This window comes from Coffea eugenioides, chromosome 8 (assembly GCF_003713205.1).
Source record: "Coffea eugenioides isolate CCC68of chromosome 8, Ceug_1.0, whole genome shotgun sequence".
Taxonomy (NCBI): Eukaryota; Viridiplantae; Streptophyta; class Magnoliopsida; order Gentianales; family Rubiaceae; genus Coffea; species Coffea eugenioides.
Genome location: NC_040042.1, coordinates 39726796 through 39833797, shown reverse-complemented (window position 1 = coordinate 39833797; position 107002 = coordinate 39726796). Strand labels below are relative to the sequence as shown.

General features: G+C 34.7%; 6 protein-coding genes across 6 annotated transcripts; 3 read left to right on the top strand and 3 right to left on the bottom strand.

Annotated features, from left to right (window-relative positions):
* The first annotated feature begins 2812 nt into the window (after positions 1–2812).
* On the top strand, positions 2813–7383 carry LOC113779873 (protein NRT1/ PTR FAMILY 1.2-like). Its single transcript, XM_027325638.1, has 4 exons — positions 2813–3040; positions 3139–3356; positions 5341–5891; positions 6257–7383. Exons 1-4 carry the CDS (start codon positions 2935–2937, stop codon positions 7146–7148), a joined length of 1767 nt encoding a protein of 588 aa, XP_027181439.1. The 5' UTR covers positions 2813–2934; the 3' UTR covers positions 7149–7383.
* A 9325-nt stretch (positions 7384–16708) lies between these two features.
* LOC113781116 (bark storage protein A-like) lies at positions 16709–19972 on the bottom strand. The gene is made up of 5 exons (XM_027326967.1): positions 19652–19972; positions 19473–19540; positions 19220–19375; positions 18120–18377; positions 16709–17307 (listed from the first exon to the last, which is right to left on the bottom strand). The coding sequence occupies exons 1-5, from the start codon at positions 19866–19868 to the stop codon at positions 16936–16938; spliced, it is 1071 nt and encodes a 356-aa protein (XP_027182768.1). The 5' UTR covers positions 19869–19972; the 3' UTR covers positions 16709–16935.
* Positions 19973–32489: 12517 nt separating this feature from the next.
* Positions 32490–43607, bottom strand: LOC113779327 (probable tocopherol cyclase, chloroplastic). Its single transcript, XM_027324880.1, has 10 exons — positions 43131–43607; positions 41811–42055; positions 41113–41192; positions 40080–40156; positions 38564–38733; positions 37590–37687; positions 36965–37072; positions 34856–34972; positions 34502–34651; positions 32490–32912 (listed from the first exon to the last, which is right to left on the bottom strand). The coding sequence occupies exons 1-10, from the start codon at positions 43436–43438 to the stop codon at positions 32736–32738; spliced, it is 1530 nt and encodes a 509-aa protein (XP_027180681.1). The 5' UTR covers positions 43439–43607; the 3' UTR covers positions 32490–32735.
* A 16531-nt stretch (positions 43608–60138) lies between these two features.
* Positions 60139–62825, bottom strand: LOC113780735 (probable beta-1,4-xylosyltransferase IRX9H). The gene is made up of 3 exons (XM_027326513.1): positions 61900–62825; positions 60991–61243; positions 60139–60342 (listed from the first exon to the last, which is right to left on the bottom strand). The coding sequence occupies exons 1-3, from the start codon at positions 62823–62825 to the stop codon at positions 60139–60141; spliced, it is 1383 nt and encodes a 460-aa protein (XP_027182314.1).
* Positions 62826–64201: 1376 nt separating this feature from the next.
* Positions 64202–65844, top strand: LOC113781388 (U-box domain-containing protein 25). Its single transcript, XM_027327306.1, has one exon. It carries the CDS (start codon positions 64463–64465, stop codon positions 65549–65551), a length of 1089 nt encoding a protein of 362 aa, XP_027183107.1. The 5' UTR covers positions 64202–64462; the 3' UTR covers positions 65552–65844.
* A 4674-nt stretch (positions 65845–70518) lies between these two features.
* LOC113781346 (L-gulonolactone oxidase 3) lies at positions 70519–74652 on the top strand. The gene is made up of 3 exons (XM_027327264.1): positions 70519–71189; positions 72508–72763; positions 73513–74652. Exons 1-3 carry the CDS (start codon positions 70554–70556, stop codon positions 74325–74327), a joined length of 1707 nt encoding a protein of 568 aa, XP_027183065.1. The 5' UTR covers positions 70519–70553; the 3' UTR covers positions 74328–74652.
* The last annotated feature ends 32350 nt before the right edge of the window (positions 74653–107002 follow it).

Here is a 107002-nt window from a genome sequence, read left to right as displayed (position 1 = left end):
TTTCATATAAAAATCTAAAGTAGTTGACCATTATTAACAATAGGATGGCTATGCACAGTGTCCTTCAAGGATGGTAGTTGAGAACAGGAATTAAACAATGGAAAAAGTATCTTTGAATTCTGACAAATAACGCTGGGCTAGATCAGCCCTTGGCTGAAGGTGGCTGTCAATATCATTGTCGTCTTAAATGTTTCAATTCAGTAGGTGATGGACGTCAATGCTGGAGAAAGTAGGCAGGACTGAAGGAGCATAATTTTTAAAGGTTAAGGTTAATAATCTAATTAAATACTTCTGGATTATGTATAACAATAATGATACACTAATGCCATTGAATTAATCGTACTGCAAAGGAAGATTAATAAAATTGGACTAGGTCTGAAAGGGTTACACGTGTGTAAATAAAGTTGGATAAGTTCCTAATGCAAAAAAAAGAAAAGAAAAGAAAAAGTAGTTGGGTAAGTTTGATTATGGTATCTCTAAATTCCGTAAATACCGATCAGATAACAATTTGTACCAATACAAGTTGGCTCGATTGATAAGAACAGACTATTTTCTTACAAAAGGTTGCGTGTTCAAATCCCACCACCAATGTGAGAGTTCTGTTGTTGGGTGATCTCACTGTCTTATGAGTTGAGTTACAACTTCTAAATTTATAATGCTGTTGTACAACCTTTGGCAACTATTATTGATTTATGCTCCATTCTTTGTATGACAAATACCTAATTTTCGATATATACCACTTAATCAAGTTCATCTTCTAATATTTAATTAAGTAAATAGGTTTCATTTTAGTCACTTATTATATGTCGACTCATGTAAGTAATAAGCCACATAATGAATAGGTCTCATTTTATTCAATTTATTATATGTTGTAAGTCACACATCACATAATTAATAGGTCTTTTTTTAATCATTTATTATATACCGTCTCATGTAAGTTATACACCACATCATCAACAAGATATGTAGTGTAAGGTCAAGATTGGCCAAAAGTGATAGATCATCTCCTAATATTTAGTTAAGTAATAGGTCTTATTTTAGTCATTTATTATATGTCATCTCATGTAAGTAACAAGCCACATATTGAATAGGTCTTATATGTTTTATTTAATTTATTATATGTTGTAAGTTATACATCATATATGATTAATAGGTCTTATTTTAATCATTTATTGTATGTGGTCTCATATAAGTTATATACCACATCATCAAGAAGATAGGATCAAGATTGACCAAAGTGATTTTTGTTTTTTGTGCAATAATAAGATTGTGATTCCAAATTATAAGTTGGGTTTTAAGTGTGGCCAAAAGTGAATACATATATATATATATATATATATATGTATAATCAATATTAGTAGCTTCAAAGGCGTGAATTATTTCAATAAATTATACTAAACAATCCCGGCTTATAATCGTTTGAGCCTTTTCAATATCTAAATTCCTTGTTGCTCATATTTTGCTCCCTATGTATTCGTTAGAGTTTTTTGTTCATTTCTCATAGACTTTCCATTTTAATTAACTTGTACACCACTGCCAAAACGTATAAATTGAAATTACCACTCCTAAAAGAAAGAGATTTTATCAGTATGAGATAATTTTATACATTTATTTCACCAATGTATCTTATATTTAACTAGTTGAGAGCATTAGGTAATTGAGATGTGGAATTTAAATTTCCAAAAATTTAAACACAATGAAATCAGATCTCTTGCAAAATGGAGCAGGGATTCGACCGTGGCAGTGCTGCCAATCCAAGAACAAGGTGCAAGAAATATTGCACGTTAAAATTTGGCCATTTCTGGCTCGAAAATTAATTTGTAAAGATGAATTGGTTATCAACTTATAAAATGTATTTACACAATATCACCTATGTTTCGACAGCAGATTATTTGTAGAAAATTTTTAAAATAATATTGTAGTAGTTTTCATGATTTGATGTACGTAAAATACAAATTTGATTAAAAATAAAAAATAATTAAAAAATGTCAATAATGCAATCAAAAAATATTTTTAAAATAATGAAGTTCAAGTTTGTTTGGATTGTGAATTATTTTCAAAAATTTATTTGTTTGCATCATTAACACATTTTTTAGTCATCATTTTATCTTACATGCATCACATTAAAAAAGTGTTAAAGTATTTTTTTAAAAAAAAATTATCCCAAATAATCTGTTATCCAAACACATTTGGATACCTTTTTCCTTGTAAAAAATTTTGATTATTGTTCATTGTCCATTTATTTCTTTAGTGTGTATTCTGTTGTATTTGTTTGCATTAAACTGACCTTTTCGCATAATTGCAAGTGTTTCAATAATTTGATTTCAGTCACAATAATTGCATAGCCTCTGATTTAAGCCATTCCAGCAAATTTTTTTTTTTTCACCCAAGGCCAAATTGATGACAAAATTTGATTGATTGCGATCACATATGCTCATTTCTGCGCTGCATATACTAGAGACAATTTCACACAGCTCCCCTTATATTCAACGTAATTGCAGAAAATTCCCCTCTAATTATTTTAATAACATATAGACCCCCAAATTCTCATTCAATTTTTTTGGACTTAAAAGAAGTTTTAGAATTAGAAGAGCACAAACATGCCTCTCAGCAGATTTTCCATCTTAAATTTACTTTAGAAAACTGCTACAGTAACAAAGAAAACCAATCCCCGCTTCCCCCACGGGCCCCACCCCCAAGGCCCCAACACCAAAAAAAAAAAAGGAAGAAAAAGTCAAACTTGTTGCTGCATTTAAAATTCTGTCATTTTCACACCTGTTTCTTGCTTTCTGACCATGGAAGAGACAAGCTAAAAGTCCTTCTTTGAGAAGTATCTTGTTTGATGAAAGTCTTTACTTCAACTAGCACAGTATACTTGACACCAAAAAGAAAACTAACACAATAGTCTAGTTCTACTCTTCAAAGAAACTGTTGATGGAAGCAGAGGAGATGGATATCAATCCAGAAGAAGAGAGTTTACTTGGTCATTCTCCACCAAGAAGGACAAAGGGAGGTCTCAAAACCATGCCTTTTATCATAGGTAAGCAAGCCCATGTTATCTTGGAGTTGCATTTATCTTTATTGGACTGAAGTTTTGATCTTTTTCTTTTACCCTTTTTGGGTTTATCTATTTTGCAGTGAATGAAGCATTTGAGAGGTTAGCAAGCCAGGGGCTAATGCCAAACATGATACTCTACTTGACAAGAATCTATCATTTTCAAACTGTCACTGCTTCAAGTATACTCTTTATCTGGTCTGCTCTGTCCAATGGTTTGGCCCTCTTTGGTGCTTTTCTGTCAGATTCTTATTTGGGTCGGTTCCGGGTCATTTTTCTTGGATCCATCTCCAGCCTTCTTGTGAGTCCCTTGTAACTTTTTCTTTGTTTGGTGATCAATTTAGTCTATTATGTTTGTTTGTTTTTAAGTAAAATTTGCGTCTTTGAAATGGCCCAAGTTTTGTTATTATGTTAAATTGTTGTGGAATTACTCATCTGTGCATAATTTTGAGCCAACATTTGCAAGTTTTGTGTATAAAAATAAAGGGTTAATTCCACTTTGTCCCCCTAAACTTTGGATGATTATCCACTTAAGTCCCTAAACTTCAAAATGGGACACTTAAGTCCCTAAACTTATAAATACCTCCCACTTAAGTCCCTGAACTTATAAAATGGGACACTTAAATCCCTAAATCCTTATAAAATGGGACACTTTGACCACCAATGGCATTCAAGATTTGTTAGCAATTTTCCTTAAGTGGGAGGTATTTATAAGTTTAGGGACTTAAGTGTCCCATTTTGAAGTTTAGGGACTTAAGTGGGTAATCATCCAAAGTTTGGGGGGACAAAGTGGAATTAACCCAAAAATAAACAATGAAGCGATTCTGTTGCTGTTTCTTGATAACATCTTTCTTTAGGGAATTGGGAATTTGATGACTGAGGAATATAATTAATGTGGTCCAAATCAAAAGTTCTTCCTATCATTGTTGTCAATGTTAAATTTTCTTGGAGTTAACTATTATAGTAAAGAAGAATCAGGGTCAATTCCACTGCAAATTGAACCTATTCAACCAATTAGCACCAGATGCTACTACTTATTCACCCTTAAATTACAAAAATTTAGGGGCAGTTTTCTTGATGTTGAAGAAGATGAAACAAACCTTGGTAAATTAACTGATGGATGGAAAATGTAGAATACCTGCACTGTGATTCTGCTATACGCATAAATCAGTATAATGTCTTATTAAGGTAAATGAAGGCGAAGAAAGGAGTGAAATTCAGATTTGAGTTGCTTGAGAGGCGAATTTTGAGTGGCTACTTTGAGGTATGTCCACTAACTGATAGTAATCTTAAAGAGGGTTTCAAAGTTCATCAGCGTGTAGTCCTGTGTATGGAGTCAGTGTCTTTGGTTCCCCGTTCGGTAGCTTATCTAAGCTTTATTTTGAAGATGATAGATTACTATATTAACACTATAATATATTTTCAATACAGAATTTCTGAAGAAAAGTAGAGTCTGTAGAGCTAGCCTGTAAGAAGAAGTTAACCAAAAGATCAAACAAAGTCTCTAGAAGGTTGCTTTACTTTTTGTCTTAGCCACAGTTACAGAGAGCTCAAAGCCAAATAATTTCTCTTGAATATGTTGCTTTATGAGCATGTGCAACTCCAAGTCATCAGAATTTGCACAAATTTGTGACTAATCAATTGCCCAAATTGTTTGTATGGATGTGCCTCCTAAGGGGCTGCATTAAAAGGTTCCTCCTCTCAATATCCTGCAAAAGGAAAGCTATCTTGAAGATTAGCTGATAGGATTGATAAAGTAAAATAGACAGGAAATATTAGTTGGATACCAGGTTAACTTTGGCTGAGAACTTTTCAACCTTTTGTTGAATTAGAGACAGATTTATCATAGATGAAATGCTTGTAATGTATCCTTTGTGAAGCAATTAGGCTGCTTGTTTGCCGAAGTAGAAATGTTGATTATGTACTTGTGCTGTCACATATGCATGCAGACAATCTGTTTGACTGTGCAATGACATGATATGATTTGGTAACATACAACTATCAACATATAAGCTTCTAAGCATCATTAGGAAAGGTGGAATAGAAATATGACAAGAATAGTTGCTTTTGGATCCATATGTAAAAGAGAATCTGTAAAGGAAGATCATCTCAATGCTGTCATATCTAGTACTGGTATGCATGTAGTTATTGGTATGCCCGATAGGGCATTTGTCTTTTTTATGGTGTTGATATGTCATAAATATTTGGTATTAGGGTAAGATTGTGGGGATTGAAATCTCTGTCCGCTTTTTGGTTGAAAATCAATATATTGTCTGTTTGTGCAGGGAATGATTCTTCTGTGGCTGACTGCTGTGGTTCCACAATTGCAGCCTTTATCTTGTGACCAGTTGAAGCACAAGTGCAGTGCTCCAAATGGAGCTCAAATCATTCCCTTGTTGTCTTCATTTTTGCTAATGTCTGTTGGAGCTGGTTGTATTAGGCCTTGTTCTATTGCTTTTGGTGCGGACCAATTTGACAACAAACAAAATCCCAATAATGAGAGGGTTCTAGAAACTTATTTCAACTGGTATTATGCTTCTACAGGAATCTCAACTGTTCTTGCCATGACTGTTATTGTTTACATCCAGGATCATTTGGGTTGGTCAGTTGGATTTGGAATCCCTGCCATTCTCATGGTTTTCTCTGCTCTGATGTTCTTAATTGGCTCCTCTCTTTACATCAAAGCAAAACCTAGTGAGAGCTTGTTTACTGGATTTTTTCAAGTCCTTGTGGCAGCCTTTAGAAAGAGAGAGATTCAATACCCTTTGGACGAAGAATACAAGTGTTACCATAGAACCCGGCAGTCGAAGCTTCTATCACCCACTGAGGAGTTCAGGTACAGCTGCTACATTTTTAGATGCCATTACATTAGTAAAGTTTCTCAAACTCTTGAGACTTTTAGATATGTTGATATTGACAGCCTCTGACACAGACTGCCAGTCAGTTTTTTAGAGAATACACTGCAGTTAGTATGATTGTTTACAATAATTGGATGTTAATTGGATAATCAAAACATTTGTATCAATCTGGATCTTGCTCGGAAACGTAGTTATCAGACAGAGGAGTTGCTTTCTCCTTTGTGAGAGCAAGATAATAAAAATACTTTTTGCTTGATCAGTATAGCCTACAATAAAATCACTTTGACATTTTTTCAAGTAGGATCCTTGGTTGTTTTACTTGATGCTTTAAGCACTGGTACAGGTGTTTAAATAAGGCTTGTGTTGTTCAAGACCCCGACACAGAGTTAACTTCAGATGGATTAGCTTCAAATCCATGGAGACTCTGCAGTGTGGAACAACTTGAATCACTTAAGGCTCTTCTCAAAGTCATACCCATGTGGTCCACAGGCCTTGTACTTATATTGACCATGGACCAAGGTTTTCTAACACTTCAAGCAAATTCCATGGATAGGCACTTGTTCTCAAATTTTGAAATTCCTGCAGGATCCTTTAGTCTGTTCATGATAATTACTTTAACAATTTGGGTCGCATTTTATGATCGTGTACTAGCACCGCTATTGGCGAGATATACTGGTAATCCGCAAGGACTAAGTCCCATAGTACGGATGGGCATGGGGCTGATTATGTCATTTACCGCAATGGTATTGGCAGGTGTAGTCGAGAGCATAAGGCTGAAAAAAGCAGTTGAGGAGGGGGTTGAGGATGATCCTGATGCTGTCCTAGACATGTCTGCTATGTGGTTAGTGCCACAGACGGTATGCATTGGATTGGCTGAAGCTTTAAACGCAATTGGACAGATACAGTTCTTTTACATGCTGTTCCCCAAGAGCATGTCCAGTGTTGGAGTGGCTATGTACACATTTGGGATGGCTCTGGCTAGCCTGATTGGAAGTCTTCTGGTGAATATTATCAATAGCATTACTAGTCATGGTGGTAAAGCAAGCTGGTTGGCCAACAACCTGAATGAAGGTCATCTTGACTACTATTATTGGCTGCTCGGCTTCTTAAACTTAATCAACTTTTTCTATTTTCTCTTTTGCTGCCGCTTCTATAAATCTCATCACAACAGCAATATGCTATCTAAAAAGGTACCAGAAAAAGAATCTGGTTATGCTCCTTTACCTTCAGCTTGATGAATATGTAATACTAATGTTGTCCCTCTGCTACAATTTATGTATCTGCAGTGATTACAACAATTCTAGCAATAAATATGATGAATGTAGGAAATAATCTTTATCACTATTTTTGCTTACTTCTGCTCCTTATGCTGTTACTCTGAGAAAAGAGTTGTACCTAAAACTCTGCACGTACATTCCTTATTTGGATAATTTTTGGATGCGGGCCTTTGAGTTTGATTTGCCCAATTTACCTATTAGAGCAGATTTGGACGCGACGGTTTTGTGCCTGCATTGCACATCATTTTGGATACAACGTATTCAATTTTTTCCTGTGTTTGTTAAGTCCACTTTTCACAATTTGCACAAACTTTATGCTGGATGGTAGTATTGCTTTACGCTAAGGTGATGTTTAAGCTGCTTCAAATTTTTTCTTTTATCTGTTCTATTGTATTGGGTTTTGACAAGTCCACATTCACAATTGGCACCACCTTTATGTTGAATGGTACTACTCTTTTACCTAAGGTGATGTTTAATTTGCTAATTCCTTGTGTCACCAACACTACAGACTAATATTTTCCATTCAAGAGATTTTACATGGGCATTGAGCCTTTTGCATTCCAATATATTGGCACATTCTCTGTAATCTGAAATTTTCCCTAGAAAAGGAATGATCAGAATTTTCTAAAATGACTTTACACCCATACACTATATGCTTTTGCATTTTGAGGAAAAGCCTTAAATTTGCTCGTTCCATGATGCCTACAATGTGAGATGCTCATTTCTTCGTAATCCAACTTAACTAGTAGTACATCAGCCAGTTACCCTAAGGTCTCTGGTTCAAATTTCAAATCTTCCTCTGTCTCTTTTATAAGGCTTAGAGTCTCGCCTTGAACAAAGTAATAATAATAAAATGATAAATAAATAAAGGTCTATTTAACGTGTGTGCATTGGACACTGGTTAAGATGAATTTTTGGCGTTAGGTTTTTGCAAAAGGTAAGATTAATTAAGAAAAGTATATAAATGCAACGGAAGATAATAATTATTAGTGTGTGTATATGTATGTTAGGTTAAATGAATTTTAACCTAATAATCAACCCCAAGTTAAACAAGTTGGCCTTGCTTAATGACTATGGGTTCGGCAGCTGTGGACTCCATGACCTCCGGAATGTCTGGCTGAAGAAATGCCCCCCTAACCGTAGATGGACCGATAAAATTTATTTTGAAGGTGCTAATTTTAACATATTTACACGGAATAAAATAGAACATTTTCAATTTTTAGCAAGGACAAAATTTAAATTTATGAAAAATACTTTTAAAACTTTTAAACTTTTGAGAGCGCCTTTATCACCAGTTATTCCTAGGGCTGCAACCGAGTCGAGTCGAGTCGAGTTTTTTGGCCTAATCGAGCCGAATCTTGACTTAGTTTTATCAAGCTCGAACTCGATGAGCTGCCAATTTAAAACTCGAGCTCGAGCTCGACTCAAATTCGAATAATTATTATATTTTTAAAAAATAAATAAAATAGTATTTTTTCTTAATAGATAATAAAATATTAAGGACATATATATAATTTCACTATTAAAATAAAAAATTATGTATATATATACACTTGAGCTAACGAACTTAATATTTTTGAGTTCGAATTCGATTTGGCCAGTTCGAGCTTGACCCGAGCTCAAGTTGAGCTTTGACTCGACCCCTCGCGAGCGGCTCGATTCGTTTGCAACCCTAGTTATTCCTTTCTTTTTCTCTCTTTCTTTTTTTTTTTTTGTGTGCTATAGTTTTTTGACCTTTCATTTATTCAATTCCTACCATTTTATTAATTGAGCATAAATATCCTGTGCCTTTCAAGGCTCGTAGTAATATATTGTAAACACCCATGTGGAGATATTTTATTAGGTGGCTGCTGGAGTCTCGACACATATCTTAGTTCAAGATTTTAGGTTCATCTTTATAAGATTTTGGACATCTGAATAACTTCAACATTTTTAAATAATTCATCGTAGCTATAAAAGCCTTCTAGTCATGACCCTTAGCTCGTGGATAATTTTCTTTATAATCTGCTATGAAGCTTAGCAAGTATGTAAAGAGCTTCATACAGGTTTTTGGCAGAGTTGGTCCTCTTCGTTTTCTGGATCTTAAAATATGCTGAAGGCGAAGCAATTGACAAGTAATCTGGAGTTCTTGATGTACCTGTTTCTTGTTTTTGCTTGTACTTGACTTTCATTCTCATTTTTTCTTTTCCCTTTTATTTTTCAGTAAACACCATTCAAAAGAGTACGATTTTCCTATAGCTTTAGTTTTTTTTTTAAAACTAAATTCCGAGTTTCACATAGGAGCTTAAGGTCTTTAGAGAAAAGTTGTATAGGTCAAAAGGGACAAAGGACATTTGGGAGGTCTTAAGATTCAAGATCAGTAACTGGATCTTAAGTGCTGAATTTCGTAATTGATTTGGAAATTAAAAAAAATTCACGTAGAAATGCAGGCAAATTTTATTCATCGAGTACAAATATTTTTTCCTCGTGAAAAGAGGAAAAAGGTAAGGGATGAGATTCAGCTAGCTTTACATGTATCTAAATTCCTTTGCTGACATAAATCTATTCAAAAATTTGTCACTCCTGATCATTTTTCAACTTCTGAAAGAGGCCACGGAAAAACTGTAAAATCTTGATGAATTCCACCACAACTTTGAAAGCATTATTAGCAGCAAGAGAAGTGTAAGTAGCAGCCTCATTAGATCGAGCAGTGCCACCCCCGGCCAAGTCCGAAAGTGCCCTAATAACTATGAAAGGCACCCTTGAAATTGGTTTCAATCATATTTATTTCAGACAAACTTGGTCTACTATAAAGGTCCAAAAACGAGTAAAATTAATAAAGATATGTATTAGAGTTTAGCTAACTGGCTAATTGCATAAGTTACATTTGTTTCCCCTAGTTGATAAAAGTTTCAATTAACTAATGGAGGAAACGATAAAAAGAATTGAGATTCTCATAAAAAATAACTTAAAAAAAAATCTCCATTTGAGTTTCATTAGTACCTTTGGGAGAAAAAGAAGTCTACCTTTATGGATCTACATGTGACTTATTATTTAGAAATTTGCACTTTGTATGTGCTGCTCTTTCCTGTGTTTTCAAACTCGGATCGGACAGGCCGGTCCAACCGGTCAAACCGAAAATCGGCCTAGTGTCCAGTCTGAGTTACTCTAAAAAATCGGATGTAAAAAACTCGGTCAAACCCAATTTTGGCCTAGTGTCCAGTCTGAGTTACTCTAAAAAATCGGATGTATAAAAACTCGGTCAAACTCGGTCAAAAATCGGGTTTGACCGGCAAACCGGATGAATTTGATCGGGTTTGACCGGCAAACCGGATGAACCAATTTGATGTCAATCTTTTTTTTTTTTGAAAAGGTCAAAGCATTTTCAATATTATTTTTTGGCCCCTAGGTTGCTAAAAATTAGTAATATATCTCAAATATTTCATACTTTATAAATGTTGTTCTAAAGTTTGGTGTTATTTTTCAATCAAATCCATAATTTTAATTCTAAACTTGTTAATGTTCATTTAATAATATAAATTGCTACTTTATCATTCTAATTTCTTTGTATTTTCTTATTAAATATATTTAAAATACCAACTATATATGAATATATATTTATTAATATTAACATACTCTTAAGTAGGGCTGATGCTAAACCGAGTAGCTTGACTCGAGCTCGCAAGCTACTCGGTCAGCAGCTCGGCTGGAGCTCGTTTTGACCGAGTTCGAACTCGAGTTCGAGCTGCTTGATAGAAGCAGCAAGTCGAGCTCGAGCTTCAATATTTGGCACTCGAAGGCTCGACGAGCTTAATCGAGTTTTTTATAATATATATTTTAAATTTTATTATTGTGAAATGTTAATAATATCTTTTATTTAAGATTATATATAAAATATTAATTTTTATTACGTGAGATTGATTAGGCTTGATTGAGCTCGAATAGGCTCGATTGAGATTAATTTGAATTGATTAGATTTAATTAAATTCGAACTCGAGTAACGTAAATTGACGTCGAGTTCAAGCTCGAGCTCAAATTTTAAAAGCTCGACGAGTTTGAACTTATCTCGAGCTTAGTTATTTTAGACTCGAACGCACCCCTAACTCTTAAGTATTTTACGTATAATATTTTTAATTTTTAAATAATTTTTATTTATGATGTCATTCTGTTCAACCCCGATTGAACCCATTGACCCTGACCCCTAAACTTGACTGAGTCAATGTCCGGTCCGAGTCTGAAAACCCAGGCTCTTTCTTTTCTTAATTTTGGGGTAAAGAAAAACTTCGCATTATTCCCGAAGTTATGGTTCGTGTGAAGACCATAACTTTAGCATTATTAAGCTTGTCGTTTGCAGTCGAGTCAATAGTCAATACTGCATGCTAAATAGTGTCTGGGTTGACGAGGGATGATTAGACAATATATGTAGGCTCAAGGTTTAGTAATATAATAAATAATATAGGAGGAAGATTATTACTCCATATTCCCATTTCATATCCTATTTGACCATTTCCTGTTTACATCTCAAATCATGCACTGCACACTCTATTCGATTGTGTTAGCACACACTTAATTTCCTTTAGGATAAGATTGAAAATAAAAATTAATTATCAACTTATTGTTTGAGTAAATCTTCATGAAAGTTGCCCAGAATGCTTCTGAATTCTGATTTGTCTGAATTTTTTTGGCTGGAATTTTACTTGCATGACGATGGCATATAATGTGCTCACTAAGAATGAAACTTGGATGTTTATGTACGTAGTGGATCCGTTTCAAGTAGATTTAGAATTACCAAACCTCAATAAGGTCCTAATTTGTTAGCTCAATTGATCAATTCTTGTGTCTTTGCGTGCAATGTACTATCTGCTTCTTCCGGGATTAGGGCAAAGATGATAACAACAGAAAGAAGCAAAATTTTCATCATGGCCGCCATCTTCACTATGCACTCATGTTTTTGAATAGTTTTGGGAGCAAGTGTGAGAGAAAAAGCAGGAGAATTACTAATCACTATATAGGAAAATGGATTTTTAATTTTTAATTATATATTTTTGTTGTACAAAATAATACAAACTAATCATAAAAGTCTTTCATGGAACTTACAATATAATTGTGAACAAATTTAACGATAATGTTTGGTTTCTTGTACACCTCTATTTTCCTACTATTAATGCTTGTCATTTGGCTAGTAGATATTCATGGGGTGTGTAAGTATCGTCACCCCATATTTAACTTACATGAATAAGTTGAATCTGTTCCCTTCAGGCTATCTATTTGAGATATAAATCTTTAGGTTTTACGTTACTTGTACTTTTACAACGTATCAAATTATAATAATTCATAGTTTGTGAAAGTATAAAATCAAAACCCACAAGTTACCTTAGCATATGAAGAAATCGGAATGCAAATTTAATATACAGAAAAGTGATTCATCTGCGCAAGACAAAAAGTTACATAAGATTCGCAAGTGTTTTTCCAACGTCGGATCATTTTGTCCTTGAAAGAAAGTGAAGCGACAAAGAAGAAGAAAGACGCAGACAAGAAGTGACTTGCGAGCATTTGAATATGTAAGCGAGTGACAAGTTGCTAGGAAATTGGTTTTATCTCTCTAGACAAGTTTCTTATTTTGCGTGTAAGTAACTAGCTTTTTAATTATTTTCTTATTTATATGAATTTAGGAATTAGGAGTTATTTTTTATTTCATATAAGATTAAGAATTAGTAATTATTTCCTATTATTACTTAGGTATTAGTCAAGTAATGTAACTTATAAATAGGTAGAGGTATTCATGCTTGTGCTTGTTTCTCGTTAAATTATTGTATTCTTGATTTCTCAATAATCTTGTATTCTGCGCTTAGATCCCAACACAAGTAACATCAAGATTAAATTGCCTAATTGGTCGTTAAACTATTATTTTTGTACACTTTTGACTCTTAAACTATATTGTGTATTGTTTAAACCTTTGAACAAATTAATATATAAACTTTTGGCCCTTCTATTAATTTCTCCTATTTGACCTTATAAACTTTTGGCCCTTCAAACAATTTTTGCTTTTTGACCTAATAGAATGGAGGGAAAAAATTGTCCTTCTATGAAAAAGAAATGACAAGAAGATGAGTAAAAAGATCAGATCACTATAATTCTATTATTATTGAATCTTACAAAAATTAGGACTAAAGGATGAAATAACCTGCAAAGAAGAAGAGGAAAAAGAGCCAAAAGTTCGTCATTTTTTTATTTTTTTTTGGAGGGACAAAATTGATTCTCCATTCCGTCAGGTCAAATAGTAGAAACAAAAGGGCCAAAACCTTGTATGTTAACTTGTTTAAGCCCTTAAGCGATATATAGTATAGTTTAGGGGCAAAAGTGTATAAAAGTGATAGTTTAGGAGCTGGTTGGAAAATTTACTCTAACATAAAATATTATTTGCAGAAAACTTTCGAAAGTGCCTCGGGAAATATGCAACATTCACATAACTCATTGAAAAAATCAAAGATCACTGCAAACCTTTTACTTAAGAGAAGTGAATATAAGTTATAGTGCAATTGAGCAAAATACCTTTATACAGATTTTCATCTTAAGTTTGCTGTTGCCATCTGAGCTACACAGAAAAGTATTGCTGAAGGTACGTCATAATTCCCTCGTGTCTCTCTGATTGTTTTACTTCCTATTTTTTTTTTTTTTTTTTTTTTTTTTTTTTTTTCTAAGACTGTAATGAGAGCAAATTATTGCTTCTATGTTTTGTGGACCCCTTTCTTTTGTCTTTTATCAATGATTTACGTTTAGGTCTACCTCGTTTATCACGTGGTTTGGTCATTTCTAAATAAATTTGTCAATCCTCATGTCACGTCTTTGTTGTTGCAATAAACTTCCAAACTCGTGATTTTTTTAAGGTAAAATATAAAAAAAAAACTCCGTATGATTTGTCAAATATATAATTTAATTCCCGCAGATTTGAAAATCTATACTACAACTCTAAGTGATTTCAACTAAATTGAAAATTGGATGGATCTAATCTAATGGGTGTATGTGAAATGTCAATATTGCCCCTATTATATGTGAAATGATTTTTGTTTAATTTTTAATTTAGTCAAAATCACAGAAAACTATAGTATAATTTTTTAAATCAGAGGAAATTAAATTGAATATTTGAAAAATCACAAGTTTATATATACAGAAGCATTATTGACATTTCACGTACAACCGTTAGATTGGATGCTTCCATCCAATTTTTAATTTAGTTGAAACCATAGGGAGTTATAGTGTAGGTTTCTAAATCAGAGAGTTAATTATACATTTGACAAACCTAGGGAGTTTTTTTTTTTTTTTTTTTTTTTTTTACCCCTTTTTTAAGCTACATGCTTTCTTTTATCTTTATACACTAGATTTTCCTCAATTGCGTAAAAATTAAAAAGGAGTACTTAAATATGTTAATGACCACATACTCTAGGTTGAAACGAAAAATTAGTTAATAAATAGGTTATAGGAGCAATGTCACGAAAATGAGTCCTTTCATTTAGAATTAAATTATTTATACCTATAACCAATTTAACATTAAAACCTTTTCTTTCTTTTATTTATTTTTCAAACTATCACAAAAAGTTTCAAATTCCTGACTAAGGTTTCTTGAACTACATTTGTTATGCTGAATTGACCCCCAAACACATGCATTAATAAGTACAAATCTATCTTTTTAAGTGTTAATGTTATTGTTCGTCAAAGTATCTTAACCTAAAGGGTAAAATATATATAACTTCCTTGTGGTTTCATTTATTGCCATATGATCCCCTAACATTTTAAAATGTCCATTTTACTCCTCTATAGTTTTATGTGAAGTGAATAGCTTTATGTAATGTCCTTAGTTGAAATACTAATAGTATTCTTTCTTAAATGGTAAATCAATTGACCACTTAACCATCTTATATAAAAGAATAGAAAGAGTACATGAATAAATATAAAAATCATAGGGGGGTAAAATGGATATTTATATAAATTATAAGGGAATTATATGAATATTAAGATTTTATCACAAGCGCTTTTAAAGTGTGTTTAGTGTAAATGCTATAATTGATTATGCATTCTGTCTATTTTTCACTTTATATAAAATCACGGAAAATTATGTAGCTATCTTAAACCTTACGGGTGGTCATTTAGCATTATATAAAATTGCATAGGGTAATAAACAATTTACACTTCCTTCGTCCCAATTTTTGGGACGTTTTTCGAGAGTAGCACTTGTTATTCACAGTCAAATGGTGGGCTGCACTTTTCATATTCTTCCTGTCTTACCCATTGTTTGAACGCGGAAATAGCCAGCTAAAAACAAAAGGTCAGAGGACTTGTGAAAGTGTGCACGTGTTATGGTGGGTCATATGTAATTGTTTGTTATTAATTGATGAAATCTTATCCTTATTATTAAGGGTATCAAAGCAAAATAGTATTGAAAGTTGTTTGATTTTTACAATGAGACTTTTATTTTGGGACAATAAAAAAGTGAAAATATGACATTAACAATGAGACGGAGGGAGTATTATTTTATAGAGCTAGGGTTTTTTTTCTTCCCAATTATTTTCTACGTAACTCTCTAATCTTGGTGTCAATGCCCATAGCTTTTTACCCCAAAAAAGAAAAGTTGATGACTGATTTGTTGGGAATATGGTGATTGCCTGGAGATGTGGTTCAGATTACAACTTTCATGTTTGATACAAATAAAAAATTTCAGTAGTGGTAGTGGGTGCAATAATGTAAAAGTATTCAATGACTACTAGCAGTCTTTGATTTTTGAGAATCCAGTAGTTTAACCAATCAAATTTGTTCACATATGCTTAATCTAAACAGGGAGAGTTACATCTACTTGTGGTTTATGGTCCCCTATGCTTTTCAGGGATTTTTCTTGAATAAATATTTTTGCTTTTTTTTAATAAGTCATTGGTATTACCATCTTATTAGTTGAAAACAAATATCGTCTACCTAATATTCAATTGGAAAGGATGAAACTGAGGCAACCCAACATGTTCAGCAGAACATTATTATCCTTTGTTGATATTAATTTTATTCAAGAATTTGTCACTCCTGATCATTTTTCCAACTCTAGAAGGACTAAACCAATTAGGCTCTAAGGTTGCTCAATTCACTGCATCGATAGCTCAAGATTCTCAGAGATATTTTGTTTGGTGGATGCTCAAAACATCTCTTAGTGTCTGGTTTTATGAATCTTTAGAAAATTTTGCACATCAGTAATATCAAGATTTAAATAACTCTTTCTTTTGTTTTTTAAAGATTTAAACAACTCAGCTTTCTGTTGTTTTGCAGAAGATTTGTCAACATACAGCGTTTGTCGGTAGCCAACTAGCCATAAGGCATGGAGGCCTGTCATTATGACCTTCGCCTAAAGTCATGTGGAATGTCTAAAGAATCAAGATTAGCAGGGTTGACAAAATCTTGGAGATAAAAATTTTATGCCCACTATATATAATTTGTTTCCTAAAAACTGGCGTGAGTCTACCAGAACCCTTCACCATCTCAAGGTGGAATTTGGAGAAATATGCAGAAAAAAAACAACACAGATCTGATATATGATATACTCGTACTGGAAATGAAAAAGCTTCAGTACAACGACATGAAGTTTTAATGATCCAAACTACAGTTTATTCCGCTCGTGGAAAGAGAGAAGAAAAGGGATAGATTAAGCCAGCCAGCATGTTCTGCAGAACAATTATTCTCCTTTGCTGACATTTAACTTATTCAAGCATTTGTCATTCCTGATGATCTTTCAGCTTCTGCCTTCTGGAAGGAGCCAGGGAAAAGACCGTAAAATCTTGATGAATTCCACCACAACTTTGACAGAATTATCAGCTGCAAGAGCAGTGAAAGTAGCAGCCTCATTGGATTCAGCGGTGCCACCGCCGGCCAAGTCGGAAAGTGCCCTAATGACAATGAAAGGAACCCTTTGCTGATGGCAAACGAGAGCCACTGCAGCACTTTCCATCTCCACAGGGCTCACATTAAACTTGTTGTATATGAAGCTCCTATAAGCTGCATTGTCTAAGTAAATGCTGGCACTTGTTCCTCTTTGAACCCTTGTCACCTTTGGGGTTGTGTCCAAACATGTTGTTGAATTCACACAACCTTCTAATTCCAAGCTCTGAAAGTTAAAGTAACAAAAGATACATTAGTTTAATTTGATACATTAGTGAAAATTTTTTCCCCATGTTTTAATTAATAAACGGATGTCAAGAAGATAAAACGTAGGATTTTCTCTAGTGAAAATATAAGAAGAATTTAATCTCTGAGAAAATATATGTTTATTTGAGTTTCATAATTACTATTTTGTGGGGGTTGGCGAGGTGAATAAGTACAATGGATTAACTCTCTGTAATGTAACTTTAGTTTTACTATTCATTGCATGCTAAATAATTGTTTGTCTGATGAGATGGAATTATTAGACCAGAAATATACGTAGATTTCAGTATCACAATATAGGAAGAGAAATACTATATTCATCTAAAATCCTAGTATGAAATGATATATTAAGAACTCAATTACATAAAAATTGTTTTCACTTTCTTGGTACCTCAAACTTAACTAGGAAAAGAGAGAATTGCTTATAGGCCAAATTGAAATTTATTCGGCTGCTTGAACTAGTGTTTGGTGCACTCTGTCCATGTGTGCTCAAAAGGAGGGAAAAGGGTTAGAAATTCCAGCTACAAAACTACCATTAAATTACTACTTATTTGATTCTGCATTATAGTACAATGGATTGTGCTTTATATATTTATACAATGGGTTTTGCAGATGATGAGACACGAAATTGATGGGATATAGTTCTGAGTCATATCAGGCTTAGCCCACCACCACCACCAGCACCCGACCCCACTAAACCCCAAACAAAGAATTATACAAAAAGGAAAAAAGTGACCAGACATGAATAAATGACTGGGAGATGGCTTAAATTACCTCAAGCAATCTTGAGATCTTGAAGTAATGGGAATCAACGGGGACCCAAAATGCATGTTGTCTTTCTTCAGGAACTCCATCTATTGGAAAAACTTCTTCAGGCTGGTACCAAACGTTATTTAGAAGATTATCAAACGGGCTGCTGCAGCTTGTTACATTACTAGTTGTATAATCTGCAAATTTTATGTACCCAATATCCCTTGTGTAGTCTCCATTCTCTTCAAGTGGGAGTTCGTTGCTAGGCCCGTCTCCATATCTCTGCAGCATTGCCATTATTACAGGAATTTAACGATCATAGATGTGAAATTATACATGGTTAATATGACCCCAAAATCCATATTACTCCATAAGGAATTTTATTTCTCAGTGTCACCATGCAGCTTGGCTGTTTAATATGCTTTCTAAGGTTCACATTTGAAACAGTGTGGGGATGGAAAACAATGCAAGTTCCAGAGGCTGTAACCATCCAAACGGTCCCTTTACTACATCAGGACCCTTTTTGGACGTTGCATAAAAGTGTCATTACTTTACATTCAGCTAGCACTAAAAAGGTTACTTCTAGTATAGTAGAAGTGGTAGAATTATTCCAAGTATTTTAGCCTGGTCGACCCAATCATGATATTGAAGGATACAGTATGTAGACTATTAGAATTGCAAAATCGTAAACCCAAAATTCATAACATACACCAGCATTGAACTGTGGAAAATGCTGAATTTTACATCCTCTATGATTTAAATTCTCAAATTGTACAAACTTTACTACGAATAATACAACTTGTTAGAGAGTGCAAATCTTACATAAGTATCAAACAATTAATATAGGTCATGAATATCTATACGACGAATGCATAGAGGTGTAAATTTAGAATGGAGAAGTGTCGATTTAGCCTAATCTGTTGATGTTGGTCTCATACACAACCCACCGCAGCACCCTTGAGATGTTGGGTTAGGAAACATAGAAGTGTACTCTTTGACCTCCAATATTGGTATTTAGATTAAGAAAAAGAATAAGAGATTTGATATAGTAGCTACGTGTTAATACTACTTAATCATTTTTCTAATGGTGCTACGCATACAAAAGTAAATCTGCCAAGTTATACCTGCCAATTCCACAGAGCAGAGTGAGACCAAAACTGAGGAATAGTTACATCTCCAATATGAAGAGAAGGGTTTGCATTCCCAGCAATTCCATAATGCACAACACCCTCTATTTCGAACAAGCTCAGCAAAAGCTGCGTAGTTACACCTGCATTTAGCTAATAAAGAGTAGGAGAATTAATATGTGCATATTCCTCTCTATTTTTCTAGTATGGCCTAAAAAGAACATAGATGAAATCCTAAAAATCTGCATACCATTCCAAGTCCCGTCATCACCAATATAACTCGCTTTTTCTCAATTGTTCCAAATCGAAATCTCCTACCTTTGGAACAAGTTTCGAAAATACAAAAGAAGATGTTATTTGTGTAAATCTCGAAGGACAAAAGTTGCTGAAAATGTTTCTGATTTCATGGTGTTTTTGCTGGAATAATACCTGCAAAATCTATAACGAGCTCACTAGGAACGAAACTTGGATGTTGGAGTAGTGGATTCATTTCGAATAGATTTGGAATTACCAATCCTAAATAAGGCCCAAATTTGTTAGCTCGGTTGATTAATGCTTGCGTCTTTCCATGCAACGCACCGTTCGTTTCTTCTGGGGCTAGGGCAAAGAACACAAAAGCACTTAGAAACAGAAGAACTTTCTTCATGGCTGCCTGTTTCTTCCTTAAATACGTATTTGATGGATTAAATTGTAGGAGGAGCAAAGCATAAGAGAAAGAGAAAGAGAACTAGAGTTTCAGGGATGAGACTAACGATTTAGAGTGAACGTTTATATAGGAAAATGGATTCTTAACTTTCCTTTTTTTTTTTGGTTCGATTTTACTTTCTTGTGCCAATGATACAAACTAATGTGCCATTCATTGGGCCTTATCATATAATAATGGGGGACCGCATTTCAACACACACACTTTTAAATGTTTGAAAGATGCATTACGATCATTACCTCAAATTTACTTCACATATACTAGTTGAAGTTGGCTTATAGGTTATGAACGTATGTATTAAATCTTTATGTTTGTGTTACTTAGTATTTTAGACCTTCATGTGTACTTATCAAATTGTGAGATTATGAATTATATAGCCCATATATCACAAGTGACCTAAGTATATTAGCCAAAGATAATCGAAAATTTAAGCTAAAATATGACTCTTCTGTGTAAGGCAAAAAGTTGCATGCAATCATGTTAAAGCAGGTGCTCTCAATAATTGAATCACTTTTTCCAAACTAATACTATCATATAGAAAATGATTGAGGGTGCCTGCATAATTTATTGGTAAAATCAAAGATGTGATAAAGAAAAAAAACCCCTTTCTTTTGTCTTTTTCCAATCATACTTGTTTAGGTTAACCCTACTTATCATGTGGTTAGGTTTAGATTACAATTGTTAATCTTCACACTACCGATTTTTTTTTTTTTATATTTACAATAATCATATACAAAGGAAAAATATACTTAAAGAACTCCTAGGCTAGGACGCGTGCGGAGTAGCTTTCCCTCGTTTGACCAACCTGTAATGAGCCATTGGCTCTCCTTAGCACCAAAAAAAAAAAGAGAAAAATATACTTAAATATGCCATCTCATGACATTCAGGAGTATCGACTGGCCATGTAAATCTTGGTTTCAGTTTCTTGATTAAGTTTTGTTTAACAACATTTGTAACTTATTAACAGTTGCATTTATAGCTTTTAAAGAGAAATGCTATTGTTGGTCCAGTCTCTTAAATCAACAGCCACCTTAACAATTTTTATTATAACTGATCTAAAGACTTGACATTAATTTTTATTTTTGTCCATCTGTTACCATTATTAAATTACAATAGCAAAAAGAAAAAGAAAATAGCCAGCTAGTTTTCTTTTGAGCTTTGCTATTTAAAAAAAGAAAAATTAATGTCCGCAGAATGTGTCATTTCTGTTCTCCTCACGTGCTTATATGTTCTCTTGTTTTATATATTCACGTGCGTAATCCTCTAAGCTTGGTAAGATTGTGGATTGTTTTCTATCACAGAAAAGGGATAAGGTAATCTGTGATTGCCTGAATTTGGATAAGGTAACTCTGATTTCACTTGTGATATTGCTCTTCCTAATAAAGTTAAGGGTACCAGATTCACTAGCTGTTGCAATAATCCACTTTACATCCTTTAGTCATACTCGCATCCTCACTTTAATCCCTAAAATATAAAATTTATATTACTTAAGTAAAATCATTCGCAGAAATGGGACAATTTTATATTTAAGTCAGATAAATTTTTATACTTTAGAGTTAGACAGATGTTGTACTTTAGGGATTAAAGTGAAACGCATTTTATATTTTATGAACGAAATATTCCATCCTAAAATTTAGAGATCAAAGTAAAAATCTAAATACAGTTGAAGGGTGCAAAGTGAAATTAACCATACTCTCAATCTTTGACCATCTGGAAACTCCTTTTACAAGCTATCACAATTTGGGAATTAATTGCATTTCCACAACTTGCATATATTTACTGGGCTGTAGGCCCTCTAAAGAACCCTAAAAAACAAAGTATGCATTTTAAAGAATAACAACAAAAATAACGGTTCAAGTTTTAATTTGATTGAAGATTATATTACCCATCTAATTTGATTGAAGTTTTATATAGCACTCAATTGATATAGAGGTTCTGGGAAGAGAACCAAATCTAGAGGTCCCTCCACATCAACAGGAGCATTATTTTTTTTTTTTTTTTTTTTTTTTTTTTCCAAACGATACATCAACAGGAGCATTAGCTAACAGTTTCTAGTGTATTTGTTTCAGCTTTCCTCGGGTTGAATCAGAGTCCTCTTATCCAACAACCCATTTTCTTTTTCTTTTTTTTTTTAACTTTTTTTTTTTTAAAAGGCTTTACAGCTCCCATACTACTTGTGAGTTCCAAAATAATCTATGAACATAACAAGAAAATCATATTAACAGTTGGTTTTGAAACACAGAACGTACAAGATGTAAAATAATCATTTCTGCAACACTTGAAACAACATGTCATCTTTGAATATTGGCAGTTGGTTCTGTTTTTAAATTTATGCCGAAAGGAAAGGAACGGAAAATGAAAATGTGAATTTTTATAGATGAGTTTCTGTTTCTTGTTTTTCTCGTATTCTTCTTCTGTAAACAACAATCACAAGAATACGATTTTCCTAGTGTTTTGGTATTTCCATTTTTTCACTAAGAAGTAAGAGCAAGATCAACGCCATCAAGAGCCGCTAGTTCCATGCTATCTACATCCATGCCTTATTTGCCTACCTGTGTTTGTGGGATGACAGTAATGATAACATCATGAACAAAATCCAAGAAGTCATTTGAAGCTGAAATTTGCAAATGCAAGTCAGCCAATGAGAGACTTATTCGATGTGCATTGTAGCCTTGGCTGATGGTTTGTCTTAGCAATGTTTGTTAGAGGCATGGATAAATCTGTTGGCATGTGCTACAAATTGCTGGTGTCATTGGAAATCATTGGAGAATGATGACGTGTTGGATATAGTGGCAGCATATTGATAGGACATATTGTGACGCACCCACTTCTCTCAAGGGCGAACCCAAGGGTATCCGCGGGACGCCTGCCCAACTCTCGCCAGGACTCGAGACAATTCCAATTCAAACTCAAAGTCTAATACCAACAATGTAAGTCGGAATAAAGGTACAAAGTCATTTCCATACATAAATATTCAGTCTTACTTCACAAATTCGAGATACAATCACTTTCCCCAAAAATATATAACATCCAAAAGTGTCTAGTCGATTACAGTCAAGACACTAATACAAAAGTGCCTCAGGTCGGCATTTCTTAACTTCTTCCATTCCGGTTCCTGTTAAGGAAAACAAACTAATAGGATGAACCAATACTCAGTGAGGCCAAGAAAGTTATGCAAGCACGTAGTTCAAGTATCAATAACACTTATACCATAAATAAAGCGATAAATTCAGGTAATTCACGTTAACAAATTTAAGCACACTTAGATAGGATACAGGAGCTCTCAGGAGCTAATTTCCACATGCTTTGTCAATGCTCGATCCGCGACCTCCACGAGTTGACACTCCGTCAATCGGGTAGGTTTTGAAATCCGTAGAAGCTCCACTTACAACCTCCAGCCAACATTCCACCCTCTCGGATCCGTAACCAAACACGCACGAAAAGGGTGATACTCGCCGAGTATGCCGAACAAGATCTCAAAAGATCAAGTTTGTTTTGTTATTCTCTTAGTTCATCAAGCTTCTCGACCAAGCCCATGCCGGCTCGAGTCACAAGATTAGCCAAAGAGAATTGGGCGTCCCTCTAAGTCGAGGAGGAAGTTCACTCCACCCGACAACACGACACGCACGACATGCACGACATGCACTACAACACGACATGTGCACGAAAACGAGTATATTTTAGTCGACGAGATTCACTCAAATCGACTTTGAAACCAAGTTTAATGCAAATAAAGTTCTAATAAAGGAGATCGAGTGCGATAAAGTACACACTCGTCTCATCAAGTGATATTCAAGTATATAAGCAGGATAAATCAAGTAAACACATCAAGTCATGCACTTGACACTCACCGATTCAAAATAAGTGAGCAAACAACTTTAGGTGTCCGCACCGAGATTCCCTTAGAAATCTCCTTGAGCGCTCGGACAATTAACAAATATTTCTCACTCACAATCGCGTATTATTCAAGAAAGAAAGCACACTTGATTTGACTAGTTAATACCTCAAACACGAACCTTAACCACTCAAAATAATGGTTCAAAAGTGAGGATTTAATTAATACAAGAAAACTAATTTTCTTCACGAACTCGAGTTCAAAACGATTAATCATTATCAAAGGGTAGAGAAAAGTTTCCAAAAACTCGTTTCTCATCAGGTTCCAGAATTTCAGTTTTAAGGGGCTATCTTTGAAAAATTGTATCTCACTCTCTGTGATTCCAAAATTAGAAAACTTGGTACCGTTGGAAACTTCTTCTAAAGTACTAAAAATTCCTAGAATACACTTTTCCATGATTCCAAACGGAAGGTATTCAAAAATTGTCTCAAAGTTGCTATTTTGGGGTACTTAAGATAGGTTTAGGTTGATTTTTGGCCAATTTTGAAAATTTGGCAAAATTAACTTGATTTGAACTAACCTCTAAAATTTGGAACTCTATTAGAGTTGCAATCTAGGTTTAAAACAAAACAAGCGGAACAAGAATCGGAGTTTTGAGCACCAAGATATGGTAGCTCAAAGTTACTAAGATTTCCTTGTTAATCAAGGGTTTTCCAAACTCAAATCATGAACTTTGGAAGTTTAGTTGAGCAGCGAAACGGACTCGAAATGGTACCAAATTTAGCAGTATAATACTACCATATAGGGACTATTTCTCTGTAAAATTTCGTAGAAAAATACGTATGGAAAGATGGTTAACAAAACCACTAAAGTTCCAAGGAGTTCCAAGGCAAATCTGCCTTGGACTTCCGTTTTTCCGTTTTCAAGCATTTGGCCAAGGAAAATTCCTCAAACATGGTTCATTGGTGTAGAAAAGATCTAATAATCATCCAAGATGTGTTTGGTAGGTGATTTACACCAAAACTTTCAAATAGCAAGGCCCAAATCAATATTGGTTACAATCTGTCCAAAATGAGGGTTTTCGCCTACAGAGTCGGTTTCGAAATCTGGTCATAAATTACTCATTTCAACTCGAAATTGAGCATAGTTTGCGGCATTGAAAAATAGATCCCTAAGGCTACAATTTCATAGAAGAAATCGTTTCCAAAATCTCTCCAAAACTAACTCATTTTTGAGCATTAACTCGCTGTTCAAAACAGGGTTCCGGTGTACACGAGAAACAGGACAGTCATGTTTAAATGATTGGCACGGACTGCTCAAGTGGAATCAGAATGTGCATTTTATACCATTGGAAATATGGGAATGTCTAGTTTCTAGTGCCACAAACGGCACTCGATTTCGACATCGGAGTAAAATGTTATAGTAGAAAGAAAAAGACTGCCTGGGCAGTTACGGGAACCATTTTCCAATTTTCTAAGCTTTCGAAATCAACACATTTGGGTGACCAAATCATGTTATTTTTCAATGAAACTTTTCACACACTCAATATAACATGTATACATCATAAACAAGCCATTAGAACCTCAAAATTTTGCATCAAAGTGGATGAACATAGCAGGGGCAAAATGGTCACTTTTGGTCATTGCACCATCCTTAAGTTTCTATCGACAACCCAACATTATTTCACTAATTTAAGCACCAAACTAACATTAATAACATCATCATTCACCAAATCAGTCCATCCATCAAATGTGGGAATTCATAGAGCCCACATAACCATTTTTCCAACATAAACAAGCTACCCACATGATTAAATGAACTTATAAGTGTAATAGAACTTCCATAAATCAAGATTATCAAGGTTGATCGTTACTTACTTTTGTTGATGACTTAAACAGAAATTTCAGTCCAAAGATGCTCAAGAAAAACCGTGGAAAGTAGGCTCTTTGGTAGCTTAAGATAATCCCCAAATGCTTAGCAAAGTGTGGTTGAAGTTGGAGGTGATTTGGTGAGGATTTAGTAAAGAAATGGAGAAGAAATTGAAGCTGTTTTTCTCTTCCTCTTGGTCGGCTGTTTGGAGCAGGAAAAGAAGAGCTAATGCTGATGGTAAGCTTCCGTGAGAAGCTTTAGAATTTGGCCAAAAGTTGTTTCAAAAGTCAACTAGGAATAGTGCGCGTACGCGCGCGTTTTGTGCTCGATTCCTCTCAGGTTTGTTTCACTTATGCACTAAACCTCTAATGCACTTATATTCATACTATTATTATTCACCCTTAATGGTCAAAAAATGAAGGTCTAAAGTCCCTCAAATAATCGCGCGCGTAAAAATGCGTATTTCCGATTTAAGCACGATAAAGTGAAACCTCCAAGAAATTCTTGTAACGATAGTACTACTAACTATCACTTGAGTATTTAAACATAAAAATACCCATTTCAAGACTAATGTACAAGTCTCCAAATTTTCAAGTTTATTGTATTCTCGATTCAATTATTTACTCCAATCGCGTATTTACTATTTTCACTTAACGAGCCTTCAGAAATTAAATTTTGAAACGAGCCACTCTAAAAATATAATTAAGCTATAGATCCATGTAATTAGGTCTAAAAAGGTTAGAAAATAATATTCGGAGTAAACGGGCATTTAAATTTTTAAATAAGCTCGTAACAGAAGTTTAAAATAAATAAATTTTGCGAGTCTTCACATGAGTCGAGTTTTAATTTCTCAAATCTCCAATTAACTTTTCTTAATCTACTATTGATCATTCTTACTTTTCCAAAATTAATACACTCTCAATTCAAATATAGTCTCGAAAAACGTGTGCTCGTTGTTCCAAACTAAACGAGTTTTAGAAAGTAAATTTTCTAACAAAACGCTTTAAAAACTTAAGAGAGACGTTTTTCCATATAAATGGATTTTAAATAGTTGAATTAAATAATTCGGAGAAAATGAGTGAATAACTATTTAAATAAACCAGTAATACTTGACAAAAATACGAAAATTTTCGAGTCCTCACACATATAACTTTATAAGTCCACTTTTGTACCCTTTCTTTCCTTCATCTTTCTTGTCTCGTGAATCTTCGTACAAGCACTCATATCTGTCGTAATTAACTATTAAACCTAATGAAAAGATTCGAAATCTAAATTGTAAATAGTTTAGTGATCAAAATCAGAGTTTTAACAGTTTAGTAACCAAAACTCGACAATTCCATAAGTTTAGTGACCATCCGAATAATTTGTTCAACATATAATTAGATAAGCAAATTTTTTTTCCTTTTTTGAGGCTTTTTTTTTAAAGAGTGTAAACGAAAGAAGTCAAATCCAAAACCTCTCAATTATTCTCCCTCTCCCGAACTACTCAACCCATCTCTTCCCTTACCTTTTTTCTGCTTTACTAATTGATATCCGTATGACTTCTTTTTTTTGGTACAAAAGAGGGCATGAGCCCATTACATATTAACTAGACGAGGTATTGCCACTCCACAAACATCATGGCCAAGAAGTGATCTTCGTGCTTGTGGAGAATCCCTGAAAACAGTCATCCCCGAAGCTAAACTCTTTCCTAGTTTTGCTAAGTAATCTGCACAACAATTTCCTTCGCGCCAAGAATGTTCCAAACAGCATTCCCATTCATAGCCTAGCAACTCTCAAATTCCCGCAACCGTGTTCCAATATGGACTCTCTTCAGATGCACTTTTAATCAATGTCAAGGCCACCTGCGCGTCTGACTCAATAACCACTCTCCTATACCCTTGCTCCCAGGCTAGTCTCAGTCCCAATAGAATCGCCTAGAGCTCTGCTGCTACATTACTTGAACTCCCCAAATTTGCACTAAACCCCTTAAGCCAACATCCTTGATCATTCCTTATAAGACCTTCAGCACTTGATTCTCTTGGATTTCTCGTGGCTGCATCATCTACGTTGCGCTTAACCCATCCTAGTGGCGGTTTCTTCCAATTGATGAATTTCATTTGTCGTCCACCCACCAAATTGCAGTCAGAATGTAACTCCTGTGCTATCAGTGATTGTTGTAAAAGAGTCTCAGGCCGAACTCTGACCTTCCTCAGCACACCTTGGTGCGTAACTTCATTTCGTGCAGACCATGCCCAGTAAACCACTTGCTGGAATAACATAGGCCAGTACACTTCCTTCATTCTCCCAATGTCCTTCTGCCCAATATTCCAATCAATCCACTGGATTAGAGATTTAGTGTTATATGTTCGCCACTGCAGAGGATGGACCAACTTTCTCCAAACTTCACTGATCTACCAACAGTCCCTTAGAGGATGCAGAGTAGTTTCTCGCTTCGATTTGCATAGGTCATAGAGCCCAGTAGCATGCAAGTGCCTGGCTTGTTTATCTGCATTGGTAAGAAGTTTCTTATGTCTCACAACCCAAAGTAAAAATTTGTGAGAATCCAAAATTTTCTAATTTTCTAGGCTTTATTTTATTTAATTGCACGCCTTTTCTACATTTTCGTTATTAGGAAAATTTTCTAGATAATTTTTATGAGTAAATATAGTTTTTAAATTATTTTTCTAGTATCAGTTAGTTTTGAGGAATTAAGAGTGTATACCGGATGTGGGACCCGCAAGGGCGGTAAGTGCGGTAAAATTCGGCCAATTAAGTTAAGTTTGGTATACTGGGATTAATTTTCCAGGTGTTAAGAGATAATTAGAGATTACCAAATAGATTGGTGTTGGAGAGACAAAAGAATAGCTTTGCATTAAAAAGGGTGACAAGTGTCACTTTGTGATTTAAGTTGGACTTTGACCTTTGTACCAACTTTACTAATTAATAAAAGATTGACCCAAAATCACCTTCATACATCTCTCTCTTGGCCGACTCTCTCAAAGGGAAAGAAAAGAAAAACCTTCAACTCTCATCTTCTCCAACTAGCTCAATCTAGCAAATCAACCGTTTAAATTTCCGATTTCTCCATAAAAACCCTTAGTTTAGTAGTAGTGAGGTTGTTGGTGAAGTGGTTTGGAAGAAAGTGGTGCTAAGTTGTGTCTTTTTTTGAGGTTGCAAGGTGAGTAGTTAAGGAATCCCTTCTTTGGTTTTCATAATGTGAAATTAATGACTTGTGTTAGGCATAGAGTTGGTTTTGTGAAAGATTTTGTGACTTTTGGTAGAGATTAATGAATTTTATTTTATTCATGTTTTTTTTTCTATTTTTATATGTTTAATGTTGGTTGGCCATGGATGATGGCTTGGTATGGTTTAGAATGAACTTATGGAGTGTTAGTTGTAGCTATTTGCGGAAAATTTCGGTTTTGTGCGGAAATTTCAGCTTTAGAGTTCCAATTTTTCCTGTTCTGGCCGATTTTATTTGAGCATATTAGAGGCCGAATCAGGCTTAGGTTAAAACATGAAAGTTGTAGCAAATGATGTTAACTAGCTGCTTACAAAATTTCAACTCAATCACAGCAGGGTATCTTGTGAAATGACAAAATTGCCCCTGCTGCCCTATTTCTGTCAAAAATGATAATCAGCCTCTGTAAGTGGTTAGTTTGACCAGGAATATTACCGAATTGGTTGTCGATGTTTTCTTAAAAATTATAGCCTTATATCTTAGCTTTCAAATGGCTTTAGAATTACCTGAATCGGAGTTGTGTGTACTGAGATATGATTGAATGAATCAGAACTGCTAGTTGAATTTCACAGTGAGTTTCGAACTGGAAAATCTGGGGCTGTTTTGGTAAATTTGACCTAGTTAGGGTGAGAACTGGACTAAGTAGTCTTCATCAAAGTTATAGCCCTCTGTCTTAGCTTCAAAACAGTATAACTTGCACTTCAATCCAATAAGCGTAGTTTCGGTTATGTCCGATACGCTAAGTAGCGATGAATCTGCCTTTTTGGTTTCTTAGTTTAAAGCTCATTTCCGGTCATTTTCCTAACTAAATCTTGTACTTGAATGACTTTGAACCTATTGAACGGTTGTTGTGATGAGTTTATATTGTGTATGACTTTGGAATTGATTGAGGAAAATAATGAAGTCATAAATGGCTGGAAATAGGTAAATACAATGGGCGTGCTGCCCAAATTTACACTCGAGGATTAGGTAACGATTTGAGAGCGAATACCATATGAACCATCTAGGATATTTGCGTCCTCTTTTATCGAGGTATATAAGTTTGAATCTTGCCGAAACTTGTACACTTGGAAAAAATGAAATTTACGACTAATAGAAATACGTTTTTTTCATTTCTTCGACTCAAATGGATATTTCAAAATTTTACGAGCGAGTATAAGTTTTCCAAATATTTTACTCATGTCCTTTGGTTTAAATGTACTCTTTTCACTTCCAAAATCATATTGATACTTTGTACTAGTAGTATTTGAATTGTCTTCGATTCACCTAACTTTTGCTGGAGGAACTGTAATATTTTCTCTTCATTAACCTTAGGGTTCATCGGTGATTGAGAGTGTTACCCGAAAAGATATTCTGGACGTTATTTCGCCTTAATAGGTGAGTGTACCACTCCCCTGAATTGTTGTTTAATTGGTTCATCTATACTTGAAATGTGTGACATGGATAACTATGAACTCTGTTATTCTGAATGAGACGAGGGTGTACTTTATCACACTCGTTCTCTTGCCTGTACTGAATGAACTGGAATCCATTACTTGTACTTGTTATGTACTTGAACTTGTTACTTGTTACTTGCGCTTGTTATGAGATCGTTTGGAAGCGTGTCCAACGACCTTCCTGTTAAACTTGAGCTCAACCTCATGGGGAGTTAATTAAATCGAGCCAGCAAGGGCTTGGTTGAGGTAATTGACAATCCATGGGTACCTGTTTCTGGGAAATTTTTGGGTATTGAAACTTTTGATTCCAGTATACTCGAGTATTACCATTACTGTTCCTGTTCGGCGTTCGGGCCCGGTAAGGGGTATGTTTGGTGAATGGGATTTTGGTGTAAGAGGGGTCTACGGACATGAGTTTGTTATTAAACGTTAACGGAGAGTCAACGAGGCTGGATCAAGTATTGCAACGAGGATTTGGCTCCTGAGGGCCACCTGTATCCTTTAAATTGTGGTGTTCGTTTATTTCTCTTACTTGATATGTATATGTGCCCTAAAAGTGTTTTCTCATGATTTCCACTGTTATACTTTTGGTACCTCATTGAGTTTCTAACTCACCCCGTTCCGTTATCCTTATTTTCCTTATAGGGAACCACTTTTGGAACTGTGATTTTGAAGCATGAATTGAGCTAGTTTAGATATTTTGTATAGCTCCTCAATGGTTGGAAACCCTAATTGTACTTGGATTCAAATGTTCCCTTTTGATTTGTAAAAATACAAATGTGATTTATAAAAGCGTGTACTCATGTTCATGTGTTATGTTTGGTTTGTATATGTCCATTTCAAGGATTATATAAAATTACTTGTATTCGATTGGATCCCGGTCGGATTGTGACGTGGTAGGCACTATTCACTTTCCGTTTCGATTTTTTTTATTTTTTATTTTATGTTTCGTGAATTTTGCTTTGTTTACGCGCGCTACTGTATCCCGGCACGTTTGAGTTGTGTATAACCGTCTTAGTAGTCTTGGCGAGAGTTGGACAGGCAGTCCGCTAAACTCTTTGGTACGCCATAGGGGAAGGTGGGGCTATCACAAAATTGCCATCTACTAGGCCCCCTTAATTTCCACAACTTATCCCAACTAGTATCTATGTCCTCCATCTACCTCGTAAGCAGATGCCGTTGTAAAGTCTCTATTCACTGTCAGACCCCATGATAATATGTCCTCATTCCCAACTCCTCCATAGACTTGAACTGCTCGTATGGCTTCCAATTGGTCCTACTGCAGATAATTCCTAAGGGAGCTCCAGTCTCATCCTGTTCCAGTCCAGTAATCACTCACTACATTATGGACCTCGTTCTGCGGAAGTTCAGTCAAAATTTTCTTGATCAACGGCTCCTGAGTTATCCAATGATCCAACTAGAATTTTATCGTCTTACTGTTCCCTAGCCTCCATTTCAGTCCTTTGTTTAATAATTTAGCCCCTTCCAGTAGACTCCACCAAGTATATGATTGTATACTTCTAACCCATATAACATCAGTACCTTGACCCATATAGCATCTTGTTGTTTTAAAAACCTCCAGCAAGTTTTTGCAAGCATGGCTCTATTTACTCTCCTCAATTCTTGAACTCCTAGCCCCCCTCTATTCTTGGGCTGTGTAATGGTACTCCAATTAATCAAGTGCATTCTCCTTTTTCGCCTTCTCCCCAAATGAAATTCATAATTCTCTTCTCAATGTCTGCAGTAATTGTAGCCGGTAACAAAGAAGTTTGCATAGCGTATATCGGTCTGGAAGATATAACAAACTTGACCAAGAGAGTTCTGCCTGCATATAAGAGGCTATGCACCTACCCTTCCAACCCTGCAACCTCGTATGAACCTTTTCCAAAATTTCACCATATGTGCTTCGATTTACCTTAGAGTGTAGTAACGGCATTCCAAGGTATTTTCCTAGATTATCTGTTAAGCCCACTCCTGTTCTATCGCTGATTTGTTCTGCCAATTCCCTCTCTACGCTCTTTGAGCAAAAAAGTCTAAATGGTTTTTTTTTTTTTCAATAGAGGTACAGTTTCTTTTCGCTTTAGTTTAGAGCTTCTCACGTGCTTAATTCTCTTATCATGTACTCGGACAACCCTCACAATTATTTACAACGTAACTCTCTAATCTCGAAGCACATGCCAACAGCTTTCTACCCAGAGATAGGAAAGACAAAAAATTTACAGCAATTTCTTTTCTTAAACTTTGGGACTATTCCGGCAATTTTTCAGATTAAAAGTTTCTATTTTTCTAGGGTTCATCTACAACTGTTTCACCTAAGAAGTCCTACAGGAAAGGTTGGTGTGGAGATCAACCAGTTTCACATGGAAACACCTATGAAATCTGAGCAGTTGTGAAGCTTTTCATCCTCTTTAACCTGTAAAGAAATACAGCATACAGCACTCGATCTGTTAAAGACCGGGGGGCTTCAGCAGAGGAACTGAATCCAGAAGTCCCTCTACATCAACAGGAAGATTAAGAGCCCGGCTAACAAATTCTGGTGCATTCGTCTGGCCTTTCCATGGGCTGAACCAGGGTCCTCCACCAACTTCTACAGCTGCCATATTACTTGTGACATCCAGAATAATCTACGAACATGCATGAAAAGTATATTAATTGTGGATAAAAGATTTTGAACCACAGAAAATAGAAGAAGTAAGATAATCATTTCTACTAAACATGTTGCTCGATAACAATTAACAAGTAACCCCGGAGAATGGAATTCTATGGATACACAGAAAGCGCAGGATCACGCTTTATACTTCTATAGTTATGGATCATATACCCACTTACTCGTCTTCTCGATTAACCATCGTAAATTAACTCATTATATCCTTGTTTTCATGCCCGACTTCTGCCACTAGCAAATAACACATTGCCCTAGAATGTTTCCACTAGGATCTGTTTCCAAATATCCAAATAAGTCCATGATCTCTTGTTTTATTTTCTGTAGCTGCAAACTTGCAATTTCAGAACTCACAGATTCTCCTTTCACCAACACCCAACCAAACCTACAACATCCTCATCCATATTATCCCCTATGATGTCAGAACCGGAATACAACAGGTAGTCTAATAGCTTTCTCATACAATACTTTAAACTCGGTGACTCTAGTGATCAAGACAGGAAATTCCTGTGTCTTTGGTCGTTGACAGCGGGATGAAGTGTTAATAGTGTTGGTTATTCATTTGCTTGGAAAAAGATAACCACAGGAACACAGTCCGTGGGTCAAGATGTCATGCACATATCAAACCAAAAAAAAAAAAAGAAGAGGAGATGTCATGCACAGTGGATCTAACCTACTCAAGTGTCATTAACTCTTCAGTAATTAGGTCTTGTTTCTTCGTAATGTAACATCAAAGACGGAAGACTCAGATCCTTAAAATATGAAACTTATTAAATATATTCTGACTTCTACAATACGGTCCCTCCAGGAAATTCACTAATGACTAATTCAACTTTGCATATTTCAAGAAGAGGAAGAGGACTATAAGATAATCAAAATTAGAAACCGTAGGATGACTAAATACTAGTAACATTTTTGGACTTTTGTTGTCATGCCCTAAGCCTGCAGACGCAGTCAAGCTACTGCACCCTAGCCTATATCATGACTTGCCAAGAATCCAAGCTATACATGGGTACTTAGGCTGACAATAGAAAATCACTCCAAACTTTCTCGCTCTCCTGACTCGGGGTCACCAGCTCTAACAAAGTCACAAAGTCGTCCTCGTGGCCTAACCAAGCCTCACCTCTTGCAAACACAAATCGCCCACCCTAACAACCTAGCACAGGTTCAGTCTCACCTTGTGGAGAGACCAAGCAGCCTTCACACCTGCTATGTCCTTGCAGGAACCTAACACTAGCTGTCTCTCCTCATGCAAAGCCAAAACTAGATTCTCTCTCATGCCATAATGTAACAAATTCAGCCCACAGGTATGTCCTGGGCTGCAGTACCCCTTATTCAGCATTCATCTTCACTTGCCCATATCCCAAGCTGTGCATTTGCACTTATGATCAACTTGCATATCAATCTAAACTTTCCTGCCATCTCAAAGTGGGACAAATGGGCTACAGGTACATGAACTTATGCAGAATCTCTAAAATGATAATGGCATCTCAGTGCAACTATGAATTGTTATTTTCAAGAAAAAGAATGGTGAACAAGGACAAAACTCACATTTCCTTTACTTCCATCAGATCTTCGATCCCACAGTTGCAGTCTTAGCTCTGCACTGCAAGTATCCTTACAGGCTGGGGCAAAGCCAGCCTCTGAGGTTGGAGCACGCAAGGTAGTGCCTAGGTCTTTTGTTGTTGCCACCAACTCCACCTGCTTAGACATGACTTCCAATGAGAAGCAACTAAAGCATTCCATAGTATACATGTTTCTAAAGCCATACAAAACAAGTTAGACCAGAAAAATCTGAGTACACTTCAAAATGAAAAGCTAAGCAACATCCAGCTTTGTCAATATTGCTGAGTCGCAATACAGTGCTAATCAGAAACATAATTTTCTTTGGTAGATAACTGATACCTTGTGTGTTTTATTCTCTGCAGACATAAACCAATAGCCCCATTGCGAAACTTCCCATTTAACAACTCCATTCCATGGCACGAATTCGTAGAATACTCCTCTATAGTGAACACCAATCTGCATAATCAATTCATCGTGTAAGCCTGTAGCTGTAGCATTTAGAAATTCTCAAACAAAGCACAAAACAATGGAAAAGAGAGACTTGGGAACTTGGCATTTGGAGTAAAAAGGAAGAAATGCTGCCCAGAGGGCAAGAGGAATATGCAGGTGATAGTTCATTATCACGTGAATTTGTAAGTCTAGTTGAATATCCCTAGAAGGGAAAATCAAGCATCTTGCATCCCTAATCAAGTTCAAGTAAAATGCCTCATTCAAAATCACACGTTTAAAAGAGATGTCTTGATTGACAAGCCTCCAGGGATATGCAAATAAGTCTAGTATCACCATTTTTCTCTAATGCAGAACTTCCAGAAGGCAACGAAGTATTATACACCAAATTAGTAGGAAAGCCCTATAAATACAGAAACTAGACTTCCACCAAGAAATTTAAGCCTATATCTTACTGGATTGGACATAATACTGAGAACTTATTGAATCAGGCAAAGTACACTCAAGCCATTATATAGTTACCACCTTTAAGCCATTACATAGTGCTCAAACTTGGATTCCTATCAATTTAAGCCTTACCCCTCCTTGTGCCCCCACCCCCCGGGGGGTGGGCAGGCGTTAAAAAAGATCTTGTTTAGCAAATAAATTAAGGTTGTATTTCCCCCTATTACAATACAATGCGTTTCTCTGGGGGTGGGCAGGTGTTAAAAAAGATCTTGTTTTGCAAATAAATTAAGGTTGTATTTCCCCCTATTACAATACAGTGCGTTTCTCATCCAACCCAGATAGGGAAGAGGGTGGGGATGTCAAATCAACATAACTAAGAACAACTACAAAGTAACTAATCAACAAGAATGCAGTAAACTTTAACTTGAATGGGTAAAGTATAACTTAATTTACAGCAAAAAATCAAGAAATCACTAGATATTTAAACACAAATACAGAGATACTAAAAAAAAATAAAGTATGCTCAATTTTGAGGACTAACAATTTGGTTTAGCCATTACTGTATAAAATTGATAAAGCTGCATAAAAAATTCTGCAAAATTGCTCTGTATGAAATTAAACTTGCAGATACAAAATAGTAATAACATTTCCGTATACATTTGAATGAGCCACTCACACGTCCATAAGATTTAATTTTACTATTGCCAAGAAGTAGAAACTTCACAAGAGCTGCACATAGAATGATAGGCAGTAGCTTTTGTTAGCTTAATACTATGTCAAATTACCACATTGGTTAGAAATTTAGGATGTTAAGAGTCTTTGAAAGGTAAGTTGAAACTTCTATATTTATCAATCTAGCATCAGTTACATACAGACGAGAGCACAAGAAGATAAATTTGTAACTTCAGAGAGGTGTGTGCATACTACCCAACCCCATACAGGATACAAAGACAGTACAAACCATGCCCAAAGATTAATTATTAAGACTGAATAAAAAGTGATTAAGTCTACATTGGAAGTAATTCCATCATCAAGCACTTACCACTTTGAACTTAAATAACGTATACATCCATAATCTTCTGAATGTGCCTACATGCCAAAGCACTTAAGGTCTATCTAGGGAAGAAAGATTTTGAAGAACAAAACTTTTATCAGGGGGCAAAAACTAAAACATGTGCATGACCTCACAATTGAAGGGTCTACACATGGAAAACCTAATGCAGTGTGCAGTTGTGCACCCATACATCAACCTAGCACCTCACAAGATAGAACAGTACGCCTTACTATCAGGCCACGACACACCTTAAATTTCTAATAAACCATAAAGTTCCTTTTAAGCTATCAGTTTAGCATGAGATGCATTATTTGATCTCCCTCTTTCATGCTAAAGTTTAGGGGTCTCCATGTCTAGCTTGTTTGGATTCAAATTGGGCAGAATACTGATTCCAAAAGCTATTATCTGTAATTCATAGATGAAAGAGCACCACAAGGAAAGGAAAATAAAGAACAAAACAAAAGAGATATGTGCCTCTATGAAACCTAATATGGATGTACCAGTGCCGCATTTTCAAAGGTATCAGACAATCCAGGAAGTTGCCTCAAGCCACCAGCAGCAGTAAGAGCAATGTCTCCACTTGCACCTTCAAAGACATTGCACTGGACCTGTATAAAGCAAGCCCATAAGCAAATATGCAACATATAAACAGAACAGTCCCAAGAGTGATAGAATTACATAGAGATTCCATATAATGACTGATGAAGGTAGCAGAATAAAGTTAAAGGCAATGTAGTTCTGAAAGATGGAAGGGACTAGGTTTTAGGTCAATAAGCATACATTCTGCTTGCAGACACCAAAATTTTTCACGAACAAAACAGAAGGATACATGCTTTCCTTTCCATGAGAAAGGAAAAATGCATGCTATCTTGTACAACATAGACATCTAGGATCATCCACAAAGAAACATTGAAAGTTGTAATTGGAATCACACAGAGGATGAAAGCAAAACAAAAAATTAGATCTATAGAACCACTTTCAAGAGTATCATCAAGGGAAAGCTTCATTATTCTATCTTCTAAATGATCACCATGAAACTAGAATAATTCCATAGAGAAATAAAAATCACATAATCAAAAGCAAGCTTCAACATAATAAGACATAGAAGGGAAAGGGAAGACATACCCAAAACCACCTTCTGGGGAAGCCACCACCCCAATTCTTCTCGGAATATGAAGGAGCATTTTCAAACTCAAACCTTTCTCCATCCCACTCTATCCAACCTGCAACAAGAACATGGAACTTGAACAGAAAATAAACAATCGTGTTTATATTATCCGTGCAATCTAAACGTACTACAATTAGAATGTAGAAGAAAAGTAAAAAGTAGAATCAACTATGCAGCACATAATAATATGGAATTAAAACAATACACAGAACATTTATCCAGGACAACTGAACTGTTCAATGTAGTTTGGATGCCAACAAATTAAGAACAAGCAAATTCAGATAGATTTTAACTAACAACAATGATTAAGCAATTTGGTAGAGCATACACCAATTTAATGCTCCAGGTAAGATATTGATCTCTAACATTGAGTGAGGTCTAGTTAAAGCCGTCCATGAAATGAGCCAGTCATGCATATGGCCAGGATGCGAGCAACTATAAAGCAAACTAACGAACAATTAGACACCATGAGAAAGATAAGGTAGAAACAACTGCAGATAAAAACAAATGACAAACCAACTTCCTCCTTACACAACAACAACATATCTCCAAGGAAGCTTAGAAACTTTTAAAGGACTGTAGCACCTATTGCAACAAAAACTGCAAATAAAAGAAAGACCTTGCATGTTAGAAAAACGGTAGCAAAATAAGAAAATGTGCATTATTGAGCAAAACAAATCCTCATTCTACAGTAACTAATCATTTTCATTAGTGAATCACTTGGATGTGTACAATTGCTATACTCCCCTATTTATCATTGAAGAAGAAACCATTACTCGTGGAACCTGTGATACAACCATCTATTAATTTCAATAAGCAATTATCTTGTCCTCAACAAGTTATTCATCTTAGGGGTTTAAGTCCAACAAGGACAGAACTAAAACTTATCAGTCAACCAGACCTAAATGGAAAAGAAGAAAGGTAGCTGAACCTGTCGAAAGCCCCCCTGCCATGCACATTTGCCAATGGGGTTCAAAAACAGGGAAAGCAGCAAGCCACCCAGCTGTAGACTTTTGTTTTGAGTCAACATTACCCCAGCCATAAATGGGGCGTGTACTATACTCCCAACGTGCAGTCTTTACAGTCTCCACATAGCTTGTCCTGTCACACTAAATCATGTCAAAAAATGAAAAGATGATCTCACCTTTGAAAGAATAAAATGAGATATTTTTGCATATACTGGCTCAGAAAGTATCAGCTTTCGGATAGTGATTGTCATTCAAGTACCATTTTATAACAACTGTTCCAAGCTACTAGGTCATGAATTAAGCCAGCAACAGACTGAGTTTGCATGAACTTCAAGAATGAGAATACTTTTAAGATAGTATTTAACAAGACAATTCAGCTTTCTCTAGCCATTTAGTTTAGCACTTGAAACAGCAGAGGAAAATTGGAGCATCAAAACAATTTGTGAGACCACAGAAAATCTATCATGTAAAAGTTAAAATAGGACCTGAAACAACAAAGAATTTTCCGGGTTCAACATTTTTATGTGATAAATCTCATGTAAAACCAGAAAAGGCCCCTAAATATTCTCTTGCTAAAAGACCCATAGTCATTCTCTTGCTAACAGCAAATGCCAGAAAACGTGTTTTGCAGATTATCTTCCCATCTATTGTCTGTGACATCAAAATCTCAATTGCACTAATTTTTGCAGGGACATATTTAAGCAACTTAAACGTTTTGTAACATTCATGTATGGTTTACTAACTTCTGAATCATCAGTTGCTCTTCCTGAAATTCATTTTGAGACACTTTCAATAGAAAATTACCTGCTCTCACAATCCTGCTTAAAATTTTCCTTAACAAGAAGTATTACCCAACAAATTATCACAAGGACTAAAAAGAGAAAAGAACAAATAATATGCTCATATGCTTAGAATTCCTGCCCAAAAATAAAATGACGCAAAGACAAAGCCCTATTATAAAACACCAAAATTTGCAGGGAGGAAACAACTTGCATTTATCTGCATTTCTTATCCTGAAAGTACTTCAACCTAACTAGAAAGACAACAAATATGGCTCCTGGCTGACAAGCACAATTATCAAATTAACCTTATCCTTGAAGTCAGATAAAACACAAACTGTCATCTATGTCAAAGGTTTCAGATGAGAAAATGTTCTAGGTGTAGTTGTTCAACAAGTTTACTGGTTGCCAGTGAAGGTAGAGTAAGGTATTTGGCACACCCCATGATCCAACATGATAAATTAAGTAAATTTGGTGTTAGTAAAAAAGCACAATCGGATTAAACTAAGAAAAAGAAAGCTCAGTAATTTAGAGAAAGCAAATTGTTATATAATAAACGCGTAACATTCCTCCAAAAGATGCACAATGCAAGTAAACATGTTATACATGACTTTCACTTCACTTAAGGAGTCTAAAATAAATTATGCAATATGATAGGTAATCAATACTCTGAAGCACATGTAAGAAAAGAAGAATTTACCTCTCGTCATCACGAATAAAACCCTGATGCCAAAGGGGAGTAACTTGAAAACCTTCCAGAACTCTTTGATCGAACTCCTGTAGAACCAAACAACCAGATATGAAGAAAGAAATAACTTGAGGATTGCCAGGTAAGCCTAGTATCATATCTTGAAATCAGATCTACATTTTGTGACACTTTTAAAGAAAAAAAAAAGTCGCTGAATAACAATAATATCTCGTAGCATAATATTCTTGCCAGGATAGAAATACGTATCCTGTTAAAAGGATACCAACTCGGTAAAAGGGAGAACCTCTTGGGAGTTACGAAGCAGAAAAACCTATAATAAGTTCATGCACTGACACGAAAACATTTCCAAGACAATAAAACTATACTTAACAATGATATCTGAGTAGTTGTCATTACACAAAGAAATAGATACAAAACTACAACAGCAGCACATACATCACTTAAGGCTCCACAATGCACTACAGGAAATCCTGCATGACTCCATTATAAGGTCATGGAGCGGCAGATTTCATATGTTGAAAGTGACTAACAACTGGTTTATTGACATGCTTACTTTTGATACTGAGTGGGTTTCTATTAAAGCAAAGAATTTTCTAATTGAAGCCCTTCACTTTCCATGATGCGCAAACATCAAAATATTTATCCATTAGCTTTTACAGTCTCCCATAATTTATGAATATTTTGAATTGAAAATTAAGAAACTAAAAGATGTGAAGTTGGTGCTCAGAGATGTACCACATCTACTAGCAAATAGATATAGTACACGCTATAATCATGGTACTGGTAATGCAGAAATGAGTTCCATCTTATACTCTTAGTAACAGAAAAGTAAAAACTGACAAGTTCTATTTAATCAGCAACACTGATACACAAGGTGTCATCATCTTGAAGGATTTTTTGGAATATGAGAGTCTGCTCAAACAGGTGATGGTGTCTAGTATTTATAATTGTACACCTTCTATTCAGAAAAATACCCTTTCTCCTTATCTTACGCCAAGGCAGCAACAGACAAAAAACTGCTCACCTGAGGAGGTACCTCCTTACTTGGAGGCCGCATATTTTTCTTCGCTGAAAAAGTGTTTCCAAGCATCAATTCATGCCTGCCTATTTGTTGAGACAATATGAATTAGATTCACAAAAAAGCATATTATTTATTTACTAACCATGTCATGGTGTACTGGAAAAATTATGCTCCAAATATATGTCTACAACACCATATTCCCCATGTGATATCAACAAAATAGGAAGCCATTTCAAGAAAAGAATTATGGTCACAGCTTACTAAAAAGGCCATGGTCAGTTTCCTATTCCATCCATGCAGAGGAAAAACAAAGAAGAATATTCTGATACAACAAAATTTGGAAATAGTGCAGAAATTGCCTTTACAACTTACAAGGCCACAGAAGACTTATAGCACTTACCTTAGGAAGCAAGACAGCTACTCAAACGTGATCAAGACAGAAATGGAAGGGTAGCATGCAACAGTTCCGATCAAATTATATGAGACAAAGAACAGAACAAATGTGTCAACCCATCAAGGACAATGCAAGTTTTATTTGGTCTCTAGGCTGGGGCAGGGGAAGTTAAAGGCTTAAAGCAGCCATACTGAATAAAGGAGAAAGAGAGTATAATCAAGTATCAATCAAGTATCAAGTAATCATAATAACTTCTTACAGACAGTCTACAGCAAAAGTTGTATATTCATATGGAAAAGAAACATACTTCCCCAAAAGTTAGGAGAATCTTCAGTGTACTGGCAAATATATTTGTCATCAGCGCCAAGAATTTGAGCCCCAACTCCTGTAAATCTATGCCCATATTGTAGTACCTCAAGTGTGCTCAACTTCTTGGAGAAAGCAGGATTCTCAACAGAATACATAAAACAGAAGCTCTGCCTACATTCAGGTATTGAGACCTTGAAATACCAACCCTCAAAGAATTTTCGAGTACTTCCATCAAAATGGTACCTGGATAAAGAAATTACAAATCGTGGATTGACCAGACTGTTATGAATTGCAAGAAGAAAAGTATAACCATGCATGCAAATTATTATCCATCCATTCAGTAGCAGTATCAATTTGATAACGGTGATGCAAATGTAAAACATGTTTCCTGGAGCACCTAATACAGCTATAAACTAGTGAAAAAGCATATGTGAAAAGCTAGCTCCAGCTGGTTTGTCAAGGTGGTAAGGTCAACAGATCAGGGAAACCAGACATACAGAGAGAACTACAAACATGTCACCATTTAGACAAAGTTGGATAATTATCCAAATTTTGTAACACTTGATCTAGGCTATACTACTGCACAGACAGTCGCACATAATCATCATATAAAGAATGAATAATATACCACCAAAGAATGGTCTTTAAATGCCTTATATTTCATGTGTACGAATTGTTTATAATCATCCAACAACCTTTAAAAAACTACCAAATATGGCAAGTGCATCAGGTAAGGCTGACAAGCACACAACAGCAACTTTTTAACTCGCAATAGCACCTTATCATACAATTGTACCCCGACCTTGATCAATTAGTGTACGCAACAGGTTCAGAGATACATCTTAGCACATGCATGTACTCTACGCTAGTGTACATTCAAAATGGGACTTCTACACGCTAAAGACAAGTGTGCACTATTTTTACATACAGGTTTCATTTTTTCTACATTATTCAGCTATACACTATTCATCCACGCCATCAGTTGATTGGATTACTCATTTATCCTGCACTACGTACTACTGTTATTGAAAATTGATAGATAAAGGATCCAAATTAAACGGCTGGATCATTTGACAAATGAAAGGACTTCTCATTTGATACAAACAACGCAATTATACGGAAAGGCAGCTCAAAATGGAGAAAATTTGCAGTTTTCGTTCGTTCAATACTTCGATTTCTACAGTCGTCTCAATTTAGTCCTCAAGACTATAAATTTAGCACATTTTTCCCATCAACTTTGAATTTGCATCAATTCCGGACCAGCCACCAGCACTTCAAATAAATTGGCGAAACATATAAAAGCATTATAATAAATTACCCGCTGTGAGGGGTTCCAAGAGGGCGATTGGAAGGCGTAGGCTTGTAAACAGGATTCATAGCAGCAGCTGACTCTTTAAACTTTGCTGCTTTTGACCGCTGCTCCTCTTCAGCAACGCCGGACTCCGCATCCATAGTTGACGCTGCCGCCCCCGCCTTCTTGGAATTTGCAATAAAGAACTTGGGGAAGAACTGCTGATGACTCTTCAGTGGACTAACGCTTACTGAATTTGTTGAATTGGGTTTTGGATTCAAACAAGGAAAGGGCAGCGTTTGGAACATGTTTGACATGGAAAATGCATTTGCCATTGAATTAGTGAAGTGGGTTTCAATTGTTTCAGGAGATTGGAGGTGGGTTTTGGATTTTGGGGGAGGGAAGACCAAGGGTTGAGGATTAAGTAGGAGGAGGAGGAGGAATGAACAGGTGGCTGAAGAAGTGACCAGGTGGCCAAAACGAAGGGATACAGACTTAACATAGGAAACTGGAAAGCTCACTTGTCCAAATTGAGTACACTGATGTTTGTTACTTTGTTTAAGCCAAACTTGGGACACTGCATAAAGTACAAAGTGTGGGACAGGGCGCCTCTATTTACTTTTATTCACTCGAATTGTTTCTTTGAAGTAAAATTTTTTTAAAGCATAAGCAATGTTTTAAAAACCGGACCGTTAATTGAACCGGTGAAGTGAAAGGGTCGAGGTTCAATCGGTCGGACCGGTTCAACCCCGGTTCAATGAATTTTTTCAAAAATAATTTATATAAATATATATATGCACAAAATAAGACATGTAATGGATAATTTAATACTTTATATGATGAAAAGTTTACTATTTTCGAATAACCTGGATTTTTAAAAATAAATTTTTTAAATTATAAGTTAAAACAAATAAATTTCATCTCAATTTCAATTATATCTATAAAAAAAAATCTTAAATCCAATCCAAAAATATCACAATATTTGAAATTATATAAAATTCACGTCTATAAGAATTTAGACATTGTGAACTTAAATTTTAATTTACATTTTGGAATTTAAATTTACAATTTAAAAAAGGAAGTTTGGAGTTCGAAGAAAATCAAGAGAATTGAAAATAGAAATGCAAATTTGATAAGAAACAAAAAATGAGATAAAAGTGAGTGGTTGTGGTATTAAATAAATTGGATTAAAGAAAAATAATTCTTTTTTAACTTTTTTAAATTTAATGGACAAAAACAAAATTAAAATATGGAAGAAAACATCAATAAATTAAAAATAAAGAGGTTTGATTAAAAAATGAGTGGCAAAAGAAAAGATGATAGAGAGAGAGAGAAAGAGTTGAAGATTAAAAAGAAAGAGCCATGAAAGGATGATATTTTGTAAGAAAAATGGAACAAAAGAAATATGAGTATTTGTTTTATATAAATAAGTTATCAAAAAAAACTAATAAGATGTGATGGTGCAATGGTTACTACATTGGTCTTCTATTACAAAGGTCTTGAGTTCGAATCTTAATAACTACATTTTGCAAAACTAAAAAAAAAAAAAAAGTGGAAAACTCAAAAACCGGAAATGACCGGTTCAAATCCGGTTCGGCGGTTTTCGCGGTCCGACCGGTTTTTGACCGGTTTCTTGACAAAGTCAAACTTAGCATTGAACCGGACCGGAGCCATGGCCGGTTCGCGGTTCAACCGGTCGAACCGGCCGGTCCGGTCCGGTTTTCAAAACACTGAGCATAAGTGGGAGGAGAAGTCACGAACTGACATGACACCTCTCAGTTGCATTCTCTCTGTCTCTTGTACCAACCAATTCATTTTCCCTCCTTATTTTTATTCACTTCAATCTATAGTTACTATAAATTTTAAAATTTTTAATATACATTTGATAATTAGGAATTAATTGTATGAGTTAATAAAATTTAGATTTATATCAAAGTTATATTGTTATACATCTTACATTGTAAGAATTATAAAAAACTAGACTGACGGGCAAAAGTTGACTAATTTTATTTTATATCCTTAAATTTGTACCCTAAATTTTAATTTTAGACAGTTTGCGCTCTAAACTCTTAATTTTGGATACCCTACACCTTAAACTATCAAGTTTATCCAATTTAAATCCAATCAATGACTACGTTCGCAAACTCAATGAATTAAAGGATGGTGAAAATTAATAGTAATGTGCCGTTTTATTTGAACCGTAATCCTTTAACTTTTTGGACCACTTTTAGTACATTATCGTTGATCTATAATGTCTCAATTACTAATATTGTTACCAAAATTAGCGAAATAAAAGATGGTATAAATTAATGACAATCATGTATTGTTTTATTTTTGTTATAATAACTTAGCACCTTTTGACTACTTTTGGCACATTGTTATTGATTTATTGGATCCTCTATGCCGTTAATTTTACTAAAGTTATCATTGATTGGATTTAAATAGGACAAATTTGAGAGTTTAGGATGCAAAGTATCTAACATTAAGAGTTTAGAATGTAAAGTGTCTAAAATCAAAGTTTAGGATGGCAAAATGCAAAAGTGATACAAATTTGGAGGTACAAAGTAGAGGTGGCAAAATGGGCGGGATGGGCGGGATTTGCTTGGGTTTGTGATGGAACCGGGTCATATGGATTTGGGTCCAATCTTACCCATATGTATTTTGGGACTAATGATAAGAGTTTATTTTACGTATTTTTTGTGTGTTTTATTAGTTAATTTTGGTTTGATTATTTAGTTTAATAACTAAAATAACTAAGGTTTTGGTAAAAAAACTACATTTTATGTTAAAATGGCTAAACATTGCATTTTATGGATTTTTATGGTAAAAACTTCATATTTTGTAGGTTTAATGATTCAATCATCAAATGAAGTGCATTGAGAAGATATTTGGATGATTGAAGATGGATTAAAGTGGTGAAAATAAAATATGAAGTGTAAAAAGGAAAAATGCAATTTGAATCAAGAAAAGTCAGGTTTTGACAACTCTGACACGTTTTGGTATTTTGACTATATCTGGAGCTACACAGATCGGATCAAGGTGATCTTGGTACCATTTTGAAGCTAAGAGATATATCTACATTTGGTATGAAGACATCAAAGTCCAGTTCAGCCGTTTTCATAGTCCAAAAGTTGAAATACCGAAATTCAACTCAGCTGTCCAAAGTGGAAAACAGAGCTCTGACCAGTGTTTAGTATTTCGATCATATCTCAGGCTACAAAGCTCAGATTTGGATGATTCTTGAAGCATTGGAAAGCTAACTCAAAGGGCTACAACTTTGGTGTTTTACAAAAAATCCAGTTCAGCCTTTATGATAGAGAAAATCGTAGCTGAAGTAAGGACAAAGTGAATACGCGAGTACACAAAACGTGACTTGTAACCGCGTTTTGTGTAGGCGCGTTTTCCGGCCGCAATTCTGCAATTTTGCTCAGTCAATTCTCTTGTGTTCTGACTACTTTCCAGCTACAATCTGCAAGAGAATTCGGTGCACATGCTTTAGAAGACAAAAGGGCAAGAAAGTTGGCATATTTTCAAGTCAAAAACAATGGCTATTGACTATCTTAACAATTTCAGATTTGGAAATCAAATGCAGCAAATTTGGACCAATGGAAAAGGAGCTTTTGGAGCAGTTTATATAGGGAGCAACCAGGACATGCAGAGCATACGGGAGAAGCTTGGAGTCTGCAAAAATGTAGCTTTTCCATTCTCTTATTGTTAGATTAGTTTAGTATAGAGTAGTAGTTCATCCTTCTTGTTTATTAGCTAGGCAAAGATGAAGAAGGAGATGAAGAAGGCAAGGAAAGAGCTCATGTGACAAGGGTTATTTTTCCTTTCCAACTCTTTATCTTTTGTATTTGATTCCAAGTTTAGCTAATATACAAGTTCTGGATTTTGTGTTTAATATGTGTCTTTAAAGTTTATACCTTGGGTTTGGTTGAACTTTCTATGATTGTTAGTGTTAATCATTTGGCTATTTCACTGCTATGTTTTGAGCAAGTTATTTAGCACTTTGGCTCTTCAAATCATGATTAATCTGGTACCATTAATTCTGATTATCTAAGGTGTTGTTTCTGCAATGAAAATTGAGATTTAACACTAGTTCAAGAAGTGCTAAACATAGGGAGTACACTCACGAAAGTAGAGGTGCACCTATGTGGTTTTTAGTGATTCATTTCATGTAATTTCACTGAAGAAATGAACTTGTAGCTAATTTCATAACCATGAGAATAGGTATGGATTAGTTATAAGTATAATTGATTCACTACGAAAGTAGGATTCAAATGCATAAGGAAATTACACCATAATTAGCCTAGATGTAGTTATTCAATGATCCAAATATAACACTTGCATGAGTAGTTAGGGATACCACAACCTAAGGAGCTTTTTATTTTGTTAATTTCTTGTATAAGTGCAGTAGGTTAAATTTCTTATCATTAATTGATAGTCTAAATAATAAAGAAACTTTAGTAATACCGGTAATTGTTCACTCTTCCTTGTGGGATCGACCCGATATATACCCTAAACTACTAGTTGATCTGTATACTTGCAGTGAACGGGTGTAATTCGGTATTTTTTAGCTTGCACGTATGTAAAATACCCGTCAAGTTTATTTTTCCTTTCCAACTCTTTATCTTTTGTATTTGATTCCAAGTTTAGCTAATATACAAGTTCTGGATTTTGTGTTTAATATGTGTCTTTAAAGTTTATACCTTGGGTTTGGTTGAACTTTCTATGATTGTTAGTGTTAATCATTTGGCTATTTAACTGCTATGTTTTGAGCAAGTTATTTAGCACTTTGGCTCTTTAAATCATGATTAATCTGGTACCATTAATTCTGATTATCTAAGGTGTTATTTCTACAATGAAAATTGAGATTTAACATTAGTTCAAGAAGTGCTAAACATAGGGAGTACACTCACGAAAGTAGAGGTGCACCTATGTGGTTTTTAGTGATTCATTTCATGTAATTTCACTGAAGAAATGAACTTGTAGCTAATTTCAAAACCATGGAAGAATAGGTATGGATTAGTTATAAGTTTATAATTGATTCACTACGAAAGTAGGATTTCAATGCATAAGGAAATTACACCAGTAATTAGCCTAGATGAGTATTCAATGATCAAATATAACACTTGCATGAAGTAGTTAGGATACCACCAACACCTAAGGAGCTTTTATTTGTTAATTCTTGTTATTAAGTTTGCAGTAGGTTTAAATTTCTTTATCATTAATTGATAGGTCTAAATAATAAAGAAACTTTATAATACCGGTTAATTGGTTCACTCTTCCCTGTGGATCGACCGCGATGAATACCCTAAACTACTTAGTTTGATCTGTATACTTGCATGTGGAACTGGGTGTAATTTCGGTATTTTTTAGCTTTGCACGGTATGTTAAAATTAACCCGTCAAGTTTTTGGCTGCCGTTGCCGGGGAGATTTGGCAATTATCGGTTCGTGAGAGCAACTTTATTAGTTTAGACATAATATTAGTTATATTGTGAATGTTATTTTCTGTTATTTTAGTATTTTATATGTGTATGTGTTTTATCACCTAGTCTTCTTACTAATTTTGCTCTTAAGTTGTTTAAAAGCAATTTTAGGTAATGAGGAGGGTAGGTCAATTTGGAGGACAAAGCTTGAGAAATGAAAGATTGGCAATGGATGGTTGCCTACTGCAAAGCTCCTTCAACAGAGGTAACCAAGAAATTACTGAAGGTATGTCTTTTGAAAATGGTATAAGGTGCTTAAAGGCTAAATTTGATGTTATGATGCTACAAGTTCAAATGGACACAATTATGCATGAAATTGAGCAAGGGAGGAATTTTAATGCTTTTAATTCTTATCATGTGATTTGTGACTTGTGTGGAGGTTATCATGCAACTAATACATGTATGCAAGCACAAAATGTGGATTGCTATGATGAATTAGAGCATTACAATCCTTATTTTGATCAATACAGTGCTAATTGGAGCAATTCTCTTTCTTATGGTTGGGAAAATCAATGTGCATATAGTGATTATCCATATTTTTATGATTACCAATCTGAAAATGTCCAATATAAAGCAAAACCATCTTGGGAGTTAGCTATAGAAAAGTTAGCTAATGTGACTTCCGACCGTTTTGATAGGATTGAGAAAAGAATAGATGAATTAACTTCTCACTTTGGCAGAATAAATGAGCAATTGAATGCATTGTGTGAGGTTATTTCTTCTAATAAATTGCAAAATGATCCTAGCATGAATGGTAGGAATGTTGTATGTGAAAATGGATTGCATTTTGATGAAAATGATGAATCTCAATTGTGTTTCAATGAGCAAATGTCTATTTCACATGATAATATCTTTGGAACTAACTTTGAACCTCAAGAGGTGAGTTTTAATGACTCATTGTTCACCCCTCTTGAGGAGTGCATTGAAAGTGTAGGTTCTAAGGGTATTGCTGCCCAAGATACTCTCATGGCATTCCCGTTGGTAAGTTCTCAAGTGGTGCATATTCAAGGTAATATTTATGAAACACTTGGGATAGGTAAGTCAATTCCATTTCTCCTATCATTAGATCATGTGACTTTTGCTATAAAGTCACCATTTAATGATCCACCACGACCAAAAATGGTGGATTATTCGTTAACTAAGCCTCCTTGAAAAATGAGGTGAAATAGTCAAGCTATTGACTTTAAAGAAGCGCTTATTGGGAGGCAACCCAATGTTTGTTTAAGTTTATGTTATTTTGGGGTGATTTTATGTTTAAAGTATATGTTTGAGTTATTTTGTTATTTTTCATTTGTAGGTATTGGAAATGGAAGCAAAAGTGACCAAATGAGGTGAAAAAGGCGAAATTTGATCAAGGAACTCAACCCCTCAATTTGAGTAATTGTTGTTTTTGATTTGTTAGAAGGGGTTAAAATGCATATTTTGATCATTTTACATGTGCATGCATTGAGAATTTTAGCAAACAAATGATCTATGATGCATTTCGTGTGATTGGGGTACAAATGGTAATTTTTCAAAATTGGCTTTCTGCAAAAATTTCGCAGAAGAAAACGCACTTGTGCTGAAAACGCGCCTTATAATCGCGTTTTCCATAATCGCGTTTTCAATTCTGCGCCTATACTGACGAAAACGCGCCTCAAAACGCGACAGAAAGTCGCGTTTTCTAACAAGTCGCGTTTTCCAGCCTGATCAAAAATTGAAAACGCGCCTTCAAATACGCGACTCCAAGTCGCGTTTTATAACACAGTCGCGTTTTCGATCCTGCAAGATATGTGAAGAAACGCGACTTCACAAAACGCGGCTTGGTGGCGCGTTTTGATGAGTCGCGTTTTCGGAGGAAAAAAAAAAATTTGCAGATTCCTTGATTCTCTTTTTTCTTCTTTTCGTCATATATATTTTCTTGTACCTTGAGTTGCTTATTGTATTTTTTTTATAGGTACATCACTAAAACAAGGGCTTGAAGTTACGGATCGCCGTTTTGATGTCTTAAGCCTTTGTTATCACTTTTGTTTCTCATTTTCCATTTTTAGGTTTACATCACTAATGGTTATCCAATGGAACTCATGAAGCGTTGGAGATAAACGGACAATGGATTTTGAAGTTTCATATTCAATCACATCATAGGGGAGTATTACTTTCTTTATCTTGATTTTCCTTTTTACACATTGAGGACAATGTGTATGTTAAGTGTGGGGGGAGAATTGAGATTATATACATTGTATGTGATTGAATTATTAGTTGCAAATATTGGACTTGTGTTAAAATTCAAAATTTTTCTAAAATCTTGTCCAAAATTGCAAACTTGCCCCAAAAAGTTTCATATTTTTTCGATTTTATCCAAGGGGTACCAAGTTCCATACCATTAGTAGTTCAAATTCCTCCTACATTTGAGATAAATATATGTGATTTGGAAACTTCTTTTCTCATTTAACTTGGAAATGACTATTATGTGATTATAATTTTTGCATTTGTAGGAAAGTATATCTTTTAAAGTGGAGAAAATTATGCCTATATTTTTTTTGCATATTTGATGAAATTTCTTCTCTTTATTGGATTTTATAAGTTAAGTGATAAATATGGTCAATAAGTGCAATACTCTTCTCATGATTATTCTTTTGAGGAATTTATTATTATCTTTGCTGTAAAAAGAAAAAAAATGAAAAAAAAGAAGAAAAAAAAAAGATCTATTCTACTCCAATGATTCTTGTACTTAGTAACCGGGAGTCTTCATCTACAAATGTCGACTTTCGCGTAAAACGGTACTTGAATTAAGAGTATGCAAAGCAACTTGAGTATGTGAAGTGTTGAGTAACCGGTGATCTTCATCTAAAAATGTCGATTCTCGCGTCAAAAGACACTTTCACAACTTAAGTAATATTTAGCTACGTTATATGAATAAATATCTGTTTAAGTAGAATAAAAAGGTGATCATGAGTTTAGAAAGCATTTTATTGACCATATGAGTTACTTACTTATAAGATTGGGTAAGGATGAAAAATTGATTTGAACTTGTTATAATTACGGTATAATTGGCTCTCCTTTACTTGATATTACGAGTACTTGAACTTAATTGAATAATTGCATAATGGTTATTTACTTTGTTTTGAGGAAATGAAGTTGAAATGCTACATATGTTTATTTTCAAATTTTGGATCATTGTTGGTTTGTATTTTTTATTGCTTGAGGACAAGCAATGGTTCAAGTGTGGGGGTATTTGATAAGAGTTTATTTTACGTATTTTTTGTGTGTTTTATTAGTTAATTTTGGTTTGATTATTTAGTTTAATAACTAAAATAACTAAGGTTTTGGTAAAAAAACTACATTTTATGTTAAAATGGCTAAACATTGCATTTTATGGATTTTTATGGTAAAAACTTCATATTTTGTAGGTTTAATGATTCAATCATCAAATGAAGTGCATTGAGAAGATATTTGGATGATTGAAGATGGATTAAAGTGGTGAAAATAAAATATGAAGTGTAAAAAGGAAAAATGCAATTTGAATCAAGAAAAGTCAGGTTTTGACAACTCTGACACGTTTTGGTATTTTGACTATATCTGGAGCTACACAGATCGGATCAAGGTGATCTTGGTACCATTTTGAAGCTAAGAGATATATCTACATTTGGTATGAAGACATCAAAGTCCAGTTCAGCCGTTTTCATAGTCCAAAAGTTGAAATACCGAAATTCAACTCAGCTGTCCAAAGTGGAAAACAGAGCTCTGACCAGTGTTTAGTATTTCGATCATATCTCAGGCTAAAAGCTCAGATTTGGATGATTCTTGAAGCATTGGAAAGCTAACTCAAAGGGCTACAACTTTGGTGTTTTACAAAAAATCCAGTTCAGCCTTTATGATAGAGAAAATCGCAGCTGAAGTAAGGACAAAGTGAATACGCGAGTACACAAAACGTGACTTGTAACCGCGTTTTGTGTAGGCGCGTTTTCCGGCCGCAATTCTGCAATTTTGCTCAGTCAATTCTCTTGTGTTCTGACTACTTTCCAGCTACAATCTGCAAGAGAATTCGGTGCACATGCTTTAGAAGACAAAAGGGCAAGAAAGTTGGCATATTTTCAAGTCAAAAACAATGGCTATTGACTATCTTAACAATTTCAGATTTGGAAATCAAATGCAGCAAATTTGGACCAATGGAAAAGGAGCTTTTGGAGCAGTTTATATAGGGAGCAACCAGGACATGCAGAGCATACGGGAGAAACTTGGAAGTGCAGAAATGTAGTTTTTCCATTCTCTTAGTATTAGATTAGTGTAGTATAGTTTAGCTAGTAAGTTCATCCACTCTTGTACATTATCTAGATTAGGATGAAAATGGAGATGAAGAAGGCAAGGTGATGAGCTCAAGTGACATGGGTTACATTCCTTTCCAACTCTTTATCTTTTGTATTTGATTCCAAGTTTAGCTAATATACAAGTTCTGGATTTTATATTTAATATGTGTCTTTAAAGTTTATACCTTGGGTTTGGTTGAACTTTCTATGATTGTTAGTATTTATTATTTGGTTATTTGATTGCTATGATTTGAGCAAGTTATTTAGCACTTTGACTCTTTAAATCATGATTAATCTGGTACCATTAATTGTGATTATCTAAGGTGTTATTTCTACAATGAAAATTGAGATTTAACATTAGTTCAAGAAGTGCTAAACATAGGGAGTACACTCACGAAAGTAGATGTGCACCTATGTGGTTTTTAGTGATTCATTTCATGTAATTTCACTGAAGAAATGAACTTGTAGCTAATTTCATAACCATGAGAATAGGTATGGATTAGTTATAAGTATAATTGATTCACTACGAAAGTAGGATTCAAATGTATTAGGAAATTACACCATAATTAGCCTAGATGTAGTATTCAATGATCCAAATATAACACTTGCATGAGTAGTTAGGGATACCACAACCTAAGGAGCTTTTATTTGTTAATTTCTTGTATAAGTGCAGTAGGTTAAATTTCTTATTATTCATTGATAGTCTAAATAATAAAGAAACTTTAGTAATACCGGTAATTGTTCACTCTTCCTTGTGGGATCGACCCGATATATACCCTAAACTACTAGTTGATCTGTATACTTGCAGTGAACGGGTGTAATTCGGTATTTTTTAGCTTGCACGTATGTAAAATACCCGTCAACTAAGTTGGGCGGGATCACTTTGGGATGGGTTTAGATTGATCCCGCCCAATACCCAAATCTATTTTCTACATATTTTTTTCCTTTAATTCATTTTTATTTTTTATATAATTTTAATATTTTTGATTTATTAAATTTTTTTTAATTTTATTAAATAAACATGCAAGTGCTTTATACTCAGGATTCCCATCAAAAATTGGATTAACAAATAAAGGAAAAAATAGATATACAGTCATATTCCAACATATATCAAGATGGCCAAGGTACTTAAGGTATTGAATATTTATTCTCATCATTGTCCAAAGATGACAGGTCTAAATTGACTGAAATGTTGAAAATTCTTGTGGATAATGACTAGGAAAACTACTAGATTATATTCTCTAGTATGACTATAAAAATTGTTAAAGATAATTTTTGAATCTAAGACTCCGTTTGGATTGGCTATTTTTTCAAAAAATAAGTTTTTCAAATACAATGTTACAGTAATATACAATAACTCAAAAAACATCCCATCCATATTAGTATATCAAATATTTCAAAAAAATTTTATAGTAAAAATTTTTCATATACACTGCTATAATAAAATATTTCAAAAATACCCCCCAAAAATAGTTAAACCAAACAGAGCCTTGTTATTTGAGCCCAATGGGTACCCAAGTATTTCCCAAGTATTCCCATCAATTAATGGGTACAATTGGGATTTGTCCCATTGTAAACCCAATATCAAAATCCAATACTCATCCCGCCCAAAGTCCCCATGGGCATGGGTAACCCATTGGGACTTGGGACAAATTGCCACCTCTAGTACAAAGTGTGAGTTTGTCCAACAAAAGTTCAACTGGAGAAACTCAGATTTCAACTTGTATGTAGTCTCTTTTCGTCCTGTTTTCTAACCCAAAAAAAAAAAGAAAAATCTAAAAAACACTCCTAAAAGTGTCATAGAAAATGTTCTTACAAACAATTATTTATTTATAATTTCAAAATTGTATAAAAATACCCTAAAGAACATCCGTCCAAACGGATTCTAAATCAATGTGCAATCGTCTTCCTGTATTCTACTAATGATAAACAACAAGCTTTATGAGATGTCTAAGAAGCACAAGTGAGAAATCAAAATGAAAACAATGTTGAGAAGGCTACAATTCCCGTTTAATAGCTAATCAAAAGGGTTAGTTCCACTTTAGATCCGTTCATATTTGATGCTGTGGAAAAGGGTTAATTCCGCTTTAGCATGTGTTTTTCTTGGATGCTGTGGAAGAGTGAAAACAAATCACAAAAACAACTAGATGTAGTGGAGCAATAATATGTGAGCATGGAGGCTTAGATATACAGTATATGATAAAATGTGGGCATTAACAAGAAGTTAAATTGGTTAAGTAATGAAGTGCAAAGGGCTAATGGAATGCGTTTGTGCGTTTAAATTATGATTTAATATACTAAACAGTGATCACAAGACACCAATCCGAAAAATCTTTTCAGTTTCAGCATTTGGATTATTGACTAATCCCACCTATATTTCTAGCTCGGTTAAAGCTATATGTTTGTATTAATTCTTCAATCTCTAACTTGGTTCAATCGAATTAATGCCAAAAGCTAACGAAAGAACCATCTGACTTGTATGTTACCTATCACTTTAGACCCTAATTTGTATTTCCTTGTTGCGATGGAGTGAAATTTTGGGACAAGATCTGCATGCATTTGAGCATAAAATGGACTGCACGAAATATAGGCTCTATTTAGATTACTAGTTTTTCAAAAATTAGTTTTTATTAGTTATTTTTTGGGATATTTTTGAAAAATTTTGCTGTAGCAGAGTTTTTAAATTATATTTTGGGATATTTAAGAGTAGAAAAGTTTCTAAAATATATTTTAAGATATTTTTTAAAATTTTAAACTAATTTTTAGATTATCTTTTAAAGTACTTTTTAAAATTTTTTATTATATTTAAAAAACTAATTTTCGAAAAACACTTCCATCCAAACACTGCTATAGTTTTTCTGTCTGATATTCATTGGCCTATATTGAGCGGTTAACAGTTTTGTTGTGTTTCTGCCTACTTTGAGGACCAAGTAGTTCTTTTGGCTAATTAAAGCACTCAATGACAGGTGGCGAGGGACCTGACAATCCAGGCCGACAGCCTGTTGATGAAGGTTTAGCTCAAGCTGGGGAGTAAAGAAAATTCAAACCCTGATGGGAAAGGGAACCTATATCAGCCAACATTAGAAGTTCATCTATGTCTTCATTTGCCCTTTGTTTTTTTTTTTTCTAACAAAAATCATAATTTCACTCATGAGTTATGCATTAATGGCAGAAAATATATCATCAAACACGTCACAAAAGTGATAAATCTGAATGATCTACAAATACATCAAATCTAAGAAATTACAAATATAATTTTCAACGTAATTCAAATGATATCAATCTCTTTAATCAAACGAACATCTGTACTTGTTTTTTTTCGTGAAATCTACTGTTTAACTACTTCAAACCCTTATATGAATTTGAGATTTGACAAAATAGATTCAGCAATTTCAGATCTAACAAATAGATCTGAAAAAATTGAGATCTACCATTTGACCTTGGAGGATGAAGACATGCGATAGCTACGCCATTTCTTGAGAGTCGATCTCGATCTTTTGTTTCTCGAGCTCGCTCGAGCTCGAGCTCGAGCTCTGATGGTCTGCGTCGAGCTCGAGCTCGAGTACACCACTACTCGAGCTCGACTCGACTCGATTTCACCCCTACTTGAGACCAATGTAATGGTTACTGTTCTTAAAATTCGATTATCGTGGAACTAAACAGTGCTCGACTGAAATCTTTTACGAAAAAGATTAATAACTATTTAAAAAATTGACTAGGAAATGGTCATCAGCAAAACAAGGATAGGATCGATCTGTAATCAATCTAGCATACTTTTAAGTACGTACCTGCAGGATTATTCTTGTAGGAAGATTGAAAATGCAAACTTTCGTGAAATGAAGTGCAAAAAATGGTATCACTAGTTTCAGTGTCACCAAAATTCTCTTCTTAATGTAGACTAATAAATTCATTAATGACTTAATCTGGATAAGAAGCAAATTTATGGTTATGCAATGCTTTAGAACAAAAGCCAGCTATGTAACTACAAGTTACCCCTATATCTGCTGCAGGGAAACAAAAAAAAAAAAAGCTTTGGCTAAACCCCCCAAGCTATATAATTGGTCCCCAATTGCCCTGCACTCCAGCTATCCGCAAGTCCAGAACTTTTATCATATTATTAATTGCATTTGGCAACTTCTGTTGCTTGCTAGCCAACCAAAAGTGCTAAATTATGATGGTGAGCTGAGAGATCCATGTGTAGCCTGTAACATTTGGTTCTTGATTGCAGCCCACTTGATCAATAATGCAAGTAGCACTGAATAATACCTAATTGAATCCCACGTAAGTCTGAGAAAGGGCGTACAAGAAAGTGGTGATCCTTAGTTATCTGAGCACAAAAACACAAACTAGAGAACCTAGGAATTGAAACTCCTTCTGTGCAATTCAAGGGAAGAGAAGGGAACATCAGAAGCATCATAAAGAAGCTCTTCCACTGCAGATTTTGTGGTAAAACATACAGATTTTAGCAACAGTTATAAAATTGGGCATGATTGAAGAAGAAATGGCATGCATGAGATACTGAACTTCCGTAGCAGATCTAAGTCGTTGCCACAACATTCATTTCACCTTGCACCGACGGTAACCTAGAAATTTTGTGCTTGGGGATTACTACCCTCTCTATCTTGGGGAAGATGGAGAATTTTGTACTAATTCATTAGCAACAAAAGTGAAAATCATTATTTAGTGAAAATCATTACTACCATCTCGATTTTTCAATTGAAAACTTTAAACTTCTCTAAAATGTCCTTATTTAATGTATTTTGTTATCAGTGAATATAACCTACCTTATTCATTAATTCCTTTGATTCATGCCTTGAATGATGCAATTTTTCATCAATATTATTGTTGCAATTAATGTAAAGGTATAATGTTTAGTTGTACTACTAATATTAATACAAGGATATATTAGAAAAATAGTAGGTTAGATTTATTCTTCCAATGAAGTTAACTAATTTTTTTTAAATTGGGTGAAAAAAATCAAGAAATCAAGACTATCAAAATGGGATAGAGAGAGTATCAATCTAGGACAAATTTAGATGGTGAAACAATGGAAAACTGGATAATATAGTATATATCTTTAAAATTTTCAAGTAACAAGATTACTGGTAAATATTAAGGAAGGTGGTGGAACAATATATAATAGTAGCATTTCTAAGACTAATCCATCAATCAAGGATAAAATTAGAGGGCGAGACAATGGAAAAAACTGGAAAGAATATATCTTCAGAATCAGGATAAAATCTTTGAAGTGTTTAGGAAAGAAAATTACAGGTAGATATTAAGGAAGGTTCAAACTAGTATAATAGGATACTAAAGAAATGTAGCTATTCCTTAATTCCTCAAAATCCCACCAAAAACCCAGAATGAACAACATGATGATGAAGAAGAAGACGACCCAAGGTCGGAAAAAGATTGAAATCAAGATGATAGACGACTTGAGCAACAGGCAAGTAACCTTCTCCAAACGGAGAGCCGGTCTTTTGAAGAAAGCTAGTGAACTTTGCATCTTAACCGGCGCAGAAGTTGCAATTGGTTCATTCTTTGGGCAAGGGTGTATTTGCATTTGGCCACCCCAACATTGATGCTGTTATTAACAGGTATACCACTGCATCAGCATCATCATCATGTGTTGCTGATCCGAACACCTCATTGGTTGCTGAGATACAAGAACACAACCAACACTATATGCCAAAGTTTCTGAAGAATTGGAGATTGAGACAAAAAGAAAGGAAACCATTGAAGGGTCGAAGGTAGAGAATAATGGGAGTTTTTGGTGGGATGAACCAATTGATAATATGGGGTTGGAGGAGCTTCAACAATATAAAGCTTCATTGGAAGAGTTGAAGAAAACGGTGTTGATTAGAGCCGATGACATTGATGCTGTTGAACGGTAATATCAATCCTGGTATGAATGCAGTTGGTTGTGATGATATGTTCTTCAATCAGACGACTGAAAACTGCAACAACTCTATCGCTTCTTCTGGTTCTGATGACTTCGAAAATTCGCAAGATTGAAGATTTATGGTTGGCAAAGTCATGAGGTTTCTATAAGTTTAATACAATATCATGCATGGGCTTCAGGAATTTTTGATTCTTGAGTAGTTTTTAATAGCTTTATAGCTGTTTCATGCATCTGATGACCGACTATTACGTATTGTTTCAACTCATGACTGACCTATATATAAGTAGTTTATGTAGGAGATTTCATGGATTTGAAGAATATTATACATTACTGTTAAACATAGATTGTATTTGGGTTGAATGAGTCGCTTGATGATCATTCAAAGCACATCATTCCAAAAAAAAAAAAAAAAAAAAAAAAAAAAACACACCATCCAAACAGATTATAGATGGACAAAATTTTCGTCTAGACTTACAGTCGTAACTCATAACTGTTGTTTTGACATCATGTTAAAGTGCATGAAATCGGAAGTTTGTCATTAATTAATTAGTTTCGCATAATTGTTTTGGATTCAATAATATTCCATGGGACTATAATTAAGTTGGATTACATAAGACAGATGTGCTGTCATATCATTGTAGAACTCTCGTGAATTCGAAAATTTTATTGCGGAGATTTTAAAGCCCATTTGGGATCGATGTACTTCTAAGTAATTGTCGAGTTTTTTATGTGACGTTTCATTAATGGATTATTCTGTTAGCTATTTTGGTATAAGATTAATTTTTTTGATGAAAGCCTAAAAGTGAAGCTTATGGATTTCAAGAATCACTTCATCACATATCAGTTACCGCAAGTCCACTATATTCTTTCGTTGAGACTGAAAGTCATGCATGCATATATGGGAGTCAAAGACGAAATAAGCGACTCGATATTCAAGTTGATTTGATTAGTGTAAAATTAAAATTTATAGGTAAAAACTTCAAACTTCTCGAGGTCAATTCGATCAAAACTCATTTGAATTTAGTTCGGTAAACAAACAAGTCAAATTTAAAATTAATTTCAAGCTCGTTAAAATTATTAAACAAGTTTGAGCACTAAGATATTTGACTTGATGAGATTCATTTACGTCTCTATGCACATACGACATTATATTAAAAGCATACATGAGATATTGGTTTGGTTGGATAAGAGAGAAATAGAAGGGAAAAAAAAGAAAAGAAAAGAAAGGACATTATCACTACAATATCAGATCTGCAAGTTAGACATTGATTTGTTATACGTAAAGAAACTAATTAGTATAAAATCATATGAGAAACAAATCGGAGAATGGCTATATGAATCTGGAAGAATAAACATCTTAATGAATCAAGTTCTTTATGATGGCAAAATCTAATACCCCGTTCAGCCAATGCAGAATTAAGCTACTTCTTGTAGAATTTTCATGAGGAAAAGAATACAAAAATTCCCCATCAAGGCGCCAAACCATTGCCCTCGAGCAAGCTAGTGGTAAACATTCCATTTCGTTCTCGCCCTCCGCAATTTGTTCGATGAACCTGCTAACCTGCAATATATGCAAAACTACTTATACATCCTTGACTAGATAAAACATACAACAAATAAATAAATTGCATTTGGTACTTCCCCCTTCTCTTCTAAATCATGTGTTTTTTCTCCTCTATTCTTTTCTTCTCTTCACTAATTGGATAAACTAATTAAATATACATTGAGTCATTGACAATAAATATACAAATAGAGTTGAATACATGTAACGTATGCAAAATATAATATTCAAATTGAAATTGTGATTAGCTGTGATGCATCTAATCCCACTTAAAGAAATTTTTTTTGGTGTATATAAATTTTATCCTTACTAATTACTACATTTTTTTGGGACAAGGGGCAGTAATCGTTACTGGCGGTTTTGGTCATTTTCAATAGCGCGTAACTTTGATTGCACACGACGTAACTTTATTTGCACAACGTGTAATTTTAGTACAAAATTTTGCAGACCCCACACATGTTGTGAAAATCAATATACAACTAGTGATATAGATCGCACAATTTTTTTTGGCCAAAATCTGGCCGTAAACAGAATGACCGCTCTGCCCCTCGTCCATGTTTTTTGGGGCGGAGGGAATGCAATCATGTGGCAAACTCAATCAATTCATGCTGATTAACATTATAAAGAAAAAGGAAAGAAACAACTCACCGGGGATGGTGCTTCTTTGACTGAATCAAGCAGCCTGATTGGTTGAAGTGGGCGGCGATGCCATCTCTTTGGATCCCAAAGTAAGGTACTATTGAAGGCAAACCCTGATAATCCTGAGCGGAATTTTTGAAACTTATTTGACCTTTCATTCAAATGCCATCCCATAACCTGAGAGCCATTACAAATTGGACCCTCCATAACAGCATGCGTATTTTTTCCCACTAGTTCAGCTACTATCCACGTACCAAACCGCCTGCATATGCAAGAGTTAACTATCAAGAAAAACTATCAATTGAGAGGAAAACCACCCCCCCCCCCCCCCCAACACACACACACACACACACACACAAAAGAAAAGAAAAGACTGGTATTTCTAAAGAAAAACTGGTAAACCCTTGAACATTTAGTTCCTACTTTTTAAATTTTTGTAAGCTAACTATTAGAACACAGAACCATATAAAAGCTACAAGTGAAAAGAGTGTAATCATCCAAAAACAAATCTAATGCAGAAGGTCCGTATTATGTCTGTAACAAGTTGGCTAGTTTCAGTGGTACCCACTAAGTTCAGAAAAAGTATGATGGATGACCAGTCATCAAAAGAAGAAAAAAAAAAGTTGTACAATGGGAGCCCGAAAACAAAAATTGAAAGAAAAATGATCATTTGAAAATTATGTATGCAGCTTGTGCAATAAAACTTATAACCATGTTGACTTGTAAATCATTCGCGCAAGTGATTGAGACAAGTCAGAGCCACATATTAAATTATTGTTAAGTTTTCTGGGAAAGAAAGAGGTAAATGGACAAAAAAAATTAATTTAGGAGAAAAGAATAAATTAAAGAAAAAAAAAGAACCACAAGTTAAATGGCAAAAGCTGTGAAGAACAAGGACAATTATAAAAAGTAGAGGACCTGATATGTCTCATTTGGTCAAAGAGATCAGTGGTGTACATGTTGTCATCATCAGCAAAATAAATGATACCATCAAGCTGGTGTGTCTCAATGTGAGAAAGACCTACATTTCTGAGGAGCATGCCTCTATCATTTGTGCCAGTTAAAGTCTCTTTGCATATTAGATGCCTATGCATAACCCCAGAATTCCTTAAAATTTCAGCCGTTTCAGCAGATTGAGATGTCATCTCCACAACTATCCACAACAAAGGAGGCGGAACCATTCCCAATGTTTGGGCCAAACGATTTAAATAATAAGCTTGAAATGGCCTAGAATATATTGGGGTCACAATAATCAAAAGCTTATTGAATGTGTTTATATCTTCATAAAGTGTTTTATCAGTTAGCTGATCACCAACAGGAATTCCATCTTCTCGTTCATCGGTAGCGTCTTCTGATTTGGGTTTATCGTCATCATTTATGTCGACTCCTTCGACTGCAGATGTAAAATTTTTTGGATCATCATGTTGATAAAACCGAACCGTATTGACTTGTTGAAGCATCTCCAAGGAGAAAGGCTGATGTTTGGCCAAAAGATTCGTGGAAAAAGTTGGTGAAGCAAATGGTGTAATCTCAATAAGTATGCCAATAAGGAAACATACCAAGAAATGGAGAAGAGCCCTTCTCCAACTGTTCCCCTTTGATTTGAACCTTTCTAAGGGTCGAGAAGATCTTTTAGGGAATAAGCCAAGAATGAGTAGTGTTTGAAGTTTGTACAGTGCATAGTCTAATGAACTGAAAGAACGTAGAAATAAACCACCTGTTGGCAGGTGATCTGAGTTCACCGATGGTGATTTAGGTAATGAAGATGCCACTGCATATTCTTCCTCATCTGCTGAACTTCCATGTTGAGGCACCACTGACAATGATCTCCTGAAAGATGCCATCACAATAATCCAGCAAAGTTCTTATAACTTCAAATGCACATCACGACTAACATTTGATTTAGCTGAAGTTGTAGAAAAGATATCTCACAGCAAAATCGAGAGGCACATGAAATGGAGGGTAACCTAGGGGTATGAGTACGTATATTTATAACTTCAAAGTAGGTTAAGAGTTAAGACTAATGATTAAAATGAGATCTTCAATGTCTAATTTTAGTTATTTCCAATTGTGACTCAAATGTTACGCGCAAACCTCGTTTTTCTTGTTTAAACTGTTGAACACGTTACGATTTCTGAGCAAAACAATAAATGTACAAAAAATATCTGTTTCCCTTTAGTGCATTAATATATTGTTATCTAAGTATGTTTAATTATAAGTAAATATCGTAGAGGATCCTAGTGATATTGGAGGATAAAAAATTGCCACAATTCCAAATTCATTAGACTGTTTATTCTTCCAATGCACATGTACAAACAATCAGATCTCATGTAATACATGTTACTAATTAGGCAACTAAAAAATTACTGCCCTTTCTTGTGATGCTTAGAAAGGGAAGGGAAATGGGAATGTTGGGAAGCCTGATGTGAAGTTATGATTTAACCTTTTCTCTTTCCAAAAGACAAAGAAACCATGACAATTTTAGAACACCTTAGATCACTCATCTTGAACTTCTTTCTGTGAGGATCCATCAAGTGCATTACTTCATCTCACCAGATTCAGTCCAAATTACTAAGCAAGTACTCATACGACAGTTCATGACAATTTGACTCACCCTTGATAAAGTTGACAATAAGAATCTTGGTATGTTAATTGGACACTCGAAAATGATACAGTAAATTGATAAGTTTTTACTCATTATCACATCAACCATGATAGTTATATTAAATTGTTCAATGAGACCTTACTTTTCCATTGATTTGGAAATTTACGATCTAAATTACAAATCCTATGCATGGTTTAGAAAATGTGATGGTTGCAGTACTTTTAGTAGGATTCAAGGCAAAAATTGGAGTAGAAAGAAGGAAATGACAACCATTGATCTTAAATACCCAAAAATGTTTTGCAAGTTTGTTAGTGAGGTACTGAGGTACATGCAAAATGCAATTAGATTCTCATAAATTTGACAAACCAAGTCGAAAGAATATGCAAATAGAGGAACCCAAGAGTAATTCTTTCATACCATAACATTCCTCAAATGTGTGATCAATAATGTAGGTACGTCTTCAGAAGGAGACAGGGAAGGCTGGTATGAATCTGTCCTCAGTCCCCACATCCAAGTTGATAGATAGATACACTGTCATTTCAACCAAGTGATCAAAGATGAAATGGATTGATCCAAAGAATCATACTTTCACAGTTCAAATCTCCCAAACTTCACTAAAATGTCAGTAACTATGACCCTCCTCACGACCCCAAAGCACTAAACTACTCTCTGAAACCAACAACTCATATAAGTAGATTCACTCCCACGGCTCACGCACTGTCACACTCACAAAACACACAGTAAAAGCAACATAAATCTGAGTTTTAGGATTATCAGCTTGTTTATTTATTTATTTTTTATGATGATGTTATGAAGTCTCTTTTGCTGCACAAATTGCACTACTGTTGAAGTGTTTTTGTGCATTATATTGCCACAATGAAATCTCAACACCCCAAGCTAAAAACTGCGCCGCGTCCACTTTTTTCTTGCGGGTTTTTTCGCAACTGTACTCAAACAGTGCTCAGTCCGACGACCACCACTCCTCCAGCACTCCCTTTCCCAGCCACCTCTGATCAGCCACCGCCAAAACCAACATCACCACCACCACCACCTCCTCCTCCTCCTCCACCTCTCCCTCCTCCACCTTCTTCCTCTCATCCACCACATGCACCGACCAAACCCGATTCGGAATCATCCTCATCTTCCTCAAACACCTCCCAGAGCTTCACCCAATGGAGGTTCCCGCTGACTAACTCCCCCATCTCTCACCATCTTATCCACCCGTATCAGCAAACTCAAGAAAAGCCGAAGCTTTCGGAGCCCACCCCACCAAGAAAAGCGCCTGATTCTCTGCCGCCGCCGCCACTATCCGCTACCAAGTTGGAAGAAACTTTTCACGTTGCGGAGCTTCGTTTCAGCTCTGGATCCGACGAAGACAAGCTCGGCGCGCTACACTTGCTGGAAAAGTCACTCGTTCCAAACCCACGCGCAGTTGCGGACGGTGGAGATGCGGTGGCATGCCCGGCTACGGTGATGAAATGGGTGGTGAGCTGCCTAAAAGAAAGGGTCATGGCTAAGTCGGCCAGTAAAGTTTTATTGGCGCTATGTTTGGTCGAAGGTGACAGACATGCAGCAGTCGAAGCCGGGGCAGTTGGTGTTGTGGTGGACGCAATGGCGGATTTGGAGGGTGCGGTGGCAGAAAGGTCGTTGGCAGCATTGGAGTTGCTCTGCACGGTGGCCGAAGGGGCGGCAGAGCTGAGGTCTCACGCGCTTGCAGTGCCGATGATGGTGGAGGTGATGGGGAGGATGGAGGGGAGAGGTAAAGAGTATGCCATTAGTGTCCTGGCGGTGATTTTTGGTGGCTGTACTGATGGGGCGGTGGTGGCGCCTCCTGAGGAGGTGGCGCGTGCGGTAATGTTAGCTCTTCAAGGTGACTGTAGTGCTAGGGGCAGGAGAAAAGCGGCCCAACTTCTGAAGATTCTGCAGGAGGAAAATGGACGGTTGGATTTGACTCAAGACGGGTGATCAACGGTCCTAAAGAGTAGTAATCTTACGGCTTTAAGGTCATCTGTCAAATTTGGTCAAAATGGTCCCATTGACCTGCCTGACTTGCTTCTCTCTTTTTTATGGGGTTAGGGTTTTAAGGGTTTTGATATATCTGTATTAGTGTAGAGGGTACGTATTATGCACTATGAGTTTTTCTTTTCCTTTTTTTTTTGTGGGTTAGGAAAATGTAATGAGTCTATGATATTGGGGTAATATGGTAGTCGTAATAATCCTTGGGGTTAACCACAAAAAAAAAAAAAAAGGTGGAGAATTGTATTGATCCATATGTAGATTGGAAGACTGGATAAAAAATAAAATAAAATTTCAGCTCATTGTTATCTGTTAATTTAGCACAGTTTTAATTGTTGCTTGGTCTTTTAATTCATATTTGAGGCTGCATATACATTGGTATAATACTATGCAATAATCTAAGTTTGGTATAGCATACTTAAAGTAAAAGCAATAAGACCTAAAGGGATTGTTTGACTAATTTACGAGAGTCCAAAAAGTAAGTAATCCTGAGTTCGAAACCTCTTATATAAATCCTGATCACACTAAAAGTTAAAACTACCTGTTTTTTTTTTTTTTTTTCCTTAAAAGCTATTCTTTTCTGCATGAGGTATCCAAAACTTTAGCATTAAGAATATTCACCCTATACCTTTTGGTAACTTGGTGCAATTTTCTCAAAACTCATGCAGTAAACTTATATTTGAACTCTTAAGAGTTGAACATGTGAATGTAAATTGTCCTATATCAAAATCTATTGGGTCTTAGAACACTGTTATCTCTACCATAATAGGGTGATATATGTTCTTTTATGAGGCATATTCCGACTAAAAATTTCATAGAAGAATTCTGTCGCAACGGATCTTCTGTTTCATTTCTTGTGCCATTTTCTATTACGCTTTTTATTATATTGATTTTTTTCCTTTATAAACGTAATATTTTATTTCTTTTTTTGTTTCTAAAGATCCAATAACTACTAATTAAGTAATACACAAAATTTAACAAACTCAAAAAATCAAAATGCATAAAAATGAAATTTTTTATGAATTTTCTGCTATATTTTTTAATTTTCTTTTTTTTAAATTGCCGTATTTGTTTTACCCAATTAATAGTTATTGGATCTTTAGAAAATAAAAAAGAACTAAAATATGACGTTAATGAAGCAAAAATAGCAATATAATAAAGTGTGGGACAGAGAATGACATAAAAGATGGGACAGAAGATCCATTATGGAATTCTATTAACATTAACCACAATGTTATATTTGAACACTTCATATTGACAAACAAATCCGGATTTGAAGTCCCTTGTAATCACTTGCAAAACACACGCAAAAAAAATTATTTCTCATTTCCAAAATACTCAAATGTTGCGAATCAATTAGCGTTAAACCATATCCAAAGTGCTCCAATGTGTAAATTCTTTCCTAGACTAGAAAACTAGCTACTGATTTGTTTTTTCTTTTTTGGTCTTGCGATGGTATAAAAAGATGGATGAGTTTAATTTAAGGTGAAAAAAAAACCACATGTGATTAAGCGAATATACAAGAAATCTTCTCGTGGTTTCAAAACGTACAATCCAATACCTTGTGGTTTGATTATTTCTCCTTGAGTTAACTACATGAAGCTTTTCCGTAAGGGGTGGAATAGGTATATCAATTGAAAATTAATTATAAAAAAACTATTTTCATATACAACTATTTGCAAAACAAGCACGTGTGCTTAAACACACGTTAGTTTTGAAGATTTCCGTTGTCTTTTCAATTTAGTTCAAATTACTAGATGCCAAATTGTATGTTTTGAAACTACAAAAACTTTTCTGTATATTTGCTTAACCACAAATGACTTTTTTTTTTTTGTTATTTACTCTCTAATTTATTAATTTATCGAATGGATGAGTAATAATTTGGATGGCAAATTCACGTGCAGTGGGGCTGATATGCATTATTGATGCTTGAATATGCAAGGGCTTTAATATGTCAGAAACAGGGAAAAAGTGTCTTCTGAGCAAGATTTGTCTGATTTTAGCAAAACCAAGCGGGAAAAAGTTTTCTTTTTTGGTACTACAGAAAAATCATGTCCAACCACTACAGAGAAATATAATAAAGAAAAAAGAAAAATGAATCCCGAGCTAGAATTACTAATATTTATACACGGAACAATAGCCCAAGCTAGTAGTGAGTCGGCCTGATCCAACTTACAAGAAGGTTGGGCTTGAAAAATGAGCAGGCATTTAGACAGTGACAATTGGTGAAGGGGTATTTGGATCTTTCGCAAGGTTCTAGTGGGTGAAGGTAATTATTGTTTTTAAACTTTTGGCTTGCATTCTGAGTTTCAATTATTGATGGTATTACGAGGAAAAAGGGATTAGATGGCTGCATGCAATTGATTGGAAAAAAGGCAACGCCCCATTTCCCTTGTTGTATACGCAAATTGAAAATGTATTGATGTACTTATGTGACATTTAGTAGTTTGTAATTAGGCTGTCTCTGTCACCTCCTCTTAATTTAATATTGCAAAATGTTATGCTCTGATTTATCTCTTTTCTTTGCTTTTTCTACTTGATTTGCCATTCATTTCTTTAGAGAAAGGTTCCGTTATCTCCTCTATTTTGATGGCAAATGTCTCTTAGGATATGGGGTGTCAGTCAAATCCATCAATCAAACTCATGTTTGCATATTCTTCCCTTCTAAATCGCATATATTCATGCATATTTGAAAGAGTTTGGCAAACCCCGTCTTAATCCTACTCCTGCAACAAAGCATTTCTTGATCATAATTCTTTATTGTTAGGAAACTTCCCTCAAACCACCCCTTAATATTAGTCCTGCAACAAATCACGGCAGTTTGAGATTACCATTAAATTTCTTAATCCTTTCACCGGCTTGCTTTGCTTCTCAAATCTCAATAGATCCACCCTCCAAAGTTTTCCAACACATCCACCTCCCTCATTTAACCACGAACAAAAAAAAAGTTGATTTTCATGATAACATATGCTATACCCCGACAGATTGTGCTGTTTTGTCTCTCTTGGAGGGATATTTACAAGGTCGTGGGGAAACAAGAACTTCTTGGTTTTTAAATTTTAGGATTAGGAGCTGTTTTCGATTCAAATGTGTTAGATTCATGAGTAAAGGGTTATATCCCACATTGGTCTGATAGATGGAGAAAGAGCAGTTAATATGTAAGTAAGGGTCCAAGATCTAATAATTTAATCTTTTGGGTTAGAGTTGGGTTCCTGACTTACATATTGAGCTCTTTGGTGTACTCTCATTTGATAGGTGTTTCCCCTTATCAAATTGATATCAGAGTTTCAAGTTGTGAGATTGTGCTATTTATGGGCAAGTGAATTCTTCTGGAAGTTAGACTGGTGAAAAATTCTCTTCTTAGTGGTGAACTGAAATGCTAAAGAGTTTAGTTAGTATTGGACCAGGTGCGCCATGGGTTTGGCAGGGGGTCCGGTTGGTGTGAGATAGAGCCAAGGGTTGGTAGAGGTCCAAAAAATCAAGTTTGGATGTCAAAAAGAGTGCGTCCATGTTTGGAAGAAGAGGTGTGTTAAGAATTCAAGTAGAATACCTGAGCTAAATTTACAAGGGAGCAGTTGAAGGAGAAGAACAAGACAAGGGAGGGAATAAGGGGAAGGAGATAGAAAGAGAGAGAGATAAAGGAAACGAGAAAGAAAGGAGAATCAATTTGTTATCAATCAACTTGTTTTCCTTTTACAATCTGAGCTTGTTATATAAGAGTGAGCTAACCGATCATTGCTACTTCATTCTGTAATCTAACTAACCTACTGACCTCATTAATGCTAACAACCCTCTAACAGACTAACCGAAATTGTTATTTATTGCCTAATTGCAATTTAGTCCTCAAGTCCTGACAAGGTGACCTTAGGTGATAAGGTGGGCTTGCGTTGAGTATTAAAGTAGATTCGAAAAAGAGCTTGTAAAATTGAGTTTAATGTGATGGTTACTTATCAAGGGGGAGATTTGTTAGATTCATGAGTAAATGGTTATGTTCCACATTAATCTGAGAGATGGAGAAAGAATATTAATATGTAAGTAAGGGGCTAAAACCTAATGGTTTAAGCTTTTAGGTCAAAATTGGGTTCCTGACTTACATATTGGACTCTCTTGAGGTGTTTCTCTCTATCAAAATATTATTGTTTTCCATACTTACATGATTGGGTATTTGTTGATCTCTTGTTTGACCTCGTTATTCATTTTGGAAGTTTTGATTTAATGGTGGTTGTCAATAGATTGTCACTCCATTTGGATTAGCTATTTTTTAGGCTATTTTTTAAAAAATTTACTGTAATAGTGTATATAAAATTTTTTTACTATAAATATTTTTAAAAATATTTGATATATTATATACATGATATGTTTTTTGAGTTATTTTTGTTAGTATATTATTGTATCATTGTATTTGAAAAATTTATTTTTGAAAAATTGACCAATCCAAACGGATGATTGCGTGTTTATCACGAAAAAAATTGAATAATTGCTAATTAAGGTATCAATGTTATACACGCTTGCTTGCTCCATAAATGGCTCTATTGGCCATGCCAAAAGATACATAGCTTTTGAAACAAAGATTTCTATCTTGAGCTATTTCCAAAAATTCAACCAGCAGAACAACTGAACTTTTGACATGGACTTCTTACTTGTGGAGAAAAAAAACACTCGAAACCTATAAAACCCCAAACAACCATTAGCCCACCAATTGACAATTCACATGCCTTTCTTACTTTAAACTACCCCACACCTATGTACAAATTTCAACGTTTTTTTACATCTAGTTGCTCAATTCCTGTCTTGCTATCCAATTCAAGTAATCTTTTATCTCCAATAACTTAGCTTTCAAGCACTGTCCTGCTTTATATAGCCTCCAAAAATTGGATTTCACTTCAGAATGACACATCTCATCATGGCTAATCATAGCTGCTTTCTCCTTAATGGCATCCTTCTAATTCTGATGTCTACCATTCAAGCCATACCACCACCAAACCCTGTCCAGTGCAACTCAACCGGTTGCATCCTTCACAATTCTTATGGGGTATGGGGAGACCGAAAAGATTGCTATGTTTCCGGCGTTGTTTATCCGACAACGGAGGAAGAACTCCGGTTTGCAGTAGCCAATGCAAACAAGAACAAGCAGAAGGTGAAAGTTGTGACCAAATTTTCACATACTATTCCAAAATTGGCATGTCCCACTAGTACTGCTTCCATACTGGCTGATCAAAATGCAACCCTGATTAGTACTGAAAAGTACAGCTCAGATATAAACATCGATGCGGCGAATATGGCTGTCACGGCTGATTCAGGAGTACCACTTAGGGATCTTATTGATAAGGTGGAAGCAGCAGGGCTGAGTTTGGTGGCTTCGCCGTATTGGGAAGGGGTGACTGTTGCCGGGCTAATTAGCACCGGAGCTCATGGAAGTTCGTGGTGGGGCGCTGGTGGAGCCGTTCATGATCATGTTATTGGCCTAAGCCTAATTATTCCTGCAACGGCATCGGAAGGATATGCCAAGGTTATCAGTCTGAATCACCAAGACCCACTCCTGAATGCTGCCAAAGTTTCGCTTGGAATGCTTGGTGTCATTTCTAAGGTGTGACCGACTTAATTTGTTTTCCATTAAAACATTCGTTTCTGGCACAGTATTAATTCGAGTGATTCTCTCTACTGACAACATAAACTATATGGAGGGGCAAAGGATTATCTACTACTTCTTACAAAAAGAACAAAAAGTAAAAGAAAAAGGGAATATCCACTGTAGAGGTGGAATCAGTTGGTGTAGGGAAGCGAGTGTGTGTACAATTGTATGACTGTTCTTGCTTAAAAAAAAAAAAAAAATGACTAGTGTGTATAAATATGCTGCTTTTTAGCTAGGATAGAATCTTTTTTGACCGTAGGAGCAAAGCAAGTTAATGAAGAATTATACACGTATTTGAATAATGCTTTAGAAGTATACAACCTTCGACCGTGAAAGAGACACTGGGAAAATGGAAAGTATACTACAAGACACAAAACGGGAGAAGTATTTGTATATTTATTAGTATATGGGTTTGGTTAGCGAGTGGTCTTTCACATGTTAATTATTTCTTGGTATGAGCGAAACTAATTCAGAATCTAAATGCTGGTAAATTCTTTTTTGGTAAGAGTGAAAATAATTGATAAGAAAAATAATTTCAAATTTGATTAGATAATTACTTGGGATTACAATCAATCAATCAAAGATTAAAAATCACAATAGAGTGTTTAGAATTTACTTATATTAACCCTACATGTTAGAGATTGTCCAATATTAAATTGCAGGAGGAAACATTTGGGTCTCAAAGGTTTGGGTACTGAAATTTTGTAGAAGAGACCGGCTTAAATTTTTAATTCTTCGAAGCTGGCCCAATGATCAATTCTGGTATTTTTGCTTTTGTCTTTTGCATGATGCATCATTCTTTCACAACCTAATCTTCATAAACAACCAAATTTTTTACTTTTAAATTTGGTTTATGGTTGAAAATGAAGAACATTAAGTCTCATCACTTTCTGGTCCTAGCTACTTGTTAAGATAAGATTAATTAAGTCCATTTCTTTTCTAAATCTCATGCCTTGTTCAATTGGCACTTTTTTTTTTTTTTTTTTCAAATGGCAAACCCCATATACGGGGTTCAGTTTTTCCATCTCAGTACTTTCAGTCAGGAAATCGATCATGCTTTTGCACTTTTGCCTTCAATCTAAATTGCCTAAGACGAATCCATATTTGATTAGTTGATAGGAAATATGAACAAAAAATCAGATAAATTACAAGGTTGAGACTTGAGAATGCAATAACAGGGTTCAACACCAAGACTTCAATGATTTGACTGATACTTTAATAAATAGACTACTATCCTGATCACACCTTATTTGCATACTAATTTATTATCTAGGTAACCTTTTCTTTGGAGCCGGCTTTCAAACGCAGTATTACTTACAATTTTACAAGTGATGATCATATTGAAGATCAAGTGTTTGACCATGCAAAGAAACACGAATTTGGAGATATTCAATGGTATCCGTCCAGACATACTGTTGTGTACAGATATGATGATAGGGTTCCATTGAGTACTGCTGGTAATGGAGTCAATGATTTCATAGGTTTCCAACCCAATGCAATTCTTATCTCCCAGTCAGTTCGAGCATCAGGTATCATGATTTTTCTATCTTTAGACCTTCTTGCTCACTTTTTAAGACCAATCAACGTACATTTCATAGCATAATATATTGGGTCATCAGCTTTTTACAAAACTTATTTAATTCTTGAATTAGTGATTGTCGTTCTTTAATTTAGTCCACAAAGCCTCAAAAGTGGACTTTGAATAGATCAAAACAATGACCAAGGTGGGTGGAAGTTTGTTTAGGATAACATTAAGCATGTGGAGCACTAAGGACAGGTTTACAAAATTGACCAATACAAAATTTCTGAAAAAGTTCTTTAACTTCAGGTGAAGTTAACTTGAAAAGTACCTTAAAGGCTAAATAGATGGGATACAAAAATTTGATGACTAAAACTTAGGCCTTGTTCTTGTTTGCTTTAAATTTTGCAATATTTGATTATGAAAAGTAATTATAGAAAATAATTTAGCAAAAGCTATTAGATTATGGATTTTAGTTTTTTTAGGTATTAAGAAATCTATAATCTAAATACTAATGTAGATGAGAACATCAAAAAAATTAATTATCCAAAATCAAAATATATGATCAGGTAAAATAATCAACCGAGAACAAGCCCCAATGTTTTGAAAAAACTTGAAGGACTCTAGATGTGAGAAACCTACATGTATTAGACAGATTCTGAAAATAAAAATGAAAAGAGTCTTATATATTATGGTGATTGATTGCTTTTTTAGTGGTGTAATTTGACTTTACTTTTGTTTCATTTGATGTATGAGCAGAGAAATCATTTGAAAACGCAAGAAATGCCAATGGAAAATGCACATTAGCATCTTCTTTCGTGGCTTACAAGAAATTAACAGCAAATGGATTAAAGAACAACCTTATCTTTACTGGATATCCAGTAGTGGGTCGACAAGGAAAAATGCAGACTTCAGGTTCTTGTTTAAATTCATCACCTGCAAGAATTGACCAGGCATGTTCTTGGGATCCAAGAATTAAAGGGCTATTCTTTTATGAGTCAACAGCAATATTTCCAGCTACAAAATTTATTGATTTTCTACGTGACGTGAGAAAACTGAGGGACTTGAAACCAGAAAATTTCTGTGGGGTGGACATCTATAATGGTTTTCTGATACGTTTTATCAAAGCATCAAAAGCATATCTAGGACAATCTGAAGACTCAGTGGTGGTAGATTTTAACTATTATCGAGCTGATGATCCTTCAACTCCACGCTTGAACCAAGATGTTTGGGAAGAAGTGGAGCAAATGGCTTTTATTAAGTATGGTGCTAGGCCTCACTGGGCTAAGAACAGAAATGTGGCATTTTTGGATGTGCAAAATAAGTATCCCAATTTTAACAGATTTGTTGCTGCAAAGGAGCAATTAGATCCTCAAAACCTGTTCTCTAGTGAATGGTCGGATCAAATATTGTTTGGGAGACAATCAAACAAAGCTGATGGCTGTGCTCTAGAGGGGCAATGTATTTGCTCGGAGGACAGACATTGTAGCCCCGAGAAAGGTTATTTTTGTCGATCCGGCCTTGTTTATACTGAAGCTCGTGTGTGCAGGTATTCAATGTCTGCGGTACATTGATGAAGATTACTGGAAGAATCCGTAGAAGTTGGTAGAAAAGTACCAAAGAATTAAGAAAGAAGCCGGGAACAACCCAGGACAGAAATCAAGATTTGTTCAGTTCTTCTGGATCTTAGCCGAGAACTCCAGTTTTCACAGTTCTATCAGGGGAAAAAAATGTTTCCTATTTGCTTTATTCAGTCATCATTGAAGTTATGGACTACACAACCAAAGTTGTATGCTTGTGCGAGGACATAGTTAACGGTATAACACTCAATTTTTCAACGATGGTATGATGAAAAGAAACAAAGGTACAAATTTGAGTTGAAAGATATTGGAAAGTCCTCGTCTTTTCTTTTACAGCACAATATTCACCTATTGATGATGCCAATATGCTTTACCTGTTCTGTTTGGACTATAGATATCGTCCCCAGTTGTCCTAAAACATGCGTTATCACATAGAAAGATGAAGAAACCAACTTTAATTTTTTTTTTTGAGAAATATTATATGCACTCTAATTTTTGTTAATCACACTTCTACTGTCATTTTAATCATATAGTTTTCATTTATTACATCATATGACGAAACAAATGATGAAAGTTTAATAACAAAAAATAGAGTGCAAATAATATTTTTTTCTTTTTTCTTTTTTTAAAAGGATGATCCAAGACTCTTACACTTAGAGCCATATGTTCTTTTTTTTTTTTTTTTTTCTCTTCTGTTAATAGTTAGAATCATGTTGGACGTGCAATTTGTGTGGATCATACAAGTATGCAGGCCCAATTCCACTCTATTTGTAGACAGATCAACACCCCCAAATTTCATAAAATCTGTCACTTCTAACCAAATGCTCCAATTTTAGGAGCATTACTTTGTGGTTTTTTTTTTCTTTTTAATTTTAAGTTGCTAAGATATATCTTTATGTAACTTTTGCATTTCTTTTTTTTTCCTCATTTTGAAATGTGGGCGTGCAACTATTGCATCTCCGAAACAAAAGAGAGGGAAAAAAGTTCAATTAATTTATGACCCCAAAAGAAATAATAGCATACTATGCTATGCTTTGGAGAAATATTACACACTGCTTAGCATGGGCATAGGCAATATCCTCAGCAGTGATAGCCATGCAATGCTCAGGTGTTAGTGTTCATTTGCTTCACCCGTGATGAAGGTCACTAACCTGCACTCAGACAAAACATTCTTGGATTGCTGTCTTGGCATCTTCAGAATCCTTTTGCATTCACTTTTTTTTTTTTTTTAACATTTGCTAATCACTGTTTTTAAACATTTTTTTTTTTTTGTTAACAAGATATTTGGATCATAGTCGTGCAACGTTTTAGGTTCAAAACATTTTCTTTTTCAGTTTCAAAAAACCACATTAAAACACTTGGGATGGATTACTTTCAACTTCTAGAGAAAATGAAGCATTGATAAAAAATTAGTCATTACGCAGTAGGCATGGAGAAACGTATAGTCTTTGTCAGGGAGTTGCATAAAAGTTAATTCAATTCGAAAGGCATTTATATGTCAGAAGAAAAACCGATTCTATAAACATTTACCAGCTACCTAGGTGGATGAGGACAGAAAATCCATCTGGGCTGTTATTTCGATAGCCTAATGAGAGCCACCCAATAAAGGTTGTGGACCTCCCTAATAAATCTACTCACAGCTCTAGGGAGGCGATCTGATGAGAGTAATTGGGACTGCGAATTAGGTTCATCTATGAACTTTCATCACCCCATCAAAATGACAACCTACTTTTAGAGTTGCCGATTGGGTAAGAAAAAAGAGAAATAGGAAGAAATGTTAATCATATGATGTTTGCGAGTGAAGGTGTGAATGTACTGGAGTTGATTAGTCAAAACTCGGCTCGAGGAAAGAACAAAAGCTTTTAGTTTGACAAAGGGAGATACATATACATATAAGCTTTTCTATCAGCATAATAGTTTTTAAAATTTTTTTTTGGGAGGGGGGGAAGGGGCAAACAGATTAAAATACATGGGAGTTTTGTAAAGTTTTTTAAATTTTAAAAAGAGAAAATATGAATATCTGCAGCCAAGTTGAGTGAGCAACTCGAACAACTTTGAAAACTCTTCGAATTTTTTTTAAATTTAAATGGTAAATTTTATTAATGTCAGGAAATCATATTACACGCAGATCTTCTTAACATCACTATTACACTCCTTCCTATAGTATATTTTTGGAACTCTACTAATACATGCTATATCAAAAATTTTGGTAAGGATCCCCCACTCCACCAACATCCTCCAATTCTCCTTAGTCCTTAGAATTATATCCCAAGAAACGGCTTTATAATGGACTGTGTTAATAATGGTTTCAAAAATATCCACGTCTAATCTCTGCTTTGAATGGAATCTAATTTCATTTCGAATTCTCCAAATGGTATACACTGTTACTGTTAAAGCTGTCCTCTTGAATTGATTGCAGAATGAATCCTTTGACCAGTGATGAGCAAGCCAAGCGAAACAACAATCTCAAGAGAGTTTACTTCTAAATACACCACACATGTTTTGCACCTTTTGCCAAATTCTTTGAGTAACTGTGCAATCAAAGAATAGGTGAACCATACTTTTCTCAGCTGTTGCATAGAAAACACAAGAAGTAGTTGATTTCACCTTCAAGCCCCACTTTCTCAATCTATCCACTGTTGCCAATCTTCTTTTACAAAGTAGCCATAAGATAAAGGAGCACCTTGGTATATGATTTTTACCCCAAACCAATTTGTGCCATTCCAAAGTTGGGTTTCTACATTTGATTGCCTTCAAAGCTGACTTGCAATCCATCTAGCTTGATCTTCGTAATCTGGCATGGGAACAAAACTTTCAGTAGTTAATTGCTTCAGCCTTTTTACTTCCTTTGACATTTTCCTAACTTGAGGCAAAACTCTTTGAATTTGGTTGAGTGTATGATATATTTGTTCCATGTATGTATGGAATTTATTAATTTATGTGACTCAAACCCGCTCGACTAATAAGAGTTCAGTAAGCTCGATTTTTTGTTTTTTAGTTTGAGTAGTGCATTACTCAAATTGGTCTCAACTTAATAGCAGGCAGTTGAGAGTTTTCATGGGAAAGAAGAGAATGGAAATGGAAAAGGTTTGGGCCATACAAGTGATTTTTTCAACATGTTGGAGCCATAAAAGAAATTAATTAGAATTTTTGTTAGCAACATGGGTTGTCCCAAATCATTTCATTCTCCCGAACTTGCACGACTTCGAATATTCGAAAATTCTCCCTCTTTTTCTCCTCACTCTTCTTTCTTTCTCCCTGAACTCCCAATCCAGCCGCAAGAGAGCGAGATCAAACTGCATACCTTTCAATTTATGCATAGAACCTTCAAAAATGAGTCTATGTGCGAATTGCAGTCATTATTATCTTTTATTAGCATTAAACGACGAAAGAGTGCAAGTGAGCCCTCCATCACCAAATGGTAAACGAAACACTAAAATCTAATAAAAGAAATTTTTTAAATCAGATTGTTGCAAGTAAAAGCTTGAAAACGCAAAATACTACAAACAAACACTTTAATAATGAAATGACATGTACAAATTTTGTGTACAATGGGGACATCCCCAGTGGAAAGCAAGATAATTTTGTCTGGTAATGATGCTTAACATATGCTCAATTGGGCTGATGACACGTGCAAAATCCGGGTCAAGGTAATTTTCTGCGCTTTCATGGCTTCCACTAGCTTAACATTGTACAATTATTAATGCTAGGCAAAAAGTAGTAGGAGTTGGGGGCAGGAATTATAAACAAGAATTAAGGGTAGGAAGTAGGAACCATTCCAGTAGCAACCAATCTTGAAGATTGAGGGCTAGGGACTACATGCCCGTCCCCCAGAATTTTCTGAAAAACTCTATAGGGAGTGTTACATATATTTTAAGTGAAATTACACATCTTCTTCGTTTAGTATATTGCTTTGTCCCTTATTCTTTTATGTCCCTAAATTTCTCTCTTGTAACAATTCAGTTCTTAGTTTTCATATCTTAGAATGGGATTAGTATAACTGTAATGTTAGTATACAACTAGTATTTTAGTACCAATTTAAATTAACAATTAAAGAAACACTAATTTCTCTTTAGGCAAGTGTTCTATAACAAACAAATTCTTAATTTTCTTAAATTAGCTATGATTAATATATTAATTTTTAGATAGCAACTAAATCAACCCTATACAAAAGAGAAAACAAAAAACAAACAAAAAGAAATTCAAACACTGGTGCAATTTCATTCACATTAGACTGATTTGAGTTTAAAAACAGCTGGAGAATTAGTTACAAATATGTCCATTATATAAAGCTTCATTCTTCTCCAACTTTCTCAAATTCATATCAAGCATCCACTCTTCCCTAAACTCAATTGTTCCAAGGCGAGTTCTTTTTTTTTTTTCACTTTAGAATTTCTTACATTATAATGATTATTACAAATGTACTAATGTAGGAAATTGTATTATTTATTTGGCGATTGATTTAATTCATAGTAGAGATTCATAATTTTATATTTTATCTTTTACAACGAAAAACATCTTATTGCTACTTATCGTCTAATATACTTCCACTTAAAGCTTATTATGCTTTATTTGCTATACATTTTTTTTTGGCATACCATGTATTTGACCATTCACTAATCCCCCAAGCTAAAATCCTAGATCTATTATTTTTGAGGGCCATGATTTGTTAATATATATATATATATAACTCAGATCAAATGGTATATATTATTTTTAACACTATTTATGGGATCCACGACAAAATATAAATCTACATTGCGTTCAAGAAACAGAAAGAGTCTCTAATACATAAACAAAGATTGAAAATCAAACTCTTGGTCCCCTAATGGATCCCGGACCAATAAAAAATCGTACTAATATGAAAAAAAGAGTCAATGACCAATCCAGGTGTTTTTCTTTTGTCTTTCGCGTGGTGTATCATTCTTCTAAAACCTAACTAACGTGCAGACCCAGCTGCATCTTGAAAAAAAATAATGCATAAAAGATTAAGTTCGTCTAGTTCAGCATTAATTCTCGACTTTAAATTTGGTTAATCTTTGAAACATCGAAGAACATTACGTTTGATCACTTTCCCGTCCTAGTTGTCAAGATTAAGTCCATTTCTTTACTGAATCTTGTGGTTCCAACTTTTCCATTTTAGTAGTTTCCGCCAGGAAATGGACGTGGTCTTGCACTTGGCATTCAATCCAAACTACCTCAGACAAGTCCATTATTGATTAGTTGAATTCAAATGTGAAAAGAAATCAGACAAAATTGAAAGTTGAGAGTGAAACAAGGGTACTGTCGATCAAGACTTCATGGATTTGACATATCCTTCAATACAAAGGTAACAAAAAGCCCACTAATACTCATATTAGTTGTTTGATAATTTATACTTAACATTCTCCTTCATGCCGGCTTTCGAATGAAGCATAACCTATAATATCAAACGGAGTAAATGATTTTATAGGTTTCAACCCAATGTTTTTCTTACTCAAAAAAAAAAAAACCCAAATGCTTTTCTTATTTCCCAGTGAAGAGGACTGGAATTTGAGTGGCTATAAGTTCTTTTAAGAAAGCCTATGCAGGCACAAAATCCACTCCATTTGCTGATAGATCAATACTCCCCGTTTCATAAAATTTGTCACTTCTAGCCAAATGCTATAGTTTTAGGAGCTTTATTTTCTATCCTTTTTTTTTTTTTTTTAGATTTAAGTTGCTTGCACATAACTTTACACAACTTTGGCATTTCTCGAATTGGTACATGCAGGAAATTTGGGCCTGTGACTATTGGCATTTCAACTATCATGTATTTTTTTTCCTCGATTTTATCGACCAGGAAAATTAATCATCTTTTTTATTATTTGGCTAAAGTAACTAATAATAATATTTCTGTCCTTTAAAAAGACTCAATTAATTAGTTATAATCCCAAAAGAAACAGCACACAATACCATGCTGCTACTCTTCCCATGAGCATAGAGAACATCCTCAGCAGTGATATATAGACTTGCCATGCTTGCTGTGACAGCACTCATTTGCTTCACCAGTGACGAAGGTCACGTATTCAGAAAGAAATTGGATTGTTCTCTTGTCATCTTCTCAAACCTCTGCATTAATTGGGTAGTATGATACATCTCACGATGCCGGCGGGGTACGTTAGTGATTTGTTGCTGACCATTGACATCAGGACATTGTTGCTGTTAACGTTGGCAACAAGAAATAGAATACAGTGTTCAGAACTGTTGTGAAGTGTATGTGGGATGGAAAGAGAAAGAGATCAATTTTCTTTTTTAAAAAAAAAAAAAAAATTTGCTAATCATTTATTTCTTTTGTCACTATTCGTGCACGACATCATCTTTACTCTAATTAAAAAGGATGGATGGATGGATGGTTATTTCTCTAAAAAGGTAGTTGGATAAAAAGAAATATAATCATACAGCGTTTTCGAATATTCACACACAAATGGATGAAGATTTAATAGTAATGGCTGCAAGGAAAACTTTGAGGGGTTAATTCTCTTTTACATCCTTCAACTATATCCCAATATCCACTTTAATCTCTAACCTATAAATTAGGATACTTTAGTTCCTAAACTATATCTTAATTTCCATTTTGATTTTTAAACTCTAATTTAAAACACTTTATTCCCTAGGTTATGCCTTCATTCTTTTTTGAAATGGGTGGTACTAGAAGGGGTTTTTTGAAAAAAAAAAAAAAAAAACATTGTTCTTGTTTCTATTTTTAACATTTACTGATCATTATTTCTTTTGTCACTATACATGCACGACATTATTATCTTCTGTCCCTGTAACAAAATACTTGGATAATAGTCATTCAACATTTTAGGTTCAAAACGTTTTCTTTTGGAATTTTCAGCTTTCAAAAACCACACTCTAGCAGTCAGATGGATAATTTTCAACTTCTAGTGAAAATGAGGCTTTGATTAAATTGTTGCAAGGAAAATTCTGAGAGAAAATAGAAACAAATGCAGATAAATACGTAAAGTAAATCTGGAGAATAGCCTCTCTATCACTGTCAAAGAAATAAGGGATTGCATTGAGAATATTTTCTGAACACCTTTTAACTTACATATGCCAATTTTATCTGTTTTAGTCATTACACAGTAGGCATGGAGAAACGTATAGTTTTTGTCACGAAGTTGCAAAGAAAAAATTAATTCAATTGAGATGGCATCTTATCTATCAAAAGAATGATGGATTGTATAAACATCAAACAGCTGCCTAGAAGGATCAGGAAAGAAAATCCATCTGGGCTGTTATTTCGAAAACCTAATCAACCCCACCCTATAAAGCATGTGGACCTCCCTGATAAATATACTTACAGCTCTAGGAAGATGATTGATCAGAGTAACTAGGACTGTAATTAAGTTAGGTTCGTCTATGAAATATGTACTTCCATTGTTTGGATATTTCCTTATTTGCCAAAAAAGAAAAAGAAATTGTTTATATTATAAATATGTTTGTATTCAATCATGTTTTTTATTTTTCAATCGATTTTTTATCTCATATACATCATATTACAAAAGTACTATAGTAATATTTCGTAAAAATGTTCCAAATAATTCACTATTCAAACACGCTAATTTAGTGTTCGGATCTTAACCCAAGAAAGAGAGTCTCTAACACTTAAACAAAGATTGAAAATCAAACTCTTGGCCCCCTAGTGGACCATGGACCAATAAAAAATCGAACTATGATGAGAAAAGAGTCAATGATCAATCCATGTATTTTTCTTTTTGTCTTTTGCACGGTGTATGATTCTCTTAAAACCTAACCAAACGTGCTGATCCTACTGCATCTTGATAATCAATGCATAAAAGATTAAGTTCGTCTAGTTCAGCACTAGTCCTCAACTTTGGCTTTGGTACATCTTCGAATACATCTAAGAACATTAATTTGGTTAAATTTCCGGTCCTAGTTGTAAAGGCTAAGTCCATTTCTTTACTGAATCTTGTGGTTGTGCACTTTGCTTTCAGTCTAAAATGCCTCAGAGAAGTCCGTACTTGATTTGTTGAATCAAATTTGAACAGAAATTAAACATAATTAAAAATTGAGAGTGAAACAAAGGCTAACACCAAGGCTTCAATTAATTGACTTATATTCTCTAATGAAAAGCCTGCTAAGACTCTTATTCGTCAAATATTTGATAGGCAACCTTTCCTTTGGAACCCCCTTGGAAATATTCAACAGTATTTGTCCAGACTGATTGCAGTAGTGTAAGATACACAGGATAGGGATACGGGGCACAAACGGTTGCAGGTGCAACCGTTTGTAAAGGTTGTCCTCATTTTGCACTGCGCGTAACATTGGTTAAACATGATGTAACTTTTTTTTTACAGGATGTATTTTCAGAACAGATAGTGGTGGACCCCACACTTGACGCGGAAATCGAGTTACATGGTGTAATCTCAGCCGCACAAAATTTTGAGGGCAAATCTTGGCCCTTAACCGTGCAGGATAGGGTTCCCCTGAGCACTGCTTGTGACGGAGTAAATGATTTGATAGGTTTCCAGCTACAACTCCACTCTATTTCCCAGTCAAGATCTTATTGAGTGGGTATAAGTTGATAGGTTTCCAGCCCAACTCCAACTCCAATGATTTGATTGTATTCCCTTATGCAATAGTTGTTATAAGGCGGTCTATATATGCAGCCACAACTCCACTTTATTTGCAAATAGATCAATACTCTCCCCCGTTGCATAAAATTTGTCACTTCTAGCCAAATTATGTAGTTCTAGGAGCTTTATTTTCTTTTTCTTTTTGGTTAGTTTTTAAGCATATCTTTATGTAACTTTGGCATTTCTCAAGCTAATACGTGCTGGAAATGTGGGCCTGTAAATATTGCATCTCTAAAAGAAAAGGGAAAAGCAAACACTATCCCAAGTATAGAAAAACTATTATGTATTTCTTGTTCTCTGGTTTTTATCAACCAAGAAAAATAATCATCTTCATTATTAATTGTCTAAAGTACATAATACTTCTGTCTTTAAAAAAGATTAAATTATTTTACAACCCCAAAAGGAATAGCATACACTAAATATTCCACTGCTTAGCATGGTCATAGAGTATATCTCCAGAAGTGATACATATAATAGTCTTGTGATGCTTGTGGTGACAGCGTTCATTTGCTTCAACAGTGATGAAGGTCAATTCTCAGAGTCTCATGCACGCAGCACTTTTTTTTTTTTTTTATAACAACAAAGTTGAATAATGATCATGCAACATTTCCGAGTTAAAATCATTTCAACCTTTTTTCTACCAAAAACAGAATGATCTTGCAACATTTTGAATTCGAAACATTTTCATTAATTTTCAGTTTCCAAGAACCACACACAGATGGATGAACATTTGATTAAAAAGAAATGACAGGGTAGAGTCTCTCTGTCGCTATAAAGCTCTTAGAAATGGATGATTCAAATGAATTTATACGGGTCATAATTAGATAATAAGTATAATTTGATAAATTTATTTATTCTGAACGATTCAAATTTATTTGTTTTAGTCACTACAAATTGGGCACAGAGAAACTCATAATCTTTTCCAGGGGTTAGAGCAAACTGCTTACTTTCAGTTTTGTATAAAATCTTCGAAAACGAGTCTATGTGCGATTTGTGACCATTATCTTTTATTAAGCAATAAAAATACGAAAGACTGCATGTTGAACCCTCCATCATCACAAGTTGAACAAAGTTGGTATCCTAGTGGACTTGAGGCCAACCAAAAAATCGTACTAGAATGAGAAAAAGAGTCAAATCTAAATATTGTTCTCTCTTGCATGGTATATCATTCTTCTAAAGCCTAATTAAAGTGTCTTGATAACTAATGCATAAACGATACAATTCGTACGTCTAGTTCAGCATTAATTCTCAACTTTAATGCAAAAAAGGGCCTTGATAGATAATGCAAAAAAGGCTGATGGATGTGCTCTAGAGGGGCAATGTATTTGCTTAGAGGTCAATTTTTTCCTTTGGAAAAAACAGAGGTCAATTTTTTAACATGTGTTAATTTTTTTTCCCACTATTCATATACAACATCAGCTTTTCCCTCACAAGATAGTTGGATAATAATTAACCACGCAACACTTTAGATTCTAAACGTTTTTTTTCCCAGTTTTCAAAAGCTACAGCTAGAAGGACGAGGATTTGATAAAAATGTTGCATGAAATATTCCGGGAGAAAATAAAAATAAATGCAAATGAGTAATGTAATAGAATGGCTTTGAGAATATGCTAATGTTTTCTATTTTACTCATTACATGGTAGGCATGGAGAAACGTGGGAAGTTGCAAACAAAATTGTTATTAAGTCAACAGAGAAGACATCTTATATTTATTAAAAGAACAAAAAATTATATAAACATTATCCTGCGCCTAAGACCGATAAGGAAAGAAAAATCCATTTGGGCTGTTACTTCGAAAACCTAATCAAGGCCACCAAATCCTAACAAATATACTTGCAACTCTAGGTAGGCCATTTGCATTCCAGCATAGGGAGATTTCTGCATTGATCACTTGGTACACAATGGATCATCTGATCTAAACAAGGGTCACTCGGACCATAAATTAGGTTTGTACAAGAATTTTCCTTTAACTTCTGATAAAATTTTGTTCTTTTTTCTCTGCTAAAAAAAATATTTGGATGGCTTTTGGCTTTGATCACCATTATACGGCATGCTAAATTTCTAGAATTATAAGTCATTTACGAGAATACTGAATCATCAGAGAGAAGTCAACTTAAAATGCAAGGAAAAAGCACGTAAAGAGCCCTAACCAATGAGTTTATGAATTGCATATTCGAAAAACATTACAAACGGAAAACTGGGAAGAAAGATCAAGTTTTATTGTTTAGAGCAGAGGTGCAAACTATTCATCTCAAGTTGGATGAGGAACTCGAAAAGTTATGAAAGTTCTTTGAACTTAATTGAATGTCACATATCTCTATAAAGTATCTTTTTTTTTTTTGGGCAAGAAATATATCTGGCTCATCCTTATGTCAAAATATATGTACAAGATTTTTTAATTTATGTAACTCACTCTTTTTTCTTCCGATCTACCTAAACTCCCATTCTACCCTTTAGAGAGCTAGAACAAAGGCATAAAACCTTCGGAGTCAGAGTCTAAATTCCCTCCTTGTTTATGAGCCCTGAACCATGAAGGAATGCATGTCAAACCATATATTATTGCATGGAAGTTTTGTTAAGTATAGCGAAACACTAACTAAAGCAAAATGATAATAAGAATAAAATCTTTAAATCGGATTGTTTGGTAAGTAAAAACTCTATAAAGGAAAATGCCGCACACCTACTAACACTAGAAGAAAAAAATTCTTTTGTGAGCAACACTAGAAATTGTTATTAAGGGTTACAAAATGAAAATTTTTTTCTCTTTTAAAATTGGTAAGTTTATCTTGAACTAATAAGACGTAACAGACATCCACTTGCCAAGGGGATTGGCCATTGGGCTTTTAAAGGGTTCCCCACCCTAATCGCAAGGGACACCCTTAATGTTAATGGGTAGCAAAATAACTGTATCTGGTTGTGGATTCTCAACATGCATTAGGGTTGATGACACGTGCAAAATTCGGGTCAAAGGTAATTTTACGCTTTATTGATTCAAACTAGGTTAACACTGTACATTAATCAATAATTGGCAAAAAGTGTCTGACACAAAAAAAAAAAAAAGAAATAGAGTCTCTAATACTTGAACTTTTGGTCCCCTAGTGGACCACAAATCATTATGTTACTTTAAAAAAGAACAATGGGTCGCTAAAACTATTAATTTAATGTTGTGTTATCCGGTCTAGGTCATAGTTGCTGGTCATGTCTTCAGACTTGGCTAAGTATGTACATAAATTAGTGGATAATTGGCATACAAGATTAGGTCTCTGACATGCCTTTGTCTTCATGAATTTTTTTTTTAAAAATTAAAAGCATGTAATCAAAAGTTGAAAATAATGATAAATTATATAAATGTGTAATTTTGGTAGACACAATATGACAATAGGTCTTTGACATAAAAACAATTAGTTTTAAGAATATATATATATTCAAAATTTTTTAAGCCATAAAAGATTATCCTTTTTTAAGTGTTTTCGGTCCATTTGAGGATTTTTTCAAATTTTGACAATTTTTAAAATTTCTTGTTTAGATTGATGGCTTGAAAACTAAAATAGAAAGATATAATGTTTGTGTTTACAAACTCATTTGAGGTTTTTTCAATGATAAAAATTATTTTTTAATTCAAAAGGTGCTTGTGGCTGAATTTAAGGATTTATGAATTATGCACAAGTCTTTTTAATTTTCTATATTTTGTCTAGGTCAATGGCTTGGAAACTTGAAAAATATAAATTCTTAACTATATATTTAGAAAATTATTTGACGTGCTTTTAAGTGTAAAATGTTATTTTCTTTATTGTAAAATTCTCAAAATTATTTAGATTCTCAAAATTTTACAATATTTCTTATGTTGACTAATAATACAAAAATTATTAATAGGTCTTTTAGCCTTGTTGACACCTTGTAATTCTTAATTAAAAAATTATATTGGTCGAGTTTTCAAAAGTTAAGGGATTAATTAGATTTGTTATGAAACCAAAATGGTTTACAAGAAAAGGGCAATATAGAAATGAAAACATATTCTCTATCCACTAATGAGTTTTTAAATAATATTTTTTAAAATGGGTTGATAATGTAAAAAAATAGGGGAAGTAAGTGATATTTTTCAATATTTAGGGGTGCTAAGTGATATTGTCATAAACCTCAGGGGAGGTTGAGGTTTATGAAATTTGTCCCAACATTTAAACGAATATAGGGCTTCAATTTTCTTTTTCAGCAAAAGTAACAGTTTGGTTATTAATAAACTTCAAGCATATTTAGTCCTCAAAATCAGTAATTTCATTTAATCAAGGACGTCTAGCAATAGTATCAGATGACTACTATAGAGCAAACTTCGGGCATTGTCCGTGCACGTTAACTATCATGTTACAGGGAAACAAAGAATCATACATTTCTTAACGTGGAATGTTTTTATTGGCTCTTTTCAAAAGCAATTGTAGTCTAAGAACAATTTTTTTCAGATAAGGCTAATATAATCCCAGAACTTGAAATTACATTTAATCACTTCAAAACAAAGAAATATAGAAACTTAAAATTTGCCATTGGTCAAGCAATACAAGTGGAAGAGTACATTTTATGTCCTCACTTTGTCATCGTATCATGATTTTCTATTTAGTAGTCATTTCAATGTTGCAGGCAAGGAAAGTGTAAAAAGTAAAACTTTGACGCTGCTACTTAGACATCATACATGTAGTTTGGGTTGGGATGGCTCAAATGATTCTACTCTACTTACCTTTTCTTTTTTTTGCTCTTTCTAGTACTCAACCACTTAACACTTGAGAAGGGCCTGGAACCAAAATAAAGAATAAAATCAAAAAGGTCAATTTCAAGAACTCTTTGAGGCCTTCGACAGTACCCATAAAGTGCAAATTCTGTGCTAAGGGCACAGAAAGAAGATTGATCTCTTCTTGGTTCTGTTCTTGAAAGTAGGTTGTTATAATTGAAAAGCTCTAGAGATATAATTACAACCATCGGCTACGGTTGAAAAGGTAGCAAGTAGTTCAAACAATTGGTTTGAATATCCTACACAGTTTTATAAAGAAGCATCCCTGCAGACAGATTCTACGGAACAAGAAACAGTTTGCGCACGAGGTTAAATCTCAAATACATCAACACAACCACTATACTAGTACGTACCCAACTAAGCCTCAGTAGAAGTATATTCACTAGGCAAAACATGAAAGGTACAATCCCCATTCCACAGATGATTCCCAATTTTCCTTTACTCTAGGAACCTTCTCCCATGTCAAAACCACATGATGCATTCAAATCCACAATATCTCCAATAATCCCTGTAGCAGACGGAGCTACAAACTGAAAAAGACACAAGTTACGAGCCGGCCACATTTGATAGATAGCAGCAGACAGAACAAGACGTTTAGCCCGATGGACAAATGAATCAGACTGCCAATGTTTTAGCTATCCATCTCAACTCTTCATCCCAAGAATGAGCATCGCTGCAAGTAAGAAGACACATTCGCTGCAAATGAGGAGACAAATGAGGAGAACCTGGTGCTGGTGGGGGCGAATAAGCAGGTTGGGGTGGCAGCAGCCCCTATTCCTGCTCATATTCCATGTGAAGAGTTGTTCGTGGAGCTGGGTACGGAGGAGGGATGTCTTGACGAAGAGGCTCAGTTGGTGGTAGCAGGTAACTTATCTCCTAGACCCGCAACAGGCCATGGGGAATTGATAGCTCCCACCTTGTTGAAGCTCAACATTGATCAGTCGGCAGCATTGGAGATAGGTTTTAAAGAAGTCAAACCGAAGGGTAGATGGGGGTACTTCCATCGGATAGGCAGCTACGGTCAGCTTCGACCACTTCCAACAATTTATTTCAGGTTCTTTCTCATGATTAATGCTCTCTTTTGAAATATTAGAGGAGTTGCTAAAACTCCTAATTTGAGACGACTTAAAAAATTAATTCGTTTGAATAATGTTCAGTTGGTAGCTATTTGCGAGCCAAAACTTAATGTTGAGAATATTGAATCCATCCGCTTAAGGTTATATTTTGATGCTGTAGTGGTAAACTTATCGGCTGACATTTGGGTGTTTTATAACTTGCCTTTCATTTGTGATATCGCTGGTAATTCTGATCAACACATTTCCCTCATATTGCAACATCCGTGGCTACCACGCGCCTTGCGATTCTCTTTTGTCCACGCTAAATGCACATTAGAGGAACGCCGGGACCTATGGCAAGCCTTGTTGCTGGAGAAACCAAGTTCCCAACCTTGGTGTATTTGCGGGGACTTTAATGTAATTATTGCTCCTATTGAAAAGAAAGGTGGTCGGCCTTTTGGTAGCAAGGAGGGTTTGGAGCTTCTATCTTTCATGGAAGAGGCGGAGGTGTTTGATGTGGGGTTTTCTGGGGCTACCTTCACTTGGTGCAACAATCGTCAAGGTATACTAGAATATGGAAGCGATTGGACAGATTGATGATTAATGAGGAGTGCTCCGATTTACCTGCATCAATCTTGGTGACTCATTTAGCTAGACATCCTTCTGATCACGCCCCACTGAGAATTTCTTTTGCGTCGCGTCTGGATAACAAGCCGCACGCCTTCCGATTTCTCAATATTTGGACTTCCAATGTCTCGTTACTTGATGTCATTCGAACTGCTTGGCAGCGGGAGTGCTAGGGCTCACCCATGAAGATCTTTTGTACTAAACTGTTTCATACTAGAAGAGGCATCCAGGAGTGGAATAAGCATACGTTTGGGAACATCTTTGACACATCAAGGGAGGTAGAGACAGCAGTGCATCGGGCGGAGGCAAGGGTAGAGAGTGAGGGATCAGACGATGCTCAGGTGGAGCTTCGTATGGCTCAAGCAAAGCTCAATCACGCTTTGTCGGTGGAAGAACAATTCTGGAAACAGAAGGCTAGGGTGAAATGGATGCATCAAGGAGATTGCAATTCTAGGTATTTTCATGCTATCCTGAGGCAGAGGAGGGTACAAAGGGTTATTCATCGGATTAAAGATGTAAATGGAGTTTGGGTGGAATCCGATGATGGTATATCTAATGAAGCCATACGATATTTTTCGGAGATATTCTCTGAGCCCGCGGGCAATGCGACAGATTTGTTACATGTGATCCCAGCCTGTGTCCCATTAAAAGAGAATGTTCACTTGGAGGCCGACCCGTCTATGGAAGAGGTGAAAAGGATCATTTTTTCAATGGATGGCGAGAGTGCAACAGGACCCGATGGTTTCACAGGTAGGTTCTTTTCTTTTGCATGGGAGGTAATTGGTCCAGATGTCTATAATACAGTTTTGAGCTTTTTTTGCGGAGCTGAGATTCCACGATTCTTTACTTCTACTTCTATTATATTGATCCCAAAGGGTCCGAACCCTCAAGATTTCTCGAAATTTAGACCGATTAGCCTGTGTACTTTCTTTAATAAAGTGTTGTCCAAGATCTTAACGGATAGATTAGCCTTTCTCTTATCGACCTTGGTATCACCTCAATAAACTGGCTTTGTTAAGGGACGAAACATTACTGAGAACTATTTTCTAGCACAAGAAATAATGTCTGGGATGCGCAAGTCATTGAGGAGAGGAAATGTTGCTTTAAAGTTGGATATGACCAAAGCCTATGATAGAGTCTCTTGGTTATTTCTGGTAAATGTCCTGCGGCGTTTCGGGTTCGGGGAAAGATTTATCGATATGGTGTGGAAGCTGATTTCTAATGTATGGTTTTCGGTCATTATCAATGGAGCCTCCTACGGTTACTTTAAATCGAGGAGAGGGTTACGACAGGGTGATCCATTATCCCCTGCGCTATTTGTGCTTGGGGCAGAGGTTCTTTCTAGGGCATTAAACAACCTTGTTTCACAAGCGGGCTTTCAGGGATTCAAAGTGCCGCTTGGGTGCCCTCCAGTTACGCACCTGACTTTCGCCGATGATGTGCTGATCTTTGCTAACGGATCTGCTCGAACATTACATAATATTGTTCGGGTGCTGGATTTGTACTAACAATCTTCGGGTCATCTGGTAAATGGACAAAAGAGTGGCTATGTTTTTCATCCTTCCACCTTCATAGCACGGCGGAGGGTAATCGAGCGTACCACTGGCTTTTCTCGGTAGCATCCGCCGATCCGGTACTTAGGTTTCCCGCTGTATCTTGGAAGGAGTAAGGTTTCGGATTATGGGGAGGTTAGTTAGGCTTTACTTGGGAGAATTCTTTCGTGGAAGTCCAAGTTCTTGTCTCAGGGAGGCAAGTTCGTTCTCATAAAGCACGTCCTATCATTTATCCCTTTGCACTTATTATCGGCTGCTGTCCTACCAACTACAATCTTTGCCGTTATTGAGAAGGTTTGTTCTAACTTCTTGTGAGGATCGAACGAGAGAGGTCCCCGTTATCATTGGATTCGATGGAATCAGTTATGCTTTCCGATGGAGGAGAGGGGAGTAGGCTTTCGCCTCCTCCAGGGCGTGTATACGGCCTTCTACTTGAAATTATGATGAAAGTTCTGCACGGGGACCTCTCTCTGGGCCAAATTTCTGCTAGCAAAATATTGTCGTTCCTGTCACCCATGTCAGGTGGAGTACAGTGTAGGCGCATCAGCTACCCGGAAACGACCGGTTAATATGAGCCGTCAAGCGGAGCTTTCCATGCGGTGGTTGGTGAATGCGGGAACTTGTAATTTTTGGTATGACAATTGGTTGGATAATGGAGCTCTTTTCCACAGAGTTCAGGTTCACGGGACCTTGACATTTAAGAATTTTCTTGTAGATGGAACGTGGAATTTAATACTCCTTGCCCACTACTTCCCAACGGACATCATGGCTATGATATTATAGCAGCCACCCCCAGACGGTGAGAAGGCCGGACGAGGTGGTGTGGATGCCATCGACATCCGGACAGTTCTCGTTATCTTCCGTCTTCCAGGAGGTTAGGCAATCTCGGAACGCCTCTTGGCTCTTCTCTCACATCTGGCATCCCCAGATCCCCTTAAAAGTATCTTTTTTTTATGCTCCGCCTACTACTGCAGAGACTTCCACTCGATGATATCTTGGGTAAGTTTGGGGTCCAATTGCCATCAAAATGCTTCTGCTGCCGTATGGCAGCGGGGGAATCTATTGAGCATATTTTTGCATCGGGACAACTTGCGAGAAAGATTTGGGATTTCTTTGGGGCTGTTTGTGGAATAGATTTGCTTAGGAGTCAGTTGCGTGACAGAACAATGGCTTGGTGGCTGTCCAAGCAGCCGGAGGTCCAAAAAAGGCTTGTGGTCTCTATTCTCCTTAGTTTGATCTATTGGCACATATGGAAGGCGAGAAATAAAGCGCTCTGGGAAGGGATCAGATTGTCGTCTGAAGATATTTGTCATAGCGTTTTCCAGGTGTTGCTATGGCAGTTGCAGACAAGTTTAATAAGGGCATTCTCCCACTGACTTTTGACCAGTTTTTTGAAAGTTTTTCCTAACCCTCATCCCCGCTTCGGCGCAGGCTTGTCCGATGGCGGGCAACAGGTACTGGGATAGTGACACTTAATACAGACGGGTGTTCTAAGGGTAATCCAGGAACGAGTGGCGGGGGTGGTGTAATCCGGGCCTTAGATGGTAGAGTTTTGGTAGTATATTCAGTTTTCTTGGGGGTCGGTACGAGTTTGCGTGCTGAGGTATTGGCTCTGTTAGCGGGTCTCCGACTTTGCAGTCAGAAAGGCTTTACATAGGTTCAAGTATAGTCCAACTCATTGGTATTAGTAGGCATATTGCAACGCAGTTTTCAGTGCCCGTGGCAAATTTGTAGAGAGGTATTCCAAATATGGCAGTTGGCTGAGGGTCCAGAGCGATTCTCTCATTGCTTCAGAGAAGCAAACAAGGTGGCAGACATACTCGCTAATGAAGGTCTTTTACACCCACTTGACCCCATTAGGGTTTATAACCAACCAAGTCGCCTGCCACAGCTGGTAAGAGGGGCAGTCAGGTTGGATAAATTAGGTCTTCCCTCTCTCCGATTTCTTAAAAAATCATCTACGTAACTGGCCTCCAAACTTTCGTAGAGTTAAAATGTATCAAGTGCCATGTGATATTTTCTTGAATTTGGGTTTGTTGGCAGGGAGTTTCGTCCATTTATAAGGGAAAACTCTGTCAAAATTTTTTAAAATAAATAAAATACTTATTTATAAAAAAAGACACATTAACTAGAGCTCGTGGATTCAAAAATGATTCTTTCCAAGGGGACACAGACGTTATATGGTCAACTTTAGCTCCTTCATCTACAATTTCGTATTTGCATGTGGCCGTATCTTGGGATAAACACCTCCGGGTTCCCTAAAGCTTAATACAGATGCGAGTGTCATGCAACATGTGGCCGCTGGGGATGGGCTGGTCAGGAACCACCAGGGGGAGGTAATTTTTGCCTTTTACAAAGAATTTGGTGACATGGATGTCTTGGCGGCAGTGAGCCTTTCCTTTTTATTTGGCTTGACTTTGTGTGTTCAAAGAGGCATGGATGGTTTTGCTGTTGAAGTCGATTCGGCGGTGTTGGTGAGATTGATTCAATCAAACTCTCTGGCCAAATGGCCCCTATGCAATACACTACGTCATATCAGGAAAATAGTAGCTCAGGCTTCAGTTCAGATTTCACATGTCTTCAGAGAGGCAAACGGTGCAGCAGATAAATTAGCTAGCTTGAACTTGGGATCACAGCGAGTCTTTAACTTATCTCAAGAGCTGCCATCTGCGGTTAAAGCCATTGTAGCTCTAGATTCAATGTCGTTTCCCAACTTTGGGACACAAGTTGTAAAGTAATCATTCATGGGAAAGCACGGTGTTCATGCCGGTTACAAGAGCATCTACAAGAACTGCTAAAGTATAGAAGGTACCGTCTTGCAAACATTGGAGAGGAATTGCGAATTATTTCGACGTATGAATCATTTTGTGAAGTGTCTCGCTTGGTGAGAGGTGATTTTGCTCTTGATCAATTAAGATTTCCAAACTTTCGTAGACTTAGAATGTAGCAAGTGCCATGTGATATTTTTCTTCAATTTGGGTTTGTTGGCAGGGAGTTTTCGTCCATTTATAAGGGGAAACTCTGTCAAAATTTTCTTAAAATAAATAAAATTTTCCATTTTCCAAAAAAAAAAAAAGCTAGCTAGTATGAATATTAATCGGGTAATTGATTTTTGGTTCAACTATCAAGCCTTCTCTTCGCTTCTTTTGTTCCGTTGTAAAGTTTATAGGCCTCGTTTGGAGTTGCAGTACTTTTGATACAAAAACACTTTTAGGAGCTAAAAATACTTTTGAAGTGTTTGGTGAACATCATCCTATAAAATTAGGAGTAGAGTTTCTGTGTTAAAAGCACTTTTAGCAAAAACTCAAATTTGGTGTTTTTAAAGTAGTTTTTGTGATTTAAAAATAAAATATCAAATTTAATTATTTTATCCTATATTGTGAACCAAATAAAGAGATAAACACTTTTAAAAGTTTTCAAATTACATATTATCCAATACAATAAGTACTTATTAAACTATATCTCCAAACAATATATTTAAAAACATTTAACCAATTAATAAATACTTTTATTAAAAGTTCTATTAGAGAAGTGTTTTTCAATAAACTACCGCAACTCCAAACGGGTCCAAAAATCTCCCCTAAGTTTTTTTTAAAAAAAAAAAAAAACTGATGGTTCATTCAAATATAAGAATTTGTATTACCGCTATGTATAGGATAGGTATATGATTTTTAATTTTTTTAGGATACTTTATACACTTATTAAACTTTTTTACCTTCTGAATTAAAAAAGAGACTTTTTTTTTTTTTTTTTACCTTTCTAACAAGTAGAGGAGTACTTATCCACAAGGAATAGCCCAGTGGTTAGAAAAATGACTTTGCGTGGTTATAGGATGTATAAGGCTTATATCTTGTGACTGAGGGAGGAAAAAGTTTGGGTGGAAACACGCATAAAAGAAAGATGTCTTTAAAAAAAAAAGACGTCTTAGTTCTGTAAATAGAAGTAATCATTATAGAATTTAAATTGTAAAATTAATAGCAAAATATGTACTTAATAATCATAATAATAAATAATAATAATATAATAGGATGTAAGAAACTACTAATACCCCACAAATAGTGAAAGTACGAATCTTTTGTATATAAAAATTGAACTCTAAAAAAAAAGGGTTTTACTTGTATCCATCATTTATAGTAGTATCATATTACATCTATTACTTTTTATTTTATCAAATGAGATATGGGAAAAACCATGTATCCATGGCTTTCAACTAATTATATGGGCTTTTAAAATCCAATGCCTAAATGGACATTTTATTTGGTTAGTGGGGACACACGTACATTGACAAATTAATAGTGCTAGCTAAAATAAATTTTTTTAAAAAAATTTATACCTAAAATTAGAATATGTCTTTGTCTGCTGCCCCACCCTGTTTTATGGCTAGTGACCCTGTGGGCAATCCGGTCAGGGTACTTTAATTTTGCGGCTGCATTGCTTCATACTAGGATAAGTCCACTCATTATTAATGCATAATTTGCATGCAAGTTTAGGTCTCTAAGATGCAAATATACAAAGTCTTCATTCTCTTTCAGGAATTGATGAAGATCGAGAATCAAACTTTTGGTCCCCTAGTGGTCCACGGACCATTTACGTTGTTGAAATGTTACTTTTAACATACTTACTGATCCTTAAGTTTATTAATTTTCGTATTTTGAAGGACATTTGGCAATAATTTTAGGTAAAGATGACCATGACGCAAACATAAGGCATTGTACATGGTCACATTTAGGGCTGCAAACGAATCGAGCCGCTCGCGAGCGGCTCGAGTCGAGCTCGTTATTAATCGAGCTCGAGCTCGAGCTCGAGCTCAGAATATTAAGCTCGTTAGCTCGCGAGCCGGCTCGCGAGCTTGGGTATATATATATATATATATTTTTTATTTTTATTTTTATTTAATAATAAAATTACGTATATTATATATATTTTTATTATTTTTTATTTTTATAGTAAAATTACGTATATATCCTTAATATTTTATTATTTATTAAGAAAAAATATTATTTTTTTTATTTTTTTTAAAATAAAATAATTATTTTTTATTTTTTTCGAGCTCGAGCTCGAGCTCGAGTTCGGCTCGACTTAATTCGAGTCGAGCTCGAGCTCGAAATTTGCCGGCTCGTCGAGCTCGAGCTCGAGCTCGAGCTTGGTAAAATTTAGTCGAGGCTCGGCTCGATTAGCTCAAAACTCGACTCGGCTCGGCTCGTTTGCAGTCCTAGTCACATTCACAGGGACAACAAAAAAATCCCAATTTATTTGCTCCATCTTTTAACGTATATTATCTTTTTTTTAGTGGTATTTATTGGACTTAAGGGATAAATTTTCTCGTAAAAAAGTCATTTTTTTCTCTGAACTTGTAATTGCATTTAATTTATTATTTCATAGAAAAGCAAAAAAGGCATTTGTAGCTTAACAATGGCTAAGCATATATGAGTCGGTGAAAGTGTAATTAGGAGAATTATCTATACTCGCCTCCATTGTCACCTTATCGTGAGTTTTTTTTTTTCCCCCTGAAATTGGTAAGTTTTGTCCCAAACTAATACATAATATAGAGTGACACTCACTTGCCAAGATCAGGAGTCGAACCCCGGATTTTTACCAAGAGAATTGGGTTTTTAAAGGGTACCCCATCCTGGATACAAGGGACATTCCTTGTGGATAGCAAAATGATTTGGTCTGGTTATGGATCCTCAACATATATTAGGGCTGATGATACGTGCAAAATCCGGGTCAAGGTTTTTATTTTTTTTTTTTTTTTGCGCTTTCATGGCTTCAAACTGTACATTAATTAATAATGGGCAAAAAGTGTCTGATGCAAAAAGAAATATATAGTGTCCAACTCCAACACCTAGATAAAAATTGGGGTAAATGACTTCCAAAGGTCCCTCAATTTTTACTCGAATTCTATTTCGTTCCCCATGTTTAAAAAGAGTCAATTTATTCTTTTCTACTTACACATTTGATTTTAAGCTTACCCTATTCCAAATTCCAGTCAAATCAAGAGTATTAGTGGCAACAAGGAAGGAGGGGATTAATTGTTTTCAATGACAATTATGCCGTTGGATGCTTGTCACTTGAGCTGCACATGTTGCCATGATACTCTTAATTTCAGAGGAATTTTGAAACGGGGACTAATTATAACCAATTAATGTGTGAGTTGATGGATTCAATTCAATTGACTCCTTTTAAACATCGTGGTTGAAATAGGATCTCAAATAAAAGTTGAGGGACCTATGAAGCCATCTATCTAACCGAAAGATTGAAACTCAAAACTTTTGGTCCCCCAGTGGACCATGGATTATTTTGGTTGGTTCTTGAAAGAAAATTGTTTGTAAGAACCTTAATTGATAGCTAAGGACATCTGGTGATAATTTTTGCTCAAGATGACTACAGAGTAAAACTTTGGCATTGTATATGTGCACTTTAATTAAGTCATGTTTACAGGGACAAGAAGAAGCCCAATTAACCTACTTGTTTCTTTGGTTTTGTAAAAGAGCCGGATCAAACTACTTGTGGTCATTATCTTTTATAATCATTACTAGAGAGGAGTGCCCGCACATCGCGCGGGTGGTTGATGCCTATGGTTAGAGAAGATTTTTCATTAGATAAATAATAGTACATTTTGGAAAAAAAATAATCATCAAATATGACAAAACTAATAATAGTACATTCTAATTGTAGTACAAACTTGTACACATTGTTTTATCAATACTTTTACAATTTTACCATTTCCAAAAGACCTCTACAGATGTCAGTTGAAAATCGCCTAAGAGCAGACATAAATTATTTCAGACAAAGGAATATCCTGCAACGGCTAGTTATAACAACATGTTAATTGCACAATGTGTAATATGTCTTTGTGTTAATTGTACAATAAAAGCCACACTTCAATTAAATATGTCTATAACACCATTTCAATAATTATATCAACACATAAACTTATATGAGTTGTACTCGATGTAAAAACAGTTGCAAAATAATTTCACATTCCAAAAATACCCAAATGTCTCCATAAATCAAAACTTTAAATGTACCAAAATGAGGGTAGTTCGGTAAATATACCTAAACACGTGCTACCCTCAGTTGTACCAAAAGATTTTAAAAAACTACACAACATTCCACATTTCCAAAAAAACCCCTATTCATGTGGTTGAAATTCAAACCTCCTTTACTACAACTCATTCTTATATAGTATATGGAAACCAGGAACCAAAGCATGTTAAAACATTCATTATCACAAGGTAGGCTTGTCAAGAAAAACATTAACTAACTCAATAAAGCAAAGTGATCACAAAAGATAAGCGTCCCTCCCCGTGCATGGGGTTAGCCGTTTAAAAAAAAAAAAAAAAAGATCACAAAAGATAAAGTCTGACAACGATGTTATTTATTTAACAGTGATGAGTTAATGAAAACCTAAAGGTGATTCTATAAAGTGATTAAAATAATGTTTAACCTAAAGAGTATCTCTTTGTTAAATGAATTACAATTGGACAACAATACACATATAATGTTTTATTTTTCTAAATACACAGATGACATATAAAAGACAAATTAGTGCACGAATTCTAATTTTTATATATAAATTTATTCTAATTGCTACAACACAAAATTTGGCATGACTTTTGGTCATAAGCTTTAAATAGGTGTATTAATTAAATTGTAATTATAAAAACTAGTAAAGGTAATTACCAATATAAAGTGCTTTTAGGAATTTAAAAAAAAACTTCCTTTTTGTTTTTCTTGTCTTTCTTTCCAAAGTTTTGAAGTATTTATTTTAATGTTTGTATACATTGATAATTAAAACCTTCAGTATGATTATACAAAATGACGGAACTATGACAATTTAAACATCCAACATTGCGGATCAAAAGTGCAACAACACAACTGTTGACTTTCGTCATTGTTCATTTTGACTATTAGTCATGTTGAACTTTCATCAATTATCCTATATGTGTTTAAAATAAGAATTTATATGAGTTAAATTTGTTTTGATCGAAAAAATAGAGGCTAATTTAACACATAGGCCAAGCATTGAGAACTAAAATTGCATTTCCCGCCAGTGTTAAATTATTTATAGGAAAGGGTAAAATAAAAGCTTTGAGTTGCTACTAAGACATCATTCATGGAGTCTGGGTTACCGACAATGAGATTCGAGGATTCGAATCATTCTACTCAATCACTTGACAATTGAAGAAGGGCTCAAACCAAAAACCTTAAAGAAAATGAAAATAAGAAAATGAGGTGAAGTATTCTTTGAGGCCTCCTGCAGAACCTATAATGTGCATATTCCATCCGTTGTTGAGGGCTATGTTTGAAGTATTTTAGCAAGATCTTTAATGTAGCAGACGTGAAAAGGTATGTTCCTAGTCTTCACTGTTCACCACAACAAGTAGCTGCTGTGTAAAGTGTGCTGGAAGAAATGTGTTCTTTTGTTTTGGGGGGGTGGGTGAGGATGGGGGAAAACAAAGTTAAATTTAGAGCCATCGGCTATAATGAAAAGGTGATTCAGATAATCAGTTGGTTGTAGTATCCCAAAACTTTTTTTACAAAAGCATCTTTGCAAATATATACTACCATAATCCACCAAACTATCTCGGAATGTAACTCTTCCTCGTAATTAATAAATCTTGCTACATTGTTGTAAATTTTTTACTCGTACTGTATTCAGTTATGGTGTTAGTATGATTTAGCCATTCAAAAATTTTCTCCAACTTTGACCTCTTTTATTCAAGTAAGAAATATAAAAAGTTTCCAAGATCTAGTTAATTAATACAGACATTAAATTAGTAATTATTAGCATTTTGGTCTGAAATTCTCTTTTTCACTTTTTCGCGAGTCATTGTAAGGTTTAGAATTCTCCTTAAATTAAAAAAAGAAGAAGAAGAAGAAGAAGAAAGTACTGTTGATTCACCCAATTAAAAGAATTTGTACTATCTCTAGTTTGTGAGTTTAGGACAGAAAGGAAAGGATGAGAAAACTTAAACTACGAGAGAAAAGAAGAGAAGAGAAGTAATTCTAATGTTGTTTGGGAGTTTTGAAAAGAAATGGAATAGTTTTGAATATATATGTCGATAAAAGTTCATTCAATAGTTTTGTGAGGATAAAATAGGCAATTTGAAAAAGTTTTGTAAGCTTCCATCAGTTTTCCTTCGCTTTCCGCCCGTTTTGGTCCGAAAAAATTTTGCACTGTAGCAGCTCTTGACATCCCTTCAAAATCCGTTCGTTTCTTTTCTTTTCCATCTCACTTAAAAGTCTCAAACGTAGGAAAATCCACCTTTCTCTTTCTTTCTTTTCAATTCCTTTGAAATCTGAACTCCCAAACTAGCTATAAAAGTACAATCTTCTTAACAACGAAGGAGGCATTTAGCCAATAGGGACACCATTATATCAGCCTTATCATGCCTATAAACGTTCTGGGCTGAAAATTGAGTTGGGTTGCAAGGATTTGCTACTTTTTATTACTAAAATTGTTTCTTTTTCTCATGAAATGGCTCCCTTCAGTTTCGTTTTCTCATTTATTATGATAGTTGCCCAAATGAATTTTATTCTGATATTTGATGAGGACTTGAGTCTTGAGGGGGAGTTTTGCACCCTCTTTTTGTTTGTAATGACAGCTAAATTTTTATTCAAGCATTCAGGCTCTACCACACAAATTAAAAAAAAAAAAAAAAAAAAGGAAGGCAGGGTGACAATTGAGAAACCAATTTTTGCCTTGTATGGCTTCAAACAAGGTTAATTACGCATGTTATTAAAGCCTAATGGTCAAACAAGATTAGATCTCTAACATGAAAATAAACAAAGTCTGAAAATGTGCTTTCCATTACCTAGATTTTGCAACAAAATGTGTAAACTTGACCTTGTAGTTATTCCATGCTTGTAGTAATTAATGATCAGGAGTAGCTTTAATTTCATCGAAAATTTAACAGTCGATCAAATGCTGTTAAGCATAAAAGAATGATATATATGGAGTTTAGAGTTTTAAATTTCATGTAGCAAACATAATAAACTAAAGATTTTAAGATTAAATTAGTTCTAAACTTCTAATTAAGCATGTCATGCATGATATATAGGTTTAAAATTAATCTTTCCTTCCACCGGTTGGAAAATGACTAAATTAGTAATATTCAAATTTTAAAAAAATGTTGGACGGCCAAAAAAGAGCTGGAAATCACGCTGGGCAGCCAAACACGCACTCCTCTTGCACGCGCTAAAACATACATTGTTTGCCACTAATCAAGGAGATAAATTACATTGGTGCAGCCAGAAGTCAGCAATTGCCTTTTGGTTGTACTTGTGGGGTTCGCTTAGGTGTAATTTGGGAAAATTCTTGCTACAAGGAGATAAATTACATGAAAAGAAAACAAGTGGAGCTCAGAAGTCAGAACTGTGGATTAAAAATACTTCCTAGTGCTCCATTTTGGCGATTTATCGTGGTGGAGCTGGATGATTATTGATAGATCAAATATAGCTAGTAGATTTAGGAAAATTTTAAAATTCCACTTAGAATATACTTATCAGACAAATTTTCTTTGGATTTGAAGCAGTTTTTATCAAATCTAACTATCTAACTATTGGAAGATATGGACACAGATTTGTTGAATTATAGTGACATTCATCTGATGATGGAAGATATCTCGAAGTTTCAATCTCATAATCAAATTTATAATTTGTTAGATCTTTTGAATCATTTAATTTTCAGATCTATATGTATCTGTGTCATGTTTGATGCACTTCTTGCCATTGGTGCAGATATTGGAGTGAAATTGTCCTTTTTAATTATCAAAAGAAAAAAAAAACCTTAGCAGACAATTGCGTTTTACCTTCAAATTTCAGAGCCATATGAACAAGGTATTGCTTAAGCTTCCACCGACATTTCTGTTTGCCATTCCAATTCGGTATCGAGTAGAAGAGGCGAACTTAAGCAACAAACATTTATATTCAAAGAAAAAAGTCATATGTGATATAAATAATTTTTTTCGTTGACCGCTAGGAAATATTTGTGCATTTTTCCCCATGTATCCCATCAAACTTTCAATTTTCACACTATCTACAACTGAAAATAACCATTACTCGAAATTATATAGATAATTAATCTCTCTTAAGAAAAAGTCATTATTGTACAGCCATTGCGTAATTTCTGTAGCTTATATGGTAAACTTCACCTTAATTTTCATATTCATCTCGATCTCCGACCGTTATTAGTGCTTAATCGGCACACACGATTAGGTCTCTAACGTGCAAATAAACAAAGTATCTTACAATGGAATAAAGACAGAAAAGCAAAGAAAGAAGATTATTTGGAAACATCTTTTAAAGCAATATTCTGATAATTTTTGTGATGTGATATATGTGAGATAAAAAAGAAATTAAGAAATAAAAAGATGATTAAAAAACGGGTATATAATATTAACTAAAAAATTTTGCTCTCCAAACAGCCTTTGGTGATAGAAATTTTATTAGAAAAATGTTTAATCCTTAAGTTCATATAATTAAGGACAATTTGGCAGTAATTTTAGGTGAAGATGACCCTAGAGCAAACCTATGGGAATGTACATGGTATAGGCAACAAGGAGTCAATTGCGTCTGCACAACCAGCTAATTAACAGGGATACCTTTATGGTGGGAACATGCCTATGGTAGGAAGACCGGCAGAGAGTGACACGTGTTGACGTTATATACAGTCCAAACAGAGACGTTTAATTGTTGCACAACGCGTGAAGAAGAAATATATGAGAATCGTCTGTGGATCCAATCAGAAAGCACATTGACTTCCGTACGAGTTGGGTCAGGAAGTGTTATTGCATGTTAAAATCAGAGGCATTTATGTATTTGCAAATGTACCCATTACCAATGGAAAAATGTTGCAAATGCCTTGGACAAAAAATGTGCGTAAAGAATGTACCGAAATTTTAAGAAATAATAAATGATTATCGCACACGCATGGGGGATAATAATTTGGAAGAAGGAAAAGTGGAGGTAAACGAAAGGATTCAAGCCTTCATTATATTTATATACATATATAAATTTAGTACCCAAGTGTTCAGCTTAAGCATTCAAGAAAATGGTTCCATAACTATCGATACGGTAAACAACACAGTTTTAGACATGATATAATAGGTTCTAAAAATTTTAGCGACCATTTGATTACCCGTTAGACCTATCCACTTGAATAGGATTATAGGTAAAAATAAGGGAGTAAATTTGTCATTCAATATAGTAAATTAACGTAATAAATTAGTAACTTTTGCAGTCGAAAAGGTAAATTGTAATTAATATGAAACATATTTTTTAAAGAGATAAATTACAATAGTATATCCCAAATATACTTTTGAGGGAGTAAGTTTATTTGAAGTAAAAATATGTTTTTATACAAAAATAGTGAGTTTTAGTTATAACATAGTAAATTTGATTAATGACAAAAACATGCTAATTTATGGCCATAATATTGTATTATGCTTAAAAAACTTATACGAAACCCATATTTTAGAGTTATTTGAAATAACACAAAAATGTATTATTAATCATTAAAACTGAGTACGTTACTTAGTCAGTACAGTTATTATACTTGTATACATACTTGATGGTATGTGTATAAATAAGCATTTTTGAGATTTATGGGGAAAATTTGATTTTTTCTTTTGCAGTTTAAAAAAAAGGTTCGAAAATCTTTTTTCTCAGAGCACAAAAATCCACAAGTCAAAGTTGTTGGTCTAAAAGGGAAAGAAACATTCTGAATATCATTGTTTATAGTACTAAATAAATTAGATGTAAAATGCTCGTTAAAAGCAGGTGCGTTGACATATAATAAAGAAAAGACATAAAGAGCGGGCCATTTACGGGAAAAGTTGTCATTCATAAAAATAGCAACGCTTTACGATTTTCTTATCAGTCTTGCAATGTATGAGTAAAATGGCAATAATTAAAATAGTATTTTATTTGAATTATACATATTTCATTAATTTTTTTTCATTTAAAAAATGAATGAGAATCTTTTATGAGAAAGCACATAAGTCAAAGGAATGGTGTAAAAGGGAAAAGAATAGCATATACGTACAGTACCTATAGTTTATGTTCGAAGAACTGTAGTGCTATTTTTGAAAAATATCCCGAAAAATATGTAATCGAAACGGAACCGATTCTTCACTATTTAAAATATCAAATTTGTGATTGTGTTGTAACTATTATTCATTGGTATCGTAAAGTATCATTTTCCCATCAAATTTCATCTCTTTAACACTAATTTTCCCATAAACCAATTCATTTATCGGATAAAATACATGAAAATTCGGTTTTGAATAAAACAGTAGTTGTTTATGGCTTTCCTCCATTATAAGAACAGAGTACCCATTTTTGCATAAACAAATTTATTTATCGGATGAAATAAAAATAAATCCATTGTTCAATAAAACACTAACTCTTTATGCCTTTCCTCCAATATAAAAACAGAGTACCCATTTCAGCCCTTCTACAAAAATTCCACCTCTTTAACACCAATTTCCCCATAAACCAATTTATTTGTCGGATTAAATACATGAAAATTCGATTTTTCAATAAAACACTAGCTCTTTATGGCTTTCCGCCATTATAAGAACAGAGTACCCATTTTTGCATAAACAAATCTATTTATCGGATGAAATTAAAATAAATCCATTGTTCAATGAAACACTAATTCTTTATGACTTTTCTCCATTATAAAAACTGAGTATCCATTTTAGCCTCTCTAGAGAAAAAATCTTGGCTTTGTCACTGATTGAAATGTTTGTAACTGAGATTTATCCTTAGTGAAAAAATGTATAATACGTAATTTTTTCATTGTATTGAATTTATAAGATGGCAAATTAAATGGGTCAATTGGATTAGTGTGCAGCAGTTTTGTGAATGATTCTGAGAGTAAACTATATTATGGCAATAAAATACATTGAATTGTGAAAATTATTATTTCTACATGCTCCTAAATTTTGGATATGTGACTTTCACTGTTGCGAATATCTTAAATTAACAGTTAGTTATTACTATGAGTAATGTGGTAAGTGTGAGTTGTGAATGTCAGTAATAACTGTTAGTTAATACTATCAGTAAAGTCAGCAGTAAATGTGAGATGTTAATTGGAATTTGGAGATATTAATTTGACATGCTTGGTTATTATCTGTTAGTTAAAATTCGGGAGTTTTAATTTTATTGGTTAGTGGGGAAAATGTGAGGGAAATGTGGGAAAAATATGAGCATGATTATAGGATTTGTACGAGCAATTAAAGGATTAGTTGTGAGATAAACATTTCTTAATTTTAGAAATGTAAAATTGTAATAAAATAGTATTCGAACTTTTGACAATTTGAAAAACTCCTTATCTAAAATTCTCTCTGCAATACATATAGACAGATATAGATGTCTTTTTTTTTGTGGTTGAATGTCATATTCGCGAACTATTTGCAGAAAAAAATAAATTTGTAGACTAAACTAATTTTGTTATACCAACTCTGTTATTCTTATTATTGTATTAATTGTTATGCTATTTCTCTCATTTTGTTAGGTCTACATTAATGCAAGTTTAATTCCTATTATGTCTTGTGTCCCAGAAAATACATATTATCCTATTTAGGTGGATACGTCCAATTGATAATCAAATTGATGCTAAAAATTTAGAATGAATAAGTTGCTTTTGCATAATGGTTGGAAAGTTTTCTTGAGACTTTATGAATGAGGTGTCTTGCGGTTGCCAAAAGAATTTGTAGCATATTTTTGTATTGGAAATGGAGTTAAAACTTGCTATGGGTTACTTTTCTGTATTTCAATTTCATCGTAAAGGGTAATTTATTGTTCAACCTAATTTCATTCTGATTTTATCTAACTAATAAATTAACGTATGAAAATAGATAATTTATGGAGGAAAGCCACAAGTAGCTGGTCCTTTATTGAAAAATTGATTTATTTTTATTTTATCCAATAAATAAATTTGTTTATGAAAAATGGGTACTCTATTCTCATAATGGAGGAAAGCCATAAAGCTAGTGTTTTATTGAAAAACAGATTTAATTTTATTTTATCCGATAAATAAAATTTTTATATGCAAAAATGGGTACTGTGTTCTTATAACGGGGGAACATGATAAAGAGGTAATATTTTATTGAAAAATGAGTTTATTTTTAGTTTAGCCGATAAATAAATTTTTTAATGACAAAATGGGTACTTTGTTCTTATAATGGAGAAAAGTTATAAAGAAGAGCTAGTGTTTTATTGGAAAACGGATTTCATTTTAGTCTAGTCAATAAATAAATTTTGTTTATGCAAAAATCGATACTGTATTCTTATAATGGAGGAAAGTACTAAAGAGTTAGTATTTTATTAAAAAATGGGTTTATTTTAAGTTTAGGTGATAAATAAATTTTTGTGAGAAAATGGGTACTTTATTCTTATAATGGAGAAATGTCATAAAGAGCTGGTGTTTTATGGGAAAAAGGGTTTATTTTTATTTTATCCGATAAATAAAATTTTTGATGAGGAAAATGGGTACTGTGCTCTTATAATGGAGAAAAGTCATAAAGAGCTAGTGTTTTAACCTAAAATCGATTTTTTATTTTATTTTATTTTATCCATTAATTTTTTTAGGGAAAAATGAGTACTTTGTTCTTATAATGGAGAAAAGGCATAAAGAGTTAGTGTTTTATTGCATAAAAGGTTTATTTTTTTCATCCAATAAATAATTTTTTTTAAGGGAAAACGAGTGTTAAAGAGGTGGTATTGGATGAAAAAATGATACTTTAGAATATCAATGGATAACAGTTAAAACACAATCACAGATTTGGTATTTTAAATAATGAAGAATCGGTTCCGTTTGCATTGCATATTTTTCGGGGTATTGTCAAAAATAGCACTGTAGTCCTTCGAACGTGAAATACAAGTACTGTACATATCTGCTATTCCTTTCCCTTTTAGACCAACCTTTTGACTTATTTGCTTTCTGATAAAAAATTTCAATTCTTTTTTTAATTTGCAAAAAAAAAAATTAATTTTGTATAAATCGAAAAGATTACTATTTCAA

Excerpts from the sequence above, each read along its gene's own strand:
- LOC113781388 (XM_027327306.1), top strand. The coding sequence starts at position 64,463 with ATGAAATCTCAACACCCCAAGCTAAAAACTGCGCCGCGTCCACTTTTT.
- LOC113780735 (XM_027326513.1), bottom strand. The coding sequence starts at position 62,825 with ATGGCATCTTTCAGGAGATCATTGTCAGTGGTGCCTCAACATGGAAGT. Across the intron at positions 61,244-61,899 it reads GACCAAATGAGACATATCAG|GCGGTTTGGTACGTGGATAG; the intron begins GTCCTCTACTTT and ends TTGCATATGCAG. Across the intron at positions 60,343-60,990 it reads TCAAAGAAGCACCATCCCCG|GTTAGCAGGTTCATCGAACA; the intron begins GTGAGTTGTTTC and ends CATATATTGCAG.
- LOC113781116 (XM_027326967.1), bottom strand. The coding sequence starts at position 19,868 with ATGAAGAAAGTTCTTCTGTTTCTAAGTGCTTTTGTGTTCTTTGCCCTA. Across the intron at positions 19,541-19,651 it reads GCTCGTTATAGATTTTGCAG|GTAGGAGATTTCGATTTGGA; the intron begins GTATTATTCCAG and ends CTTGTTCCAAAG. Across the intron at positions 17,308-18,119 it reads AGATCTCAAGATTGCTTGAG|AGCTTGGAATTAGAAGGTTG; the intron begins GTAATTTAAGCC and ends TTTAACTTTCAG.
- LOC113779327 (XM_027324880.1), bottom strand. The coding sequence starts at position 43,438 with ATGGCAAATGCATTTTCCATGTCAAACATGTTCCAAACGCTGCCCTTT. Across the intron at positions 41,193-41,810 it reads TTCTCCTAACTTTTGGGGAA|GCAGGCATGAATTGATGCTT; the intron begins GTATGTTTCTTT and ends CTCAACAAATAG. Across the intron at positions 34,652-34,855 it reads CAGAGAATAAAACACACAAG|GTGGAGTTGGTGGCAACAAC; the intron begins GTATCAGTTATC and ends ATGTCTAAGCAG.
- LOC113779873 (XM_027325638.1), top strand. The coding sequence starts at position 2,935 with ATGGAAGCAGAGGAGATGGATATCAATCCAGAAGAAGAGAGTTTACTT. Across the intron at positions 3,357-5,340 it reads GATCCATCTCCAGCCTTCTT|GGAATGATTCTTCTGTGGCT; the intron begins GTGAGTCCCTTG and ends CTGTTTGTGCAG. Across the intron at positions 5,892-6,256 it reads TCACCCACTGAGGAGTTCAG|GTGTTTAAATAAGGCTTGTG; the intron begins GTACAGCTGCTA and ends GCACTGGTACAG.
- LOC113781346 (XM_027327264.1), top strand. The coding sequence starts at position 70,554 with ATGTCTACCATTCAAGCCATACCACCACCAAACCCTGTCCAGTGCAAC. Across the intron at positions 71,190-72,507 it reads TGCTTGGTGTCATTTCTAAG|GTAACCTTTTCTTTGGAGCC; the intron begins GTGTGACCGACT and ends TTTATTATCTAG. Across the intron at positions 72,764-73,512 it reads CCAGTCAGTTCGAGCATCAG|AGAAATCATTTGAAAACGCA; the intron begins GTATCATGATTT and ends ATGTATGAGCAG.